General features: G+C 46.2%; 7 protein-coding genes across 10 annotated transcripts; all 7 read right to left on the bottom strand.

Annotated features, from left to right (window-relative positions):
- Positions 1-2,865: 2,865 nt before the first annotated feature.
- On the bottom strand, positions 2,866-15,643 carry Krt82 (keratin 82). The gene is made up of 9 exons (XM_042668749.1): positions 15,236-15,643; positions 12,939-13,147; positions 10,336-10,396; positions 9,540-9,635; positions 9,043-9,207; positions 5,688-5,813; positions 4,300-4,520; positions 4,072-4,103; positions 2,866-3,119 (listed from the first exon to the last, which is right to left on the bottom strand). The coding sequence occupies exons 1-9, from the start codon at positions 15,638-15,640 to the stop codon at positions 2,884-2,886; spliced, it is 1,551 nt and encodes a 516-aa protein (XP_042524683.1). The 5' UTR covers positions 15,641-15,643; the 3' UTR covers positions 2,866-2,883.
- A 4,866-nt stretch (positions 15,644-20,509) lies between these two features.
- On the bottom strand, positions 20,510-34,805 carry LOC122098361 (keratin, type II cytoskeletal 5-like). Its single transcript, XM_042668748.1, has 9 exons — positions 34,267-34,805; positions 31,165-31,373; positions 28,410-28,470; positions 27,354-27,449; positions 25,230-25,394; positions 24,457-24,582; positions 22,780-23,000; positions 21,997-22,031; positions 20,510-20,718 (listed from the first exon to the last, which is right to left on the bottom strand). The coding sequence occupies exons 1-9, from the start codon at positions 34,738-34,740 to the stop codon at positions 20,510-20,512; spliced, it is 1,596 nt and encodes a 531-aa protein (XP_042524682.1). The 5' UTR covers positions 34,741-34,805.
- Positions 34,806-37,299: 2,494 nt separating this feature from the next.
- On the bottom strand, positions 37,300-49,760 carry LOC122098360 (keratin, type II cytoskeletal 75). Its single transcript, XM_042668747.1, has 9 exons — positions 49,263-49,760; positions 48,091-48,305; positions 46,674-46,734; positions 45,322-45,417; positions 44,358-44,522; positions 41,723-41,848; positions 41,361-41,581; positions 39,304-39,338; positions 37,300-37,532 (listed from the first exon to the last, which is right to left on the bottom strand). Exons 1-9 carry the CDS (start codon positions 49,758-49,760, stop codon positions 37,300-37,302), a joined length of 1,650 nt encoding a protein of 549 aa, XP_042524681.1.
- Positions 49,761-62,651: 12,891 nt separating this feature from the next.
- Positions 62,652-68,244, bottom strand: LOC122098389 (keratin, type II cytoskeletal 6A-like). The gene is given in 10 exon segments (XM_042668794.1): positions 62,652-62,860; positions 62,946-62,980; positions 63,177-63,397; positions 64,612-64,675; positions 64,677-64,699; positions 65,203-65,367; positions 65,489-65,584; positions 65,732-65,792; positions 66,688-66,902; positions 67,747-68,244. Coding segments are annotated over 10 exon segments (1,587 nt in total).
- Positions 68,245-74,863: 6,619 nt separating this feature from the next.
- Positions 74,864-79,254, bottom strand: LOC122098359 (keratin, type II cytoskeletal 6A-like). Of its 2 annotated transcripts, none has more exons than XM_042668744.1 (9): positions 78,721-79,254; positions 77,984-78,198; positions 77,609-77,669; positions 77,367-77,462; positions 77,093-77,257; positions 76,416-76,541; positions 75,450-75,670; positions 75,150-75,235; positions 74,864-75,096 (listed from the first exon to the last, which is right to left on the bottom strand). In XM_042668744.1, the coding sequence occupies exons 1-9, from the start codon at positions 79,252-79,254 to the stop codon at positions 74,864-74,866; spliced, it is 1,737 nt and encodes a 578-aa protein (XP_042524678.1). The 2 variants fall into 2 exon arrangements, with proteins under 2 accessions (XP_042524678.1, XP_042524679.1); XM_042668745.1 differs by having other exon boundaries at positions 75,201-75,235.
- Positions 79,255-87,141: 7,887 nt separating this feature from the next.
- Krt6a (keratin 6A) lies at positions 87,142-91,070 on the bottom strand. Of its 3 annotated transcripts, XM_042668742.1 has the most exons (10): positions 90,845-91,070; positions 90,537-90,808; positions 89,461-89,675; positions 89,112-89,172; positions 88,870-88,965; positions 88,595-88,759; positions 88,037-88,162; positions 87,688-87,908; positions 87,479-87,513; positions 87,142-87,374 (listed from the first exon to the last, which is right to left on the bottom strand). In XM_042668742.1, exons 1-10 carry the CDS (start codon positions 91,068-91,070, stop codon positions 87,142-87,144), a joined length of 1,650 nt encoding a protein of 549 aa, XP_042524676.1. The 3 variants fall into 3 exon arrangements, with proteins under 3 accessions (XP_042524676.1, XP_042524674.1, XP_042524675.1); XM_042668740.1 differs by having other exon boundaries at positions 87,428-87,513; positions 90,537-91,070; XM_042668741.1 differs by having other exon boundaries at positions 90,537-91,070.
- Positions 91,071-102,598: 11,528 nt separating this feature from the next.
- Positions 102,599-108,341, bottom strand: Krt5 (keratin 5). Its single transcript, XM_042668750.1, has 9 exons — positions 107,690-108,341; positions 106,952-107,166; positions 105,918-105,978; positions 105,716-105,811; positions 105,465-105,629; positions 104,981-105,106; positions 104,515-104,735; positions 103,664-103,698; positions 102,599-103,255 (listed from the first exon to the last, which is right to left on the bottom strand). Exons 1-9 carry the CDS (start codon positions 108,263-108,265, stop codon positions 102,960-102,962), a joined length of 1,791 nt encoding a protein of 596 aa, XP_042524684.1. The 5' UTR covers positions 108,266-108,341; the 3' UTR covers positions 102,599-102,959.
- Positions 108,342-114,698: the final 6,357 nt, after the last annotated feature.

The following is a 114,698-nucleotide window of genomic DNA, read 5'->3' as shown; positions in this document are numbered from 1 at the left end:
TTTAGCACCATTTAAGCCTATTTACTCAGAGGCTCATACTTTTGCTTAGCTTTTTCAGCTTCAGTTGACATTCTACCACTTGAGCCATACCTCCACTTCGGGATTTTTTTTTGCTGGCTAATTGGAATAAGAATCTGATGGTGTTACATTTCTTTTCTGGTTCTGGGACTTGAACTCAGGGACTGGGTGCTATTCCTGAGCTGCTTTTGATTAAAGCTAGTGCTCTCTCTACCACTTGGGAAAAAAAAAAAGAATCTGATGGTATTTCCTGACCATCTTGGTTTTAAACAGTAATCCTTAGATCCCAGCCTCCTGAGTATCTAGGATTACAGATGTGAGCCACAGGCACACGGCTATGTGGTAACTCTATGGTAAAGATTTCCAGACACTTCCAGACTGTTTTACACAGTGATGTTACATTCTCTTTCTCAGGCCCTAGGTATTGGGCATACTGTTCTTGTACTTATGGGACTGTCTTGTTCACTACTGTCCTGACAACCCCAGGGTGGCCTGATCCAAGCAGATAGTTCATGAGTAGGTGCAATGTGGATGAAAATGGGAATGGAAAGGGTCTTTTGAACACTGCCCACAGATCTGCATCTCCAGACTTCCGGTCAGAGATCTGTTCTTGTCCTCTTCACCAAGAGTCTCTCAACTCCCTTCTCAACCTAATAATTAGCTGCTCCGTGCTGCCCTCCTAATCGCTGACAGCATTAGTTATGACTCCTCTGTGTGGCCAGGGGTTGTTCTGGGATTAAGAGGGCATCTTCATCACCCTGCGATCACCACTGACCTCTAGCTCAGGGCTTGGCACAGGACAGGGCCTCTGTGTGTGTGTTTTGGGGATCGGTGAGACAGCTGGAAGAGTACTGGGAGGTCCTCATAGAGGATTGGAACCACTTGCCTCCAGGTCTTGGGGTTCTCTAAATGGTGAGGAGTGACTGGAGCATTCTGGTCTTCCATTGTGAGAGGCTGCTGCCATCTCTTCACTGCTTTTTCCAAGCCAGGGCTGCCCAAGCCCTGGGAATGGTCCGGAACAGGATCAGAGCCCCATAGCTTGGGTGCTGCTACGTAGAGATATGACAGAAGACCCCATGGGTTTTTTTTCCCCCTAGAGTACATAGAATGAGGTCCTAGGGTTTGTCACATGATGGGTGATTTGTGAACTATTGGGGTGGGGTTGCAGGTTTGCAATATGATTTGTATAGAGCCATTTTTATTCCACTTGCCAATATGTAGATGTGGTTTTCTACTGATATAACAAATTTTATTTCCATCACCACCCTCCAGTCTCCAAACGCTGCTTCTGGCTCCTCTCCGCTTTATGGTACCCCTCCCTGCCCTTTACCTGCCCACACACAACAGAGTGAGTTGCCTATATTCCCATGGTAAAAACAGAGTCAGTTTATTAGGAATAGGTAGAGGCTCCTGGCAGAGAACTTGGGTCCCAGTTGGCAGGGATTGTAGGAGGGCCTTGGGAGGTGGAGTCAGCTTAGCACTTCCTCCAGTCTCCATGTTATTGGGACAGCTCCAAAGCACTAACGGGGGTGGAGGGCGGGGGGGAGTACATGTATAAGACACCTAAAGCCCCAAAGCCAGAAGGAACTAAATGGAGAAGGACCAAGAAGCAGAGGCAGTGTATAGAAAGTGAGATGAGGGTGGGTCTTCATCCCACTAAACAAATTTCAGCTCTTGGTTATCTGTCTAGTAACTATTCTGTGGTCCTGACAATGTGAGACTGGGAACTAGACTTGTTTTTTTTTGCTAGTCCTGGGGCTTGAACTCAGGGCCTGGGCACTATCCTTGAGCTTCTTTTGCTCAAGGCTAGCACTCTACACTTGAGCCACAGTGCCACTTCTGCTTTTTTTGTTTATGTGGTACTAAGGAATTGAATCCAGGGCTTCATGCATGCTAGGCAAGCACTCTACCACTAAGCCACGTTCCCAGCCCCACTAGACTTATTTTCATAGCTTAAGTTCACCATACCTGAACCAGTAAATCTATTGTCCAAAAGCCCACTCTCGGGTCTCTGGGTTGGGAGAGACTAGACACTGGCAGTTCCAAGTGAGCCTGGAGTCCCGGAGATGGCTTTGAAACTTAGAATGGGACTTGCAGTGTCTCTTCTTCTCCCCCCTCCGGCCCCCAGTATCAGGATTTGAACTCAGGACTTGGCACGTGTTAGGCTTGCTTGCTCATACTGGGTTGTTAACCACTTGAGCCATACCATCAATCTGGCATTTTGCTGGCTAATTGGAGATTAGCTGCATGGGCTGACTCTGAATCTTGATTCTTCAAGTTTCAGCCTCCTGAGGATTACAGGCATGAGTCATCAGTATCGGGGTAGGGGTGTCTCGGTGTTTGCAATAGTTTCTGCTTCAGGTGAGTACTGAGGAGAGTTCACTTTTCTTGGGAAGTTTGGGTGGGGTGATGAGGGCAGGACTGACAGTTTGAGTAAACTGGCTTGAGACCTTCAACACAGCAGAAGTAATGTGCCCACTTGGCCTTCTTATCTGGAAGAGAAGCGGTAAGGGGCCTGCATCCTCTCCATCATACTTGGCTGTCCATCACCAGCCTAGAGGACAACAGTTTAGCAATTTCTTTCTCTGCACCCAACTCAGTCCATGGTCTACTTCAGGGCCTGTATCCAGCTATGTGAAAAGTGGCTCTTGAAGATAATGGTGGGCCTAAGGGGGGGGGGGTGCAGCTCAGCTCCCTGGGGGAACCCTAGGGGAATCTGGAATCAGTGTGGGGAACTAAGGATTTGGAATATTAGCCGTGTGTGTGTATGTGTGTGTGTGTGTGTGTGTGTGTGTGTGTGTGTGTGTGTGTGTAAGGGTGAGGCATCCTGGGCTCTGGTTCCCAGCCTCTGGTCCAGTGTTCATTCTAATGGCCTGAAGAGCTTCTCCCAGACCCCATTTTCATGCTAGAGCTCCGCCCACTCCCACAGCTCAGGAGCCCCTGGGGCTCGCAGGGGATGTAGAGTTCGCCTGTGCCCACCACGCTGCAGCCCCCGCTGCTCCTGAGGACTCCAGCGGGTCCGGTGCAGTACTCGGTCCTCAGCATGGGCGTGCTGACCATACACGGCTCGTACAGAGCGGCACCCTTGGAGCTGCTCACCGCTGTGGAAGAGGAAAGGATTCTGAGGGCCCCAGCCTGCAGGCTGACAGGGCTTCCCCCGAGCACCTCAGCCCGGTCACTCCCCTCCAAGGACACCCCATTCCAGCTGCCCACTTCCGTGCCTCCCCATCTAGCCCATGTCCATCTCCCTTTTCCCAGAGCCTTGATAAGGCCAGGCCTGATGCCAGATTCAGGTGCTCTTAGTCTCAACTTGTCTTGCCTCTCCTTTCTAAGCCTGCTTTATGCATCCTCTTAGAGCCTCTGAAATTGTGATGCAAGTCTGCTCCCTTTTTTTTCATTCATTAGTTCTTTTGTCTGTTCCTTCCTTCTCTTTCTTTCCATTCCTGCCTTCCTTCTTCCATTCCTGCCTTCTTTCCTCCTTCCCTCCCTCTCTTTCTTCCTCCCTCCCTCTCTTTCTTCCTCCCTCTCTTCCTTCTTTCCTTCCTTTCTTCCTTCCTTCCTTCCTTTCTCTCTCTCTCTTTCTTTCCTCTCTCTCTCTCTCTCTCTCTCTATATATATATATATATGTGTGTGTGCCAGTACTGGGGCTTGAACTCAGTGTCTACACACTGTCCCTTAGCTTTTTCACTCAAGGCTGGAGCTCTATCACTGGAGCCATAGCTCCACTTCTGGCTTTTTGGTAGTCAATTGGAGATAAGCATCTCATAGACTTTATTGCCCAGGCTGGCTTCTAACTGTGAGCCTCAGACCTCAGCTTCCTGAGTAGCTAGGATTACAGGCATAAGCCACCAGTGCCTGGCTTACTCTCATTTCTAACCCTTAAAAGAAGTGGACAGGCCAGCCAGAGTTCTCCATCAGTCAAAACTCATGGCAGTAAGGGCTCCTCTTGTGGAATGGAGACAGCTCAGAGATCTGAGTGGGTGGTGTGGACTTTAACACTGATTGATCGACTCCCAAGACCCAGAGCCCTGGTAGCATGGCTCATCTACTTACAGATATTCACTGGTCCAATGCCTTCACACAGCCTGGAGAGAGGAAGGAAAGGAAGACAAGATTAATTGTATTGACGAGAACAAGGCTGATCCATGTAGTACCTCTCCCCCTCCAGCCTTCAGTGCATTAAGCAGGAGGACTCCTCTGTTGTGTGCAGTCTTGACTATTCCATGAACTACAGGATGGGTAATAGAATAGGTAGCACCTTTTCCTCATTTCTCAGCTCACCTGTGCTCCTCGCCCTCCAGCAGGCGCCTGTAGGTGGCGATCTCGATGTCCAGGCCCAGCTTGGAGTTCATCACCTCCTGGTACTCCTTCAGCAGGCAGGCCATGTCCTGCTTGGCCTTCTGCAGGGCCTCCTCCAGCCCCGCCAGCTTGCACTTGGCATCAGTGAGGGCCGCCTCACCCTGCTGCTCCGCCTGGGTTATAGCCTCCTCAAGTTTGCAGCGCTGGGGAGTACACACACACACACACACACACACACACACACACACACACACGAAGGTATCACTGGACTGTTGGGGCCCTAGCTAGATCCACACAAGACAGGAAGAACAAGTCATAATAGCTGCCAGATTTGCGTTTGCAGTGGATTTGAACCTAGGATTGGGCCATCTGCTCCTTCTGGTAATGGGAACTATGTTCTGTGTGAGAGATGTGAGATCTGAGAATTTCCTCTTGAAAATATTCAGCAGTGTGTGTGTGTGCACATGCATGCCTGTGCACCTGAGAGCATTTGTGTGCCAGCACTGAGACTTGAACTTTGGGCCTGGTGCCTGACCCTCTGCTTTTTTTTCCCAAATGGAGCCACAGTTCAACTTCTGATATTTTGCTGGTTAATTAGAGATAAGTGCCTCGTGTTTTATTTATTTATTTATTTATAATTCTGTCGGTCGTGGGGCTTGAACTCTGGGTGTAGACACTATCCCTCAGCTCTTCAGCTCAAGGCTAGCACTCTACCACTTGAGCCTCAGCACCACTTCTGGTTTTCTAGTGGTTAATTGGAGATAATATCTCACAGACTTCTGGCTTTGAACCACTATCCTCAGATCTCAGCCTTCTGAGTAGCTAGGATTACAGGCGTGAGCCACAAGTGCCCAGTTTCATGTTTTTATTTTTTGTTTGTTTGTTTGTTTGTTTTTTTGCCTGGGTTGGCTCCAAATCACAATCCTCAGAGCTCAGTCTTCTGAGTATCTAGTATGACAAGTGTGAGCCTTTAGCACCTGGCACTAATATAGTTTAATGCCTGGTCTTCATTAGCCTAGGAGAACAAAGGAGTTCTGATTTTATGAATACCCCAATTTGGAGCTCTGGTTGGATCACAGGATTGGGGTCTGGGTTTGAAGGAGCCATAGAGAACAGGGTCCCTACTCTCCTGCTCTTTCCTCTCTGCCAGGGGTCACCTCATCTCACTGGGGACCTGGCTGTATCCTGAGGCTGCTCATCTGATGAGCAGCTCTTACAGAAAAGGTTTGCTTCCTGTTAAGCAAGGTGGCACATGTCTGTCTCCTCTTTGGCAGTGCTCACCAGGAGGTTGGACTGCCCCCACTTCCAGTGGACCAGTGGCCTCTGCTCTGGTCGCTGGTGGACTGTCACAGACAGAGCTCCTGCCTTACCTGGGCCTTGACTGTCTCAATGTCTTGTTGCAGCCGCTGGATCAGTTTGTTCATTTCCAGAATCTCATTCTTACGGTTTCGAAGGTTGTCACAGTGGTCTCCAGCTGTCATCCTCAGCTCCTCATACTGCCAAGACAGAGGAGTCAGAGCCTGGGCCCAGCCCATGGCATCTCCTAGCCACCTTTCTTGGGGATGCTAGGCTTTAGTTCTGCTGGGGTAGCTTTCTTTCCCTTCCTTCCTTTCCTTTCCTTCCTTCCTTCCTTTCCTCCTTCCTTCTTTTGTTGTTTCTTTCCTTTCCTTCCTTCTTTTTCTTTTTCTTTCTTTCTTCCTTCCTTCTTTCTTTTCTTTTCTTTCTTTCTTTCCTTCTTCATTCCTTCCTTTCTTTCCTTCTTCCTTCCTTTCTTTTCTTTCTTCTCTTTTCTTTTTTCTTTTCCTTCCTTCCCTCCCTTTCTTCCTTTTCCTTTCTGTCTTTCTCTCCCTCCTCCTTCCTTCCTTTTTCTTTCTTTCTCTTTTCTTTTTTCTTTTCCTTCCTTCCCTCCCTCCCTTCCTTTTTCTTTCTTTCTTTCTCTTTCTCTCTCTTTATTTCTCTCTCTCCCTCTCCTTTCTTCCTTTACTTTCTTTCTTTCTCTCCCTCTCTTTCTTTCTGTCCCTCTTCCCTCCCTCCCTCCCTCCCTCCCTCCCTCCCTCCCTTCCTTCCTTCCTTCCTTCTTTCCCTTCCTTCCTTCTTTCCCTTCCTTCCTTCCTTCCTTCCTTCCTTCCTTCCTTCCTTCCTTCCTTCCTTCCTTCCTTTCTTTCTTTCTTTGCCTTGCCTTCCTCCCTTTCTTTCTCTCTCCTTCCTCCCTTCCTCTCTCTCTCCTTCCTCCTTTTCCCCCCTCTCTCTCTTTCTTTCTTTTTTCTTTCTGTGCTGGTTCAAGGGTCTAAACTCAAGCCTATGCACTGGCCCATTCCTTTTTTGCTCAAGGCTAGTACTCTACAACTTGAGCCACATCTCCCCTCTTGCTTGTTACTGTTTAATTAAAGTCTCTTTGCGTTTTCTTCCATGTCCTGGCTTCTGTGATCCCAGATCTCAGCCTCCTGAGTAGCTAGAAGTATAGGTACAGGCCACTAGCACTGGGCAATGGTATCTTATCCTTATCCTGCCTTCCATCCTCTTTCCATTTCCAATTCATTTGGGTGCCCGTGTGTCAGGCGCACTTTACTCTTATCTTACCCTCAGTCCCAGCTCCTCTAAGCTCTAAGCTCTGCTTCTCTCCTATATCAGCTATTTTTCTCTGCCCGGAGCTGTAGCTCTCCTGAGGGATCCCTCCCTTTTATTTGTCCCCCTTTAACCTTGACAGATGCTCCTGTGCTCAGCCTGAGAGGCTCACAGATCAGTGATTCTAACAGTCAAAAACAAAATGCAATGTTATATCCGTCTTTGGCTGAACAGTTCTCAGCTTGAGTCCTATTCTTGAAGAGGAAGTCTGTATAGATTACATAGATTTAAAAAAAAAAGATTATACAACTTCTGGTTTTCTGTGTGACATTTCACACAGAAAGGGCAAAAGGAGGTAAGCACAACGTCCCTCTGTGGTTCATTTGCCACTTGGTTCCTGTGGGGAAACCCACAGTTGCCTAATCAGAATCTCTGGCTCAATAGGAGATCACTTCTTGGCCTGATCTGTAGGATCTGTGACCAATGCTGGGTAGAGCTTCTAGGAAAGCTCTTTAAGTGGGGCATGACTCACTTGGCCTGACAGTTTTTTCTCTGTTCATCTCTTTCTTGCCTAGCCAAGTATGTGATATTGGAAGTACTGCAGCTATCTTTTAATATGAGGCAAACATGAGCATCTTTTTTTTTTTAAGTTGTATCTTCTGGGTAGTGATACACATTTAACTTCAGAAAAAGATCCAGAGTAGCTAGGGCAGGCCTGCAGAGGTGTGGACCAGCCCCAAGATGCCTGTGCAGCATCTGGTTCCTTAGGACCAGCTGTTTCTCTCTCCCTAGGACTAAAATGGCCTGGCCATTGGGATCTTCAATATTATAGTCCTCCCTGCCACCCTATCTAAGGCCACATGCCTCCAACACCCTACCCTTCACCTTGATTTATGTTTTCCATAGTACATGTCACTTCCTGACATGCCTCTTTACTTTTATGTGCATGTGCCTATATCAGGGCTTGAACTCAGGGCCTTGTGCTCTCACTTGTTTTTTTCTTGCTCAAGGCTGGTGCTCTACCACTTGAGCCATACCTTCAGTTCCTCAGCCTTCCCTTTCAATGACGTGGGAGAATTCTTCCTCCCTTCCCTCCCCCTTCCCTCCCTCCCTCCCTCCCTCGCTCCCTTCCTTCCTCCCTCCCTTCCTTCCTCCATCTCTCCCTCCCTCCCATCTTTCCTTCCTTCCTTCCTTCCCAATGTTATATGTGCTCATACCAAGGCTTAAATTCGGGGCTTGGACACACTCCCTTAGCTTTTTGCTCAAGGCTGTGCTCAACCACTTGAGCCATTTCAAGGCTCCCTTTCCAGCTTTTTGATGGTTAAGAGATAAAAGTTTCATCAATTCTCCTGCCCAGAGGGCTTCAAACTGTAATTCCCAGTTCTCAGCCTCCTGAGTAGCTAGGATTATAGATGTGAGCTTGGCCTCTGTACTTTTTTTGTCTTATTGATTGCCTGCCAACCTCTCCTGACTCTAAGATGGAGGAAAGACAAAGCCGGGCTTTCTGTCCCATTCCAGCCTGGCTCCTTAGCATCTAGCATAGTGCTCAGCACACTATGGACCCTCCATAAACAGTGCACCAGGGAATGGGAATGAATGCAGATGTGGTGCCTTGCATTTGATGATAGCATTTGTTAAACCAGGTTTAACCCGGAGGGTGTCCCCATTCTCCCAGAAAGCCCCTAATTACTGAATCTGGGGCCACCTTAATCACTGTTTCTGTTCCACCATTAGTAACCACCCATGCCACCGGCCACCTCCCACACTTTGAAGCCCAGAGTCCTCTTTGCCATCACCACCAATTAGATTTATTGGATGCTGCCTAGAGGACCACTTCTGGTGAGTCTGTAGGTAAATATAGCTAGCCACCTGGCATTCTGATGACAGGCTGGCCCATCTGGGGGCGGGGGGGTTCCTGCCATGTGCACTGCAGAGACCTGGTCTAGGGCCTAGCAGACACAATAGGGCCAGCGTCTACAGAGTTCCCCAGCACGGTGGCCTAGCTTGGTCCTCATTAGCTGCTTACCTACTTCCTGATGTGGAGAACAACTGGGGCCCTCCTTCCTCCCCTGCCTCCTTCCCTCTCCCTCCCTCTCCTCTCTCTGTGCTCTGCTCCCCCTCCCCACCCTTCCACCCTGTCCCTCTGCATTGCAGCCTCACCCGGCACTGGTACCAGGCCTCTGCTTCAGCTTTGCTCCTGCTGGCAATGTCGTCATACTGGGCTTTGATCTCAGAAATGATGCCATCCACATCCAGGTCCCTGCTGTTGTCCATCTTCACGATGACCGAAGTCTCAGAGATCTGAGACTGCAGCAGGGCCGTCTCCTGAGGAGGCCAGGGTGGAGGAATGAGCTCAGAGGCTGGGGGAATGGTAAGTGTCCCACACGAAGTCTGCTTGGACTTCTCACGGCAGATTTGCCCACCAGTCTGCTACAATTCTTCTAAGATTCTCAGTTACCAATGAGCTCCCTCTAATAACCCAGAACTTTCCCAGAGAGACCCAAGAACCAGGAGCCTGGGTAACCCCTCTTCAGGAGACTCACTCTACAAGACTGTAGGGATCTCTTTCCACAACTGCCTAGAAATACACCTGCTACCTCAGCACCCTGGGAACTGGCCCTAGCCAAACCCATAGTGGGCAGTGGGGCTGTGGCTACCTCCTCAAACAAGGCTTTCATGAAGTCCATCTCATGTTCTAGAGCCTCCACGTTGGTCTCCAGGTCAGCCTTTACCAGGAAAGCGGTGTCCATGTCCTGTAGCAAAACGCTTGTCACTGTGGGGCCGTGGCCCCAGATTAAGGGGAAAGCCAGGGTCACATTCTCCATATTTCTGACACCTGAGCAAGCAAGCTGGTGGTGGGTGGCAGGCAGGGGACCACCTTTTCCCCTGCCCTCTCCCCAGCCCATGTAGAAGGGAGGCCTGGGAGAAGGGTCTCCAGTTCCAGGACCCTGTGACTGAGCCTGACATCTGGCTCTGAAAGGAGCAGAGCTTAGAGGTATCTCATGCTCCTTTTGCCACCTGGAAATACATTGCTACTTGTCTGCGGGACCTTAGCAAGTGTTCTCATATTTGGGGCTTACGTCAGAGTGCTTGTTTTTTTTTTTTGTCTTGGTATTAGCTGCTTCTCCAGCCACTTGGGCAGCCTTAGCCCAGGTGAGTTGGAGGATGGAGGCCAGGCCAATCTCAGCTCCTTGGCAAAGGGGATGGTGCATGTGTGCGTGTGCACATGGCATGTATAAGTATGTGTGTGAGAGAGAGAGAAGGGGGAGGGAGGGGGGGGAGGGAGGGAGGGAGGGAGGGAGGGATCTGGATTTCTCTTTCCAGGGTCAATGGGGCTGGCACAGGATCTAAGGGACAGGGTCCCTTTGGGAACAGATGGATGGTTCCAGGGTTGTGGCACTAGGTATCATAAAGTTAGGTAGGGGACCTCTCTTTTCTACACACCCCTCTCACCTTCTTTAAGGTGACAAACTCATTCTCCGCACAGGGGCGCAGGGAGAGTTCCTCGTGGTACCTGTTGGGATGGCAGAGAGAGGCCTTATTTGGTCTGAGGAGTTTGGAAGCGGCTTGGAATAGGGGGTCACTCTGCTTCTCACCCCTAACCCAAGGGAGCTGCAAGGGCCTGCTTCTGTCTTCAGGCATCTCTAGCTCCTCCCCCACCCCAGACAGATAATTATCACCAGTGCTTCTCACAGCTGCCCTTCACCCTTACTTCCCTCTGTTCCCTAGTTGCCTGTTTTGGTGATGAGTCATTCTCTGAAAAGACCTCCTGAAGTCTACCTTCATTCTGGCTTGCGGTGGAAGAAGTACCCTCATCTAACTAGTCCTTCCCTTTTGGGAATTGGAGTCAAGTTGTGCTGCTGGCACTCCATCTTCTCTGAGCTGCTCTGGCTATAGTTCCTGAAATTTCCAGCTGACTTTGTTACCTCCTTTTCACCAGGAGGGTGAGTCTGGTCCCTTCCTGCAGTCCAGTAGAGAGGTAGCAATTACCCACTTTACCAAACACAAGGAGATAGCCCAATTATTTCCCCACAAGCTCCCTGGGAGCTCCTTGATCCACACACTGCTCCCTAAGGCACAGGGAATCAGAGTGACTCAGTCTGATGAGCAGCATGGATCCATCAAAAGCATCTCTGGGCTTCCTGTCACCCATCTCCCCATTGTCCAGCAGAGCTCTGTCCAGCCCTGGCTCTGGGCTCTGGAGCCTTCTGCCAGATATGTTACTGTAGCTCAAGTGGGAGAGGACTAAGCTTGAGCAGAAAAGCTCAGGAACAGTGTCCAGCCCCTATGTTCAAGCCCCAGGACGGACACACACATGCACAAAACTTCTCATTTTGAGCATAATCTGTCTTCTCATCTCATTTCTCTGCTGTTCAAAATTGGCATGGCTGCTGCTCAGGTTTTTGCCCTCCCACAGTATATCACAGTTAGCACTTGACATACCCTACCCTTCCTTGTCATCTGTTTCTATACGAAGCTATTAGAGGGCTGGGAAGGTGGCTTAGTGGTAGAGCGCTTGCCTCACATGCACGAAGCCCTGGGTTTGATTTATCAGCACCACATAAACAGAAAAAGTCAGAAGTGGCACTGTACTCTAGTGGTAGAGTGCTAACCTTGAGCAAAAGAAGTTCAGTGCCCAGGCCCTGAGTTCAAGCCCCAGAACTGGCAAGCAAAAAGAAGCTATTAGAAGAACCTTTATCCTTCAAGGCCCCAAGCAAATGGTGCCTCCTTCAGGAAGCGTTCTGGAGCCCCTTCCCATCACTCGCCCACTTAGGATTCCTCTTCCCTCTGTCAGTTCCATTCTGCAGCCATGCACATGGAAGGGCAGGTGGTTGTGTTTACTGTACTGGAGTATGCAGTGTACCACCCCTCCTCCAGAGCACACACAGGTCCTGCACAGGGCCTGCTATTGAGAAGATGAATCGTTAATCCGTACAACATGGTTCTACTCTACTCACTGGCCCAATGCCTTATGAGCTGTTGCTCTTGGTATATTCACACTGTTCCTCTTCAGTGGAAATGCCTGCCTCTGCTCCAGCCCCAGCATGCATTTCCATGGAGCTGTGGACTCAGGAAGATCTACCCAGCACCCCAACTTATCTGGACCTCAGCCTCTTGCAAGCATTGAAATCTTCAGCAGCTTATGCCAAGCTAGGAACCTGAGGGAGGGCATGTGGGGGTAATTTGATAACACAAACCCCAAAGTCCTAGAAAGCATCATAGAGCTCCTGATTATGGAGGTTGGGTGGAACCATGATTATGTCCAGCTGTGACAAAACAAGATGGGGGAGAAGTCCAAGCTGATGAGCTGAGGGAAATGCTGAGATGGGTTATTGGGGGAAGGGGACAGCTGGTGTACTAGCCTGGGATGGCTAGTCCTAGTGGTCACATCTGTAATCCTAGCTACTCGGGATGCTGAGATCTGAGGTTCTCAGCCTGAGCAGAACAGACAAATGTATGGGACTGTTATTTCATTAACTACCAAAAAGCTGAGAGTGGACATGTGGCTCAAGTGGTAGAGTGCTAGCCTTGAGCAAAAATTCTAAGAGATCGTGTCCAGGCCCTGAGTTTAAGTCCCAGTCCTGAAGCGAGCACGCGCGCGTACACACACACCGCACACACACACACACACACACACACACACACACACACACACACACACACACACACACACGGATGGAGGTAAGAGTCTTGGCGTTCTGCTACAGAATGAAGAGGTCGTTCCTGCTCTGAGGTTTACAAAAGGGTCTACAAAAGAACAGGTAGGTAGCTTGGAGCAGACACTTGGGGCTTCTGAAATAGTAGGTGGAAGAGTTTCATAACAAGAGAGATAACAAAGATCTTATGTAGGTGAGGAGATGGAAGAGAAATGGCAGATTTCAGATCAAACTATAAGATAATGTTGATGGTCTGTCAACTTTCCCCCACTGGTTTCTGCCATTTGGTTGAGCTGTTTTAGGCGTTCCATTGCGTAGCTGGGGAAACTCAAGGCCAGGCTGTGTTCATGATTGGCTTTTCCTACGTTCCCTTTTTTGGGGGAGGCAAAACCCACTTACTTTTTCTTGTAGCCCTCCAGTGCATCCTGGAGGCTACAGAGCTCCGCCTCCAGTCTCCCATGCTCCCCAGACACGCAATCCAGCTGCCGCCTCAGCGCACAGATGTAGCCCTCAAAGAGGGGCTCCAGGTTGCTCTGGCAACATCTCTGCTGCTGCATGAAGTTCCACTTGGTCTCCAGCAGCTTATTCTTCTGCTCCAGGAACCGGACCTGCAGCCAAGCAGGGGGTGTCAACAGGCGGGGGGGAGCCCTGGGAACCAGGCCTTGGAGAAAGCAGTGGACTGACTTGAGGTTCTCTCCCAATACACCCCTGCCAATGCACTAGAATTTGCAAGTTAAGGTCACTGTGGAGACTGGTATCTGTGGGTAGGTGTCTTGGTGTTGCCTGTATTTGGGGGAGTTGTAAAGGATCCCCTGCCTCCTACTCAGGGGCTGCATGTTGTAATTGGGACAACCCTTCTCCAATAGGGCTGGGGCAGGTTCATGTTTCAACCCTGTCTGCCTTTCTACCTGTCTCCCATGAGACATGGCCTTGATTAAGCCTCCTACCTTGTCTGCTTCCCAGAGCAGAATGGATGGGAAGCTCTAGCACACTTGCATAGCCATGACAGATGATGATGTTTGAGTGAATGGGCACTCAGGGCAGAAGGTCAGATCAAAGGGTATATGTGATCTGGGTCCACCTGTGCTTCTCCATATCCTGATCAGCTGCATCTGGAAGATGCCCAGGTCTTAGAAGGAAGGACAGCTAGGCAGCAACTGAGGGAGTTGATTTTGGTCATCCAGATAGTCATCAACACAGAGCTCATACTCTCTGATTCTTGCTCTAGAGTTTTCTACAGCATGCCTTGCCCCTCAAGAATGCTGCATGCAAGGAACATTGCCCTATTTCTGATCAATGGTCTACTTGGAAGGCTAAAAATTTGGGTCCAAATTACTGAGATGCTTACCATCAGAATTAAAAAAAAAAAACTGTAAGTGGAAGTGAGCCAATTCCTTTTGGAAACACTATTGTCTTTCCTCCTTCCTCACAGACAGAGGAACCATGCCAGGATCCAGGACCCAGGACCCAGGACCCAGGACCTCTGACATCTGACATCTGACATCTGACATTTGATTCAGAAATGTTATACCCTAAACTTTGAGGTTACCGGAACCAATAGCTCAGCCTTATGCAAGAATCCTGAGCTCCAAAAGTCTATCTGGGATATGGGGATAAGCCCAGGGACAGCTGAGGGATGGCAGGCCAGTTTGGTGCCCCTTAAAAGCAGGCAACCTGTCACTCTTTCCTGTAGCCTCTCACTCTGGTGTTGGCAGATACAAGAAGTGGATAATTGCCACTTTGTGTCCTCCCAGCTCTGATTGCTCCACTTTTTCTTCATTCCAGGCCTAAAATGATAGCAAATGTAGGGGTCATGAAACCCATTTCTGCTTTCAAGCCCAAGAGTCTTCATACAGTTTTGGCATACAGAATGCAGGTCTATTGGGAAAGGGCTTTTCTCTGCATCTTTGATTATTCACTTTGAAGTTCCTCTTACAGTCTACCCTCAGGTAACCTTTGGGTTTTTTTGTTTTTTTTTTGTTAGATGCTATCCAGAGAGAAATTACATACTTAACACAAAACAACAACAAAAAATGTCAGGTTTTGGTGCTCATGCCTATAATACTAGCTACTTATAAGGCTGAGATCTGAGGATCAACGTTCAAAGCCAGCCCAAGCAGGAAATTCTATGAGACCCTCATCACCAATTAACCTCTAAAAAGCTGAAAGTGGAGCTGTGACTGAAGTGGTAGAAGGCTAAGCTTGAGCTAAAAAGCTTACAGACAGGGGCTGGGAAGGTGGTTCAGTGGTAGAGCGCTTGCCTTGCTTGCATGCCTGAGGCCCTGGGTTCGATTCCTTAGCACCCCATAAGCAAAAAGAAAAAAGCCAGAAGTGGTGCTGTGGCTCAAGTGGTAGAGCGCTAGCCTTGAGCTGAAGAGCTGAGGGTCAGCGCCCAGGCCCAGAGTTCAGGCCCCATGACCGGACCCCAAAAAACAAAAACAAAAAAGCTTACAGACAGTGCCTAGGCCCTGTGTTCAAGTCCCAGGCTGGCACATATACACCCCAAAGGGCTAGGAAACAGAAACACTCAGTGTTGACACAGATTTAGTTAACTTTCAACCATAAGCGGTTGCGGAATGTGCTAGAAGCAGAACAAGGGCTTTTCTACCACCAACTTCTTTCTTTTCTCCCACAGACCCAGGGGGTTCTCTACCATACGTCTCATCCCAGCCTGGGCTCCTTGGCCACCCCCTTACCTTGTTGATGAAGGATGCGAAGCGGTTATTGAGGCTTTTGATCTGTTCCTTTTCATCCCTCTTCACCCTCTGTACCGTTGGGTCGATCTCCAGCTCCAGGGGGACCAGCAGGCTCTCATTGATGGTCACAGGGGTGATGCAGGTAGGAGGCCCACAGGTGGCCCCTGCTCGGTACCCAAAGCCAGGGAGGCCACACTGGGAAGCCACCCGGGGCCTCCCAAAGCCCACGTTGCACAGGCTCCGGGAACCCAGACAGCCCAAGGCTCGGAGGCCCCCGCCTGCAACTGACCTGCACGGTGCCTTGCTTACTTCATAGTGGGTGACCATCTGGGGCAAGACAGCGGAACAGGAGCTGAAACTCCGACTGCCACACCTGGCACCCACCTGGAAGGAGCGACACGACATGGCAGAAGAGAGGGACAGAGAAGAAGAATCCTGGAGGGGAGCACAGGAGACAGGATTGACCAAGCCATGATTTCGTTCCCCCCCTTTTTATCTGGTAAGGAGATGGAAGGCTGAGCTGGGTCAAACCCCCTAATGACCATTAAATTGGGTTTTATGAGCTTGGAATATTGGCAGCAGCTAAGTAGCAAGATGGATAATTAGGGTAGCAAAGAGCAAAGGGGAGCCAATGGTTAATGCTGGTGGGTCCTATAAAAAATCATATTTGTCCTCCTTCCCTGTTTATGGAGGTAATAAAGGAGCCAACTGGACAGAGACGTTTGTGGTATCCAGTGGCACAGGCTTGAGGAAAGGGGGAATGAGTCTGTGTGACGTCATAGGAGGGGGCCGAGGGGGGATCAAGTGCACACCTAACTTCCCTGGGATTCTAGTGCAGTTAGACTTGCTGAGAAAGTTCTCCTTGCCCACAGATCTCTCCACAGATCCTTCAGACCCAGGTGCCCTCCACGGACTCCTAGTAGCAGGAGATGTTCTCTAGAGTGGAAAGCTTTCCAGGGAGGGAGAAGCCTCCTTATAGCAAGCAGGGCCTTTTTTCTCCTCAGAATAGGTAGAACCCTGAAGCTGGTACAATTCTCCACCCACCCTCCCCCCACTAAGGGTTCTGAGGGTGAGTGGACTGCTCTTTAGGCCCATTAGGCTAAAAAAGGCCGGAAGGGACTCGAGAGGAGAGACTTGACCTTGAGGACTGGAGAAGAGATGTTTTCTTCCGTATCCTGTGGTCTCCTGAGCATGGTTACATTGAGTTTGGGGTTCTGTGTTGCTGTCCAATGCCTCATAGAAGAGGCACCAGCTCTGGCTGGAGGACCTCTCTGGAGACAGTTTTACTGTGAGGAATGTTCAGAGTAGAACTGGTATTCAGACTTACTTCTCAGCATTTGTCCCAGATGTAGCTCCTTGGAGATGCCAGCAGCCCCTCTCCACATCTGTTTTCTCTTCTTTCTTTCTGTCTGAGCCACGTAACATCTGCTGAGTTAATTGGCCTTGTCCTATTACTCTGAGATTTGTTTCTAGGTCAAAAACAATGCTAGCACTGGTTTACAATAATAATAACCCTGATACGGAGTTTGCTATATGCGAGAATCACCCTGGGCTCTTTTTAATTTCTTTTTTAAAAAGTATCTTTAAGAAGTTGTACAAGGAGTTTTAACATGTCAGTATGTGAATACAATGCATCTTGATCAATGTCACCTCTTTTATCATTCTCCCTATAATTCCCAACCCCATCCCTCCCCTCAAGTTACCTGGCCTCATTTATGTACATTGAATATTATGATTTCATTTGCCCAATCTTCCTCTCCCCTCAAACTTAGTCCCTTTCAAGAATTCATTTGGGGGGCTGGGAAGGTGGCTCAGTGGTAGATACTTGCCTTGCATGCCTGAGGCCCTGGGTTCGATTCCTCAGCATCACATAAGCAAAAAGAAAAAAGCCAGAAGTGGCACTGTGGCTCAAGTGGTAGAGCACTAGCCTTGAGCTGAAGAGCTGAGGGACAGTGCCCAGGCCCAGAGTTCAGGCCCCACGACCAGACCCCCCCCAAAAAAGAATTCATTTGGTTAAACTGCAAGTTAGTTGTTTAAAGGATTTGTACCATTGGAATCCTCCCCCCAAACTACACAATACTTTAGGCATATGATTGTGTGTATGTGTGTGTACACATGTGTGTATATATATATGCCCTGTATATGATTACCTATATATTTATCATTTTGATCTAACTACCACATATGAGAAAAAACATGTGTCCTATGTCTCTCTGGGCCTGACTTGCTTCACTTAACATAATTTTTCCTAGGTCCATCCATTTCCCTGCAAATGACATAGCATCATTCTTCCTGCTGGATCTAGAAGGAAGACTCAGAAATAAACACATATACAGCTATCTAATATCTGACAAGCAAACCAAAAATATATGTTGGATAAAATACAATCCCTGATTTGTTCACTTTGTTTGGTTTTTTTGTTTTGGTCAATCCTATGGCTTGAATGAACCCAGAGCCTGGTTACCGCACCTGCTCAAGGCTAACACTCTACCACTTGAGCCACAGCTCCATTTCTGGTTTTTATTAAAAATAGTTTTTAATAACTGGACTTTCCTGCCCAGGCTGGCTTTGAATCCTGATCCTCAGATCTCAGCCCCCTTAGTAGCTAGGACTATAGGCATGAGCCACCAGTGCCTGGCCAACCCTAAGCTCTTTATATCCATTGTCCCATTGAATTCTTAAGAGAACCTCATGATGAAGTACTCTTTTTATAAGTAAGAAGAGTGCAAAGAAACGTGTCCCCAAGTCACCCAGCTTGTCTGTGTCAAGGCTAGGAGCGAACCCTAACCTTTCTGACCATACTGTGTTCTGCTGCTGCAGAAAACAGAAGCTTGAGTTAGGAAAAGGAATCTGCCACCAACAGGTTTTATATTCCTCTCCTTTCTACCCATGGATTAGGAGACTGGCTCTCAGAAGTTTTTTGTGACTTGGAAGTTGTTCTACTGTGTCATTTTATACTGACCACTTTTTTCAAGTCTTGATTTGGGGTGCTAGAATACGAGGTGTAACAGAAGACTAGACATGTGAAGGCAGAGGCTGGAGTAGGCAGGGCTGTGGCATGGTGTGTGTGTGGGGGGAACATGTTCACTCTGCAATAGAGAGCCCAGAAAAATGCTCATGGTGATAGCCCTACTGAGAATCCCAATGAAAGAGAAGACACTGGCTACAGACTTAATAGTAGGTAGAGCTATACGGAAAGCGTCACCAAAACCACGTGGATACAGGAGAGAGCCTTACATCATCTTTAGGGCAGATGATGGTCTCAGTGACTGTGTATGTGGCTCCCAGGAACTCAGGACCAGAGCCTCAGGAGCAGGAGGTAGGTCAGTTCACTAGGTTCTTGATGGACAGAAAGCTCCTGTGCCCAAGAATCCACCCATTCTATGGTTGTCCTCTGAGTAAAAGACAGAACAGACTCAGCCACAACTTAGCATGCTCAGTGATCTTTTATTGGAACTATTTCAGGAAATAGGCAAACATAAGAGGTGTGGGACATGGGGAGGTTTGACTGGTGTTCTAAACTGTTGTCTTCGCACAGCCCTGCCAGCAGACAGCCCCGTTGCCCTTGAGATGCATGTTGGTCTTGAACTCATGGCAGGTATATAAGGATATACAATTCTTCAGATGAAACAGAAAGATGGCCATGAAGGCTAACTTCAGAAAGATTGCAATGTAGTACCGTCTGGGCACAGGTGAAGCCCCACAGTACAGAGGAACTTCAGAAGCTGGGAGAAGAGGAGAAGAAGCAGGAAATATTGGAGAGAAAGAGAAGGAAGGAATGAAGAGCGCAGAGGAAAGGTGGGCCCTAAGAGACCGGAGAGGCAATAGTGACCGAGCATGAATAGAAAGTGAAGCAAGAGCCAGCGAGTAGGTGGAAAGGGGCAAGAGAAACAGAAAAAGAACTTTCCAGAAGAGAGATGCAAATAGCACAAAGGAAAGTGAAAGAGATTGGAGCTTGGAGCATTCTGGAGAATCCAGAGGCCTGCAGTAGCTCTTCACACGGGATGATTAACTTCTTTCTCTGCATATATTTTGGGGTTCAGTTTCCTCCCCACACTCCCAACTGGAATCTGACTTCCACCTCCCACCTTCAGGACATTTCTGTTAGGATTAGGATTTCAATAAGGCTGATTTGGGGAGGAACTTGGCTATGACTTACTAGTTGATACAGCCAAAGGTCTGGAGAATGTGTGTGTGTGTGTGTGTGTGTGTGTGTGTGTGTGTGTGTGTGTGTGACAGTACTGGGGTCTAGGCACTGTCCCTTAGCATTTTGCTCAAGGTTGACATTTGAGTCGCAACTCTACTTTGGCTTTTGGGTGGCTAAGTAGAGATAAGAGTCTCATGGATTTTTCTGCCTCCACTGACTTTAAACTGTAATCTTCAGACCTCAGCCTCCTAATAGCTAGGATTATATGTGTGAGACACAGGCTCCCAGCAACTTTAGAGTTTTTGATAAAATTACTCCATTCTAGTATGAATAATCGAGAGCTGATTTTTTTTTTAATTACTGTTTTGGAGCTATTGAGGATTCAACCCAAAGCCTTGAACAAGCACTCTGTGTCTCCAGTCATAACCCTACCGCCCCTCCTCTTTGTTTCTGACAGTCTCACTAATTTTGTGCTTCTTGTCCTTGAACCCTCTCTTCTGCCTTTGCCTCCTGTAATCCTGGGATTACAAGCATGCACTACCACTCCTGACTAAGAGTTGATAGTATTTTGAAGAGGATGGCTTCAAACATTCTGTTGGCGGGGACTGTCAGGGAAATTGCCTGGGGTAAGGACAACACAGGAAGGGAAGAGAGAATGTGTAAGGCAAGGTTGACAGCCATCTTTCCTGGTCTGAGGGCCCATAGGAAGTGTTTGGTCTTCTTCGATTGCCTTTGACTTCCCTGAAGGGCACTGAGGGCAATTCTAAGGCCCCTGTGTAGGGCTGAGCAAAAAGGACATTTTGTGGTTTCAGGAATCAGACAGGAAGAGAAAGACTCTATGCCCAGTCCCTTGAGGGAAAAATCCTAGCAGAAAGCAGTCTAGTCAGTGTGGGTAGGAATGAACCCAGGAGGGTTCTGAGATCAGGACCAGGTGGAGTACTTCTGCAGGGAATCTGTCTAGAGGCAAAGAGGCTGACCGAGACAATCTTAAAAACTGCAGGCCACTTATATGCCCCATGCCTCCTGCTATGAATTTTGCACATGGGGTGTTGGCAAAGCATCAGGCCTCAGGGCTAGGGAAACTCATGGCATCGGGGTAGGGGTGGCAGGCAAGCCAGGCAGGCCCCTTAGCTTCTGTAACTCTTCTTGGTGGACGACGTCTTGGAGATGATACGCATGCTAGAGCTGCTGCCACTGACACTGCGGCCACTAGTGGAGCTGAAGCCGCTGCTCCCGCCACTGTAGCAGAGGCCGCTGCCACCACTGTAGCCACCCCCACCCACACAGAGGCCGCCACCACCACTGTAGCCCGTGCCCCCGGAGGATGAGACCACAGCTGCAGAGAAAAGAAGGACACAATGAGCATGTACTCAGGCACCACTGGTTCCTTAGGTACCCTGATCCCTCCCACGGCATCTGGCTCCAGGCAACCCTGTCTCCCCCAGGAGCCTAGGACAGCAGTCAGCTCTGAGACAGCAAGGCCCAGGGGTTGGCCTGAATGCATACACCTGTCACAAACTGCCTTAGGGCTTTGTGACTGCCACAGCTATAACCACATTGATCCCAACGGGCCCAAGGGGATGCCATTATGACACCGACCCCCTCCCCCCACACTGTAGAGAATGAAAGATGGAAGTACAAGGAGATCAGCTGATATGTCCAAGATCATGCCTGCCAGAAAGCAGGGCTTTAAGCTCCTGTCTACCAGTGGCCTCTTATGTTGGATGGAATAGAAAGTTTCAGATTTAAAGAAGGGAACATCGACTCCCATGTTGAAACAGGTCCAAAGGCTGTCCTGATGAGCCTTCCTTCAGTGTTAACATAGAGAGGCAACTCTCTAACATTGGCTCCCTGAGGTGTTTGCTCCCTGGGAGGCAGTACTCCCGGCCTGTCAACACTCGGAGCCTTTGCCTGACCTTTCCTGAGGGTTTGAGAAACTTTCCTGCTCCTATTGCTAGTCTGATCCACTTGGGGCCGAAAGTGTTCACATGTATGCCCAGAATTCAACACTCCATTGTGCTACCTCAGATGCCAGGCTTTCCCTAAGTCCTTCCCAGCCTGGGGTGGGAAGATACACTAGGATTATTCCTCCTGCTCTCCTCCTGGTGGTCAGTTGGGGCTATTCCATGCCAGTATCTGTTCTACTTGTCCAATTCATTTGCTTCAGTTCTAAAGGTGGTGTTTAACCTGCTTCATAGCCTCCTGTTAGTGTGAATTCTCAGCTGCCAGGTTAGCTGAGAAAGTCGGGTACTCTAACTAGGGCCTCCAGGCTGTTGGAGTAGTCTGATCCCATGAAGGATCTTTGGGGTTAGGATGGAGTCACATTCCAATGGAGTTCCCTAAGAGATCATTCCAGAAGGAAAGGAAGTCACTGAGCTCAACACCTGCTCCCCGCTTAGGGACAGTGAATGTTCTTGTCCTGAGTTTACTCTTGACCCCTCTGAGAAGATGGGCCAAAGAAGAGGTCTACAGAGAACCCCTAAGAGGACTTTCATGACATCTGTGTCCCTTATTAGCCATTCTATTAGTGATTCCTTTAGTGCATCCTTATTAGTGATTCTACTGGATCCCATGTTACTTCTGGATTTTCTATCCTCCCAAGACATTTACTTACAGATATTCACAGCTCCAACGCCTTCTCCTGTGAGTCTGTGGCATGCAGGGAGAGAAGAAGATATGTTATTGTTGGGAAGTTAGAGAACCCTGTGTTCTTTGTATGGGCAGTGTCAAGTACAACTGTGTATGTGCCTAACCAGTATCACACTCATCAGCTTTACAATACTATGCAAATTATGTGAGGGGAAATGTACAGCAGAGCACAAGTCAAGATACACAGAAAAATTCCTGTAATCCTAGCTACTTAGGAAGCCAATATCTAAGGATCATGGTTCAGGGCCAGCCAGGGAATTAAAATTCATGAGCTCAATCTCAACTAATGGCTAGGTATGCTAGCACATGTCTGTCATCCCAGCAATGAATTGGCATCAAGGGAGATCCTATCTCAAAAATAAACAACACATACAACGATAATAATAGAATGACAGCCTAGCGACTGTGAGGGCCTGAGTTAAAATCCTAGCACCCCACCAGAAGGAAAGATACATCAGATTGCCAGCATCTCTGGGGAGAGGACTTCATGAGCCCTGGCTTTCCAGAGGTCACAACCGGCAATTCCTGAACTTTGACCCTGGCACTGCTCTGAGTGCAGTGGGAGTTGTGGGGAGAGTTGTGACCAGAGAGAGCCTCTAAAGGATCAGCCACATTCCCACCTGTTTCTAACTCTGGACTTTCTACCCAGAGGCCTGACTGGAGCCCTGTGGGCTCCTGTGACCTTGGGAATGCTATCATTCTCTGGTGACAACAATTTGGGCCATGGTGGGAGCAGAAGGTAGCCCACCTGCACTCTTCGCCCTCCAGCAGCTTCCTGTAGGTGGCAATCTCAATATCCAGTGCCAGTTTGACGTTCATCAGCTCCTGGTATTCTTTGAGTTGTCGTGCCATGTCCTGCTTGGCCTTCTGCAGGGCCTCCTCCAGCTCTGCCAGCTTATTCTTGGCATCCTTGAGGGCCAGCTCCCCGCGTTGCTCAGCATCAGCAATGGACGCCTGGAGTGAGGCACACTGCCAGCAGAGATAAGAGTTTGTGACACTGGGGCTAGGAAGGTGGCTCAGTGGTACAGTGCTTGCCTTGCATGCATAAGGCCCTGGGTTTGATTCCTCAGTACCACATAAGCAGAAAAAGCCAGAAGTGGCTCTGTGGCTCGAGTGGTAGAGCACTAGCCTTGAGCTGAAGAGCTGAGCGACAGCGCCAAGGCCCAGAGTTCAGGCCCCATGACCACCACCAACAACAACAAAAAAGAGTTTGTGACACTTCTCACAGAGAAGGCAGAAAGATGTGGATTTTAGGTTAAAATACAAAGAATTCTCTGAAATGGATTTCATGCACAGGGCTGGTACATCGTATTTTTTTAAAGAACAAAAAAACCTCATTTCCATGTCTTGGAGTTCATTTTGCTTAGCCTCATCTTATATGGTCCTATGTACATAGCTATTGAGCTATTCTGCTCATCTGCTAGGACTATCCTAGACATATACTAATTATTACAAATGAGAGAAACCATGAGATCTATGTTTCTTTGGGTCTGGCTTACTTCAATTAATATGCTTTTTTCCCCAAGTCTTTCCAATAATATCTTTTTTCTTTTGTGTTTTTTTCCCCTGTGGTTTATACCCTGTTGTCATTGTATTTGATTTTGGTACCCTGGGTATATATAGTTATCTGAATTAAGGAAGGAAAGGAAAACAACAAAATGCTGAGACAAAGACCAAAGGGTGAACCATGCAACAGCATAGTCACAAGACAATATGCTGGAAATGAACTGTACAACTTGGGAGAAGGGGATTGGGAGGAAGGGAAAGTGGGAGAAAAATGAGGGAGGGAGGAGCAAGTTTGATAAGAAATGTACTCATTACCTTACATATGTAACTGTAACTCCTATGTACATCACCTTGACAATAAAATTAAAGCTTTAAAAAAAGGGAGAAAAGAAATTGCTCACTATATTCCTGTGGCTCACACCTGCAATCCTAGCTACTCAGGACGCTAAGATCTAAGGATCATGGTTCAGAGACAATCCTGGGCAGAAAAGTCCATGAGACTCTCATCGCCAACTAACCACCAGAAAACCAGAAGTAGTGCTGTGGCTCAAGCGGTAGAGTGCAAGCCTTAGACAACAAAGGTCAGTGATAGCACGCAAGCTCCAGCACTGACATAAAAAATAATAAATAAATGAATAAATAAATAATCACTTCTGTCCCTCTTGGATAATTTAGCCCTCATCAGGATGGAGAAGGGGGTTTTCTGAGGTCCTTCCATGTTGGCCTTCTCTGAACAGTGGGTAATTAAAGCAGGCCAACTGTGACCTTCTGGGGCTCTAGAAAAAAGGGTCACTCTTGGAAGGGCACACAAATTCACTGTCAGAGAGATTTCTCTTGTATTAAGCTAAGTTAGGCCCAGACCAGGTCTGGACCTAAGATGGGGGAAGGGATTGGATGACCTTGGGGAACTCAGCTGTACCTGCTTCTTCAGGTTTTCAATCTCAGAGCGCAGCCTCTGTATGGCTCGATTCAGCTCCGAGATCTCTGTCCTGGTGGTGCGTAGGTCATCCCCATGCCGGCCAGCAGATCGCTGCAGCTCCTCATACTGGAAGGATGGAAGGAAGGAGTAGGGGATATGCTCAGCAGGTGGGAATAGGCAGCCAGGGGAAAGAAGGCTGGGTATCACTAGGGCCCTTCAGGCTTTGGATGTGCTACTTGGAGAATCTTGGCTTTGCCATTCTCCATCCTGTCAAATTCATCCTTATTGTCTCTTGTTTCCCCCCTTTTCCTGGGCCTGGCCTGTGTTCCCTTTCCCTCCATTCTATGTATCTCACCCTCCCAAATCAGCAGGAGACTCATCCTTTTCACAATCCCCGATCAGGAAACTCCTTTGTAATTGTCTAGATACTGAATTCATCACCCTCTGTGACTTGCAACTTAGTGATTGCTCTAACCAGGAAATCTCATTCTGTAACTATATTGAGCCTTTGCCTCTCAGAGCCTTAGCTCCAGTCTAGTGCTTTAGAAAGCACTAGCCCATCTTCCTGACCTCCCAGCCTCTCTTCCTCTTTCTGGTACTGATGGCTGGAAGTGTCCAGTTGTACCTGGTTGTCAGATATAGAGCAATGAGTGTGTGCCATCCATCATGGCAGAGTGACAGATCATTTGCCCGTGCCTGCCTCTTCCCCTAGCTCCTGAGGTGCCTGGTCTGGTCTCTGGGCTGGTTTAGTTAATTTGACCTTGATGTCTCACCTTGGTCTGGTACCAGGACTCAGCTTCAGCCCGACTACGGTTGGCAATGTCCTCGTACTGAGATTTGACCTCTGCAATGATGCTGTCCAGGTCCAGGTTGCGGTTGTTGTCCATGGAGAGGACGACAGAAGTCTCAGAGATCTGAGCCTGAAGCTGAGCCAGCTCCTGTGGTCAGGACCAAAGGGGAGAGTGAAGGAACGGCAAGTGTGTGTGTGTGTGTGTGTGTGTGTGCATAACACATATATGTATTTGGAGACAGTGACCCATCCAGAACAGGCCCTGGCAGGTAGGCTTTTGCACTGTTGGAGTAGAGCTTAATGCTTTGGCCTGAGAAGCCCATAAAAGAACATTATTTTGCAGTTACCCTGTATCATCAGCTCATCTACCCAGGAGAGCAGTAGTACAGGTAATGAAAGCCAGAATTATCCAGAAGCTACTGACATTCTGCCAAGGGAACACATCATGGCAACAGTCAGTGCTACGATGTCTCACTCTAAGAAAGCTCAGCCCCTCACACCAAGTAAGGACATGATTTGTCCAGAGGAGCGGCACAGATCTGCAACATCCCATCCTGTTCCCCAGCCCCCTAACTTCAGTGTTCTCTGTTCATCTGGGATGGGAAAAGGAAGGGCCCCAGACTAAAGGTTGAACCAGTTTAGATGGTGTGCTCTGAGTCTCAGAGTAGCTAATCACCATTCTGGGCTTGAGCAACTTCTGTGATGAAGTCATGCTCAGACAAGATAGATTTTTTTTAACAGCAAACCTATGATTAATTTGTGTGATCTCTTTTCAGAGTTACCCAAGGAGTGGTTCTCAAATATAACCTTAGATCGGCAGCAGGAGCCTCCCCTGCCCAGAAGCTCAGTTGAGATGCAACATTCTGACCCCCTAGCTTCATCCTAGCAGGTTAACAGAATGGCCAGAGCATTTAATGCTATGGAGACTGGGAATGATCAAAGTCAGAGTATCCTTTGGCCCTCCTTATTAGGAACTGGTTGGTCCATTTCCTACAGTTTCCTTCTCCCAGGTAATTTCTTCCTGCAAGGTCTTAGAAAATGGGCCTGCTGGGTAGAGGACCACCACAGAATTAGTCAGTGTCACACTGATGATCACAGTGAAGAGGGTATGCAGGATAAAGAAGCCATTTTTCCCTCCCTATGGGTTGTGAGTTGTTCACTGAGCCCACCCAAGGAGTCAGAACCACCATACCTGGTCCTGAAGTAACATGCCAGAATTCAGTTTGGCACTAACCATAACTAACTCTATGGGCACATCACCTCTCCCATCTGGAGGTACGCAATCCAACCTACATCCTACCCCCATACCACTGTCCTATCTCCTCATTCTACCCCTCCCCTCACCATACTAACCATGCTGCCTGGGTGGGGAAGGGGGAAAGGAGGAACAATACTAGTATTACCACTCTTGTGCCTCATGTCTTCTTGACTCACGGCCTAAATTCCTTCAGATTTCTTGTCACATGTCACACACACACATACACAGCTGTCTTTTCTATCTCTGTTGTCAGCTTTCTTCATTGCCCTCATCACAGCAGAAATGGAATCATTATCTTTGCCTGTCTTCACAACTACCGTGAAAGACCTAGGAATTTAGGAGCTTCATTGTGTATGTTCAGTTCTGTCCCTGTACACTGAGCATCCTCAAGGCAAACAGGCTGCTGTACCAGGCACTCACAGAAGCACCTGCAAGGCTCACAAATTGCCACTGGATTTGCATAATCGTTTCACTCTGCGGTTGGTCGTCTGGGAAGAGCTGCCGGTTGGGTTAGGCTGGGTGGGGCTGGGCTGAGGGAGCCAGGTGTCTCAGATAGTTCTATGGAACTACATGCATTTGGATGCTTTGCCTCTCTTTATCCAGCACTTGGTCCTAGTGGGCAAAGCAGCTGTTTGTTTGTTATTTTACCTTTTCTGATCTGCCAGTTACCCCCAGAGCATCTCATTTTTCTCCCTGGTAGGGAAAGCATCCACTCCATCAATTATAACCTGCAGCTGTGATGAACAGCTAGGTGCAGGACAAGGAAAATCCCAGCAGCTTCTGTGTCCCCCTCCCTGCACTGCCCACCCCCACCAACCCTCATGACCAGGGAGCCCCAAACCCTCTCACCGCCTCATAGAAAGCTCTCAGGAAGTTGATCTCGTCCACCAGGGCATCCATCTTGGCCTCCAGCTCTACTTTATTCATGTAGGCAGCATCCACGTCCTGGGCACAGAATATACCACCTGCTCATTAGCTACATGGCTAGATCTCCTTACGTCACCTCCTGCACTGTCCATGCTAAGCCTCTGGGCTCCAGTGTCTTTGTCTGCCATAGTGTCCTACTCTACCTGGATCCCTTTCAGAAGCTGCTTCTCTTCCTCCTCCAATGGTGTCTCAGAGTATATTCTTCCCTCTCTTTGTTGGTCCCATCAAGTAGGAAGACCCAGACCTCTGTGGCCTGGTCCCTGTTCTGTCCTTGTCCCCTGAGCTCAGGCTAGGAGCATGGCTCAAGTAGGCTCCATGTCCAAGGGACTAAGTTCAGGACAAGGCCCACTTTCCTGTCCCCATCTTTCCATTGGACTCTGTATAGGGAGAGGCTGATGCCATAATTCACAGCTCAGTATAGGAGTCCTGGATCCTGATCTGTTCTGATTATTTGAGTAACCTGGGCAACCCACTTGATCTGCCTGAGCCTCAGTTTTCTGATGTTTTTCTTAATGAACTCTGGGCCTGGTCATTGTCCCTGTGCTAGCCTTGAGGGAAAAAAAAGCTCAGGAACAGTGTCCAGGCCCTGAGTTCAAGCACAAATAATGGGAAATAAGGGGAGAGAGAGAGACAGAGAGAGAGAGAGAGAAAGAGAGAGAGAGAGGAGAGGGAAAGAAGGAAGGAAGGAAGGAAGGAAGGAAGGAAGGAAGGAAGGAAGGAAGGGAGGAAGGAAGGAAGGGAGGGAGGAAGGAAGGAAGGGAGGAAAGAAGGAAGGGAGGAAAGAAGGAAGGAAGGAAGGAAGAAAGGAAGGAAGGAAGGGAGAGAGGGAGAGAATGGAAGAAAGAAAGAAAAATAGTAAAATTTGTTTCCACAATTTCTTGTGCAAATTAGACTCTTGGTCAGCCATGCTACTGGCTCAATTGGCAGCTCTGTGTCCTCCAGAGAGCCTGGAATCAGGGGGTGCATCTGCCGCCTCACCTTCTTGAGCACCACAAACTCATTCTCTGCTGCGGTGCGTCGATTGATTTCCTCTTCATACCTGTAGGAAGAGCAGAGAAGAGTGGTTATCTGGGAGTGAGGTCAGAACATGAGATTGCAGGTGGACAGATAAAGGATGAGGCTTCTAGAGCAGGCTTGGACTATGTTCACCCTGTACATATATGTCCTCAAATTCCAAATCAACAAATAGCCCCTACTCCAAACCAAACTAAGCAGAAAACAATGTAACAGACCCACCTCTGAGGTGGATTCTTCCTGAAATATCTTGGACTTTCTGGGACTCCCAAAGAAGCATGCATGCTTCCTGTTTTACAAAGAGACTTGCCTGTCTCAAACAGGTAGTGAGAGGAAGAGCAGGGAGAGCTGGGGAGATTGGAAGTCCCTGAGGCTGGGGAACTCATGCTCTCTGTCCACACACTGTTCTCAGACACACTGAACTACAGCCTAAGGTTAATGGAAACCTCTCTTCCTCCTCTTCCTCCTCCCTTCTTCCTCCTTCTTTAATTTGCCCTAGGTAGCAATTCAACTAGGGACATGTTGCAGTGCCCCTGCTTGCCAGCCTTGGAGAAGAAAATCTACTCTTCGCTCCCTGTGACCACACCCCACCCTCCACCGGGAAATCCCACCCCCTTCACTGGACTGGGCTCCTCCACCTGCAGGCTGAGTGACCTTGCCAGGTCCTTTAGCTTCTCCAATTCTGTCCCAGTTAATAAAGCAGCAGGGTATATTCTTGTCAAGCCACAAAGTACAACATGAGTGCATCATGAGCAGTCAGGATCATTCTGCTTTCCCATTGTCTCTATTACCCAGTGGGTCTGGGCAAATCTTTCCCATCATCAGCCTCTCGATTCTGGGCCTTCTCCATGTTCTCTGGGAAACCCAATGTGACTGTCCTGGTTATCTCCTTTTAAAAAGGAAATCTGAACATGTTTCTTCTTCACCTACCTTCTCACAGCTACCTCGGCCTTTTCTCTTCCTCGGTTCATGCTCCCCCTGATACACAGGACTTAGATCTCACAGGAACACTGCCTGGTGGTGAACCAGGAGCACCATGATTTAACAGAGCCTCCCTCATCCCTCCCCTGTGCCTTCTTATCTCTCAGCCTTAAGCTTTAGACTCCTTCTCCAGGAAGCCTTCTTAGATAGAAACACTGTCACCCCTGTGTTGGCATATATATTATAAATTACCCATCTACACTCATTTCTCTCATCTGGAACTATATCAACACACACACACACACACACACTTCCTACGTGAAACTTCCTACGTGACAGTCATAGTCATCCTAGCAAGTGCTTCTCACAATTTTTTTAATGCTCTTAACCCCCCTTATGGGGTGGGCATTACTGATATCCCCTTGAACAGACCAAGAAGGTGAATATTTTTCTTATGGTTATCTTGCTGGTAAGCACCATGGACTAGGTTCTGTGGCACTGTCTGATAGAATTTTCCTGCAACAATGGGAGCACTCTATGTTTTCATTCACTACAGAACCCATTTGTAGTGATTGAAGTATGGCTAGTCTGACTGAGGAGTTGGAATTTAGGTTTTATTTGTGGCACCATGTTCAATAATGTGACTAAGCCTGGAGCTCTTACTGCATTATACAAACTGTAACTAAGGCTAATTACCAAGTTACTAATTTTGGTAGGGTCAAAAGAATTAGAAGTCAGTTAGAACAAGGAAAAGGAGTAAAAAAGCAATAAAAACTAAAAAGTTATGATAGCCACTAGTACAGAAGTATACATGCTTCATGCAGAGTTTGTGTGCATACACACTTGTGTGTAACTGTGCATGTGTGTATGGGAGTGTGCATAAGTGAGTGCGTGTAGGTGTGCATGTGTGCAAATGTGTATGTGTTGCTGTGCTGTGCACACGTGTGAGCATGTACAATAATGTGCATGTCCATGCATGTGTGAGTGTTGCACTGATGTGCACTGGTGAATGTATGCACCAGTGTGCATGGTGTGAGTGTGCATATCCATGAGTATGTACATATATGTGCATGCATGTGTGCATATAAGTGCACATCTGTGCATATGTGCATGGCTGTCGGTGTGAGTGTGTATATCCATGTGTCTTGAGAGAATGCACACAAATGTCTCCCTCTTCTCTGTCCCACATACCTCCTGGTTGGGGTGCATGCATGCTCATGGCAAATGAGCATTTAATTGACTAAGTGAGGAGTGGGATTCTCCAGGCCTAATGTTTTACTTGTGAGTTGCCACATTGCATAATTGACTCCTACCTTTCCTGACCTGCAGAGTCTGAAAGGCTGTGGGTGCACCCAGCTCTTGGTGGCCATGTTAGTCATCATCCTCAGAACCCCTTGCTTCTCCCTAAAGCCTCAACATTTTTTTGTTGGTCATAGGGCTTGAACTCTGGGCCCAGGTGCTGTCCCTGAGCTCTTCAGATCAAGGCTAGCACTCTACCACTTGAGCCACAGTGCCACTTCCAGTTTTCTGGTAGTTAAAGCCTGCCCGGGCTGACTTTGAACTGCAGTTCTCAGATCTCAGCCTCCTGAGTAGCTAGGATTACAGGTGTAAGCCACCAGTGCCCGGCAGCCTCAACATTTTTGACCATAAGGTCCCAAGTTCTATGTAAATGTCTGTTTGAGGTGTTCCATTTCCCATTACACTTGGCACTTCTGAAGAGCAGAATCCATTCCTCCTATCTCTCTGGCCTCCCCACAGAGACAGGGGCAGGACTCTGGCTAGCCCAGCACCCACTCACTTGTTCTTGAAGTCCTCTACCACATCCTGCATGTTCTTCAGCTCTGTCTCCAGCCTACCCCGCTCTCCTCCCAGGGAGTCCAGCTGCCGCCTCAGGTTGGTAATGTAGGCTTCAAACATGGGCTCCAGATTGGTCCTGGTGATTTTGTGCTCTTGCAGGAGGCTCCATTTGGTTTCTAGGACTTTGTTCTGCTGCTCCAGAAACCGTACCTGTTCAAGTCAGAGGTAAGAGACTGTGAGGGCTCCTATGTAACAGTGTCTGAGATTCTCCAGGATATTAGCCCCTGCTCTCTTCCCCCCCACCCCCGCTCCCCCTGCCCTGCCCCACACCAATGGTGCAAATGGCTCTCCATGATCTCAGATTCTAGGTGTTAGACTCCTCCTCTTCTCCTTGGCTGCAAGGAGTCCACAAAGAAGACAGACAAGTGAATGTGGGTACAGTGGTCTTTGGGTTTTGTTTTGAAGAAGTAGAGAGGACTAGGGGTTCTTTATTTGAACACACCAAACCATGCCAGTATGGGATCAGTTAAGAAAACAGCACTCCACCATCTTGTGACTGATGAAATTTTGACTTTTGTTAAATGGGTAGAAGGTGTGTGGCAGAAAATTCCATGCGCTCATTTTCTTTCTGACAAAAATCTCTCCTAACCCAGAATCTGGACTCATTGGCCTGTGCACTGGAAGAGGTCACTGAGATGTGTGGCTGAGACCCAGGCACAATCGCATCTGTGTCTCTCACCATGAAGAATCTCTCTCCTCTCTGTATTTTCTCAAGTCTTGTGGTGGTGTACTGTTAAACTTGGTTTTGTTTTGTTTTTTTTAACCTAGCCTGGATCTGCTCCTGAGTCTGGGAAGTATGCCTAATCTTACCCCCATCCATGAAGTCCCTCCACAGGAGGGCCTGGAATGCCATCCACCCCCCCCCTCCCCCGGAGAATAAAGGATCAGGGCTTCCATGACTCTGGAGATGGCAGTGTCCCCATCACTGATGGCAGATCTCAGGACAGTCTTGAAAGTGCCTCCTTTCCTCTCTCATTGTTGGAGGAAGAAAGATGTCCTCGCTTCATGTCCTTCCTACCCCACATCCCCTCCTGGTTAATCAGGGAAAAACAAGGTTCAGGACCTTCCCTTTATAGCAAGGCTCCTAGAACATCTCACCTCTGTTGATACCATCCAGACTAGGTAGAGAGGGACATATGAGACAAAGCTAAAAAGCATTGGTTCAGTGCTTTGGCTGGGCAAGGAGACTCATGCCAGCAATCCCTGAAGGACTTGTCTCTCCCCTCTTGGCCTGATCATTTTATGTATCTAAAGATGGAATATGGAGGATTGACCCCCACCCTCTTGTCCCAGGCCCATACAGACTCCAGGCAAAATCCCAGGTATGTGTGAACTCCTTTGAAGTTCAGGCAGGGCAATCCACCTAAGCCCAGCTGTAAACATCCCATTGTGGGCCCAACTGAAAGGCCCCTACCTTCCTTGACCTAGTGGCTTTTTCCTTCACCTCTGCCTCCTTGCTCGGACCTCCTATAAAAACCCAGCTCCTGTCCCAACTCTCGGGCACAACCTCCAAACCCGTGGGAAGGTCTGTGCCCTGCACTGTTCCTCAATAAACAGTCCTCACCTGTTGATGATGGAGTCTGGCCTATTCCTTTTCCATCCTCCTCCATTTTCCTAACAATCCCAACTACTCATGAGACCTAGGTAGGAGGATTTGATACTAGGCCATCCCCAGGGAAAACCATGAGACCCTGTCCAGAAAACAACTGAAGTAATAAAAGGCCAGAGGTGTGGCTCAAGAGGAAGAGCATCTGCCTATTGAGAATGTATCCTTGAGGGTTTTTTTCTTTTCCTTTCTAAAAAACCAAAGAACCAGTGTCCCTGTGATGTCCTTGGCTATGTCTCTACATCGAATGATCTGCTCATGTGATGAAGCTTTTATAATCAAGGGGCCTGTGAGTTTATCTGTCCATCTGCCCAACTCATCTGAGAAGCTTGGTGGGGTTTCCCAGCAGAAATGGAACCTGTGCTGTACTTTATCTTCCAGAATGCAACCTGGGAGATTAATTTTGATTTTTTTTTTTTTTGGTGCTGGTCCGGGAGCTTGAACTCAGGGCCTGTACGCTGTCCTTGAGCTTCTTTTTACTCAAGGCTAGCACTCTACCACTTGAGCCACCACTCCACTTTTGGCTTTTTTTGGTGGTTTAGAAATTAGAGTCTTAGGCTGGGAAGGTGGCTCAGTGGTAGAGCGCTTGCCCTGCATGCATGAGGCCCTGGGTTTGATTCCTCGCACCACATAAGCAGAAAAAAAAGCCGGAAGTGGCGCTGTGGCTCAAGTGGTAGAGCGCTAGCCTTGAGCTGAAGGACAGCGCCCAGGCCCAGAGTTCAGGCCCCACGACCGGACTCAAAAAAGAAAGAAAGAAAGAAGAATCTCATAGACTTTCCTGCCCCTGCTGGCTGTGAACTGTGATTCTCAGATCTCAGCCTCTTAAGTAGCTAAGATTACAGATATGAGCCACCATCACCTGACTTGGTCTTGATCTTTTGCTCATTCCAGGCAAACGCACTCAGCTGAGAGTACATGATAGAGTCTCTCCCCAAGCTGGGACTTCCTAGGACACTAGGTTTCAGGCAGGACTTTAGCTGAAGTCACGAGTTTCTGCTCACCAAAGGATACATGTTAAGTGCTCTGAGTGCCATCCATTGTCTTTCCACTTCCCAGACATAGCTGTTCCAAGAGTAGGTCACCAGGAGATGCCCTTATCTTGGGAAGACACAGTTAAAACTAACTGTGCTGCAGATGCCAATGTCCATGAACTTGGAATCTAATTTTTTCCCTCTTTCCCTCAAGACTGATTCCCTCTGCTGTCTAGTTGTCAGCCAAGTTCACAATCACTGGCCATTAGGATTTTCTAATAGGTCACTGAGCTCCAGGGTCTAGAGATGGACATTTCGCTGCTCCCACCCCACCAGCAGACTGCCCAGCCTCCAGCTCAGCAGGCAGGTTTTGGGAAATCACAGATAAAACTCAGGAAAGCACAAATAAGCCATAGACCTTTAGAGAGCAGCTGCTTTTCAAAGGGGGTCCACACGTGCCCCTTACCTTGTCAATGAAAGAGGCGAACTTGTTGTTGAGGGTCTTGATCTGCTCCCTCTCTTCCTTGCGCACCCGCTGGAGAGAAGGGTCGATCTCCAGGTGCAGGGGGGTCAGGAGACTCTGGTTGACCGTGACTTCTTGGATGCCCCCAGCTCCAGGTACCACTGGACCTCCAAATCCATACCCACCATAGGCTCCTCCCATTCTGTATCCTATACCACCCAGCCCACAGGCAGCACCCCCAAAGCTGCCCCGACTGGAGCGATAGCCCCCACTGACAGAGATTCTTTTGCTACCCCCCATGCTGTGCAGGCTCCTGGTCCCAAAGCCACCCCCAAAGTTGCCTCCAAAGCACTTCCCACTCTGGGATACAGAGGCCGAGCTGAAGGCTGGCCGGCAGCCTGAGAGGAGGCTGGCTGAGGAGGCACTGAAGTTCCGTGTGCCCCCAGACTTAATGGTCACAGAAGATCGCTGGGCCATGGTAGGAGCCGGTGCCAAGAGAACGAAGATGCAAAACTGTCTAAGGAACGAAGAGCCTTCACAGTTTAGCTCTCTGGGATTCTCCTTGTCTTTTATTCCTTGCAAGAACTGGGCTTGGTCAGAGGACATCAAAGACCACTCTGTTGAGTTCACCTCAATGGCATGTCTGGCCACAGTCCATTTTCTTACCCCACTAATCACTGGTGGAACACCCTATCCAGGGCAGGATCAGGCCTGGGGAGTCCAGCCTGGGGCAGGCCTTGGTGCCAAGAGCCTCACCATCACCCAGAGTCCCTTTTTTCCCCTACAGCTCCCCCCTCTAGTCTCAGGTCCTAGACTAGGACCCCAGCTATCTGACTGTTCCATTCTGGGACTCATGATTTTTTAAAGAAAAATTAAATCTGTTTGTTGAGGATTGATCTGTGTCATTCCATGTGACATGTCTGCTGCAAGCCTTATTTCAGCTAATTCTCATACTTCATGAGGGTAGATGATCAAACTAGTAATTACCAACATTTTTTTTGGAGCAGGTAGCTCTGATGAATGTTTGCCCAGTAATCCAGCAACCATCTTCTTGTTTACCCTTCAACATTAGCTATTTTTGTTTCGTTGGCTGGTTTTGGCTTTGGGAGGGGGGGGGGGGAGTGTTGTGCATTCGTGTGTGTGTGTGTGTGTGTGTGTGTGTGTGTGTGTGTGTGTGTATACATGCACATGCACACCCTTTTCTGTATATTTGTTGTATGTGTATGTGGTAGTATTGTGGCTTGAACTCAGGGTCTCACGCCCCTGTGGCTCTTTTGCTCAAGCTAGGATTCTACCATTTGAGCTACACCTCCCCTTTCAGCTTTTTATTATTTAATTGGAGATAAGAAGATGAGAGTCTCTCTGGATTTGTCTGTCCAGGCTGGCTTTCAGCCTTGATCCTCAGACCTCAGCCTCCTCAGTAGCTAGGATTACGGATGTGAGCCAGTAGTACTGGGCAAACATCAGCTATTCTTGTTCTTGTTTTACATGTGGGGGAATCAGAGAACAAAGTAGCAACACAATGTGACTAGTAAATGTTGGGACTAATATTAAACCTGCTGGTCTGACCAGGTTATGTGCCTGAAATCTTTGTACCTCATGCAGCTGGGAAAATTGGGCCTGCAGAGGAGAGGCAGCATAGCGGGAAGAAGCAATCAGAATGTCGCTCCACATTCCTTTGCCTCTATTGCTCCCCTCCCTGATCTCCATTTGCCTTTCCCACTGGACCGGAGGATTTAGCAATTGTTGGTATCATTTATTTCCTTCCTGTCACCTTCACCTTGTACCATTCTCAACTTCTGTCCTCTAGGAGCATACATACCGCTCTTCTGATTTGGGACCCCTCCCTTCCCTGCCATTCAACCCTCCTGGAGAGTTTGAGTTTTCCTCTCCTGAATTCTAGTAGGTCTCATCGGTTTCCTGTTCTGTCCTGGGCACTGAGCCCCTCCTTCCAAGCCACCTGGGACCCTACTTCTCAGGCCCAGCAGGAGGGATCCAGGGGACTCATAAACTCAGGAATGTGGGAGCTTCCCGAAGGTCTCACTACTGCCTGCAATTATAGGCTAAATTGCACCTTGCTTTGGCCCCAGGGCTGACTTTTAACTTCTCTCCTGTTATTTCTCTGTCCTGGTCTGCAAGTTTGAAATTGTCAGGGAACAATTGAGCCCCTTTGGCTGGAGGAGGTGGGGAAGGGCTGGGCTACCTTCTCTACATCGGTGTCCCATGTCTCAGGAATGGCCTGGCTTTGGGAGCGGATGGGAGGGGATAGCTTAGCCCTATATGTCATACTAAGGAACAAAGGAGGCCAGGCAGGGATTCTGCCCAGGAGCTAGAGCTTTCCAAACAAGATGTTCTGAGGAGAGGTAAGAGGAAGTGAGAGAAGAAGAGGGAGAAAGTCTCTTTAATCTCCTGCTCCCACACCCACCCTCCTCCCAAACCTCCCTCTTTGCTCCAAGGGAAATGGGCAACAGCTGATGTGCTCTGAGGATTGTTTGTGGGGAATCTGGCAGTGGGCAGCCTGGCAGAAATGGGCCAGGCACACCACCACCACCACCACCATCATCATCATCACAAAAGGGCTAGATGCCAAAGACATTACGCATGCATTTATTCCAGGGAGGGAATAGAGGAGCTCTCATTCTAACAGGCAGTATATAAGCAGCCTGAGACAGACAGGGACAGCCTGGCAGTGAGATGGCCTGGGAGACACAGAGCTCCATCCCTAGCCCCATCTCTCAGCACTGCATCAAGAGGAAGGGAGGTGGGCTGAAGGATGTTTGCAGACCACCTGGGCCTGGTGGATCCAATCATCTGGCTGTGAACCCTGGAGGAAAAGAAGCTTTGGATTTGCATGCCTAGCACAGAGAGGTGCCAGGAGCCACTTGGGGATTTGTCAGGAGTGTGGAGGAATGGAATTTAGCCAGGATGCCAGACTCTCCAGCAGCACAGGTTTACAAGGAGAAAGGCCCAGGTGGCCAGGTATAAGTACAAACAGGCTTCAGGAAGGGGTTGGGGGAGCCGGCTGGCTGCCAAGGCTTAGTGCTTGTAGGTCTTCCTGGATGTGGTAGATACAAACTTGACGCTGGAGCCACTGCCCCCTAAGCCCCGACTGCTACTGGTAGTGAAGCCAGAGCCCCCCAGGCCTGAGCTCAGGCTATGCCCACCACTGGTGGTAAAGGAGTAGCTGCTGCCCCCATTGAGACCCAGATTTCCACTTCCAATGCCGCTGCCACCACCATAGCCACTGGACACGGTGTTGGTAACCACAGCTGTAGGAGAAAGGAAATGTCAGAATCACAGGCTGGAGAGAAGACACTATTTTACGCCTCAACTCGTAACACCAGCATCCTCCCAGGTAGAAAGGACCTTTGCCTCTCTTTTGCTAACTCAATGGCCTCTCTTTTCTTTCCAGAACCTTCTGGAAAGGAAGCTGTTTCTCCAAGAAGCTGTTTCTCTGTGACCCTGCCACAGTTTCCCTGCTGTTTTGTCTGATTCCCTCTTCCTCCTCTCTCACTTTCTCTCACTCTTTGGGCCTGGATCTGGACACGCCCCTCTGGGAAGCCCATATTCTTCCATTGGTGTCCCCTAGTGTCAACAGTCTGAATCCCAGAGTTAGGATTGGGGGAGCTAGAATATTACTTATACACCAAATATAAACCTTAACCCTTTTTCTCCCACCAATCTCTCCTTCCAACTTACAATCTCCTTGCACAGTCTAGTGTCTGACTTTGGTCTTTGTGGAAGAAGGACAAATGAAAGATGGTCTCTGTTATATATGAATGGTGCTCTCTATAAAGTTATGTGGAAGTCCTAACCCCAAATACTTGTGACCATGACCTTGTTTGGAAAGAGGGTCTTTGTGGCTGCAAGCAAGTTAAAATAAAGGCTTTCAGGTGAGCCTTAATCTAGAGTGAACAGTCCTTATAAAATGGGGAAGGCATAATCAGGAATAAGGTCAAAGGGCCACAGGGACAGAGATTAAAGGAAGGCTACTGAAAGCCAAGAAAGATCGGGACTGTGGCCAGAAGCCAGGGAGAGGCCAGGCAATTTCTCTCTTACAAGTTTCAGAGGGAGCAGAGCCTGACACCTTGCCCATAGCCCCTACACCTGGGTGACCATATTTCTGATAAGCCATCCAGTCTACCCTAGGAAGCTAGCTTAGACCTCCAGGTGTCTTCAAAGAGCAAAGAAGCCTCAAGGTTATACCATCTGCTTCCCAAATTGGTTCTGGGGGGCTCTCTACAACACCAGACAAGATAACAGTGATTAAGGATACCTTGCAGCTCTGAGAGTTCTGTCCTCTAAAACGACTGGCTAGAATAATTAATGCATCTACCATCAAAAAAGGAAATGCACTTGCACAGTATACATTGCCAAAGTCATTTCTGTTGGCCTCACAATGCCAGCACTGAGATCTAAGTGGCACCCACTGATCTGACCAGCCTAGCAGCCTAGCACGGCAGAGCCCAGCAGGCTAGCAAAACCCCTCCTGTCCCACACTGTCCTGTCTGCCTTGATAACCCCTGGCAGCTTCTTGCTGCCATTCTCTGAAGAACTGAACTATGTTTCTCTTCTCAAAGTGTTGGAAGGAAAAGGAGCCATCTCACTGTCCATCTCCTGGGACCTTGGGTGGTAAATGCTCTCTCCAAAGCCCCAGGTAGTTCCCCAGCATTTATAAGTCCTGTCTACATGTGCTCATCTCTGAGGTGTCTGAGCTAGACACTAGTTCCATTAAGATGGTAAGACAGTGTGAAATCCCGGGAGGTGGGACTTCCTAAACCTCTACAGAACAATTACAGCCAACACCTCATCACTCTTTCCAAAGCATGGCATGACACTCTCACCCCCAGAGACAAAGAATTGTGACATTAAAGTCTGTTACCAAATACAGCTTTCTTTGACTCAAAGCCTCCAATTTTCTTAACATGAACCCTGCCTGTGCCTTCAGGATTCCCACTAATGCCTCCTCCCCTGGAGCAAGCCCATGTTCCCTCCCCAGCCACACACCTCCAAATGACACAGAAAGGGGGTCATACTCACAGATGTTAACTGGAGACACCCCCTCTCCACTCAGCCTGTGGGAGAAGGGAGGGGAAGGAAAGTTACTGTGGTGGCCAGTAGCTTGTGAGCATTTGCAATGGTATGTGTGTATGCGCGCACATGCATGCACGTGTGTATGAGGACGCACATGCACAAATCAGTACTGGAGCCTAGAGACTGTCCTTCAGGTTTTTTTTACTCAAAACTGGCACTTTACCATTTGAGCCACAGCTCTGCTTCCTAGTTTTATTTTATTTATTTTAAGTTAGAGATAAGAATCTCATGGACTTTCCTGCTTGGGATGGCTTCAGACTATGATTCCCAGATCTCAGCCTCCTGAGTAGCTGGGATAATAGGCATGAGCCACCAGCAGCTGGCTGCAATGACATTTGTTGTTGTTGTTGTTGATGATGATGATAGTTTTCAATGCACTGAAAAACCCTGGTTGTTTCTATTGTAGTTTGTAATGATGAAATCATTTTCAATGATGAAAATGCTAGTAGTCTCAGTAATAATAATAATCTAATGAATGGAATAATCTAGAGTTTGGGTCCATAGGAGTAAAAACCTATCATCTCAGGCACACATTTTTGGCTTAAACTAGACACCCTAAGGAAAAGAAAGGTCATCACCGACTGGTGTCTATTGAAAAGGGAAGGCTTGTTCTTTAACAAGATTTTTCTCTCAACAAGGGACTCTTGTCATATGCTACGGTTATTACAGGTGTGGAGAGAAGTCTGCCTCATAAAAATAACAATAGCAACAATCAGCTTATTATTGTCCTAGCAACTAGCATTCATTCTTTTTTTTTTTTTTTGGGGGGGGGTCCGGTCGTGGGGCCTGTACTCTGGGCCTGGGCGCTGTCCCTCAGCTCTTCAGCTTAAGGCTAGCGCTTTACCACTTGAGCCACAGCGCCACATCCGGCTTTTTTCTTTTTGCTTATGTGGTGCTGAGGAATTGAACCCAGGGCCTCAGGCATGCAAGGCACGCACTCTACCACTGAGCCATTTTCCCAGCCCTAGCATTCATTCTTAAACACATGCTTGGAACAAGAGCTAACATTATTTGAGAACCTGTTACCTGCATTATACCATTTAGTTCTCTCAACAACCCTATTAGGTAGGTATTATTATCTCAATTTTACAGGGGGGGAAATTGACACTCAGAGAGGCTAATTAACTTGTCCATAGTCACAAAGCTGAGTTGTCTTTGGCTGAGTTGCCTTTTTGAACAGTTGTTATATACCATGCATTATTTAAAGAGCTTCATGTATAGTTCCCATTTAAGCCCTTTTAGTAGCATATAAAGTAGGACTATCATTACCTCCATTTTATAGGTTTGAACACTAAGATGCAAAGAGGATAAGGAATCTGCCTTCAGTTACATAGCTGGTAATGCCAGAACACCAAGCACCCACAGACTTCCCTGCCTGAGCTAGCTTTGAACCTCCATCCCAGACTCTCTTCCTGAGGAGCTAGGATTACAGGCCATGAGCCACCAGCATTCATCCTCAGGCCATGTTTTGAGATATTCCATGTAACCATTTTCTTTTTCCTTGATAGAATGTGATTACTTAGATCTGCTCAGGTCTAGATTTCCGAGACAATTTCTACTAAACAATTGTACTTCAAATGGTTTGCTAGTCTGGAAGGAGATCACATCAGTACTTTTTTTTTTTTTTGGTCCTGGGGCTTGAACTCTGGGCTTGAGTGCTGTCCCTCAGCTCTTCAGCTCAAGGCGAGAGCTCTACCACTTGAGCCAAGTGCCACTTCCAGTTTTCTAGTGGTTTATTGGAGATAAGAGTTTCACAGACTTTCCTGCCCAGGCTGGCTTTGAACCGTGATCCTCAGATCTCAGCCTCTTGAGTAGCTAGGATTACAGGCGTGAGCCACTGGCGCCCAGCCACATCTGTACTATTTGTCACAACCGAGGACACCTGTGGTTTGCTTCTTCTTCCAGTGGAGGAGGAGCTGCTGTCATCTGTGCGCTTACAATGCCCAGGCATCTGAGGTGGCCTCAGCATGCTTTGGGGATGAACTGCGACACCCTCTCCTCACCTGCACTCCTCGCCCTCCAGCAGCTTGCAGTAGGTGGCGATCTCCACATCCAGGGCCAGCTTGACGTTCATCAGCTCCTGGTATTCGCGAAGCAGCCGCGCCATGTCCTGCTTGGCCTTCTGCAGGGCCTCCTCGAGGTCTACCAGCTTGGCCCGAGCATCCTTGAGGGCCAGCTCTCCACGCTGCTCGGCATCTGCAATGGCTGTTTGCAGGCTGGCACACTGAAAGGACAGGAGGATGTCATCAGCCCTCTGGGCAGTCCCTGGAAGTGGGGTGCTCCCCTGGAGCGAGCTCCTCTGAGACAGCAGGTGACCCAAAAGAAATGGGTGTTGGAAGAGCTCTTGGCCTCACCAGCGCATTACCTGTTTCTTGACGCTGTCGATCTCAGCTCTCAGCCTCTGGATCATCCGGTTCATCTCGGAGATCTCTTGTTTGGTGTTGCGAAGATCGTCGCCATGTCTGCCTGCTGTGACCTGCAGCTCCTCGTACTGATAGGACCAGAGCAGACTCAGTCACCTACTTAAACATCCGGTCTGGGCATGTTCTGTGTGGCACAAGCTGACAACTCATTCACTGGTCAGTCTCTCTTGATCTTAAATACTTATAATTAACTAAGCTTACCTTTTAAATATAGATACATATATTATTCATGAAAATTCTGTAACTTTAAGCAAATACAAGATGAGTAGGGTAGAGCTGGGTGTCTGTAGCTCACACCTGCAATCCTAGAGACTCAAGAGGCTGAGATCTGAAGATTGCAGACCAGAGCCAGCCTGAGAAGGAAAAGTCCACAAGACTCTTATTTCAAATTAACCACTAAATAAAACTAGAAATGGAGGTGTGGCTCTGGCAGAGTACCAGTCTTGAGTGGAAAAGCTAAGGGACAGTACCAAGGCCCTGAGTTCAAGCCTCAGTACTGATATAAACAAACAATCCAAAGTGAGAGCCTGAGATGCTAAATTCAAGCCCTCGTAATAAAACAAAAAAACAAAGAAAGAAAGTATGATAAACACTGTTGAGAGTATTTTTACCTGTATTATTCCTTGTAAATTAACTGTTCCTAAGTGCAAATATTTCATTTTGAAATTTTTTTTCACCCATGGTTAGCCAACAAGCCATCTCTATTGCCATTAGCTAACACACAAATAATACCAATTAATTCTATTAACCTGAAGAAACTAATGATGATGCACAGTTAAAAATAATCACCCTGCATTTCCAAAACAATTAGCATGTTATTTGTGATTCAGTCTACTAATATTTATGAAGCGGCTCCTATTTTCTGGGTCCACAAACATGTTTGCTACTTTATAGAATTTGCAAAGCCATCCTGGAAAGTAAATAATAGTACTTAACTAAGAACCAGACCAATAGGAACTTGCACAACATTACCGGCAAAAAAAAATTGTGTTCAGTTATATTGACTGTATTCTGATGGCACTTCCTATGCCCAGGAGCTGGTGGGAGGGGAGCAAGCCAAAGCAGGGCTTGCAAATTATTGTGGGAGAGAGGCACCCAACAAATCAACACATCACTGAATTTGTAGGTCCAAATGAAGGTGAGGAAAAGAACGAGGTCCTTGAGAGTGTCATAAAGGAGCTCGCCTTGGATTTGCAGTGTGAAGGGTGGTAAGGAAGTTTCTCCAGGCATGGAGGTACTCAGTTGTGGCTTGAAGGTTACAAAGGAAGGATTGAAGTGACTAAATTAGGGAGAATGTTCCAGAAAGAGCCTGTGAGAAAAACCAAAAGGTCTTCTGAGCTCTAGGAGTGGGGGAGGGGGGCACTGACACTGGTCACTGTCACTGGAAGGTTCCTTGTCTTGGGCGTGGCTCCAGACCAACTGTGCCTAAAAGTTTTGGTAGACCTCCAGACACTAGTGCTGAGGACTGAGGAGGAGCTGCAGAGGAACGGCATTGGATGGAGGCACTGGCACTACGATTCTGACCTTTCCTAAGAGCCCTTGGTCTCGGTGATTCTCAGTCTAAGGCTGAGCATCCAGACACAGTGATTTAGGAGGAATCATCACATTGTCTCTCTAGCCAATGAAAAAGGAAGACACCTTTCCTGACAGAAGAAGATCCCTTGCCTGAGCCGAGGTCTGTCTAGTAGAAGTGCTAGACAGCTCAACACCTTCCATTTCCGGACACAATTAGGAAAAAAAACAGACCTGCAACATGGGGAATTGTTGACTATGAATTTCAACCACTTCACTTTGGGGCTAAGGGCATTCCCCACTCTGCTTTCTTTCAAGGAATTATACAGTAGACCCCTGGCTCCTGACACCTTCCCCTTTCTTTCCCCCACACTGCAAACCAGAGGGGATAAAGGCTGTGTACAGAGAAGGGCATGGGGTGAGGCCAGTGCACTCATGAGCAGTGGTTCCTGTAAGGGCCTGGATTTGGCAATTAGCTGAGCTCATGGGTCTACTGTTCTCCTCAAAAGCCAAGCCTCCAAAGCAACCTTCTCTGTGGTAGTCTCAACATCCTTCTTCAGTAGGAACTCTGCTGTTCTACAAAGTATGCATTCCTGCCTTCCAAATGCTTGGCCTTAATCATTCTATCCTCCTTACAATTTGTTTTTAATTTGTCCTGGTATAGGGACTTGAAAGCAGAGCCTGAGTTCTAGCTCTTAGCTTTTCTACTCAGGGCTAGTACTCTCCTTGAGGCAGACAGTAGGGGCTCAGTGCATATGCATGGACCTCATAGGTCTCTTAAGATCTTATGACTGTTTTCTAGTTGTTTTAGAGTCTTTCCCAGCCTACTCAACCTGTGAGTAACATGGGGACTAAGGCTATCTTTCTGTACCCAGAATTGCCCAGGCAGCATATTAGTGTGTGTGCTTGAGTTTTCACATGCATTTCAAGCTAGCTTTTCAGAAAAGCAAAGATGTGCCTGGCAAGCTGAAAGCAATGGAAATCCTCCAATTTCCTGAGAGATCTGAGGATGTGGAGACTCAGAGATCCCTAAGCCGGTACCTGTCCTGGGTCGCCCATGCTCACCTTGGTCTGGTACCAGGACTCTGCCTCGGCCCGACTGCGGTTGGCGATGTCTTCATACTGAGCCTTGACCTCAGCGATGATGCTGTCCAGGTCCAGGCTGCGGTTGTTGTCCATGGACAGCACCACAGATGTGTCGCTCACCTGGTTCTGCATCTGGGACAGCTCCTATAAAGGCATCAAGGTGTCACACAAGCACAACTAAAGAAAGGACTGTGAATTCCTATGGTAGCTAAGGGTCTAGCTCAGGAATCCTATTCTTGGTATCCATCCATCCTCTAGGCACTCCCAGCCAAGTAGGAAATCCTGTTCTATCCTAGGAAGTTTCTGGGCCACTGAGAGATATGTGGGAGTACCCCTCCACCCCAACCGCGTGCAGCATCACCTCTCAAAATTCCCTTTTGTGTGGGTGGGAAAATCTGATCCAAGCCACATAGGCTTGAATGCGATGTGTTTGTTCATACTCTACATAAAAGGTTTGTTCAGGACTGGTGATGTTTAGAATTCTGTCACTTCCCCTCTCCTACACATAGCATGACCTCATGACTCCTTTCCCCTCTCTCCCTTTCCCAGACCCAGGTCCCTGCCTTCCATGGTACAGGACCTAGAAGGAACTATCTTTGGAGAGCAAGAAGCCCTCATCCAAACAACTGAGGGACAGCTCTGAATTTGCCTGGGAGAAGGGAGCTGGTGATTCTTGATTCTTTGAGAACAGTAGCCAGTGACCTAAAATGTGGGTATAAGCACTCTCTCCTTGCTAGGGCTGTCCTGCTATGGAGCCCCAGAGCCCAGATAGTTTGGTGTGACAAAGTTCTATGAAGTTCTCTCCCTAAGTCCCCAGCTTGGGATGTCTAGGACAAGGTGTAGAGTGGAAGCATTAAGTAAATGACACCCTGCAGCATCCGTTTTTGTTTTTTTTTCTAGACTCTAGACCTGGAGAGGGCGAGGTACACTTGCAGATTCTTACTGCCTCAAAGATCATCCGGAGGAAGTTGATCTGGTCTGTGAGAGAGCCAACCTTGGCTTCCAGTTCCACCTTATTCATGTAGGCACCATCCACGTCCTGAAACAAAAACCCAAGAGTCTCCTCTGAGCCCACAGCCCTGAGCAGGAAGGAAAAAGAAGCTGGCAAGAGTCTTGCCTGGCCCTTCTAAGCTGGGATTCTAACTTGAGTTTGGAGAAAGGAGATCACTGAACTAGAGCTGGAGCTCCCTAGGCTGTTAGAAACCCCAGTGGGATCTTCAACCAGAGGGAGATGTTTTGCAGCTATGAGCTTTCTGGATAGTCTCAATGTTGATGTTATATTTCTTGGGTGGCCCATGCTCATACCCCACAAAGATTCAAGTGTTAAATCTTCCAGAGATGTTTCCTTCATTAAAAAAATATTGTTTCTTTCATTAAATATATATAAATATATATATATATATAGCTGGGTGCCAGTGGCTCATGCCAGTAATCCTGCTATATAGCAGGCTAAGATCTAGGATCATGGTTGAAAGCCAGCCCAGGAAGGAAGTCCATGAGATTCTGATCTCCAATTAATAACAAGAAAACTGGAAGTGGCTCAAACTGTTAGAGCACTAGCTTCGAGTCAAAATTGCTCAAGGACAGCGCCCAGGCTCTGAGTTCAAGCCCCAGGACAGACCAAAAAATAAAATTAAAATTAAAAATACATAGTAACATTCATTTTTAAATAATCAAGTTAGCATCGTCCTAATACTTTATTAATAATGTCAACTTTAGCCAATCAGTTCCTAGATTGTCAGTTACTGTTTGGCAGAAGTATATTACCAGACAAAAAAGGCATTGAAGTACAACCAAACACATATAGGAGCATAGAAATCATGCATCCTAAATGAATTGTGGATCCATGTAAAATAAAATACAGAATATTTCTACCACCTCAAACACTTTGCTGATGCTGTTCCTTTATGGATGGTTTCTCCTGTCCTCTCTTTTGTCCCCTCCTTCTCTTGTCAACCACAGACTATTCTTCACCAACCTCAGTTGTTGTTTTCTAAACTTACTTTATTTTCAAAAGCACCATATCCAATATAATCATACTTTATATAACTTTTATGCAACTGATTTTCTTCTTGTTTTATTTGGCATAATGCCTTTGAGATGCAATCTTTTCATTAGTAAATAGTATTCTACCACAATCCTTTTCAATAGTAGGTAGTATTCTACTGCCTGCACAAACTATTCATTGTGTGTCTGACTCACCCAGTGAAGGTGGCTGCTTCCAGTTTAAGCAAGTACGCAAAGAATTGTTATAAATATTCACATGCAGCTTTGTGGGTGAATATCTCTGCTCACCTTTTTTAGGGCCACAAATTCATTTTCAGCAGCTGTACGCTTGTTAATCTCATCTTCATACCTGTAAGGATGGGGGGAGGGGGAGTAGAGGAAGAAGGCTGTTGAGCAAGGCTTGGATTTAACTCTTCCCAGGCCGGGGTAGCAAGAATTAAGAATTTCCAGCTCTTCCACCGCTGACCTATGTGTGACCTGGAGTGAGTCACTTAACCTCTATTTCTTCCTCTATAAAAAGGGGATAATTTCTTTTGCCAGTTTTTTTTAACTTTTATAAGACTAGAAGGTGTACATGGAGCTTAATGGAGTCGAAATGCATGCTTAGGCAATGCCTTCTCTTTATAGATGTGCAGTTCCAGTCATCAAAAATCTACAGCCTCCGGTTTCTGTGAACTGTGGGGTGACCTTCATTTGTTCAGTACACTGGCAAGTACTGACTACACTGGGAAGTACTCTGGGAACTACTCTGCACAGTATGCTGTTTGTGACTGGAAGTGGCTCCAGCTCAGAACCAGAGGCTGTGTTAACTAAAGAGCTAGCTAGCTGGGGCCACCTCTTCTCACTGGCTCCTTCTGCAGCCTAAAAGATATGCAGCTGAAGATAGCCTCTGAGATTGGCATTGTCCTATCCAAACTCCAATTCTCTTTTTTTTTTTTTTCTTTTCTTTCTTTTTTTGGGCCAGCACTGCAGCTTGAACTCAGGGCTAGGGTTCTCTCCCTTAGGTTTTTTTGTTTTTGCTCAAGGCTAATGCTCTATCACATGAGCCACAGCTCCACTCCTGGCTTTTTGGAGGTTCACTGATGTTAAGAGTGTCACGGACTTTCCTTGCCTGGTCTGGCTTTGAACCCCGAGCCTCAGACCTCACCCTCCTGAGTAGTTAGAATTATAAGCATGAGCTATTGACACCTGGCCAAACCCCACTTCTTCTTGGTTAACTCCATGCACTCCTGTGCAAATGCCATCTTGGAAAGTCAGTCCATCTGAAACAGAGCCCACATCCAATGGAGCTAAATAATATAACCAAGGGGTATTAAATAACAGTATGATTTCTAGAGTCAGTGGCAGAATTTGCTTAGATGATGCTGGTATCCTATTATAATCATATAAACAGATAAGACTAGGCTGCTTGGAAGTGGAGCTGTAGTTCAAGTGGTAGAGCACCAGCCTTAAGTGAAAAAGCCAAGTCAGAGGGTAAGGCCCTGAGTTCAAGCCCCAGTACCAGCACAAAAGAGAACAGACTGTTAATGTTACATATGAGATGAAGTCTCTGTTACTCCCTACCTGTTGTCTTCACATATTGGGATCACAGGTTTCAAAGCTCTCAGCTGACACTGTCCTTGGCTCCTCAGCACCTCTCTGGTCCTCAAAGATTCTCTGGAGACCTAGGAGGCTGTGTCTATCCGTAAGTCTGTCTCTCACTCACCTGACTTTGAAATCTTCTACGACCTCCTGCATGTTCCTTAGCTCAGCATCCAGCCTGCCCCTCTCCGTGGTGACGCCATCCAGCTGCCGCCGGAGGTCATTAATGTAGGCATCAAAGAGGGGTTCCAGGTTCTGCCTCACGGTCCTGGAGCCCTGCTCCTGTAGGAGATTCCACTTGGTCTCTAAGACCTTGTTCTGCTGTTCTAGGAAGCGCACCTGAAAGGGAGCAGAGGAAATGAAATTCAAGAAGCCGGAGAGGTACCCAGCCTTTCATCCCATGCCCAAATGGCAACTATGTAATTGACAATTTCATCCCTCAACAAATAACAACCCCTCCCCAAAAAACAACCCTGTACAAAGACTGGTGACAGCAACTCAATGCCTATAATCCTAACTGCTCAGGAGGCTGAAAGAAGGAGGCTAAGATCTGGCTTTAAACCAGCCCCAGAAGAAAAGATTGTGAGATATATATCACCAATTAACCACAAAAATGAAAGGAAAAAAAGCTGGAAGTGGAGCTGTGGCTCAACTATTAAGAGCAACATCCTTGAGCAAGAAAAGCTAAGGGACACTGCCCAGGCCATGAGCACAAGGAAGGAAAGAATGAAGGCATGCAGGCAGGCAGGAAGGCAGGAAGGAAGGAAAGAAGGAAGGAAGGCAGGCAGGCAGGCAGGCAGGCAGGCAGGAAGGAAGGAAGGAAGGAAGGAAGGAAGGAAGGAAGGAAGGAAGGAAGGAAGGAAGGAAGGGAAGAAGGAAGGAAGGAAGGAAGGAAGGAGGGAGGGAGGGAGGGAAGGAGGAAAAGGGGAGCTAAAGCAGCTTGCCCCAAACCCTCAGGTTTCCTGAGAAAGGGTTCAGAGACCAACAGCCTCTATGGGGGGAGCCTTGGGTGCCTGGGGACACTGCCTGCTCTGGGTTAGGGGAGGTGATTCCATGAAACTCTTTTCTTGATGTTGACACCAGCCCCTGAGGACGTCAGAAAGAGCAGGGAGGATTTCCACCCGGTCTTGTGGTCACCAGCCTGGCTTGAAAATACCTTCACGCATGGCTGGAATTAGTTGCCCATGCCCGTTCCTCCCTGGGGACCTGTATTAGTGGAACTGCTGTCCTCTCCATGTTGGGTTTTCCCAGAGTCTGTTCACCCCAACACTGGAATGGATGAGGGGCCTACCCCACCTTGTCGATGAAGGAGGCGAACTTGTTGTTGAGGGTCTTGATTTGCTCCCGTTCTTCTTTCCTCACCCTCTGGATGGTGGGGTCGATTTGCAAGTTGAGGGGTGTCAGGAGACTCTGGTTGACAGTGACTTCTTGGATGCCTCCCGATGGGCATGACGGCAAGCCCGAGCCCCCAAAGCCCCCACTAATGCCACCCCCATAGCTGAATCCACTGTTGATTCCAAACACACTGCTAGCCCGGCCACCAAAGCCACTTCTGAAGCCACTGCCACCACACCCACCAACGGAGACTCTCTTGGTCCCTAGGTTGTACAGGCTGCGGCTTCCAAAGCCAGCCCCAACACTGCTGATCCTGCCCGGGCCCCCACTGCTCCCCACAGAGCGGGCCACGGAGACAGAGCTGAAGCGGGAGCGGCCGGCAGCAGGGGTGGTGGCTGAGGTGGTGCTGAAACCCCTCCGGCTGCCTGTGTGGAAGCTGATGGTGGACTGCCGGGACATGGTGGGCAAGGATGGCCGGCCAGAGGAGCTCCTGAGGTAGGCGGTGGTGAAGGAGATGGAGAAGCCAGGCAGCTGGGGAGCTGCAGGGGCTCCTGGGCTTTTATAGGACTCCATGAGAGGCGGGGTAACACGAATGGAGGGGGCCCTGCTGATGGCATCCCCCAGGCATACAGCAACCCTGAGCTCACACTCAGCACCCCCGGGGAAATGGCAAAATGAGCCACTGGTTGGTTCCCTTCTTTCCCTCCCCCACGTGGAAACTCCTTTCCAGTTGCAACTTGATCAGCAGACCAGTGAGAAGCAACTTAATTGCTTTCAGTCATGTCCTAATCATGCGTCTTCTAATGGACTCAAGAAACACTGCCTCATTTCTGAACCGCTTTCTTAGACCCAGGACCAACTCCCTCCTGTGCAAACATCTTATGTCAATACAAGCGACAGCCATCTACTGTTTCCTGTTCCCAGCTACAGCTTCCTGTGTCTGGCGATTTTCTCAGCAGTTAAGGCCCATCCCTTCCCCATTCTTGGCCATGAGGTGGGTCTTCTAGATCTTGAAAATCCTGTTTCACATTCATCATCCACCCAGCCTGGATGGACCCTTTCTTTTGCTCTGAAGTGTCCATATCTGTTGGGTAGGTCATGCATGCTTTCCTGGGGTCACAGGTATCTATATTTTTGTGCACACATGTGTGTACACCAAGCCTACTCCAATATGTGACTTTTCAAGGCCAGCCAGATTTCTATCTTCTGTGGTCAGAAGTTGTGAGAGTAAAAAGGCATGAGTATGAATCCCATCCCACCAATGAGTAGCTGTAGGATTTAGGCATGTTTTGTGACTTTGCTGAACCTCAATGTGTATATGCTATAAAATAGGGCTTGTGATGAGTATGCATGGTGCAAACTACTTTTGCAATGCCCATGACCAGGTAAGTGTGGAGCAAATGTTCATTGAGTCTTCTCTCTTGCCATATTCACAAGTGAGTTTCGAGCCGAGGTGTGGCTCAAGTTTTATGGTGCCTGCTTAGAAATCACAAGGCATAGAATGCAAACTTTAGGGTCACTACACTCTCAGCATTACCAAAAGACAAAAACAAAACAAGAAAAGAAAAAAGAAAAAACACTCCAGAAACCAAAACCAAAAAAATAAACAAGTATTAACCGAAAGTTAGCTGTTTATTCATCCTGCAATGAGTCCCATGCAGATTTGAGAGAAATACAATGCACATTCTTTTCTTCAGTACCAGGCTTGTTGTTCTACTGGAAAGATACATTAGAAGGATATTTGATAACTTCTTTTTTTTCTTGGGTCCAGTCGTGGGGCCTGAATTCTCGGCTTGGGCGCTGTCCCTCAGCTCTTCAGCTCAAGGCTAGCATTGGTAGCATTGATAACTTTTGAATAAGGTGGCAGACAATAAAACATCACAGATCACTGTCCAGCTAACTTTGAGGCTGCCTTCTTCCAGACTGTCAGCCCCATTCTTAAGGACAGGGACTCCAACTCTTCTTTACCTGATCAAAATAACTCTAATGTTGCATCCTGTAGAGGCCCTGCCTCCACAGCTTTATTCATTGTCCTTCTGATTCTTCCTTCCTCCTAATTCCCTCTCTCTCTCCATTCCTTTGCTTCCGCTTTTCTTTTGTTCTTTTTGACAAGGTCTTACTATTTAGCCTATGCTGGCCCCTGCCTCGGCCTCAGGAAGTGCTGGGATTACAGGCATGCACTATCATGCTCTACCACCCCTGCTAATGTACAGATGGACAGGGTGTCTACAGGGCCTCTACCCCCTTTTCTTTTATTTTTCTGTATTCCCTCTTCTCGTCAGAGAAATGGTTCAATCTTCGCATCTTGCTGGCTTTTGCTTCCTGCTGTGGTTCTGAAGGATGGCAGACTAGTAGAGGAAATGGCAGGTCATCAGTCTCCATCACACAGATGAGGAAACAAGATAAAAATGATTAATTTGGAGATGGTCAACACAGAGTCACAGGTGAGAAACCGATCCAGGTGCCGTGTTTGTTCCCTACAGGTGTCCTTTGGGAGGCAGCTGGAAGACTCTCTCACCTGCCTGGAATGGAAGAGTGGCACTTGGATCAGCAGTCCTGGGCCTCTGAACCACCTCTGCCCCCTGGGGCTCTGGCCAGGGACTGGCCTCTCCTTTGGCTGGAGTTTATCTGAGAGAGTCTCATTTGCACGGGGAATTTGTGAATCAGAGCTTTTGTTGACACAGGCTAAGGAGAGCCCAGGCGTCTCTCCCTAGGGTGCCAATGCAGCCAGGCCCAGCCTGGGTGGTGCATGCATGTCTTCTCAAGTGGAAAGAATAAACATCTTTGTACTCTGTACTCTTCATTACATGATAATCAGTCTCCCAGAAGAAGAGATGTTTGTTTGTCTCCTAAGCTTGTGTAGTAAACCCTGAAGAGCTTTCAGCAGAACAAAAGCTGGCACTAGGCTGAGCACAGAAGCAGCTCTTGGGACAGGCCCACAAGATAGGACTGAGGTGTGCCGGTGCTGTCCCTCTCTGATGCCGAAGGCAAAGCCAGTTCCTGCCTGCTTTCCTTCCTTTCCTTCTCCCAGTCCTCAACCTCCACTTACTGGAGCTGTCATCTCCTTGTTCCTTTCCCTGCTTCCTTGCAGCTGCCACCTCTCACCTACTGGTGTTCACTTGCTCTTTCTACCCCACCTCTCTCTAACTTTCCCACCAGGATGGCGAATTCCCAAGCTAGCTTAGATCACGTACTCATGTTAGTGAACTACATTGAGAGATGTCTTTCATCTTTCTTCCTCTGTCTCCCTTCTGTGACCTGTCACCTGCACAGTGACCTTGATCCTAATGGATGGTGAGGGCCAAGGACACCGGGCCTCCTTGACAGTTTGTGTCACTACCTCCTTTCCTTTTAGTAATTTTAATTTATGGTGCTGAGGATCCAAGCTGAGTCTTTCCACATGCAAGGCCCATCTTCTATAAAATATCAAAATGACAGACTGAGCTGGGCTCCAGTGGCTCACACCTGCAATCCCAGCTACTCAGGACGCTGAGATCTGAGGATCATGCTTTAAAGTCAGCCTGAGAAGGAAAGATATCTTCTCTCAATGTAGCTCACTAACATGACTAAGACTCATCTCCAATTAGCCAGCCAAAAGCTAGACATAACGCAGTAAGGGCACTCACTGGATACCATATTGAAAATGAACCATACAACTGTGGGTAGAGATGGGAGGGAAAAACTTGGTGAGAGAGTGGGGGAAGGGGTAAAACTGTCCAAAAAGAAATGTGTTCTTTCCCAACTTCATAACTGTAACCCTTGTATACATAACCTTTATAATAACAATTTAAGATTTTTTTTTTAAAAAGCTGGGGCTCAAGTGGTAAAGTGCCAGATTTAAGCAAAAAAATGAAGAGACAGGCCCTACATTCAAGTCCTACTACTAGCATGCATGCATGCATGTGTGTGTGTGTGTGTGTGTGTGCACATGTGCACACATGTGCACACACACAACAAAAAACAGGCCAAGCACTGGTGGCTCACACCTGCAAATCTTACTATTCAGGAAGTGAGATCTGAGGATCACATTTTAAAGCCAGGCCAGGGTAGGAAAATCTGTGAGACTCTTATCTCCAGTTAACCACCAGAAAACTAGAAGTAGAACTGTGGCTCAAAGTGGTACAGCACTAGCCTTGAACAAAAGAGCACAGGGACAGCACCCAGGCCCTGAGTTCAAGCCCTATGACCTGTAAAACAAAAAACCACAACAACAACAAAAACACCACTGACTGTTAATCTCCTTATTTTTTTTAAAGTAGTTGTACAAAGGGATTTCAATTCTACAAGTCAGGTTCTGAGTACAATGCATCTTGATCAATGTCATCTTTTCCATTGTTCCCTCCCATGTTTCCCCATCCATCTCTACCCTCAAGTTACATAGTTCAATTTTACATGATGTACAATGAATATAATGAGTGCATTTGCTCATCCTTCCTCCCCTCTATTCCCATGCCCCACCCACTACCACCTGACTTATGTAAATGCAACTCCTCTGTATATCATCCATCTGTCTCTCTCCTCCCCTCCCCCCACCTCCTGGCTCCCAAATATGTTTCAGCTTCCTGGCATTCATTTTGTTAAATTAACCTCTTTATCTTTGCTTTCTGCAATGGCAAGTTTTCTCTGTGTGTTGTTTCTAAATTCCTTTGTAATTGTACTTAAAACTCACCTCCAGTGTTTTTGTTGTTGTTTGGTCATGGAGCAGGCTGGACACTGTCCCTGAGCTCTTTTGCTCAAGACTACTGCTCTACCACTTTGAGCCACAGCAACATTTCCTTTTTTTTTTTTTTTTTAACCATCCGATGTGTTTACTTGTAGATTTATAGGCACATTCTAGTTAGCACAAATGAGGGAAACCATGCAACCTGTATTTCTTTGGGTCAGGCTTACTTGGATCAGTGTTATTTTTTTCCAAGTCTTTCCATCTCCTTACAAATGATACGATATTATTCTTTCTGATGGACTCATAGAATTCCATATGTACCACAGGTCTCTAGGCATTCATACAGAATGAAACCATTGGACAATATTCTTAGGAGATGATTGCATAGCTATGTGCATCTAACCATAAAAATTAATATTTATCAAAATGAACTCCAGGAAGTGGAAACAAGAAGGATTTTTTCTTTGCTGCTCTTTTTGTTTTCAATTCCTTTTGTCTTGTGTGTTCATTTATCTATCTTTGGGAGAGTAAGGGTTACACAGAAATGGGGGGACAAAGTGTGAACAAATGCATCAGTGATACTCACTAGATCTTATGTTGAAAATCAATTATACAACCATAAATGGGTACAGGAGGGGAAAAACTGGGAAAGCGAGAGAAGGGGAGACATTGTTCAAAAAGTAAAATACTCTTTAGCTAACTCATGTAACTGTAACCCCTCTGTACAACATCTTTACAAGAACAATTATTTTTTAAACCCTCATCTCCAAGAAGCCTCCTCAGGTACAGTGGGCCCAAGTGCTAACCCCTACCACCTGTCCCTGGGGGTGGTCACCTGTGGGTGGCATGCACTTTAGGAAGTTGGTTTACTGGTGCCCTGGAGTTAGTCTACCTCTGTGATTTAGGGTGTATCTTATCCTTTAATGTGCCTCCTAAGCTCTCTAAACAGAACTGGGGTAGAAGGTCATATGATGGTCTCCTAAACCGAGCTACAAATTCCCTTACAGCATTCATGAGTTTCTCTGACTCCATGACTAGACCCATCTGGCAGGAGTTTTCTTGAGGTTTGGGGGCAGGGAGTGGGAGTGGTGAATCCAAGGACACAAGTTCTACTCTGCTCTCAAAGATAGGGAGAGCCAAACCCTGACATTTACCTTCTACTCAAGGGAGATGGATGGGAGGCCCGTGGGGGTTGGCTGAGTCTAAGGATGCTGGCTGGATGGCAACTGGTGCTGTGAGGTGCAGGAGGAGATGAGGAAGGGAAGATCTGTGTCCTCCCCTCCCCCACACAGATAAGGAGCCACAGTTGCCTTAGGGAGCTTTGGGAGCTTTGGCTTCCAGCCAGGCTGGGGCAGAGGAAGAAACCTCAAGACCCAGGGGACAGCCAGTCTAGAGCAGACTGGGCCCTGACCACAGCATCTGAGGACCAGCTCCTCCACTGTCCAACACGGCAGATCCCTCCTGGCCTTCTGCTCACTAGGGGAGCAGTTGCCTGCCAGCTCCTCTCACAGGCCAGTGTCTCTGATGGAGTTGTGAGAAAAACAGACAGGGCCCCCCTCCTTCCATGAGCTTACACTGGAAGAAAAAGGGAAGCTGAGATGGTCTAGGGGTATAGTCACTCCAGGGTCACCTGGCTGACATACTCTTTAGGGCTGGGGGTGATGAAGGTGTTTGGGTGGTACCTAGGGTAGCCAGGCCAGAAATACTTTCTGCCTTGACAGTGTGTGGGAATCTACTTCCTCAGTATTCACGGGGTCCCTGAGGCACTGCCATCCTGCCTGTAAAGGATCAGACCCTCCACCTCCAGGTCCCCTTTTGTTCTTCCTAGAATGACGATAATTGCTCTTTGTAGGGAATAGAGGGTCCAGTCAATCCCAGCCATCTGTCAAGTTCATGACTTGGAGCATGCACTTGCATGCAGCCACAGTCACCTGGTCTTCTCCTTTCCCCTGGCTTTTTCACCTGGATGGTCAGGCAGGGGTGGAGTTCTGTACAAATGGGAATTCAGCCCTTACAGTCCTTTCAGTCCATCTTAGCAGCAAAATGGAGGGCTCTCTTTCCACCCAAACACATGCTCACAAAACGGAGCTGTCCCAACCCCCACAATCAAGTGCTTTGAATGTAACTGAAGCACACACAGATGTTGATACAAGATTCCACACAGACTGGGGCATATTTTTCCGCCCCCTCCAGTCTTGAGGCTTGAACTTGGGGCCTGGGCACGGTTCCTGAGCTCTTTCACTCAAGGCTAGCACTCTACCATTTTGAGTCACAGCAGTACTTCCAGATTTCTGGTGGTTAATTGGAGATAAGAGTCTCATGTACTTTCCTGCCTGGGATGGCTTTGAACCTCAATCCTCAGAAATCGGCCTCCTGAATAGCTAGGATTACAGGCATGAGCACCAGCACCTGGCTCCACACATCTTTAGAACACTCACAAAGCAGCAACTCACCTACCAATGTGATAGAAACCGTGTGTTAAGAAATAAAGTAAAGGGCTGGGAAGGTGGATCAGTGGTAGAGCGCTTTCCTTGCATGCCTGAGACTCTGGGTTCGATTCCTCAGCACCACATAAGCAAAAAGAAAAAAGCCAGAAGTGGCGCTGTGGCTCAAGTGGTAGAGCACCTTGAACTAAAGAGCTGAGGGGCAGCGCCCAGGCCCAGAGTTCAGGCCTCACAACTGGACCCCCCCCCAAAAAAAAAGGAAGAAAGAAAGAAAATAAAGGAGCAGAATTAGTCTTTAAAAGCCTGAAGGAGCCACACAGACAAGGAGACCAGGGATCAGAGAGGGGATGAAACTGTTGACAGGCACACAGCCATATGGTAGCTGAGCCAGACTCAATTCATTTTGCTTTCCTACTTTGCCCAAAGCCTCCATCACCTTGGTGAGCCCAGAAAGAAATACTTCCTATTGCCTGTGACACATACTTAGGTTCTACCATGCACTCCAGCAAGAAGCCACTGGGAAGTTTTAGACAAGATTCCAGGTGTGCCTTCCAGGTGTGCTATTTGGCTGACAATTTGACTGCATTTATCCCCAGGATCAGGATACTTCATTCACCAAATCCCTCTGGTCCCCACAGATGAGGAGCTTGCCCAAATATTGCAGCTGGAGAGAGAAGAAAGTAGGGGAGACATGAGATATGATTCCACTCTTCCTCAGAAGTGTGACCCTGCAACCAAGAAACACAATACCTAGAAACCCAGCACAGGGACCTCTGGCACAGAGCCACAGCCTGTGGGCACAGACAGGGTGGGCTGGGCGATACTGGCACACGGAGAGACGCTGTTGACACCACCTCATTGGCTTGCATCCGGTCTGGAGGTAGCTTCTGAGGGCTGGGGTGTGTGTCACTAGTTGAGAAAGAAGAGCCAGAAGCAGCTGTCTCCCACCTCCTCCCCCACTTCCAGGCTCAGTATTCAAGAACTTAGACATTCTGAAAACTCATTCCTCCTTGTTTGCTGACCTCCTGTTTTCCAAGTGACAGCAGAGAGATGCTTCTAACCCGAGCCCTTAAACAAGCTGCATAGTGCATTCATTCATTTATCCTTTTAAGAAGTGTTTGCTGGGGGCCCAGATGTCCTAGGCATTGGGACACAGTGGAGGAGGCACAGTCACCCTAGTGAACCATCGTGGTAGGGTATCACCTTAGAAGTAGACCTCAGCTGTGCACAGCAGGTTCTGGGAGAGCATCTTATGACCAAAGGTGATCCTGTGATTGGTACCCAGGTCTTTGCCGTTCAAAGACTCCAGCATAGTTCAAAAATGACACAAATGGCACATGTTTTCTGAGTGAAGAGGATAAGGCTGAGTCCTACAGGAAGTTGAGACTGAGTGGAACAGAACCATTGTCTTTCTGTTTTCCAACATGCCACATGGGCCCCCACCCTTACCCCTTGTGTTTCCCAGAGTTCCCACCTCTAGGGACTATGAGAAAGACAAAAAAACACAAAAACAAAAACATATCATAGAAAACAATAGAGTCATGCCACAAGTTACAACTAAGCATTCAGAGTGAGTGATAGGAGATGAATCGGTTTGACAATGATGTCTTTAAATGAACCTTGCTCTTCCTGTTGGCTTCAAATGTCTCATTTTGGACAGGCAGGAAGCAGTCCCTGAGCATTGGAGGGAGGCTGAGGTGGCTGGCTTGGCTGAAATCATGGATAAATCACAGAACGAATCCACCCACGGACATTTCAGATGGGAGTGCATTTGTTTGCTAAATGCATGCTTGTGTTGCCTGTGTAATCTGGCCCCTACGTACCACAGGCAGATGATGTGGTACATATCTGCATTTCTAAGGAATGGAGCTCTGGAGGTAAAACTGTTTTCCATGATCCCCAGAAAAAGTGGTTGCATAGGGTACCCAGCCTCCGCCCAGGAGTCCCCATCTCCCTTTTGCCTGCTTGATACCCAGCTGAGGTACAGGTACCAAACTGTCATACAACGACAATGATGATGACAAGGACTATGGTAAGAGAGCCATTAAGGTGGGGGGGTGGATTGAAAGTAACTGGAGAGTTCTTTCCTTTTCTTCTTTCCTTATTTGTGTGTGTGTGTGTGTGTGTGTGGCTCAAGGCTGGTGCTCTACCACTTGAGCCACACCTCCACTTCCTCAAGGTAACTAGAGAAGGGGAACCTCTCCCTTTTCTGCCTTAAGAGGTATATATTCAAAAGCCTGGATGCAAAGGAGGAACACTTGGGCACATGACTCATGATTACAAGAGAATTAGCCTCTTTGAACAAAGACTTGGCAGAAGGTTTTTTTTTAATACAGTTAGTCATCAATTGGTGTGCAATCGATGTGTAATTGATCCACATGTAGCTGGCAAAGTATAAAACCAGACATGCTGCTGGAATCTAATGAGAGAAATGATATCCACGGAGTAAACCAAGGGTACATCTGATTGGTCATTAGACTGCACTCCCCTCTCTCCTTGAGAAAGATCAGAATAGCTCCTGATCCCATGGAAAGATATTCCAGTGCACAGGTATACCAGTACCCTCTGTTCCATTTCTGACCAGTGCGTATTCTGGTGGTGCTCCCAGAAGTCCAACGAGAAAGACGAATCAAGACGAATCACTTCTAAAGGGAATTCCTGAAAGTACAGTTCATTCACCCCTGAGCACTGATTTATTAAGCAAGAGTTGGCTAACCTCCAGTGAGCCCAGCAATGAATGAAAATGACAAATGAATTGGGAAACGGGAGGTGTGAGGAAAGGGGAAAGGAATGATGACAAGGGATCAAGTCTGTTTGTTTCTTGTTGCTCTTGTAACCACCAGGAAATGCACGTAAACTTCACCAAAAAAGGCTTCCATTAAATGCCACAGGACTTCTTTTCTATGTTCTGATTGTAAACAGGAAATCATCTCTCATAGAGATTTATGTAGATCCTTTCCAGGATGATTTAGGTGATGTGATTCTGTAATAAATGGAAGTGGGTATTTTGTTTAATTTTACTCGGAGCATTCTTCATGTTTCTACCTTCATGTTTCTATACTTTCTATTCTCATACTACTGTTTCATATCAGGGGATTTTATAGATTTGCTACTGATATAGGGTCTCCCTGCATTTTTTTTTTTTTTGCCAGTCGTGGGGCCTGAACTCTGGGCCTGGGCACTGTCTCTCAGCTCTTCAGCTCAAAGAAAGTGCTCTACCACGTGAGCCACAGCACCACTTCCAGCTTTTTCTGTTTACATGGTTCTGAGGAATAGAATCCAGGGCCTCATGCATGCAAGGCAAGCACTCTACCACTGAGCCGCTCTACCAGCCCCTCCCTGCATTTTTTAAATTCTCCCTTGAAGGAGTTGGTCCCATGTGGCTTGTCTGAAGTTGGACTTGCTGAGTGACCGCCGGGGTGTTGAGCAACTGAGAGCCCAGAGAAGCAGATAATGGGGTTCTGAAGGTATTTTCTGAGCAATGTAACAAATGCTGATGACAGTCACAGGTCAAAAACCAACTACCTCATCACCAAGGGAGAACCAAAAGAAGAAGAAATACAGCTTCAGAGATGTAAGCACTGCCAAAAGAAGAAAGCTAGAAATAAGGAAGGAGAGAGTAGCAACAGAACTAGCTTAGGTAAAAGCAATTGTTCATCTTCCTCCCAGTGTGGGCTGGAATTCCCAGGGTAAAGGGAAGCGTTGTTTGCTGTCTGCCTACAGTATGTCATCAGCTGATGTCATCATGACCCATTTAGGTAAGGATCCCACTCCTGCATCTGCTCTTGTGCCCCATGGCATTGATATCTTTACCAGATGGCAAGCAAACAGAAGGGCTGAGCAGAGGAGAAAACTCAGGAAACACAGGTTCCATCACTTCCCAGGTCCAAAAGCTAGCAGAGGAAGTAATGGAGCAGCTTATGGGGAAATCTCACCTTCCAGTATTAAGAAAGAGCACAGATTCTGAAATTAAGGCCAAGCGGCCCTTAGATCCTACCATACTCATCTTACTTTTCTGGAACTTGGTCTTTCTGTTTCTCTTTCTTTTCCTTTCCTTTCTGTCCTTCCTTCTTTCTTTCCTTTCTTCCTTCCTTCCTTCCCATTGGTCATTTGTCTTCCCTATTTTAATTTCCCTTTAATTTTTTAAAACTAATTTGTGTGTGTGTGTGTGTGTGTGTGTGTGTGTGTGCGCGCGCGCGCTCACACACCGATCCTAGGGCTTACACTCAGCGTCTGGGTTTTGCCTCTAAGCTTTTTTGCTCAAGTCTAGTGCTCTACCACGTGAGCTACAATTCCACTTTTGGATTTGTGTTGATGAATTGGAGATAAGAGTTTCATGGACTTTCCTGCTTGAGCTGGCTTTGAATCATGATCCTCACATCTCAGCCTCCTGAGCAGTTAGGATTATAAGCATGAGACACTGGTTCCTGGTTAATTTATTACTGTTGTTGTTGTTATTAAGTAGTTGTAAAAAGAGGTTTCAAATTAAACAAGTCAGTTTTATAAGTACAGTGCATCATGATTAATGTAATCTCTTCCAGTTTTCTTGTCTTTAAAATGCAGATGAAGTCTGAGATGGTTAAGTACAGGTCAATGATTTTTCATGTACCACTACCTTTTAATAAGAAAAATAATCAAGGAAAAAGTTCTATCACACATAAGAATACCAAAGCATATATAACATATATAACAATAACAAGGAAACTAACCTGAAAAAAAAAAAACAGTAAGGAGTGCCTTCTGTATCAGAAACCAACATGTCATATAAAGCTTTGGTGGTTACCATGGTGCCATCAGACAAATCAAGGGTCCAGAGGAAAGTATTTCTGCTCCGATTAAGCAAGGACTTGATTCTCAGTGCTTTTTACCAAAGGTGAGCATCTTTTAATCTCATCTCTGCCAGCAGCACTTCAAAACAAAAATCTCTAACCAAATCTACAAAAAAGGAAATAACTGGGGCTGGGAAGGTGGCTCAGTGGCAGAGCACTTGCCTTGCATGCCTGAGGCCCTGGGTTCGATTCCTCAGCACCACATAAGCAAAAAGAAAAAAAGCCAGAAGTGGTGCTGTGGCTCAAGTGGTAGAGCGCTAGCCTTGAACTGAAGAGCTGAGGGACAGCGCCCAGGCCGAGTTCAGGCCCCACGACCAGACCCCCCCCCAAAATAAAAAAGGAAATAACTCTCCTTAAGTGTGTGATTTTCTTTTTGATTTTATAGGAATTTATAGTAAGAATTCTAACACCTTGAGTCTCAGAGGAGACTGAATTGAAACATTTTTTTGTATCCCTTTCATTTCTTTATATTGGCTTATATTACTCTGACTATAATTTCAATGTAGTAAATAAGAAATCTGAGGGGGAAAAGAACTCTCTATTATGAGAGTATTATTTCACTGATTTTTGAATGGCTTTCCTTTATGCTGTTGGGGCATAAAGTACGAACAGTGAAATTCGCTGTTTTTAGGTATATGCTTCTATGAGTTTAGCCAGTTTAGTTCAGATACTGGGCAGGGGACCAAGCCACCAGATAATGGTGGTCAAAAGAAGAAAAAAAAACCCTCAGGATTGTACAGCTTTCCCCTCCAGGGTCTAACTCCCCTTTCTTCCCTGATTCTTTTACAAAGACTCTATTTTGAAGAAAAACGCTGAATGCAGGGGACTAAGCTGGTAACCATCCACCTAGAAAATTCCTATAACATTCCTCAGCATTGACTAGTAAGGGGCTGGGTAAGGAGCAGCAACAGCTGTCAATGGTGAGGAATGGAGTTTTCAAGATGAAGAACAGTTTACAGAATGGGAAAGTTTCTGAACCAAGAAGAGGAATATAATCAACCAAGCGAGGCAGTTCATATTTTAAATCTACTGTATTTAACAGAAAGAAAAACTGAAGCAGAGAGAGCAGAGAACGAGGAAGAGACTGGACATCAACAGGGTTGGGTCATGAGGGAATTCTCTGTTTACACAGGATTGATATCAGTTCCTTAGGGAAATGAATGATATAATCATTTCAGGATCATGGAAGACTTGTGTTCATAAAAGTATCAAAGGATATTCATAATTGTCATCATTTTGCAGGTGATCCATGGGGTCAGGAGAGCAGTCACAGACAAGTACAACAGAGAACTGTGACCTCCTCTGCTCCAACAAGAAAGCAGAGGCAAGAGGCCAAAGAAGGACAAGCATGGGAGCAGGGGGCTCTGCAGCCAGAGCTGAGGAGAGCACCCAGGAGCAAGGGACACAGTGGACTTTAGTACTTCCTGCGGGAGGAGGTGGTAGTGTATTTGATGGTAGAGGTACTGCCCCCAGAGGTGCTCAGGCCTCCCCCAAAGCTTCTGATGCTGCTGGAACTGAAGCCACCTCCAGGATTCTGGCCACTGCTGCCTTGACCCAGGGCTAAGCCACTGCTGGCACCACTGGCACTGCCATAAACTCTGGAAACAGTGGACCTCAACACGGCTGTAGGGAAAGGACAAGGACACAACAGACACAGTGAGCCAGGTGGCAAGCTCTGAGACAGGGAGACACACAGCTCAGTACTTACAGACGTTGGCGGGTCTCAGGCCTTCACCAATCAACCTAGAAGCACAGAAGAGTGAGCTAGAGGGAGAGGTTACCCGGAATCCACAGAAAGACAAAAACTAGCAATGGTTCACAAAGAACCATCTTCCAAAGGGTTGTGATGGATGCGTTATTATAAACATCCAGTTACTCATCATCTTCTGCTTTGAGCTTGATTCTTGGGAATGTCCTCAGGGAGGCTTGCGATACCCACCTGCACTCCTCGCCTTCCAGCAGCTTCCTGTAGGTGGCAATCTCCACATCCAGGGCCAGCTTGACACTCGTGAGGTCCTGGTACTCCTTCAGCAGCCTGGCCATGTTCTGCTTGGCCTTCTGCAGGGCATCCTCCAGCCCTTCCAGCTTGCTCCTGGCATCCTTGAGGGCCAGCTCACCTCGCTGCTCGGCATCAGTGATTGTGTCCTGTAGGCTGGCACACTGGGTGGAGAAAACAAGAACTTACAATCTAGGGGTCCACAGGAAAATAAAGCTGATTGTACTTCTTTTCCAATGAAGGGGATTCCAGAACCCCAAAGGATAGAGGAAAAACCCTAACATGTATTGTCTAGTCTTTTTACTTTGTTTTGACATTTACATGTCTGGAACCATTTGCCAACAACCTCTGTGGTTAGTCCATGAACCACCCCAGACGAGCAGATGTTTGGTTACTGAAGGAGACACTTCAATAGAAGAAGGAGGAGTAAGTAGTTTATTTTGAATATAATCCTTAAAGCCAAACAGAGACTGTGTTTGATGGACACCTGTGGATACTACATGAAGTGACCCCAGATTATAACCATCACCATGGAAGTGATGAGAAGTCCCATGATGCTGTGGAGAGCTTTCCTCCCTTTCACTTCAGAAGCTACCATAACCTTGGACTTCCCGCTGCTGGAGCCTCTGCTCTTCCTCCACTTGTTCCACCTGGAATCTTGAGAAGGTTTGTGACGATGTTCTCCCATTCCTTGTGGCCTGACAGTTTTCCAAAAGTTATCACAGTGGAATTCCTGAGTCCATCATTCCTCTTCTGCAAACTCTTCTAATGCCCATAGCTAATTTTTCTACAACCCTTTGTACCGGGCTTGGTTCACTTTAGAATATGGATCAATGCACCAGTATGAACCCAACTCCTTTAACCAGTGTATTACCTCAGGTCAGGAGCTGCATGTCAATCTGGCAGAAGTGGCTCACACCTGTAATCCTAGCTACTCAGGAGGCTGAGATCTGAGGATCATAGTTTGAAGACAGCTAGGACAAAAAAGTCCTTAAGACTCTTATCTATAAATAACCACCAAAGAGACAGAAGTGAAACAGTGGCTCAAGTGGTAGAGCACTAGCCCAAAGTACAAACGCTCAGGGACAATGCCCAGGCCCTGGGTTCAAACTCCCAGAGCAGCACAAAATGAAGACGAAGAGGAGGAGGAGGAGGAGGAGGAGGAGGAGGAGGAGGAGGAGGAGGAGGAGGAGGAGGAGGAGGAGGAGGAGGAAGAGGAGGAGGAGGAGGAGGAGGAGGAGGAAAAGGATTGCATGTCCCCTCTCCCTGGTGTTTCATTATCCCCTAAGTGCTGCCCATATGATGTTTTCTGTTGCCTGATGGGGTCTAGAAAGGGGAGAAGGAAATGGAGCCTTCTTCACCATTGTCCCCAGCCTACCTGCTTCTTCACGTGGTCGATCTCGGATCTCAGCCTCTGGATGATGCGGTTGATCTCAGCAACTGGCTGTGACCTGCAGCTCCTCATACTGCAGGTCCATCCAAAAGAGAAAAATGTATGTGAGCATGCACATGCAAATGCTAACTCCTACTGCTGGATCAGACCTGAAATATATTGACCTAATAGTTCCTGTTTAAAAAATTTTATGAACATTTAAGGAAAGCTGATGTCACATGGACATTTGAATCTATAAACAAGTTGCAAAGAAGCTTAAGTGAGAGACCACAGATAGCAAAGTTCTCTTGGGACCCACCGTGTCTGAAAAGTATTCTGAAAGCTTTAATTTAGGGTGAATCTTAAAGCAAAGTTGCCTAAGTCCTCATCTATGGTAGTTTTCTTCTTGCCCCTGAATGACTTTGATTCCTGGCCAGGGATATAAGTTCTATAAAAGTGACTTCTAACAGAGCAGAGAACATTTACTATGATAAGGCCCTGGTTTCCTTTCATTGGACTACCTTGAATGAGCTCAAAGTCTTAGGGTATTCAGGATGGGCACAGAGATCCCTGAGCATCTGCCACCTCCCTGCTCACCTTAGTCTGGTACCAGGACTCAGCCTCAGCCCAGCTCCTCTGAGCAATCTCCTCATATCGGGCTTTGACCTCCACAATGATGCTACTCAGGTCCAGGTTACGGTTGTTGTCCATAGAGAGGATCACAGAAGTGTCTGAGATGTGGGTTTGCATTTGAGACAGCTCCTGCAGACCACAGGGTTCAAAGGTCAACTCTGCCTGTGAAGAACCAGAGCTTCCCGACTCCCAGCTCTTCCCACTGTGCAGAGTCTTGTCTGAGTAATGGAAGGGAGGTAGGGATCCTTACTTCTTCAAAGATGGAGGTGAGGAAGGTGACCTCATTTCTAAGCCCAATTGCATTGGTTTTCAGTTCAACCTCCTTCATGGAGGCAGCATCCACGTCCTGGAGAAAGAACCCATAACAGGCAGTCCTCTGAGCCCTCCAGCACAGCCCCACAATCCCAGGTCCCTGGCAACCTCCCTCTTAGGTTGGCCAGAGATACAGAGCCATGACTCTTCTACAACAGGGAACTTGATTCAATCAGCTCACCTTCTTCAGTGTTACGAATTCATTTTCTGCTGCTGTATGCCTGTGGATTTCATCTTCATACCTAGGAGAAGGATATAACACATTTGAGCCTGTTGTGGATGAAATCAAAGACAGCCTGGGATCCTACTTTCCATAAATGGAAAGAACCTCATGCATCCTTCTCTAAAAAAATACATATCTTCAAGCAGTTTTACAAAGGGTTTCAATTCAACAGGTCAGTTAATGAGTATAATGTACTTCTCCCTACCCCACCCATCCCCTCCATTTTCTTTGTTCCATTCTCACATATATACATTGAATACTATTATTGCATTCTCTCACCCTTTCTCTTCTTTGCCCACCTCCTCTTCTTGACCTCTTCTCCTCTGAGACTTCAGGCTCTAGCTTCGTGGTGTTCAATTTGTTAGACTGTAGGTTAGTAGCTCAAAGGAGTAACAGCGTTGGAATTCTCCCTTGCATATACTATATTCTACTTAGTATATTTATTTATATATGTGCATCTGACCCTGTATACATTATTCTGTATGTTTGCAAGTTAGGATGTTAACTTCTGCATAGAGAAAACATACATCCCTTGTCTCTCTAGGCCTGACTTAACTTAGTTTTTTCTACATCCATCTATTTATTTGCCAATGACAGACATCATTCTTGGATGTATAAAATTGTATCGATCAATCAATAGATATGAAAACTGTAGTATATCTATCTATATCTCTAAGATATGCCACAGCATTCATCCTTCTTGATCCACAGAGGCTCAGGTGATTTTTGTGTCGCTGGGTTTTTAACTTCTCTACTTCCTGTAAACTTCCATAGCCCTCTGGGTATTATGCTGTCATTTCTCAACTTTATTACATGCTCATGTTTAATAAGGATTGGTCTCACCTCTTGACCTGAGCACCCACTGTTGTGAAGTGTGAAATTTAACAAATAATCCATTTTCCTCTTTGACTCACTTGTTCTTGAAGTCTTCCACCACACCCTGCATGTTCTTCATCTCTGATTGAATATGACTCCCCTCTGTAATGATGGAGTCCAGCTCTTTCTTGAGAATTTTGATATACTCCTCAAATAAAAAGTCTATGCCCGGCCTCACAGTCTTGGTATCCTGCTCTTGCAGCAGGGTCCATTTGGTCTGCAGGACCTCGTTCTGCTGTTCCAGAAATTGCACCTGCATTTGAGACAAGATGGTTATTTGTGAGGACCTGTCTAGAAGAACAGAATGATAGTCAGCAGATTCTCAGCCATTGTAGGCCTCTCCCTAGTTGCTGTTTCTGACTTGGAGCAGAGGCTCAGGCTGAGGATTCCACATCCTTTTGCTTCTTCCTGGGTCCCACAAAGAATACTCTAGAAAGAAATCTCAAGGATCATCACCAAAGGGAACTCACACTGTGAATTAAGGGGCCAATCAGTGACTTTCAATGTTTGTTTTCTTCTCAGACATAATGTCAAATCTAGTTTGAAGGTAGTAACTAGTGACAAACATATAAGGGTTCTTCATTAGGGATAAAATCTGAATTAGAAAGGATGCCAATGTTACCGAAGAATTATGTTCAATTTCATACTCAGTATGAGTAACTACAATGAATTAGCGTTTCTACATATTAGACCATTGTTTCATTTTTCTAATGCAGCTAAAGAAGTTTTCACTTTTCTGTTAAATAACTTTGATACTCTCCAGACTACTATTGGAATTACCAGTGCCAATGTCACTAGCATCCTTCTGTAATTGCTTACATCCTAAAGAGAGGAAACTACAGCTACTGCTGTGTCTCTGCCTCCTCTGTACTTGGGACAGTCAAGAGTGAGGGTCACAGACAGCAGGGACCACAGAAATGGAGGACACAGGGAAATTTTAAATGCTAGCTTTTCCTATGTTCTTGTCAGGGCCCAATCCAGCATCCCTGTGAGGAAGTGGTCTGAGGTCCTCTCTAGTTCTAGCCTACTCTTGCAGGACACTGGTGTCTATAGCTGGGACTCTGGATGCCTTGTGCAGAACTCAGTGTCCTGCTCACCTTGTCGATGAAGGAGGCAAACTTGTTGTTGAGGGTCTTGATCTGCTCACGCTCCTCTGTCCTCACCCGCTGGATGGTGGGGTCGATTTCCAGGTTGAGAGGAGTCAGGAGGCTCTGGTTGATGGTAACTTCTTGGATGCCTCCAGGAGGGCACACAGGGAAGCCTGAGCCCCCATAGCCACCACCAAAGCCAGCTCCGCCACCACCGAGCCCAAAGCTACCACCACCAAAACCAAATTCACTGCCGGCTCCACCTCCAAAGCCACAGCTACCCCCAACTCTGCTATATCCTCCTCTGATGCCACAGCTGCCCCCTGCCATGGAGATCCTCAATGAGCTTCCCAGGCCATAGAGGCTCCTGCTGCCCAAACCAGAACCTGCACACACAGCTCTGATGTTAGACACACTGCTAAAGCCTGAGCGGCTCAGCCCAGGCACTCTGGCTGAGCCAGAGCTGAAGCCCCTGCAGCTGCTCTTAAGATTGATTTGTCTAGACATGGGTCCTGGAGATTCAAAGGCTATGGAATGCAGAAAGACTGCAGGAAGAGCTGAGGAACAGATGAATGTTCTGCTCTCTGGTTGGCTGCTTATATGGAATACAGATAGACTGGGCCATGTCCTGGACCTTACAGACAGCAAAGAGTTGAACTTTACCAATAATGAGATTACATCTGATTAATAGAAAAGTTATGAAATATTGAAATTGCAGCTTTGGCCTACTTTATTGAGAAATAATTCTCCTGCCCCCAGCTTTGACTTAATCTCAGCACAATAAGACTATCCCTGATTCTCTGTAACAAGGAGTTAAGTCAACATCCTAACAAAGATTCTCCCCATCTGTCTAAACATTTTGGGTGTCCTCTGCTCCACAAAGATGTCTTTTCTGCCTTGGAAATAAAAGAGGTCATGAAAAAATAGATTGCATATGCCTCCACAGACGGCTTAACTTTTACCTCCAATAATTACACATGTTCCACAACACTTTGTTTGCTTTTTATGTAACACATAAGTCAGGTAGACAAGTAGAAGGAACACAGTGAGTCCCGGGTATGTGTCACCTGCTAGAACCACCAGGATCCCTTGGCCAGCCTTCCTGCTCCACACTTCTTCCCTAGTACTTCATCAGCTCTAAACTATTTGAAAGAAAAAAATCTCAGAGATTATACGATTCCTTCAGGAAGAAATTCTGTATTCGTATCTAAGTGATAAAAATCTAAGAATATATCCAAGTCACAATTTGTACTTTAAATCCTCAAGTATTCTTTCATATCTCTCGATATGTATTTAATCTGCAAATAACCCATTTCTGTTTACTTGTTTTATATTTTAGTTGTTTCAATCAAGATCCACGTCAGTTTTATGCATGTGCAATTGGAACATCACATCTTTTTTTATTTGTTTTGTTGTCATTATAAAATTGATGTACATTAAACATTTTGGAACCTCTCTGTATTTCTCTCCTGGAGATGTATTTGCCTAAGACCCTTTGCTACTTTTCCTATGGAACCTTTGGGCTTTCCTACTTGTGTGTTTATGGTGGTCACTTAACATGCTACTGTCACCTTTACATTTCCTGCCACTTTTTTACACTGACAACTAGAAATTTACTAGTGTCTTATGATATATTTAGACAATCCAGCATAGACACAGTAGATTGTCTATTTAGTATTGAATATTGTTACTAACACATCCACTGGTATATATTCAATATATATTTATTAATTCAATGTTAATATATTGAATTAATTAAATTATTAATTAATATTAAATTAAATGTTAATTAATATTTTATTTAATACATTTATTTAAATATATTTTACATGAAATATTTATATATTAAATATATTGGCCCCTTGAGTAATTATGAGTTTTTGTTACATGCAGTTATGTTCGTTTACATATTTACAAATATATCACATAGTTTATTTGAAAAAATGTACTACTTTTTTCAAAAGTACCTGTTTAAGGGAGAAAATACATGCCTAAAGCCATTTCTAGGTACTCAGTTCTTAGGATAGAAGCAAGGAATATGATCAGTTCTTAGCCTATCTTTGGAATAACTTGATAGCTATGTGGCTCTGCTTTTCCTGAGACCTGTGTGACATGTCTATGTGTATGTATGTGTGCACCTGTGGTATGTGTATGTATATGACATACAGAGAGAAAGAGAGACAGAGACCATGCAAGACAAGTGTGGGAGTTGTATTGTGCAGAAGAAGTTCCTTCTCATAGCTGTAGAAAGCTATACCAGTAAATAAATGCTACTTATGGTTTGTGTATATCTGAGTAGTCTGCTTTGTGTATAAACATATATACATACAGATCCAGGTGGTCATCAGAAGAATGATCATGAGAAGCCAGCTCTGGATAAAAGATATCTATCTCCACAAATGTGCTGATTATAATGGTGTGCTCCTGTCATTCTAGCTATGCTGGAGGACATAGGTAGGTCTAAACTACAGAGTGAACCCCTGGCCCTGTCTTCTCAAAATAATGCAGTGACACTAGATATGGAGTAGTAGAGAATGTATCTGAAAGTAAAGATGGGTTGGAAACGGGGGCTATTTCTGTGTGAAATGAATTAGGCCCATATGTCTACTGAGGCACTCCATTACTTGAAACAGTAAAGTTTCTCATTGTTCAGGGTCTTGGAGAGAACAAGGCATCTCAGTGAGTCATCCTTGAGGACCAGCAGTGGTCCTTAAAGGAGAGAATTATGTGTGGGGCCAGGCATGGAGGCGCCTGCTTGTATTCTCCAGGTCTGGGGAGACAGGCAAGAGACAGGCCAGCCTTGGCTACATAAAAAGGCTCCTGTTCTAAAACAAATTAAATTAAATTAAAACAATAAATATTAAAAAATACTGCTGCTGTTGTAACTTGCCCTTGGAAAAATAGTGTTTTTCCTCTAAGAGCATAATTCACTCTTATTCTGATGAATGACTGGGAGTGGTTTCATGCTCAAAGTTCAAGTTGGCATATGTAATTTACTTTAACAACACAAAATATGATACCCAAGTTCTTCCTTACATCCTACCATAGCAAAATTCTCCATGTTCTTTTTGTATATTTTGTACCCTGGCTCTAAACTCAGCCAGTGTCCAAGGGATCCTTCCACCTATTAGCAAACATTCTTCAGAGAAACACTATTTACTTTAAAGGATCAACCCATACCATGGGGAGACAGGTAAATCTGCAAAGTCTGATATGCCAAGTATATACAAGGCTGGTACCTGTTATTTATTAAACATGGAAAGACATTGTATTTTTATTTTATTAGGCAAGTTCTCTACCAGTTGATCCATACTCTATCTCTGGTTGCTACTAGTGAACCAGTTCAAAGATCAGGGCTTGAGTATTCTCCAGCCTTTTCTTCTATTCAGGACTTCAACTGAGCTCATGATGCTACTTACATTGAGAGGTCAATCTGCTTTATCCAGTCTACGGTTCTTCTAGACCCTGTTAGGGAACAGAAGATGTCGTGTGTATATATTCTCACCTGAGCACACGCACACATTTCCATCTATTGCGCTATGTATCCATCTGGATCTCTAAACATAAGTTCACACTGCTGTGTCCAGCTCCAAATCATTGTAGAGATCCTTCTAACCTGTTCCCTGGCTTATTGGCATCCTCACTGATAATCAGGGAGAAACTTAGCTCTCACTATCTGCCATCTGTTTATTTAATTGTTCTGTTTCATATTTTATGTTGTTAAGATTAACTTCAGGTAAAGGAAACTACCCTGAGTGTGTCTGAGTGTGTTTCTATGAGATTAACACATGAATTGATCAACTGAGGTAGAACAAATTTCCCTGGCTGATGTGAGCAGGCTTCATTCCCTTAGTAAAACAGGGAGAAAATTAAAAGGCTGAGTCAGAAAACATTCCCTTTTCCCCCGCTGTCTTTCTGACTGTGTTTATCCTGCCTTTAGATTCATAATGAAACATTGGTTGTTCTGTGCCTCCAACTGGCTAACAAATCTTACCACTTGTCAGTCTTGAAAGTTATAATAAATCAATCTCTCTCTCTCTCTCTCTCTCTCTCTCTCTCTCTCTGCACCTTGGTTTTACCTCTAAATTTATCTGGATGTGGATTATGCATATACAATATACAATATAGATATAAACATGTGTATACATGTACATGCACATATTCTGTTTCTCTGGGAACACTAACTAATCCACATGTACAGAAGGTTCAGAATTACTAAGCTATATCCCCAAGAGATCTGCATTATCACTGACAACACAGTACTTACTCGGAGCTCCTTTTCTTGTAGTCTTACACACACCTCTGTTCCCAGTTCTCCTAAGGTCAGCCTTGTCTCTCCTTTTCCACTTAGGACATATTTCTACCATATGTAACTTTAATTTCTTTTTCTCATCTCATTTCTCTAGATTGACTAAACATTTCAATGCCACTAACAGTGATGAGACAGGACATGCTTGTCTCAATGTCAAACTTAGTGAGCATGGTCCAGTGTCTCATAGTTAATGTAATTTCTAACACATTTGAAGATTATATCCTATATACTTTTCCTGCATTGCTTGATACAGTTGCATGGTATTTTTTTTAGTTCTTTCTGGGACTAGATTGTATTGTTTGGTTTTTGATTAGAACAAAACCTTCTTGGCTATGGTGCATCATTCTTTTAATATTTAGTAGAAGAGGTTGCTGCTATGTTGTTGAGATTTTGTCCTCTGTGTATAAGAGGTATTTATCGATTTTCAAAATGATTTTATGCAGCTCCAGTGGTAAAAGAGAGTTGTCTGCCTAAAATGAGACAGAAAGAACTCTCTGCACTTTTATTTCCTAGAAGCACTTGTGGAGAACTGGTGCTGTCCCAGTTACCAGATTACATGTTATTGAATTAATTTTTGTAGTGAGAATATGAAATTCTGATTCTCATTCTCTGTGTGAAACCTGGTATTTTTCCAAGGATGTGGTGCATTTTTATCAAAACTCACAATTTTATTGGCAGATAATTATTTGTCGTTATTCTTTATTATAGTTTAAATCTTCATGTGATGTTTGTATCTTATCTATTTAAACCCTCATGCCTGCACAAACTTTTTAAACCTTCATTTCATATATTGCCATACACAAGATGATTGTCCTTTCTATTTTCTTCCCTCTTGTATGTCGTGGATACATGACAGCACATGTTAGAGGTGGGCTTACATGAGTCATCTAACATCTACTGTTGGGAAAGTCTGGATAGGAAGAAGTAAGGAAGTAGCAATGTAAGAGAGTACCCTACATCACTAAAGAGATGATCAGAAATAACACAAAAAAAGATACTGATGGAACTGGATCCAGAACTACATCCTATAAATTAATCAGTTCAAGAATTGTAGGGAGACAAGTGTCACACGTTGGAGAAAAAGAAACTGATACAGCTCTAAAAACAAGTTCATCTTGACTGACCCACACACCATGTCCTAAGGCTTTCCTTACTCAGTCACAGATGGAAACCAAGGTGATCCACTTCTCAGAAGGAGAATAGGTCCGTCTCTTCTGACAACACCAACTGGGCTGCTTGGAATCTCTGAGATTTTAGGGAGTGATCCCATTCTAGTTTTGTTTTTGTGCCTCCCTCCTGCCCCCAAAGAAAATAAATATCTGAGTAGTATTTCTGGTTCTTAGAATCCTGGATTTTTCAACTGGAATATCTCTGTGTTTCCTGTGTTGGAGATTATGCAATGCACATCTGTGTGTGCATCTTTCTGCATTTACACTATTTCCTCAGACCACATCCTGGAAGTGCAAGTCCAGCATACTTAATCATTCTTCACATTCGTTCTCAGGTAAGTTTACTGGTCATAGGCAATTCTAAATGAAAATAAAAAGTATAGTCTTCATTTCAGATGTCATTTCCTCTAATTGACAAGAACAAGGTCTCTGCACTTGAAGTCAACACTGGGGGTGTGGTCTCAGAAACCAAGACAGAGGAATCCAACCACTAGAGTCTGGCTACAATTATCACAGTCAGTGATCCTTTCATATGGAGCCACATCTTCTAATTCAGCACCAGTGTTTAGAAAATGTTTTTAAAAACTGTATCTAGCTGGGCATGGATGCTTACACCTGTAATCCTAGTGACTCAGGAGGCTGACATATGGAGCTTGTGGTTTTATGTCAACCTAGACAGGAAAGCCTGAGAGATTCTTATTTCCAATTAATCACCAAAAAGCCAGAAGTGGAGCTGTGCTCAAGTGATAGAGCACTAGCCTTGAACAAAACTCAAGGACAGTACTTAGGACCTTAGTTCAAGCCCTAAATTTTTCTTATCAGGATTCCCTAAATATTTACATTGTGTTAGGTGTTACAGGTTGCATAGAATATGTAAAGAATATGGGAGAATGTGCATAGGTGTTTTGCAAATACTCTTCTGTTGTGTACCAGGACATGGAGGAAAGCAGAGGCCAGTGACTGGGAACTGGGACCAGCCTGCCATGGATTCTGAGACACAAATGTATACAGTAATATTAGATAAACCCACCCCACTCCTGTAACATGAAATTTGGATGAAATATGGTCTGAATGTCAGGAGGCCATAATGTGCATCAAAAATAGAAATATCCACTCTAAAAGAATTGAAAATACTTCAGTGCATTATTTTATAAATCTGCTTTATTTGGCAATTACAAGAAGGCAAGGAAAGAGATTCTGCACCTCATAGGACTTTTCATTTGTTCACTTAAGATACTGTGAAGGAGGCTCCCACAGGGGTCAGATGGGATTTACATGGACCAGTGGAAATCAAAAGGAAGCTGCCTGCCTGAGTCTGGAGAAGGACCCAGAGAGAGATTTCCAGAATGAAGATGGAAGAGATTCTTTTCTTGTCATGCTTGATCTCAAAGATAAACAATCCAAGGGATAAAAAGAGCATCAGATGTCAGTGAACCATGATGTGAAGTCAGAGGTTGACATTCTACAGGTGAGCCATGGGGTCTGGAATGGCAGGAACAGACAGAGGAACACCGAGGGCCTGTGGCATCCTCAGCTCCAACTAGAGAGCAGGGGCAGGAGAACAGGGAAGGACAAACACCTGAGCAGAGGGGCTCTGCAGCCAGAGGTAAGGAGAGCATCCAGGGACCACATTCAGTGGTAGACTTTAGTGCCGGTAGCTCTTCCTGCTGGAGGAGGTGGTAGTGTATTTGATGGTAGAGGTGCTGCCCCCAGAGGTGCTCAGGCTGCCCCCAATGCCTCTGCCACTGCTAGAACTGAAGCCACCTCCAAGGTTGTGACCACTGCTGTAGGAGTAGCTGCCACTTCCGCCTAGGCCTAAGCCACTGCTGGCACCACCGGCACTGCCATAGCCACTGGAGACGGTGGACTGCACCACGGCTGTGGGAAGGATACAAGGAGACAACACATACAGTGAGCTCCCTGTGCCAGACCAAGCCAGCTCACAAGGGCTGAGACAGGAAGACACACAACTCGATACTTACAGATGTTGACTGGTCCCACGCCTTCACCGCTCAACCTGGAGGAAGAATAGAGAAGTGAGACCCAGGGAGTTGTCACCTGCATTCTGTGGGATGTCTTGACCTGTATATAGGGTCTATGAAGAACCACCTTGCAGTGGGACCCTTTCCATATCTGTAATGACTCTAACCAGTGTCCTATAACTTTATGCGCAGTGCCTGACATCCTGAAGGTATCCTCAGAGTTTACAGGCCATGTGTGGTGGTACCCACCTGCACTCCTCGCCTTCCAGCAGCTTCCTGTAGGTGGCAATCTCCACGTCCAAGGCCAGCTTGACATTCATGAGCTCTTGGTATTCCTTCAGCAGCCTGGCCATGTCCTGCTTGGCCTTCTGCAGGGCATCCTCCAGCCCTTCCAGCTTGCTCCTGGCATCCTTGAGGGCCAGCTCACCTCGCTGCTCAGCATCAGCAATGGCAGCCTGCAGGCTGGCACACTAGGAGGGGAAAACAAGTGCAATGAACTTAATAGTCTAATCCTCACAGGAAAGTAGCCTTGCTTCTTCTTTCCCATTGAGGAAAAGTCCTAGAACCCACAATTTAGAGGCTATCATCCTTCCTGGCCAATGTCTTTGCAGTCTGAAATTTGGTCTAGTCTTGTAAATCATGCCTTTACTCTTTGGGTTCACAATCCACATGCTGATCTAGATGATAGAGGTGGTAGATGTAATAATGTATTTAAGGTCAGGGGTATTGGGTGAACTGGATCTCACCAGTTGTTTGAACTGCTTTCTCCAAAGACATCCAAGTAGCATTTTGGAGATCACATAGAGATGCTGGACTTGGTTATACAAATGATCAAGTCTTCACATGAATTTCTTGGGCCTTAGTCCCATTGGTGAAGCTCTAAGAATGTGGGCTATACTGCTCTTACTCTCCTTCACCTGAGATTCTGAGCAAATTCGTAGCACTGTTATGTATGCTTTCATGTTTCTATTTCGCATCCTGTCTGTGCAATTCAGAAGTCAAGCAATTTTCTTACATACACATTCCATAAAGCATTGATCATTGCAGCTGGTTCTGTCACTATTCATCGATCATGATTATGTCTTTTAACCAGTGGGTGCCTCCTCTCTGAAGCTTCACTAATCCCTGGAAACTCTCCCAAGTGATAGTTGATGACTGAATACTAGATGGCCTCGCAAGAACAGAAGGTTTTCTTCACCATTGTCCCCAGCCTACCTGCTTCTTGACGTGGTCGATCTCGGATCTCAGCCTCTGGATCATGCGGTTGATCTCAGCAATCTCCTGCTTGGTGTTGCGCAGGTCATCCCCATGTCTGCCTGCTGTGACCTGCAGCTCCTCGTACTTGAAAAAGAGAGAAAACCCTACGTGATCACATACTTGCAAAGGAGGATTTTTACTTTAGAATCAGACATCTAATACTATTAACCTAAGGGTTTATTTTTTCTCTCATGATATATTTTAGGAAAATCTGATGCCACATGACCTTTGGTTGAACAGAGGTCTGCAGACCATGCTAACTAGGACTGTGGCAATGTGCTGGCAGTGTCTGTGCTGTCTACTGAGAGCTAGCAGGCAGGGTGAGGTTTAAAGAAAAGATGCCTAGATTGTTATTTCTATTAGTTTTCCTCCTGCTTCTGGGCTCTATGCATTCCAGATGTAGACACAACTCTATGTAAATGATAATCAGCACTAACAACTAGGAGCAAATCTACTTTAAAGTAAACTCTTTAAGGTAAACACATAATAGTGAATATTTTATGAAGGAAAACCACAGATTTCTTTCAATAGATTCTTCTTTCCTCCCATATTCAGTTAATCAATGAAGGCAGATATTTCCATTATTCAATGTGAGGGACACAGAGATAACTGACATCTGCCACCTCCCTGCTCACCTTGGTCTGGTACCAGGACTCAGCCTCAGCACGGCTCCTCTGAGCAATCTCTTCATATTGGGCTTTCACCTCTGCAATGATGCTGTCCAGGTCCAGGTTACGGTTGTTGTCCATGGACAGGACCACAGAAGTGTCTGAGATGTGGGTTTGCATCTGAGACAGCTCCTGAAGAACACAGGGAGCAAAGGTCAACCCTGCCTGTGAAGAACCAGAGCTTCCCAGCTCCCAGCTCTTTCCACTATGCAGAGTGCTTAAAGAGAGGGGGGAAGCTTACAGCATCATAGAAGGCTCTCAGGAAGTTGATCTCATCCCTGAGACCGTCTGCCCTGGCTTGCAGCTCCACCTTATTCATGTAGGCAGCATCCACATCCTAGAGACAGAACCCACCAACAAGGGAGGAGTCAGCTGAGCCCCCATCTCCATCTCCCTGCCCATCTTCCTGTGGGATGGGCCAGAGAGACAGAGCCATGGCTCTCCTTCAGCAGAGAACTGGAAGCTCTCAGTGGATCATCTCACCTTCTTCAGGGTCACAAATTCATTCTCTGCTGCTGTGCGTTTGTTGATTTCATCTTCATATCTAGGAGAAGAAGGGATTAACACATTTCAGTCAGCATGTTGCATGACATCAAAGCAACCTGTAATCCCACACTTCTCATGAATCCAAGTGTCCAAATCCACAGATGATTTTACTCATGCTTCATTTTCCACTTTTTGCTTCCTCCTATCGATCCACACCCTCCTCCTGGAAATCTACACCTTGAGCAGATTTACTGTTACTGCTGATTATTATTTGCCTAGGCATGACTGCTAAGGAATCATGCCCACATGAACCGCCATTAGTGTTCACCTGGTGCTTTAGAAATGTGAGCCTATTTCTCTTCTTCAACTCACTTTCTCTTGTAGTCCTCCACCATGTCCTGCATGCCTCTCAGCTCAGAGTCCAGGCGGCCTCGCTCCCCAGTGATGGAGTCCAGCTGCCTTCTGAGGTTGTTGATGTACTGCTCGAACAAAGGTTCCAGGTTGTGCCTCACAGTCTTGGTGCCCTGCTCCTGCAGCAGGGCCCATTTGGTGTCCAGGACCTTGTTCTGCTGTTCCAGGAACCGCACCTGGAGGGAACCAAGTGTGAAAAGATGGTTGGATTTCTTTTGTCGATGACGGACTCATTGTCCTGCCTCCCAGATGGGGTGCCTCCTAGGGCCACTTGGGGATTCCACAGTGAGACCCCAGGCCCTCTCTTCTAGGGCAGGTGGGACCCATTTGCACCAGGAACCGCTAGCTGCAGCATGGCCCTGGCTTTTGCTTCTGCAAAGGCCCTCAGCTTCTGTCTGATAAATATATATACCCTGTTCATCAATCCACACCTCACAGGAGGCTGGGAGCTCATCAGGGCCCTGCTGAAACCAGGAGCTCTGAGAAGGCAGCCTCTGGGTGGGAACAAATTAGACTCAGTCTCCCTGCCTGCCAGTGCAGTTAAGAAAGAGGGCCTTGAGGCCAAGACACAGAAACAACTGAACACACCTGCACAGTGTGAAGGCCTCTACACAAAGCCTAGTAGATCTTCCCTCTTCCCTCTTTGTTTGGCATTTACCATCCACTCACGGGGTGCATTCCGAAGGGCCACAACTCACCTTGTCTATGAAAGAAGCGAACTTGTTGTTGAGGGTCTTGATCTGCTCACGCTCCTCGGTCCTCACCCTCTGGATGGTGGGGTCGATTTCCAGGTTGAGAGGAGTCAGGAGGTTCTGGTTGATGCTAACTTCTTGGATGCCTCCAGGAGGGCACACGGGGAAGCCTGAGCCCCCATAGCCACCACCAAAGCCAGCGCCGCCACCACCGAGCCCAAAGCTACCACCGCCAAAACCAAATCCACTGCCGGCTCCACCTCCGAAGCCAAAGCTGCCTCCAACTCTGCTGCCATATCCACCTCCGATGCCACAGCTGCCCCCTGCCATGGAGATCCTCGATGAGCTGCCCAGGCCATAGAGGCTCCTGCTGCCAAAACCAGAGCCTGCGCCCACTGCCCCGATGCCACCGCTGCCCCTGGAGCGGCACACAGACACACTGCTGAAGCCAGAGCGGCTCAGCCCAGGCACTCTGGCTGAGCCAGAGCTGAAGCCCCTGCGGCTGCTGCTTTGGCTCCTGATGGTGGTTTTGCTAGACATGGTTCCTGGAGCTTTGAAGGCTGGAGAATGGAGAGAGACTGCAGGGCAGAGCCAAGGAACAGATGAGTGAGCTGTGCCCTGGACAGCTGCTTATATGGGATGCTGATGGGCTGGGCTGAGTCCTGGAAGGTGAGCTTGCAGAGTGGGAAGGGCTGGGCTTTACAAATAATGAGATCACACCTGGATTATTAGAAAAGTTATGAAATATTGAGGTTGCAGTTTTGACTTTCTTTAGTCAGGGAAAAATGCTCAGGACGCCAGTTTTGACTTGATCTGAATGCAGTAAGCCAGTTCTTAATTCTCCATATCTCAGAGTTAGTCACTACTCAAACAAAGGTTCTGTCTGTTCTCCTGGAGTTGGAGAGTGTGCCCAGTACTGGCTTGCCACCTGTGGTCTTTTCTCCCAGGAAGATACTAGAGATTACTTTAGGCTAATAGAAAGATGACCATGACTAGGAATGTGAAATATGACTTGTATTCATTTCTATAACATTTAAACACAAAGAGAGAAACCTCATAATGAACCCTTATATACCTGTCACCTAATTTTAACAATTGCTAGGTCATCCCCAGTCCTATTGTTCCCACATTTCTTTTCTCTTCACTCACTGACCACAAATTACTTGAAACCACATCCCAGAAATCGTATTGTTTTCCAGTAGGTATTTTAATATTATAGGTAAAGATGGATTCTTTAACACAATAGATTTAAATCGCTTTTACATCTTTAAATCCAATAACATCAAGAATTATTCAACTGATGCTAATATTCCAGTATTTTTTTTAAACATTACTGAATGTGTGTGTGTGTGTGTGTGTGTTAGTACTGGGGCTTGCTCTCAGGACCTAGACACAGTAAACTTAGCTTTTTTGCTATAGACTGGCATCTTACTACTTGAGCCACAGCTCCACTTCCAGCTTTTTGCTGGTTAATTGAGTATGAGTCTCAAGAGCTTTTCTACTTGGTCTGACTTTGAACTGCTATCTTCATATCTCAGGCCTACTGAGTAGGTAGGATTATAAGTATACACCATCAGCACCTGGTAGTTTTACTAATTTAAAAATATTTTTGTTTGTCCAAATCAGCCAGATAAGCTTCATGTTTTATTTTATACTGTTCAACAATATCTGTTTAAATAATTTACATTATCCACTCCCCTTGCCATAATTTTTTTTCTCTTAGCAGTTTACTTGCAAATAACTGTGCAGTGTTTAATCTTTATATCTCTCTACTTGCTCATGGTGTTTTATTCTGCATGCTACTCTTTCTTTCCTGTTTCCTATATTCAAAACATGAAGCTTAATAAGACTCTCTAATTTATCGACATGTTTCAGAAGTATATATAGCAGTATGCCTATTTAAATACACATTTGTTATTTTTATCTATTTACAAATTGAGTATGTAATCAGTGTTTAAGGATCAAAACATGCTAAAGTTATCCCCACCAATTTCTACATACATAAGAAAAACAGTGTTTTTAGTTCCTTCTAGGAACTTCAGTTGGTTTTTGTTTTGTTTTGTTTTTTTGTGAGATGTGTTCATTTGTGTATGTGTGTGCATGGATAGAGCTGTTTCTTTTGCAGATATGAACATTTTCACAGACATAAATATTGAAAATGTGTTATATAAGTAACACATATGTAATATATATGTTATACATATTACATATATATTACATATATTACATATGTTGTCTTTTCTAGTTATTCTTGTTGTATCCACATCATCTCTCCGGTCTCCAATTTTTCTATGTGTTTTAAGCATTCTAGATCCCCTTTCTTAACTGTATACTTTTTTTAACTGCTTATCTTTCCTTGCATGTCCCAAAGTGGCAAGCAGCCTTATGCTTCTCTTTGTGCTGTTTTCAAGTTAGTCTTCATCCATGTATGTGCCTTTATGGTTTTTTTTCTGTCCCTTTTCTAAACTCTGCCAGCTAATGTAATCTTTTGCTCTCTCACTATATTGTTTCTTAATTCTCTTACTTTGCATTTAATTCTCTTACTTTGCATTTGGTAATATTTCATTGTGCCATTTTTTTTACTGTGTTAAGTGACTTTTGCTTTGTCAACTGCTTTCTTGCCTGAGTCCACAGATCTTTTGTAGGTCCTGCAATGGTTCCTTTCTGAGCAGTACTTATTTTTGAAATAGACATCTTGTGGACACATCTTCAGAAGTATGTGGAAGGAAAAAACAGGACTATTTCCTGGCTAACAGGAATTCTCATTATGACACACAGCTGAGTAATTCTCTAATTCAGCTAACCCAGCAAAGATCACTGTACTGTAGCTCACAAGCTCTCTGATTTCTTTGTCTCATCATTAAAATGCTGCTAATAAGCAACAATGCCATCAACTTGACTAGGCCTAGGAGTGTCCAGATATTTGGTTACACATAATTCTAGGTATATCTGTAAGAGTATTTCTGGATGAGATCAAAATTCAAGTTGGTTAACTGACTAAGGCCAATCTCTTTGTCCTAATACGGACAGGCTGTTTTACTCTGTTTAAGGTATGACTATAATAAAAGGCCACGTGTTAATCCTCTGTGGGACTGCCTCTGAGCTGAGACATTGCTGTTTTCTACCTTCAAACTGAAGCTAAAACATCAGCTTGTTCGGGGTCTCTGTCTGTGTTTTTGATTGCAGTACTGGCTTCTTTGGGACTTAGCCTAGAATAGGGTTATTGATTGTTATGGGACTCTGGATCACTGTGTAGAGATACTGGGATTATTAACCTCCTAATTTAGATCTACATGTTCTTTCTTCTTTCTTGCTTGCTTCTTTCTCTCTTTCTTTTTTCTTCCTTTCTTGTCTTTTTTGTGGTACTTGGGTTTGAATTCAAAGTAGGTGCTTGTTAGAAAGATGCTTTAATACTCGGGCCATGTCCTCAGTTTTGCTTTTGCTATCTTTGAATTGGGTCTTGATCTTTGCATGGCAAGTCATCAACCGTGAGAGAAATAATAAATAAGACTTCATTAAAATTAAAAGTTCTAACATTGAAACAAGGACACAGGATGACCCAGTGCAACAATAATACCCACAAGACAGCATATTGGAAATGGACTTTACAACTTCGGGGTGGGGGAGGTAGGACAGGGAAAGGATAGTGGAAGAACAATAAAGGAGGAGGTAACAATGCTCAACACGAAATGTACTCATTACCTTACTCATATACCTAACCCCTCTGTATAGCATCTTTACAATAAAATAAAATTTTAAAAAATTAGAAGTTCTTCTCTGTAAAAGCTAATGTTAAGAGAAGGAGAAGTCAAACCGCAGACTGGAGAAAATATTTGCCAATAATGAACTGTCATTAATAATATAAAGAACTCTTAAAATGCAACAATAAGTACATAAAACAACCTAATTATAAAATGAGCTAGGTTTTTTCATTTGTTTTTGTTTTTGCTAGTCCTTGGTCTTAAACTCTGTGCTGGACACTGGGCCTCTTTGTACTCAAGGCTAGTGCTCTATCACTTGAGCCACAGCTTCACTTCCAGCTTTTACTGAATAGTTTATGGGAGATGAGAGTTTCATAGAGTTTCCTATCTGGGCTGGCTTTAGACTGAGATCCTTAACTACTCAGTCTCCTGAGCAGCATGAGCCACTAGAGTCCAGCAAAATGAGCTAGTTTTTAAAAAGCACCTCACTGAACAAAGTAACTGTTGACAATTTAGCATATGTTGACTTGTAGATACGCCATGCCATAGGTCATCAGAGAATTAAAATGACAATGAGATATCATCACCTAGTGTTTGTTACAATGTCCAAAATGCAGAGCTCTGACAGCATAAAATGTTAGACACAAGCTCTCTCCTGCATGGCTGGGTGAGCACAATGTGTCACAACCACACTGGAAAACAACTTGGCAGTGTCTTTCAAACCTAAGCATACTTGTTCCAGACAGCCCAGCAACCACAGCCCTCCCAAATGAGGTGAAAAAATGAATTGCACAAAAACCTACATGCTGATGTGGGTTTTTTAAGCAGCTTTATCCTGATTGCCAAAAACCTGAAGGCACAAAATGTCCTTTGGTAGGTAAATAGATACATAAATCAGTACATCAAGACAATGGAGTATAATGAAGCACTATAAAATGAGTTATCATGCTATGACAGGGCATGAATATTACTAAATGAGAGAAGTCAATCTGAAAAGTCTACAAACCATGAGAGTCTAACTTTTACGGAAGATGGTAAAAGCATGAATGACACTCAGAGTTGGAAGAGGGAGGGATGAATAGGTTGAGTATAGTAGACTTTAGGATGAGTCTATATGTTGCTGTTATAAAGCTATAGTGGTTGATACATGTTCAAATGTATACAAGCATTTTTTCCCAAAAACACACAAAAGGTAAACAACAAGACTGAATTCTGATCCAAATTATTGACTTTGGATAGTAATGGCACACTACTGTAGTACATTCATCAGTTAAAATGCATATAACTAAGCTGGGTGCTGGTGACTCACACATTGTAGTCCTAGCTATTCAGGAACCTGAGATCTGAGGATTGAGGTTCAAATCTGAGCCAGCATAGATGAATCTGTGAGACTCTTATCTTTACTTACACAGCCAACCAAAACAGAAGTGGATGTGTGGCTCAAGTGGTAGAATACCACTTGAGAAAGCCAGCAAGAACACAAAGCCCTGAGTTCAAGCTCCAGTACTGGTACACACACAAAAGGTACCTCCTATTAGGTGTTGTTGATTGCTTTTAAGTTCTGGAATCGCTTCACATATTTACAATACATGACACTTGTTTATGGTATGTAATTGTCTATATATCGGTAGAATTCAATCTGATATATTTCATTGAACATTTCTGTGACTATATAAGAAGTTTTGAGTTGTAGCTCTTCTTTCTGGAAATGTCACTATCTAGTTTTGGTGTTATAGTGACACTGTAGAGAATGAGTCATTGCTCCTTCTGCTTCTGTGAGATTATGAACATTTAGTACAGTTGAATGCCAGAACTGCCTGTAATCCTAGCTACTCAGAAAGCTGAGGTGAGGTCTGACGATTGAAGTTTGGAGCCATTCCAGGCAGACAAATCTGAAAGATTCTTATCTCAAACTATCAGAAAAGAAAACAGAATTGGAACTGTGGCCCAAGTAGTAGAGTGCCAGCCTTGATTGACAAAGCTGAGTCAAAGTTCAGAGCCCTGAGTTCAAACTGTAATACCAGCATGAATGTACACACACACACACACACACACACACACACACACACACACACACACCACACACACACACACACACACACACACACACACACGCACAGTTTGGTAAAACTTCATTTAAAAAATGTTGATTTTTTTTTAACAATAAAATATAACCCGTTGCTTAGTTTTAGACTTAATATGCTCAATAGCTCTATGGACATTCTAACAACTGATTTGTTCTGGTGTGAAATGGGTATTTTGTACCTTCTAGAATATAGCCTGTTTAATCTAAGCTATCAAATTTTGACATCAAGTTCTTTGTTATATCTCTATTTTTGCATTCATGGGCTATAAAATTTGAATTTTTTTCTTTTTATATGTATTCTTTTATTGTAAAGATATTGTACAAAGGGGTTACAGTTACATGAGTAAGGTAATGAGTACATTTCCTATTGAGTATTGTTACCCTCCTTTGTTTTTCCCCTACCATCACTTTCTTCCCTACCTCCCCAACTCCTCCTATCCCCCCTCTCCCCAAAGTTGTAAAGTTAGTTTTCAACATGCTGTCTTGTACATCTCATTGTTAGAATGGATCAACCTGTATCCTTGTCTCACCATTTTGTTATTTCCCTTCCCCTCCCCAAATGAGAAAAATGTATATACAAGATGAAGGGTACTGGAATCAAATACAGTGAAAAGAGGGATTATACCTATAGGAAGAACCTATAGTAAATAATGCTGGGAAGGTGGCTCAGTGGTAGAGTGCTTGCCTTGCATGCCTGAGGCCCTGGGTTTGATTCCTCAGCACCACATAAGCAAAAAGGAAAAAGCTGGAAGTAGTGCTGTGGCTCAAGTGGTAGAGTGCTAGCCTTGAGCTGAAGAGCTGAGGGACAGCACCCAGGCCCAGAGTTCAGGCCCCCCCACCAGACCCCAAAATTTTTTTTAATTTTATGTACACCCATATATTATTAACTTCCTTTTGGTGTTTTGCTGGACAATATTCCTTTTACTTGACAATATTCCTTTGTGGTCTTTCTCATAGAAACATGTATGCAGAAAAGGTGTTTAGATTTAAGAATCAGTCTTTATACGGACCTTTCTGTAGTCTTTATCAGAACCTTATTTAGGTTCTGCTACCAGAGAAGCTCTGGGAAGAACCATATTGCCTGGGAGCAATGAAATGTGAATACAGAAGATAATAACACAGAAAGATCCAGAAGTAACAGTCATATCCTATGAGACGAGAATCTGAGAGTTTATTTACTTTTTGTGACAATCTGAGAGTTAGTATTTTGTGGGGGGGGGGGGGGGGAGAGAATTGGAAAGTTAGGATGATAAAAGTCACTAGCAAGCCTAGGAGAGTCAAAGCTAGCTGATTTATCCCAACCTTTATTCTTGATTTTCACTCAACCATTTCCTAGACATTAAAGCAGAACAAATCATTCCTGAGAGAGGAATAGAATTATCCTTTCTGATCAATAACCTGGAGAGTAAGGTTTTTTTTGAGTCTCTATGATGTACTGAGAGTAAAAGAAGGAAAGAATATTCTGCTACTTGTTCCCACATGAAGAAATAAGAGTTTGAGTATTACCTAAGTATTTGGGTCCTTAATATGACCAACGTCAATGGCTCCAAGTTTTCTGGGTTGTGGAGAATGTTGAGTTGAGATACACACCCCCATCCACACACCTTTCTGGGTTCATAAATTTCCTTAGGACATTTCTAGAAGTGTAGCTCCAGTTCGAAAGCTATTCATGGCTACTGTTACCTGACATCAGGCAGGCTTCTTGGTCATGAGGGAATACATTATTATACAACTAATATTTCACATTCTGGTCACATCACTTGTAATTAACCAAGGATATGATTCCCAAATTGAACATAATGGTCTAGCTCTGACATAAGAGACAAAAGTTCTTAGAGCTCACATGACAGGGAATACACTATTAATTACAAGTATGGAAAGTTAAAACAGAATGTCTACTAATGGTGAGCCAGATTCCTCCATTTGCTTGGTAAGAATCTAGCTGGAATTGATCTGGACAGACATCCTGAGCATCAGAATAGCAAACTGCTACTTACTAACTGTCTCTAAAGGAGAAAGGAGAAGCTCATAGAATGTGAAAAGGCCTTTTCAGAAACCACTTCTATGAAAAAGTTAAGAACCTTTGAAACTAAAGAAAGGCAACAATGAGAGGTGAATTACATTATAAATCTGCTTTATTGAGTAATTACAAGAAAGCAAAGCAAAGAGACAACATCATAAAGAGAGAGGTTCTAAGTCACAGGACTCATCGAAGTTCAATCACAGCTATCACCAGGGTGGTTCACAGAAGTGTCCCATGGGCGTTTTTGGGGCCACTGGGAATTATAGAGGAGCTGCCTTGTTCTGGAGTAAGACCCAAAGAGGGATTTCTAGAATAAACTGGGCAGAGATCCTTTTTCTCATCAGGCTTGGCCTCAGAGATAGAACAAATGAAGCAAGACCTTGATGACTTAGGAATGAAGTGAGCACCACATGTACATGAATTGTGATGTTTAGTTAGAGGTTGACATTTTACAGGTGAGCCATGAGGTCTGACAGAGGAACACCAAGGGCCTGTGGCATCCTCAGCTCCAACTAGAGAGCAGGGGCAGGAGAACAGAGAAGGACAAGCACCTGAGCATAAAGACTTTGCAGCCAGAGGTAAGGAGAGCATCCAGGGACCACATTCAGTGGTAGACTTTAGTGCCGGTAGCTCTTCCTGCTGGAGGAGGTGGTAGTGTATTTGATGGTAGAGGTGCTGCCCCCAGAGGTGCTCAGGCTGCCCCCAATGCCTCTGCCACTGCTAGAACTGAAGCCACCTCCAAGGTTGTGACCACTGCTGTAGGAGTAGCTGCCACTTCCGCCTAGGCCTAAGCCACTGCTGGCACCACCGGCACTGCCATAGCCACTGGAGACGGTGGACTGCACCACGGCTGTGGGAAGGATACAAGGAGACAACACATACAGTGAGCTCCCTGTGCCAGACCAAGCCAGCTCACAAGGGCTGAGACAGGAAGACACACAACTCGATACTTACAGATGTTGACTGGTCCCACGCCTTCACCGCTCAACCTGGAGGAAGAATAGAGAAGTGAGACCCAGGGAGTTGTCACCTGCATTCTGTAGGATGTCCTGATCCTTTCCATATCTGTAATGACTCTAACCAGTGTCCTATAACTTTATGCTCAGTGCCTGACATTCTGAAGGTATCCTCAGAGTTTACAGGCCATGTGTGGTGGTACCCACCTGCACTCCTCGCCTTCCAGCAGCTTCCTGTAGGTGGCAATCTCCACGTCCAAGGCCAGCTTGACATTCATGAGCTCTTGGTATTCCTTCAGCAGCCTGGCCATGTCCTGCTTGGCCTTCTGCAGGGCATCCTCCAGCCCTTCCAGCTTGCTCCTGGCATCCTTGAGGGCCAGCTCACCTCGCTGCTCAGCATCAGCAATGGCAGCCTGCAGGCTGGCACACTAGGAGGGGAAAACGAGGGAGATAGACTTATGCTGTAGTCCTTGGAGATGGTTAGATATATTCATTCCCCCATAGAGTCCAAGGATATGATTTAACAATGAATTCTGACTGTTTCTGCTCACAGTACCTGCTTCTTGACGTGGTCGATCTCGGATCTCAGCCTCTGGATCATGCGGTTGATCTCAGCAATCTCCTGCTTGGTGTTGCGCAGGTCATCCCCATGTCTGCCTGCTGTGACCTGCAGCTCCTCGTACTGTAAGTCAGTTGAAAAGAGAAAACTCAATGAGCTCTTTCACATTCAAATGAGCATTCTTACCTAATGACTTCTCCTCAAGAAATCATGTGACAAGGACATTGAATAATTCATAAGTATGACACAGACATTGTCATTGGGAAAGCACAGAGTTCTCTAAAGGTTGACAGGGTCAGAACTGTGTTTTGAGAGCTAGAGTTCAGAGTATGTCTTCAAGGTATCTAAGTCCTTATCTACTGTGGCTTTCCTCCTGCCTCTGAGTTTATTTTTGATTCATAGATGGAACATTAAGTGCTATACAAGTCAATTCTAATAGTGCAGCACACACTTGTTATGGTAGGACTCATCTTCCTTTCTCAATGAAGGCAGATATTTCCATTATTCAATGTGAGGGACACAGAGATAACTGACATCTGCCACCTCCCTGCTCACCTTGGTCTGGTACCAGGACTCAGCCTCAGCACGGCTCCTCTGAGCAATCTCTTCATATTGGGCTTTCACCTCTGCAATGATGCTGTCCAGGTCCAGGTTACGGTTGTTGTCCATGGACAGGACCACAGAAGTGTCTGAGATGTGGGTTTGCATCTGAGACAGCTCCTGAAGAACACAGGGGGCAAAGGTCAACTCTGCCTGTGAAGAACCAGAGCTTCCCAGCTCCCAGCTCTTCCCACTGTGCAGAGTGCATAAAGGAGAGGGGGGAAGCTTACAGCATCATATAAGGCTCTCAGGAAGTTGATCTCATCCCTGAGACCGTCTGCCCTGGTTTGCAGTTCCACCTTATTCATGTAGGCAGCATCCACATCCTAGAAACAGAACCCACCAACAAGGGAGGAGTCAGCTGAGCCCCCATCTCCATCTCCCTGCCCATCTTCCTGTAGGATGGGCCAGAGAGACAGAGCCATGGCTCTCCTTCAGCAGAGAACTGGAAGCTCTCAGTGGATCATCTCACCTTCTTCAGGGTCACAAATTCATTCTCTGCTGCTGTGCGTTTGTTGATTTCATCTTCATATCTAGGAGAAGGAAGGGTTGACTCATTTGAACCAGGGATGGATGAAAGCAAAGCCTGCAATCCCACATTGTTTATGTCCATCCTGTCTGTCCCCACAAAATGTAGAAGATAATTTTTATCTGAAACTTCTCTTTTTTATTTTCTCCTAACCCTATTTGATCTTAGATACACTGCTGTCTGGTAACAGTTTGTCATTTTCTTTTCTATGAACACATTTCACTGAAGAATGGTGCCCACTGTTTGTGAGGGGTGAGTGTTGGAAACAGCCATTCTCCTCCCTTCAACTTACTTGTTCTTGTAGTCCTCCACCACGTCCTGCATGCCTCTCAACTCAGAGTCCAGGCGGCCTCGCTCCCCAGTGATGGAGTCCAGCTGCCTTCTGAGGTTGTTGATGTACTGCTCGAACAAAGGCTCCAGGTTGTGCCTCACAGTCTTGGTGCCCTGCTCCTGCAGCAGGGCCCATTTGGTGTCCAGGACTTTATTCTGCTGTTCCAGGAATCTCACCTAGGATAAAGGAGGGTGTGTGAGAAAGAAAGTGGTCAATTGTTAGGCAAAGGTCAAAAGAATAGACTGTCTGTTAGCAGGTTCTTGGCATTTCCTGGCCTACGGTCCTGGGCTCAGGCTGAGATTTCTCTTTAGCCAATCTTTTAACATTGGCATCACACAGACCCACCAAAGAAATACCTATGGACCAGTGAGGGTCTTTTGCATTCCCAGTTATGGAGTCAATTTTGTCTCCTGTGTCTAGGCACACTGCCAAGTCTAGTTTTAAAGTCGTATATACTGACATAAATGTACAAAGGTCTTTTCATTAGGGATGGTATCTCAGGTGTAAGGAATCCAACCCTGGCCTAAGAATGCGATTCCCACCTCAATTCCCACCGGGTGCAGGCATCTCTTCCAGAATAGACTCATTTACCTCATTTTATGGTCACCTTCTGTTTCTAGAATAGCATTTCTACCTATTAAATAAATGTTTTTAATCTTTCCCTTGATATAGCCAGAGAAATCTTTTGCTTGGTTTTTTCTTTTCTTTCTTTGCTTTTTTGTTTTAACTCCTTCTTACAAGACCCCTGAGTGGAATTGCTATCCCCAAAACGCAGACACCTTTGTAATCTCTTAGATCCTAAGGAAGGGAGACATCACCCTTTCCATCAGCCCTTCCTTCTGGGCACATTGTCAGTAGGACTGAGATAAATGAAGGACCCTGAAGAGTTCTACATGTTCCCTCTCCTGGCTCATATCCAGCATCCCTTGAGAAGACATTCTGAGGTCCCCTGTCTTAGCTCCCTTCCGTAGGAAGCTTTTTGTGTCTGTTGCTGGGTCCTCTGAATGCCCAAAGGCAGGGCTTAGCCTTCTGCTCACCTTGTCGATGAAGGAGGCAAACTTGTTGTTGAGGGTCTTGATCTGCTCACGCTCCTCGGTCCTCACCCTCTGGATGGTGGGGTCGATTTCCAGGTTGAGAGGAGTCAGGAGACTCTGGTTGATGGTAACTTCTTGGATGCCTCCAGGAGGGCACACGGGGAAGCCTGAGCCCCCATAGCCACCACCAAAGCCAGCGCCGCCACCACCGAGCCCAAAGCTACCACCGCCAAAACCAAATCCACTGCCGGCTCCACCTCCAAAGCCACAGCTGCCTCCAACTCTGCTGCCATATCCACCTCCGATGCCACAGCTGCCCCCTGCCATGGAGATCCTCGATGAGCTGCCCAGGCCATAGAGGCTCCTGCTGCCAAAACCAGAGCCTGCGCCCACTGCCCCGATGCCACCGCTGCCCCTGGAGCGGCACACAGACACACTGCTGAAGCCAGAGCGGCTCAGCCCAGGCACTCTGGCTGAGCCAGAGCTGAAGCCCCTGCGGCTGCTGCTTTGGCTCCTGATGGTGGTTTTGCTAGACATGGTTCCTGGAGCTTTGAAGGCTGGAGAATGGAGAGAGACTGCAGGGCAGAGCTAAGGGACAGATGAGTGAACTGTGCCCTGGACAGCTGCTTATATGGGGTGCTGCTGATGGGCTGGGCTGAGTCCTGGAAGGTGAGCTTGCAGAGTGGGAAGGGCTGGGCTTTACAAATAATGAGCTCACCCCCACCTTCTAGAAAGGAATGAAACTGAAGGTTGCTTTTTGGCTTCCTTTAGTCATGGAGAAATTCTCTTGCCTTCCAGCCTTGACTTGATCTTAACACAATGAGCCTGGATATAAAGTCACTGAAGTCATCAGTTAGTCATGTCTCAAACAAAGGAGACAAGGAGCTGATCTGTGATAATTGTCCCTTCCTTCTGCTTATTCAGCCACTCCCTGCATGCCCCCTTACCACACAGGTTTTCTCTTCCACCTGTACGTCCCATCCTATCTGAGTGGGACTCTCTGTCTCTGAGGGCGTACCATTGTTTACCCAAGGTCCTGAACAAGAAATGGCCTGCAAAACTTTTTCACCAAGTTTGAGCCAGTCTTATCTGTTGTTCTTGGTGGTACTTGGATTGTGATCCGGATTGGGATGGTTTACAGCTATCATCCCCCTTGAAGTGACATTTATTATTTTTTCATTCTAAGCAACATTTTCTGTGTCCTGTGATACATTGCCCACCTGGCACTTTCAGAAGGACAGGAGTAGAAGCCTCCTGACCTCTGAGGAAGTCTGCATCCACCAGCCCCTCCCTCACTACTACTCATTCATACATCGATCTGATTCTCATGGAAAGTTGTCTTTCCAGTGAAAACTCATAGGCAATCTTCTCTCTGATGTTCTAAAACGTTTACTTAGATCTTAAAGCACCCCTTAAGTGAAGAAGATAAAAATCGCTAAGGAAATTCCAAGAATTTGACTTTTTTTTTTTGGAGTCAAGAATCAAGAATCAGTAGGGCGTGTACAGAATGTTGAGGGGCACATGGAAGCAATGAATCACCACAATGTGTCCTTACAGGTGTGATGATTACACAAGTAAGTTTTAACTTGACATTTCTAACTCCAGTTGGATATCTCAACTCTTCTAGACAGCTGCTCCGAGGGAAGGCAATCTGTCCAATGAGAAATCGCACTTGCTTTTCATTAAGAATGAGGTTCACTTTTTCCAGGGCACCCATGAAGTACAGTACGTGGGGAGAACTGAGAACAATTCTAGGTGTGTTCTTCTCCAGGACCACGTGGCTACAAAGGACCTACTCCCACATCAACATGAGTCTACAAAGGGCTGTTGTAAATGCAGATATTTCTCCCCAACCTGTTGGGGGCACAGACTCCAGTAAGGGAGGGAGTCTCCTACTAACTCAGCATCTGGGCAGGAACGAAACACCTTCTCCAGACAACGGAAGTAGCTGTCCTCCCTCCACCCTGGTTGCACAATGGTTCAGGAAGAATGCACTTCCACCCAGTTCTGGGAAACAAATGCCCCAGCTCATGGTCCAGTGCACTGATTCATTCTATCCCCTTGGGTCAGGGGCTTTAGGTGTGTCATGGGTGGCATAAGGATGGGGAAGAATCATGGGCAAGTTGGGTGGTGGTAGCAACCTGTATTTGTTCTATATCATTGTCAGTGTTCAATGTCAATGGCAGCTTCCATACTACAAACAAGGGCAGGATAGAGTCATTTAAGGCAAAGATTGTGACTTGCAAAGCTGAAAGAATTCTATTCCTTTAAAGAAAAAACTTTGTCAAGCCTTATTTCTGAGCATGTTTCCTGGAGTCAGACCAGGGTTCTTTATGCAAATTATTAAACCTTTTTGTGCTATGCTAGATACCTGTCAATGGGGTGGAAATGATATCTACCGTACGATGTTGTTGCGAGGCTGCAAGAAGATGTAAAAGCCGCAGCATAATGCCCAGCATCTAAGTTCTCAATGAGGAGGAGCCACTCTCATTATCATAAGGAATCATGAGGAAGCTGAGTGTAGTAGTATATTCAAGAAAAGGAGTACCATGGATACAAGCTTGATCTATAGAAGCTTCAAGAACAAGACCACGGATGCAGCATACATCTATATGTGTTGGGGGCTGCGTGAAGGACAGTGAAAGAAGTGAGACCATCCATGCATGTTTGGGGTGTGGTACTAGGACCTAAGAAGCATTTGTTGGAGTTTGCTTCTGTACCTGCAAGAACCACAGCAGGCTGGAGAGCAAACAGCATCCAGCAAGCAACTTGCAAGCTTGCAGGAGCTCAGAGCAGCAGCACAGAGCAAAGGATGAACTACATTTCCTGGATATCTTGGAGGAAACAATGTGAGCAGAGAAAATCCATCTTTGGCAGCAACCAAGAGGGCTGATCTCCCTCCTCTGTAACCAGGTTCTCAGTTCATCCACTCTTGGTGTTTGGCTGTGCTTACAAAGCCAGCACCTGCAATTTTGAAGATAAGCATGGACTTTCTACCAAATGAAGTTTATCATTTCATAGTAACAAGGACCTTCCATTAGTCACTGAGCAGGACAGAGATGGTTTAACCTTATCTCCAACCCTAGGCTTGGCACCAAGTATCATATTTTCTCCTCTATTTGTTCCTTCCTTTCTTCTTTCCTTTCTTTCTTTCTTCCTCTTCCTTCCTTTCTTTCATTTTTTATGTTTGTTATTGTGAAAATACTGTACAGAGGGGTTACAGTTACATGAGCAAGGTAATGAGTACATTTCTTATCAAGCATTGTTGCCTCCTCCTTTGTTTTTCCCCTACCATCCCTTCCCTCCAAACTCCACAACTACACTTCTCCCACCACCCCACCTTCACCTAAATTGTAAAGTTCATTTTTCAACATAGTGTCATGTACATCTCATTGTTGCAATGGGTCCACCTGTATCCCTAGTTATACATTTTGTTTTTTCCCTTCCCCTCCCCAAATTATACCGACATCAAAAACAGCGGTTATACCGTGGGGGAGGAACATACAAAGCAACAAAAAAAATCACATGGTACCTTATAAACACATTAGAAACAATAGTAAGAAAGAAAAAAAAACACTTGTGTCCCTATCTTGGGGTTCATTTCGCTTAACTTCATCTTATCTGGTCATATATACATAGCTTTTGACCTTTTTCTACTTGTCCCAGACATATACTAGTTATTGCAAATGAGGGAAATCATGGGACCTTGTACCAGTCTTGGGGCTTGCACTCAGGACCTGATCCCAGACCCTAATATTTTCTGCTCAAGTCTAGTGCTCTACCACTTTAGCCACAGCTCTACTTCCAACTTTTTGGTGATAAATTGGAGATAAGAGTTTCATGGACTTTCCTTCCTGCCTGGGCCGGCTTTGAACTGTGATCTTCAGATCTCAGCCTCCTGAGTGTCTAGGATTACAGGCGTGAGCCACTGATGCCTGGATCATGTTTTGTTTTCTGATATCTGCCACGGAATGCTCTGGAAACAAGTCTGTGGACCTCAATAGAAAGTAAGGTTAGCTGAGAGGGATCATGAGAGATGATGAGGGCTTCTAAGACAGCAGAGGAGAAGTTAGAGGGGAAGGATCCCTGCCCACTCACTAGCAGATCCTTTTCTTCACAGCCCACCACTTTACAGGTGTAGTTGACTCCTTTGCTGTTGGTTTTCTGTCTTTCCTAGACAGGGCGTGGGAGGTGCTCAGTGTTTCCCAGCCTCCTTTCATCATGCAATCCTGTCTGGACTGTTTCTCTCCCCCTGTGGAGTCAGCAAGTCTTCCTTCTCCCCTCCTGCTTTAGTCCCCAAGGGCAGTCTTGGGCAGTGGGGCACCCTTGGGAGGTTCAAGAACTACCTTCTAAGGTCAAATCTGCTGACCCTGAATCATCCCTCATGATGGAGCCCAGGGAGCTCTTTTTCCCCAGAGGAACAGGTGAGATAGGGCACCCTTCATAAGAGAACAAAGGACAATAGTTAAAGGATGTATACGAGGGAAGCAAGTAGCGTGAGTAAGTTGATGACAGCGGGCCTCCTCCCTAGCGGGCTGCTAAACCCAGCTTCTTTGCTCTGCTAGAAGAACCCCCTCATTCAGTCTAGTCTGGAGCCACCTGTGTTTGCCATGGAATGCAGAAAGCCTGGTTCTCAGCCTAGGGTTGAGGCTGCCTTATTCCCATTGTCCCCAGCCTGAAGGAAGGGCAGGAGGAAGATCCTGAAGCCTGAGTCCATGGGAAAGTCACCTGGAGATGATTTGCCTGCCTGGGTGGAGCTGGTGACAAGAAGGAAGGACAGGCTATGGTCACCATCTTGGAAAGCTGAGCACTAAATGCTTAACCCTGCAAGCCACAGTGAACATGATGCTGTCCAGAGGGAATCCCACAGACAAAGTCCAGACCCTGGGGAGCACCCAGGGAAAAAGAAGCTTAGGCAGCCCCTGGCACCGGTGAGGATGGAAGGAGCAGCTGGAGAGGTGGAGTACTGCCATGCGAAGCCTCCCGATAGAGTGCTTCAGAAAGCACTAGCATTCACAGCCCCACATTTGTAGTACCTGGCTGTTTATGAACCTAATGTGTACCGAACAGAAGGACTTCCTTTCATTTCTCAATGCTCATGCATTCAGGTGCACCTGTCTGCCATTGTTTTGTAGACAACATGGCAACTAGGCCAGATATCTGGATAGGCTACTTACCTAGATTTTTCTACATTGCAGAAGGTCTCTGACAACTTGTTTATCCAGCACCATGGAGCTCTGTGTCAGGTTGACCTGATTACGGAATCTAGAGGTCACTGAAAGGCTATTTTCCATAGAATTTGGCAAGATACTTGGTTCTAAGCCTTAATGTTCCTCTGGAACTGTGGTCCAAAATTCCTGATTCTCAGTCACTTTTTCTGGTGGAGATAAAGAGATGATTTGGAGTGATACAAACCCCAAAAATATTTATGTCAAAAATCACCTGACTCTCATTGTATAATATCCTAGACAGCAAACAGGCCTCTAGCCATCTGCTGAGATTTCTTGGCATCAGGCCTTAATCCTTCATGAAGTCATTTGAAGCCTCAGGGGGGGATTAATGATAGATCATTGATAACTCTGGCACAGTCTGTGGAATTGGTGTTGCAATTGGAGGCCTCAGGGAGATCTGATCATTTCCTTCTTCTTGCCTTCTGCCCTTCTCTCAGCCATTAGAGAGAAATAGGCCAAGATTTTCAAGAGTGGCACAGAAGAATATACAACATTATTAGCCTGGATCCCAGGAAGGAATGGTTAACTGGCTAATCTAGGTTCAATTCTCAACAAAGTTCCTCCTGTCCATCTCCACTGCAAAAATGGTGGGGGGGAATATTTTCCTCTTTTGTAAAAATGTCCTTTTGAACTGGGCACCAGTGACTCATACCTGTAATCCTAGCTACTCAGAAGGATGAGATTTGAGGATCACAGTTCAAAGCCAACTCAGGCAGGAAAGTCCATGAGATTCTTATCTCCAAAAACTACCCCCCCCAAAATGGGAAATGGGGCTCTGGCTCAAGTAACAGAGTGCTAGCCATAAGCAAAAGATGCCCAGGAACAGTGTCTAGGCTCTTAGTTCAAGCCCCAGGATAGTTACACACACGCACACACAAACACACACACAAAATGTTATTTTGAACCAGGTACTGGTGGCTCAAGCTTGTAATTCTAGCTTCTTGGGAGGCTGAGATCTGAAAATCAAGGTTCAAAGCCAGCCTGGGCAGGAAAGCTCTTAAAACTCTTACCTCCAATTACCCAACAAAAGGCCAAAAGTGGAGCTGTGGCTCAAGTAGTAGAGCACTAACTTTGAGCAAAAAAAAGTTCAGGAATAGCACCCAGGCACTGAGTTCAAGCCCCAGAAAAGGTACACACACACACACTCACACACTATTGACTATTCCGTTTTTTTCTGAAAAAAAAAATTCCTTCGAATCCCTTTCCTTTGTATCCCACTGCCATAGGCAAAGAATTTTTCCACCGAAGAATCATACAATATATACTACAGTATATACCATTCCTAGTATATTTATTATTTATGTTGTGTTATATACTCTATGCCTGTGTTTAGAATTTTTTCTTTTTCTTTTTGGCAGTGCTGGGCTTTGAACTCAAGACCTCACACTTGCTTACCTTACCACTTGAGCTACTCCACTAGTGCCTTTTTTGCATTGCTTATTCGCAAGATGAGCTTCATAAGTCTGTGCTAGCCTGGACAATAGTGTTCCTGAATTTCAGGAACAGAGTACACTCCAGTGTGTCCAGCCTTTTTTTTTTTATTGTGAAAATACTGTACAGAGGGGTTACAATTACATGGGCAAGATAATGAGTACATTTCTTATCAAGCATTGTAGCCTCCTCCTTTGTTTCCCCTTCCCATCCCTTCCCATCCTCCCCTACCCCCCCAATCCTCCCCAGTCCCCCCTTCTCTGCCTCCCCCAACCAAAATTGTAAAGCTCGTTTTCGACATAGCGACTTGTTCATCTCATTGTTGCAATGGGTCCACCTGTATCCCTATTTAAACGATTTGCTTTTCCCCTTCTCCTCCATAAATTATACCGACATCAAATACAGTGAAAACAGGGGTTATACTGTGGGGGAGGACATACAAAGCAACCAAGAAATAATCTTATAAATGTGTTAGAAATAATCGCATGAAAGAAAAAAAAAAACATTTGAATACATATCTTAGGGTTCATTTCCTTAACATCACCTTATCTGACCTTTTCTGCTTGACTCAGACATATACTAGATATTGCAAATAAGGGAAACCATGGGACCTATGTTTCTTTGGGCCTGGCTTACTTCACTTAAAATAATTTTTTCCAAGTGTCCAGCCATTGATTGGGATGGAATCTCATAAACTTGTATAACTAGGCTGACCTTGAACATCAATCTTCCAATCTCCACCTTTCAAGCAGCTAGTGTGTGTATGGACTTTTTCACTAACAAAATTCACTGTGATTTATCCAGGTTGTTGTGTTAGCAGTTTATTGTGTTTACAACTGAATGATGTGCCCTGGATGAATGAATCACAGTTTGGAACTCAGACTTAGAGGTGAGTTTCTAGAGGGGTTCCAGTTTGGTGTTACCTTGCATAAAGGAGACTTGAACATAACGAGAACCTACCCAGAGTTCAAGAAAAGAAAAGATCAAAATGAAAAGAAGGGAAAAAGAAAATGGAGGTGACTTGAACATGGCAAACACATGCCCTCATTTCAAACTCAAGTACTGCCAGTAAAGAAGGGGAAGGGAGGGTAGGGGAGAGTAGGTGAAGGGAAGAAGGAAGGGGATAGTAGGGGAGAAGAAAGAAAAGGAGGGAAGGAAAGGAGAGGGGAGGAGTAAAAGAACTGATAGATCCAAATTTGGAGGCTAGCAAATACCAAGATCTATACAGAGTCCCAAAACAACCAATAATCTTGTTCTAGACCCAGTCGCAAGACCTGAAAACTAGAAGACCCAATACTACAGACCAAAACACGATGAAAATTCAAGACCCATAACAAGTTGATGTTTTAGCTTGAGTCTGAAGGAAGAAAACAGCAATGTCTCAACTCAGAGGCGGTGGAATAAGAGAATTAGCACTTAGTCTATTTTATTGTCTCTAACAATATGCAAATAGGATTGTAGCCAAGTAAGATACTTCTACACAGTGAAAGATGCAATTGTCAGAGTAAGAAGATGATCTATAAAATAGAAGAAAACATTTAGAACCTATTTATCTGGCAAACAAAAAGAAGTACCCAGAATATATATAGAACTCAAAAAGTGAAATCTTCTAGAGAGTTAGTAGGAATGTAAATCAGCACAGCCATTCTTAAGAACAGTGTGAGGCTCCTCAAAGAGACTAAAAATATATCTGCTGCATGGTATCGCTATCTCACTTCTGGGGATATATCCAAAGTAAAGGAAATTATCAAATCAAAGAGATCTATATACTTCTATATTTCTATGTTTATTGTAACATTATTCACAATAGCCAAGCTATATCAACCTTAGTTTCCATCAACTGAATGGATAAAGAATATGTAGTTTATATACACATAAAAATAAATGAGACCTGTGCCTCATGCCTGTAATCCTAGCTACTCAGGAGGCTAAGATCTGAGAATCACAGTTTGGAGAGCCAGCAGACAGACAAATCTGTGAATTCTTATCTCCAAATAAACAACAAAAAGCCAGAAGAGGAGTTGTGGCACAAGTGATAGAGCCATTTTTCTTTAATATTTCCCATTTTATACATATTCTTACCATTGCGGTTCTTGCATATTCAGTTCCATTTTTTTTGTCTTTTTATATTTCAGTTTTATAATATCTCTTGTCTTATCCTCAGTCTCAGAGAACCTGTGCCAAAGAACTCTTCACTGTGTTCAGTTTACTACTGAGTATATATTAACATAATTCACATTAGTTAAAATTGATCTGTAATATTTATTTTAAATTTCTTATACTTGTTTTACCCTGGATAGATTAGGATCTGATAAAAACCTCAGCAGGTTAGGTAGGCTATGACTGAATAGTTTAGTGGACAGATTGAACAGAGCACTCTATTTCAAAGTGATTCACTTTTTCACTCCCCCTGCTGGAAACATGAGGGGAATTTTTCTCCAACCTTCTTTAGGAAGCACAGTAGAGCCCCTAGAGGTAAAATTCACAAAGTGTGAATGCGATTTATCAATGACAATATCAATTCTACTCCTAGATATTGGTTCCTATGGAGATTTCTGTTCATGGCTTCTGCCCCTGAGATGGTGAGTAAAGGGTCTCTACAGCTCCAGTGGCTGGGGGGGAGGGGCAGTAATTTATTCTGTGACCTCATTTCTCTGGCAGATGAAGAAGAGCAGCTTTTCATTTGATCAGTTTTGAATAAGCTCCTGTGGATGTCTGCAGGAAGATGAGAGCTAGGGGAAACTTGGGGGATAAATGTCCTCCCTCTTGGCCAACATTCCTCACCTTCGCTACTGCCAGGAACCTCCATTTCCTTTTTTTTTTTTCTAATTACTATCTTTAAGTAATTGTACAAAGGAGCTGCCATTCAACAAAGCCATTTATGAATTCAACGTGCCTTGATCAATGTCATTCCTTTCAACATTCTTGTCCATCCCACCCAACCCGCCCTTTCCCTCACTTTTCTTAATTTTTTTTTGGGGGGGGGGGTCCGGTCATGGGCCTGAACTCTCGGCCTAGGCGTTGTCCCTCAGCTCTTCAGCTCAAGGCTAGCGCTCTACCACTTGAGCCATGGCGCCACGTCCGACTTTTTTTCTGTTTATGTGGTGCTGAGGAATCAAACCCAGGGCCTCATGCATGCAAGGCAAGCGCTCTACCACTGAGCTACCTTCCCAGCCCATTTTTCTTTTCTTAATTTAGTAAGAAACTCATTAAATTTTTTTTACTCTATTCTCCCCCTTCTTCTCCTTATCCACCCTCCTCCTCTTGGCATCATCCCACCCTTTCAAGTACCCATTTCCTGGTGTTTATTTTGTCGACCTTTGATTTAGCCTTGCTAAGGAATTACACTGAGTTCCCCCCTGAATCTACCAAATTTCCGTTAGTACATTTATGTACACTTGCATATAGGGTCCTCTGTTCCTGGCTTTGACTTACTTGACTAGTCTAGAGCTGTAATACCTGGCATTTAAGGACAGAAGTGTGAGATTGAGTCTCTCCCTCTTTCTCTCTCCTTCCCTCCTTTCCTCTCTCCCTCCATTCCTCCCTCCCTCTCTCCCTCCCACTCTCATCCCCCCCCCAGTCAGTCGTGGGGCTTGAACTCAGGGCCTGTTCCTGAGTTCTTTTGCTTAAGGCTGGCATTCTAACACTTTAAGCCCACAATTCCACTTCCATTTTTTAAGTAGTTACTTGGAAATTAGAGTCTCCCAGGGACTTTTCTGCCTGGGCTGGCTTCAAACTGTGATTCTCAGATCTCAGTCTCCAGAGTACCTGGGATTACAAGCATGAGCCACAGATGTCAAGCAAGTCTCTCTTTAAAGTGGCCCTGGATCCTATTGGCTCAGCCAAGACCTATCTGTATATCTTATATAGCTATGATTCTCAGTTCCAGTATAAACCAAAGTTGAGGCTGGGCTCAGGGGAGAATGTCCTACCCCATGCTATGGATGTGGTAACTAAGGTAGGTACTAGCTGGAAGGTCCGCTCCTGGATGGCTAGCAGACTCCACCCTCCTTGCAGCAAAGTCTCCACCCAGTACCTGCATTACCTAGGCAACTGGGACACCTGGAAGAGGTCACATCTGCATCCGCTGAGGTCACATCTGAATTTGATGTGGCCACACCTTTCCCCGCCCATACCCTAGATAAGGCCTAGCAGCAGGGCCAGGCGCTCTCTCTGTTCATTTCTAGCTCTTTTCTCTCTTTCCTTTCTTTCCTCTTTCCTTTCCCAGCCACGTGGAGTGCCAACCTTACCTGGTCCCAGCAGGTCTACTGAATAAACCTACCCCTTACCTGAATACCACGTGCGTGCTGGTGCTGTTCTTACTCGATACCCCTTTTTAAAAACCTAACACTAGCCTTTGTTTTATGGAATGTTCATGAAAAAGACTGATAATGTGTGCCATATAGGGTCCTCTCATGTCATGGTCCATGTGGAGGAAGAGCAATTCCTATACAGAGTTCTGAGACCACAGTCCTGCAGTTGGATGACTGACTAGGATTTTATAAAATACCTTGGCTGAAGCTACTGCTGCTGTTTCCACAAAAGGGACCAGCATCCTCAGGTGGTACAGCCAAGGAGCTAACTCAGCTATTTCTGTGGGAGAGACCTCTGGCTTTGATGGTATTAATTGGAGGCTTCCTGAAGAAAGATATTTATAAGTATGAGCAGAAGAATTCTTTCTAATGAAGGACATCCAGAATCAAGGAAAGGAAGGGTTTAAAGCTAGGAAGAGTAAAAGAGAGTTAGGGAATGAGGGAGGGCGGGAGGGAGGGAGGGAGGAAGAGGGGAAGACAGGAAGGAAGGAAGGAAGGAAGGAGGGAGGGAGGGAAGAAGGAAGGGAGAGAGGGAAAGGTTAAAAGGGAAGTGGGGGGAAGGGAAGGGAAGGGAAGGGCTTTCTCCTACATTTAAAAAGAGATCTGCCAACTCAGTTAAATTCCTGAAATTCCTTGGTAAACTCAGGGCTGCTCCATCCTTGATACTACCAAGAAATAACTAGTAACCTTCTCAGCACCTACAATATTAGAAGAGACCCAACATCTTAGGCTTTCTTGGGCCCCAAAGGCAAAATAATCCCTATCTATTGTTTCTTAAGCACATTGGTACTGTTCTTGCAAACAAGTTAAAGTTTCTAAACTCCACCCAAGTTGCAATGCAATGGACACCCCCACTAGAGTCCTGCAGACTTTTCTTCCCTACAGAGGCTTTTTTCAACCTCCTCTCCCAACTCTTAGAGCCTACAAACCACCCCTGATGGCCACTTTTCCTTCAGTTTTCCATTGTTCCTGTGACTCATCAAAGGATTCAATCCCATGTGGATAGATCATTCCTCATGGGGTCTCTAGGCTGGTTGTAGATCTGAAAAACCAATTTGACACCATGGCCTATATTAGAAAAGCATTTTATTGAACACACTCTGGAGAGAGTCAGAATTAGGACAGAATTGAGGTGGATGCTGGGGTGGGATTCTGTTTCAGTGGCTTACATTCTAAAAGACTTCAGATTTTTACATTGTCAGGAACCATGCTAGAGGGACCGAAAGACTGACTTGCTGCGGAATATAGAGAGGTGACATGGGAGAGTAGACTGGGAATTGGGTTCTACCATGGAAGAGTATGTGGTAGATTGGATTAGACTACTCTCCAGAAAAGGGAAAACTTGACTTGGACAACTGCCTAGAAGGGGCAGTTGCTATGAGCCAGGAGGCTGCCTGGGGGCGGGGGGGAAGGGTGGTGTCAGGGTCTTGCGGCCTTCTTAACTCTTCTTCTTAACTCTTGAAGCTCCTCCGGGAGGAAGACGTGGTGGAGACAAATTTGACACTGGAGCTGCTGCCCCCGCCAGTGCTAAAGCCTCCCCCAATCCCTCGGCCACTGCTTGCACTGAAGCCAGAGCCTCCTACACTGAGCCCACCACCCAGGCCGCCGCCGCCGCCTCCCATGCCTCCACTGCTGCTGGAGTAGTAGCCTCCGCTGCCACCACCTCCACCAATACCACCGCCTATGCCTCCGCCATAGCCAAAGGAACTGCCGCCGTAGCCCGAGGACAGACTGTTTGTAACCACAGCTGCAGAAAAAGGAGAAGAGGGTTAAGATTGGCCTAGGAGATTGGTTTCATATGGCTAACTCCTTTGATGTGGTCCATGGAAGAGTGCTACACCTGACCCCTTTCACACAGAAGCCATAGAGAGGAACAAAGTCATCTTGTTAAGATGCTGGGACCAGGGAGACTAAGAATAGGGGCAAAGTAGGGGGATGGGGTCCAATATGTGAATGATACATGGCCTGTACCTCAAGAGATAAGGTATGGGCTACATTACTTCATGTCCTTATTTGTCTTCTGCCCCTCCATCATTTGCTTCCCATGTTAAATGAGCATATATTGGGATAGGGGAATGTCTGGTGTCTAGGCTCAGCAGGATTCTAAGATAGCATCAAGTCTCATCATTAGGAATGTCTGTTTAAAATTACTTACAGATATTGACTGGTCCAACTCCTTCTCCACTCAGTCTGAAAGAGAAAACATTGAAATGAGAGTTCACATTTCTCCCAAAGATAATGTTAGTCTATATGGATAACTCCCATAGTCATAATGAGAGCTTAATCCAAGGCCAGATGTCTACATGCCCCCCAAGTCTACTTAAGTTAGAGAAAGACAGTGCTCTCTGGAGGGACTTTCTAAAGAAGAAGGATTGATTTATGCAAGGTTATCATAAGTCATGTTTCTCCCCTACCCATTTCACAGAAACAGGAGTCATTGGTTCTGGGAAATATGAATATGCATGAAGCATTTTTGCCTTGTAAGAGTTTACTTTGTGTGAGAGAACTCAGCACAGACAAAAATCCCTAAAACAAAAGAATAGACTCGCCCTGTGCAGGGTCAGGAGACTGAATGAAATGGTATTTGACAACTCAAAGGCTGGTGAGTTCAAGTCAGAGGGACTAACCACAAAAGACTTTTCAAAGGAAGAGGTACTTGAAAACTGGGGAAGGGAGGGGTGAAGATGAGTGTGGCATAATTATTGAAGTGTAGCACAGGACATGTACAAAGCAGAAAGGAGACAGCCTTTGCCTTGCCTTTGCTGAATTGCTCAGTGGTTTGAAGGAGAGGTGGTGGCCCAAGAATATTGAAGTAATGTAGGGAATTAACCAGAAAGGGAAACTGAGGCCTACAAGGCGCCCATGTGTCAAACTGAAGTTGTGTAGATGATGTGTGACTGTGATGCATAAGACAGTGGTCACTTCTATGCATGTTTTGCACCCTGAAGTGGAGAAGCTCCCGTTAATGAAAGCTGAGGCTCTTCTGGGCCAGTGACGTCAGCCCACCTGCACTCCTCGCCCTCCAGCAGCTTGCGGTAGGTGGCAATCTCCACATCCAGGGCCAGCTTGACGTTCATCAGCTCCTGATAGTCACGCATCAGCCGGGCCATGTCCTGCTTGGCCTTCTGCAAGGCCTCCTCTAGTTCTGTCAGCTTGTTCCTGGCATCCTTGAGGGCCAGCTCCCCGCGTTGCTCGGCATCAGCAATGGCATTCTGCAGGTTGGCACACTACAAAGGGAAAGGAAGGAAGAGGGAGAGATCTCAGGAACTAGGTCAGATATGACTCTTTTTGAGATTCTAGATCAGACAAACTGCCTGGAGTTCTAGAGAAAGACAATGATCAGTGTCCTGAGTGTGTGTACGTGTGTGGGGGGGGGGGGCGGTGTGGGTGTGTGTGTAGCAAAAGTAAAGCAAAGTAGGTGTCCCATTCAGAGCTCAGGCCCTTCCCTTGCCTTCTTTCAACCTCATCCTACCTGCTTCTTGACGTTGTCTATCTCAGCTCTCAGCCTCTGGATCATGCGATTCATCTCGGAGATTTCGTGCTTGGTGTTGCGAAGATCATCGCCATGCCGGCCTGCGGTCTGCTGCAGCTCCTCATACTAAAGCCAGCAAAAAAGAGGAATGCTCTCACTTACCTGAGGGTGAAGAGAACTTTCCCCAAGTTCATGGGTAGAAGCTCCTAAAAGGTAGTGAGTGGTACTGCTGTCTCAAACCTGGAGCTGCCTCCAGTGTTTTCAAGGTAAGAGCTAGACTTAGATCATTTCTTCTTCCTCGTCTCTCCTCTTAGAAACTGATATGAAATGCTTTTTAGACTAGAAAACTCTACCTGTCTATTCCCATAGTTCATCCCAATTTGCTCAGCAGGCCTCAATGGTTCCACCCTTAGCCTTGTCCTGGCCTGCAATCCTAGCCACAGCTCACCTGCTCACTTAGGGGACAGTCACATAGGGCACTCACCTTGGTCTGGTACCAGGACTCAGCTTCAGTCCGACTGCGGTTGGCGATGTCTTCATACTGAGCCTTGACCTCAGCGATGATGCTGTCCAGGTCCAGGCTGCGGTTGTTGTCCATGGACAGCACCACAGATGTGTCTGAGATGTGTGTCTGCATCTGGGACAGCTCCTGTGAGGACACTTGAAATCAATGATCTGATTCTGTATTATTTTAGCCTAAGTTAAACAGTCAGATTTCCATCCATCGTTTCTCACCGCATCGAAGAACATCTTCAGGAAGTTGATCTCATCCATCAAAGCATCCACCTTGGCCTCTAGCTCTACCTTGTTCATATAGGCAGCATCCACATCCTAGAGAAAAAGAGGGATGATAACACTAAGCAATGCCCACCTAACTTTAAATGCTCCACCCCCAGGAGATCACAGCCCCAGGCTTCCAGTTCTCTGACACACGTACCTTCTTCAACATCACAAACTCGTTCTCAGCAGTGGTACGCTTATTGATTTCATCTTCATACCTGGTGGTTTTAAGGGAGGGGAAATGCTCGTCAGACAATGAGGAACAGGAAAGGCATCTTTACTGACCCTGCTTTCACCCTGGGAAGGGGCTTCTCACATCTCATAGTCTGGATCCAGGCAGGGTGAGACCTGGAGCAACAACCTGACCTATTAGCATGCTAATTTCTCTGTAACTGAGTAGCAGGCAATCATTCTGTTTTGTTTTGTTTTATATTTTGTTTTGTGCAAGTACCAGGCCTTGAACTCAGGGTTGGAGCACTCTCTTTCTTTGCTTTTTCATTCAAGGTTGGTGCTCTACCCCTTGGAGCCACAGCTTCACTTCCAGCTATTTGTTGGCTGTTTGGAGATAAGTCTCACAGACTTTCCTACCAAGCTGGCTTTGAACCACAATCCCCAGATTTCAGCTTCCTGAGTAGCTAGGATTAAAGGTATGAGACACCAACATCTAGTTTCAGATATTCACTTGATATCACTACCAATCAGTTGCTTCAAGAATATTCCTGTGGATAAGCTGTGCTTTTTCTCCTCAACTTTGTATCTCTAGGGCTTTTGGTTAACATTCAGAATGGTTTTTAGAAAAGAAACAAAAGCAAGCACGAGCAGCTCAGTGGCTGGTTCATCTGACAAAAGAAGATGTTTAGATCACCAGGTTGGATTCTGTCACCAGATTTGAAGGGAAACCATCAAAAGTGTACACTGTGAATTTTGAGTCATGTGGACTAGTTTGCCAGGTAATGCCAGGGTTCAATGCTTTCTGTTCTGGCTGTTGGCTAAATGCCTTGCTCAGAGACTAAGCCTGGAGCTGGGCTAAAATTTTCTAAGCACAAGTCTGATTTTCTTTCATTACAGTAGACATCCACCGACATTATGACTTCTAGCCCACAGGGAAGGGACAAACAGAAGTCTTCTTATAAAGTATATTTGGTACCATACAAATACCAATGTGCCTGCTTCTTCCCAGCTCCAACTTACTTGTTCTTAAAGTCTTCTACCAGGTCCTGCATGTTTCTAAGCTCTGAGTCCAGACGGCCCCTCTCCCCCAGAACCCCATCCAGCTGCCTTCTGAGGTTGTTGATGTACTGCTCGAACAAAGGCTCTAGGTTCTGTCTCACAGTCTTGGTGCCCTGCTCCTGCAGCAGGGTCCATTTGGTGTCCAGGACCTTGTTCTGCTGTTCTAGAAACCGCACCTGGAGGGAGCCAAGTGTGAAAAGATGGTTGGATTTCTTTTGTCGATGACAGACTCATTGTCCTGCCTCCCAGATGGGGTGCCTCCTAGGGCCACTTTGGGGATTCCACAGTGAGACCCCAGGCCCTCTCTTCTAGGGCAGGTGGGACCCATTTGCACCAGGAACCGCTGGCTACAGCATGGCCCTGGCTTTTGCTTTTGCAAAGGCCCTCAGCTTCTGTCTGATAAATATATCCACCCTGTTCATCAATCCACACCTCACAGGAGGCTGGGAGCTCACCAGGGCCCTGCTGAAACCAGGAGCTCTAAGAGGGCAGCCTCTGGGTGGGAACAAATTAGACTCAGTCTCCCTGCCTGCCAGTGCAGTTAAGAAAGAGGGCCTTGAGGCCAAGACACAGAAACAACTGAACACACCGGCACAGTGTGAAGGCCTCTACACAAAGCCTAGTAGATCTTCCCTCTTCCCTCTTTGTTTGGCATTTACCCTCCACTCACGGGGTGCATTCCGAAGGGCCACAACTCACCTTGTCTATGAAAGAAGCGAACTTGTTGTTGAGGGTCTTGATCTGCTCACGCTCCTCGGTCCTCACCCTCTGGATGGTGGGGTCGATTTGCAGGTTCAGAGGAGTCAGGAGGTTCTGGTTGATGGTAACTTCTTGGATGCCTCCAGGGGGGCACACAGGGAAGCCAGGGCCACCAAAGCCACCCCCATAGCCACCACCAAAGCCAGCTCCACCACCAAAGCCAGCACCTCCACCGCCGCCGAGCCCAAAGCTACCACCGCCAAAACCAAATCCACCACCGGCTCCACTTCCAAAGCCATAGCCAGCTCCAGCACCACCAATACTGCGGCCTCTGAAGGCACCTCCTCCGGTGTTAATGGAGATCCTCTTGGAACTACCCACGTTGTAGAGGCTCCGACTGCCATAGCTACCCAGTCCGGAAACACCTCCAAAACTGATCCTGCTGCCCCCACCACCACCCCCGGAGCGGGACACAGAGGTAAAACTGGTACGTGACACAGACGGGGTGATGGCAGAGGCAGCGCTGAAGGAGCGGCTGCCCCCACTTCGGAAGGACACACTGGACTGGCGAGACATGATGGCTTGCTCCTGGCAGGACAGAAGTCCCAGACACTAGTGGGTTGGGCGGTGCTGGAAAGAATGGAGCTCAGCGGGACGCAGTGGGTGGCTCTGTTACCTGGGAACTGCAATGCCCCTTTTATCCCCTCAGAACATGGGTTGGGCGGGAGAGCTGCCGAGCTGTGAATGATTAGTGGGCTGGGCATGCCTGGGGGGCAGCTGTGAGCTCACCCCGTCACACCTGCACAGCAGTGTGGGGTGCAAACGCGCTTCCTGGCAGGCTCTGCTCAGTTAGAAATAACCTTGCCTTGTAGCATTCATGTTTTGGCAGTGAATTAGTGAGACTGCCAGCTAGTGTCTCTTCCCCGTGGGACTTGGGGGTGGGGGTTGGCTGTGCAGCAGCCAAGAATGACCACAAGGAAGGGCATTTGCCAATGGCCACTGTACTAAAGATCCATACAGAACCAGGGACATTAGCCATCAATCCTCAGACTGGTAATGCTGCCTAGTCAGCTTAGGGGATGTTGTCCATCAGTGGGAGACAAAGGGAGGCCCTCCCTTCTTTTTTCTTCCCTCTTCTTACACTAGCTAGACAGGAAGTTTCTGAAGGGTCTTTAGCTCCACAGAGTCTGGAGATTCAAGACTAGAGAATTCCTCTCCAGTCTGGACTTACAGCCCAGCTGTGTGTCCCTCTGCTCTCTCTATAGCCAGGCTTCCTCTCCGCAGCTCCTTCTAACTCAGCATTTTGTGTGTCTCTGACCTTTTCCTTGCTCTTTCCCTGGGCAGGACCCTGTGGGGGCTTAGGAAATGAAAGGGTCCTGTGTGATCCCTTAGAAAACATCTTGACACTGGGCTACCAAGCATGTCTCTCTTGGGAGGGGCGGGGGGGGGCAGCACTCTGCTGGTTTCCCCCAATCCCTTCCCCCAGGTGTGTTCCAGCAAGCTCTCAGTTATTCCACCAGGGGAGAAATGAGTCATCGTATCTGTTGATACAGGCTGAAGGCTGCCACAAACACATACCTGCAGGAGCTTCTAATCTCATCAGGGAACGTGTTGAGAATTGGCGGGCCTGTTATAACGGTGAACCATCCTGTTCGGAGCAGCGGGAATGGCCCCTGCTTCCTCTGAGCTCTGGCCCAGTCTCTTTCAGAGCCAAAGAGATGGAAAACTGAATTCTACATGTGGATGGATTGCCAGAGAGACTAGACAGAGCAGGTTCTGAGTGTCAGGAAAGCTAGCATAACACTCCACCAGTTACTCTCAGGAAAGATCCCAGAAGGCTCTTCTGACAAGCTGGTCTGGGTTGCCTGTGGTATCATTTAGAAGAAAGGGGATTCTGGTTAGGTTTTAGGAAGTGTCTATCCTAAACCACACCCTCTGGCTACAGACTAAAACCCTCTGCCTCTACCCTCTGCCTCTGGAGGAAGCTGTGGGAAGGGGTTCAAAGCCATGAGGCTGAGGGGCCATGTACTCAAAAGTACAAAAATCATGACCGGCTAAGGCACAGAAATCTCCTGTGGTTGGCCACAAGGAAATCAAGGCTGTGGGAATGACTTTCTGGTGCAGAGGATCTGCTGAGACAGTGATTGCTCACCAGAGGCTGTGGTGAGAGGGCATACAGCAGCGAGAGCTGGCCTGGTAGGTTTTGGGCAATGAGGTTTGGGTGCCTCCCTACCTAGATCATGGTGAGACCCCTTACCAATTTTACTCTCAGTTGCCATCTGGAGGTCAGATGTGAGTGTCTGAGACATCCTGTGGTGCTCTCAGCCCTGACAGAACAGATCCCAACTTGAAGCAAGTGTGTAGGGGCTCCTAGCAAGAGTTTTCCCTCCCTGCCCTGGAAGATGACTATCTGGGCATGTCCTGCCACACACACACAGACAGGTCCTAGGGACAATCCCCACTGCCCTTGGAGACACTGGGACATTCTCTTCTCTGCATTCATCCTCCTCCAGCTGTGTTGTGAAGGAGGGCTTGGCCGCTACAGTGTACCATGCTCAGATCTAGGTGCCAAGGACCAGTGGTGTGGGGGTGGCAGGTAGCTGGGCAAAGAGTGTTGTTGAGGTAACACTGGGAAAAGCAGCACTCTGTCCAAGCTCTGTGGGAACCTCCCCCCAGCTGGCAGGGCAGCTCCTCCCACCATGCCACACCTGAGAAGATGTGAGGATAGAGAAGTCCCCATGGACAGATAAGTCCCAGCCCTTCGGCTGAGTGGGAGTCCCACGCTAGCTAGAAATCCCATAGAGACAGGAAGAAAGGAATTGCACTGGGACCTCAAACTCCAATGGGAGCTTAGAGAAGCAGTTACCAAGACCTGGTCAGACATGCTATGTTTAGCCTAGCTTCTATCCGACTTCCTCTACAGCACAGTTGGACAGCACAGTGTTGGGGGTGAGAGGCCTATCTAATGGAGGTCCCACTGGTTTCTCTTGTCAGAGAAGATGGCAATAAGATGGCTTTTCAGATCCCTCGTGGAGGAGTATGAGAAACAAAGCCTATTCTGCATGAACAGAGTTCTTTGCAGACAGCAGACACAGGGGAGAGTCTCCGCTCGTGGATGAAGAATATGCAAACCTGAAACACCAGGCAAGCCTTTCTCCATGGAGCCTACACCTCAAGCTGTGTGTTGCTTGTTTGTTTTATTTCTTTAAGACACATTTGAGCCTGATGCCAGTGACTCATGCTTATAATCCTAGATACTCAAGAGGCTAAGAGCTGAGGATCAAGGTTCAAAACCAACGAGGGCATGAAAATCCCTGAGATTTTTATCTCCAATTACCCACCCCCCAAAAATCCAGAAGGGGTGCTATAGTTCAAGTGGTAGAACGCCAGCCTTCAGCAAAAAAGCTAAGGAACAGGTCCTGAGTTTAAGCTCCAGTACTGGCACAAAGGACAGAGAGAGACAGAGACAGAGACAGAGAGACAGAGAGAGACAGACAGAAACAGAGAATACACTTAATGGAAGACATAAGATAATAAATAAGACATGATGTGCATATAGGCCTGCCCCAATCTCTCCCAATGTCAGAGGCCCTTATCACACACACTTAGTCCAGTCTGAAATCCTTCTCTAAACTGAACTGATACACACAGAGTCCATACCACCCCTTCTCTGGGTCTCTCTGGATCCATCTATACAGGACAACTCTTTTGTCCCCTTCAGACTGGACACTCTTTGAATACAGGTCATGACTTTTCATTCTTTGGACTTCTCTCTTCTTCCATCCCAGCCCTGATAGCATCCTGCTTCTGAGTCTACCAATAGCTTCTATATCCTGCCATTAGCCCCCAAATCCCCTTCCAAGAGAGAAAGAGAGCAGTAGTGTCCTCATATTTGCAGCCTTTCCATCCCTGCTTTAGGAGCAATAGCTGAGGTGTGAGTCACCTTATTCATTGGGCTCTGGTTGGCAGGCCCTATTCAGAAGCCTGGGGCCAGATTCTCGGGGTGGGGAAGGGCAGATGGAACAGTGTGCCAGCCCCAGACAACTCTCCACAAAGCCTAGCCGCAGGGAGGAATTGAGAGAATTTTCCTGACTCCACCCTAAGCCATGGGTGTCCTGTCCCCACCCCAACTCCTTGGGGGTTGGGGGGGGGTGCAGCTTAAGCAGAGCTAGATCCTCAGGATTACAGGATCCTAGGGGAGCAGGAGGGAGATGGGCAGTCCTGTGGACCTGGAAAGTCAAATGTACCATTTCTCCTTCTGGTAGCCAAGTTGTCAAATACTGTCTTATGATTCTGGGAATCCCACCAGCTTCTCTAGGACTCTTATACCCCAAGTCTGAAAACAAGCCTTGGTAGAAATGTCCACAAGTAAAGCAGTCTCTTAACCTTGACTCAGATGGACTTCGGAGGCTATTCCCAGCTGTTGTGATTGGGGTCATGGTGACAAGTGTTGGCTTGACTCCTTGGAATTGGGTTTTCCTACACAAATGCTTCATACAAATTGAGACCATAGATACAAAAACTTGTGGCTTCACTTGGTCCTAACCTGGTCCATGAAATGTTCTAGAACCCTGGACATGTTTTCCAGCCTCTTACTGCAGTTTCTGCAATGACCCACAAATGTCAGAGGAAAGGAACCTGAGCTTACTGCAAAAGGCCATGAAGATGGAAAGGGCATTGCAAGACTGATCTCATGCCTGCCCAAAGCTGGGGTTTTAATGTTGAAAGCTGTGTGTGTGTGTGTGTGTGTGTGTGTGTGTGTGTGTGTGTGTGTGTGTGTATACGATGACTAGTGGTAGACAGGAGAGCTGGGGAAAATAATCCAAGAAATAAAAAGTCTCAGAACAAAGGAAAGCAAATATTGTCAGTGGGACCAAACAGGAAGAGTGGGACAAAATGCAGGGTTTATGTACAGAGTCTGCTCTGTACATGGCCCCAGATCCAGCAGGAGTTTGGCGCTTGTGGGTGAACGCTGAAGACCAGAGTATTCAGCTTCTCTCCAACAGGTCTCTGCAGGTCTGGGGAATGTTATTTCTTTGCTGGAAGAATGTTTTGCCAATAGCATACCAAGTCTTTGAAAATCCCCTTTGGTTGATTGAAACTATGGGCTGGAAATCAACAAATACTTTAATTAGTCAGAGGGACTAAGATAAGGATATACAGAAAACACACATACACACACACAAAACCTCTGGACTTTGCTTTCCCGTAGAGGGTGGTTTGGGGTTTTAGACAGCATATATAGGAACTGTCATGTGGCCAGCTCCATGCTGCAAATATCAGCACATCTAGAATTGTGGGCCTGACAGGAAGATTTGTACCATCTTCACATTTGCTTTGGTCTTCATATATAGGCTGAGCATGCCTGCCATTTTTGGAATTCACAGCTTTCCCTTTCAGTGAATAGTTACACCAGGCTGTGAACCTATGGTGTTAGAGACATGGAGTAAGTCTCTTCACATTCTTTTGTTTTGTTCTGTTTTGTTTTGTGCCATTACTGGGGCTTGAACTCAGGGCCTGGACATTGTCCCTTGGTGTGTTCACTCAAGGCTAGCGATTTACCACTTGAACCACAGTTCTATTTCCTGGCTATTCATTAGTTAATTTTCATTAGTTAATAAGAGCTTCTTGAGCTGGGTGCCTGGAATCCTAGCTACTCAGGAAGCTAAGATTTGAGGGTCTTAGTTCAAAGCCAGCCTAGGCAGGAAAGTCTGTGAGGCTTTTATCTCCAATAAACTACTTAGAAAAAGCTGGAAGTGGTTCTGTGACTCAAGTAGTGGAGAGCTAACCTTGAGCCCAAAGAAGCTCAGGGACAGTGTGCAGGCCTTTAGTTCAAGTTCCAAGACTGGCAAAATAAAAAATAAAAAAGATGAAGTTTCTTGGACTTTCCTGCCTGGGCTGGCTTCATATCATGATCCTCAGATCTTAGTCTCCCCTATAGCTAAGATTACTGACTGCAGGTGTCTAGCTTTCCTTCCTATTCTTAACCCACTCCATGCTCCTTTCTACTCCTTCCACAGAAGTATGTTAGGAATAGAAAGGCAGAGACAGGGACTGGAGCTGCCTTGTCTTGGAGCTTCAGTGTAGCTCACAGGTTCCTCATCATGACAAGGATGGACCTGGAACAGTCTTGCAATAGTCTCGCTTCCATCTGACTTTGCCTTTGCCTTTGGATGAGCTCCTGCCACGTGGGCTGGGTCAGTACAGGTAGTGATAACCCAGTGAAAATAGGAAAGCAGGCAACAGTGCTAAGGCTAGAAATGCTACCTCAGCCAGGCTGTCCACTGTATTACCCTGGAGTTGGAACAATCCTTGCTACATCCAGTCCCAACCTCCACACACTTTCAACCCTGTCTCCACATTATACAAATTCTACTAGCAACCTTGTTCTATGCCCACTCGGGCAAGGCACCACTGGCAAGAGGGAAGGGAAAGGGGGCTTAAAGCTTTTCCCAAGGAAGATGCAATGTCTAAAGAAACTGATATATTAGTTGTACCAATCATTGAATTGTCTCCCTTCAACACATGTATCTTGAGCAATTGTAGGGTGCTGTGTAGACTTGGGCTGTACCCATATGAATTTCCCTCTCATACACCAGGTGAGCTCAAAGCTGAATTTCCTCCCTGGAAGTCTTTGCCAGGCACAAGATGTGACTCCCATCACTTGACCAATGTGATGGTTAATACTCATTGTTAATTTGACTGGATTAAGAGACTCCTAGGGAAATGAATCCTAAGACATGTATTCAAATGTTTTTTGCTTTCATGCAATTGTTTCTAACACATTTATATGATTATTTCTTTGTTGCTTTGTATGTCACTCCCCCACTGTATAACCCCTGCTTTCATGTATTTGATGTTGGTATAATTTGTGGAGGGGAAGGGAAAAAACAAATCGTTTAAATAGGGATACAGGTAGACCCATTGCAACAATGAGATGTACAAATCATTATGTTGAAAACGAACTTTACAACCTTGGTGGGGGGAGAGGGGAGAGGAGGATTGGCTG

This window comes from Dipodomys spectabilis, unplaced genomic scaffold (genome assembly GCF_019054845.1).
Source record: "Dipodomys spectabilis isolate Male_0828 unplaced genomic scaffold, ASM1905484v1 ptg000477l, whole genome shotgun sequence".
Lineage (NCBI taxonomy): Eukaryota > Metazoa > Chordata > Mammalia > Rodentia > Heteromyidae > Dipodomys > Dipodomys spectabilis.
The sequence above is the reverse complement of the archived record's forward strand: the minus strand, read 5'-3'. Positions and strand labels throughout refer to the sequence as shown.

What these genes read in the sequence shown, in the direction of transcription:
- LOC122098359 (XM_042668744.1), bottom strand. Translation starts at nt 79,254, where the DNA reads ATGTCTAGCAAAACCACCATCAGGAGCCAAAGCAGCAGCCGCAGGGGC. An exon ending in TGAGAGCCTTCTATGATGCT is followed by an intron (nt 77,258 to 77,366) that starts GTAAGCTTCCCC and finishes TGTGTTCTTCAG; the next exon opens with GAGCTGTCTCAGATGCAAAC. An exon ending in AGTCCTGGTACCAGACCAAG is followed by an intron (nt 76,542 to 77,092) that starts GTGAGCAGGGAG and finishes CTCTTTTTCAAG; the next exon opens with TACGAGGAGCTGCAGGTCAC.
- Krt6a (XM_042668740.1), bottom strand. Translation starts at nt 91,070, where the DNA reads ATGTCTAGCAAAACCACCATCAGGAGCCAAAGCAGCAGCCGCAGGGGC. An exon ending in GTGGAGGACTACAAGAACAA is followed by an intron (nt 89,173 to 89,460) that starts GTAAGTTGAAGG and finishes TCCTTCTCCTAG; the next exon opens with ATATGAAGATGAAATCAACA. An exon ending in AATTTGTGACCCTGAAGAAG is followed by an intron (nt 88,966 to 89,111) that starts GTGAGATGATCC and finishes TTCTGTTTCTAG; the next exon opens with GATGTGGATGCTGCCTACAT.
- LOC122098361 (XM_042668748.1), bottom strand. Translation starts at nt 34,740, where the DNA reads ATGGCCCAGCGATCTTCTGTGACCATTAAGTCTGGGGGCACACGGAAC. An exon ending in GTAGAGGACTTCAAGAACAA is followed by an intron (nt 28,471 to 31,164) that starts GTGAGTGGGTGC and finishes CTCTTCCTACAG; the next exon opens with GTATGAAGAGGAAATCAATC. An exon ending in TGAGAGCTTTCTATGAGGCG is followed by an intron (nt 25,395 to 27,353) that starts GTGAGAGGGTTT and finishes TCCTGACCACAG; the next exon opens with GAGCTGGCTCAGCTTCAGGC.
- LOC122098360 (XM_042668747.1), bottom strand. Translation starts at nt 49,760, where the DNA reads ATGTCCCGGCAGTCCACCATCAGCTTCCACACAGGCAGCCGGAGGGGT. An exon ending in AATTTGTGGCCCTAAAAAAG is followed by an intron (nt 45,418 to 46,673) that starts GTGAGCAGAGAT and finishes TTTTTGTTTCAG; the next exon opens with GACGTGGATGGTGCCTACAT. An exon ending in TCCGGATGATCTTTGAGGCA is followed by an intron (nt 44,523 to 45,321) that starts GTAAGAATCTGC and finishes ATGCCTTTATAG; the next exon opens with GAGCTGTCCCAGATGCAGAA.
- Krt5 (XM_042668750.1), bottom strand. Translation starts at nt 108,265, where the DNA reads ATGTCTCGCCAGTCCAGTGTGTCCTTCCGAAGTGGGGGCAGCCGCTCC. An exon ending in TCGCTTCTTTCATAGACAAG is followed by an intron (nt 107,167 to 107,689) that starts GTGAGTTGTGGC and finishes GGCTCCCTCCAG; the next exon opens with GTGCGGTTTCTAGAACAGCA. An exon ending in GTAGAAGACTTTAAGAACAA is followed by an intron (nt 105,979 to 106,951) that starts GTAAGTTGGAGC and finishes TAAAACCACCAG; the next exon opens with GTATGAAGATGAAATCAATA.
- Krt82 (XM_042668749.1), bottom strand. Translation starts at nt 15,640, where the DNA reads ATGTCGTGTCGCTCCTTCCAGGTGGGTGCCAGGTGTGGCAGTCGGAGT. An exon ending in AGGCCTGGTACCAGTGCCGG is followed by an intron (nt 5,814 to 9,042) that starts GTGAGGCTGCAA and finishes CTGTCTTGGCAG; the next exon opens with TATGAGGAGCTGAGGATGAC. An exon ending in TTGAGACAGTCAAGGCCCAG is followed by an intron (nt 4,521 to 5,687) that starts GTAAGGCAGGAG and finishes TGTACTCCCCAG; the next exon opens with CGCTGCAAACTTGAGGAGGC.